General features: G+C 40.6%; 1 protein-coding gene across 1 annotated transcript; it reads left to right on the forward strand.

Annotated features, from left to right (window-relative positions):
- The first annotated feature begins 6169 nt into the window (after positions 1-6169).
- On the forward strand, positions 6170-121171 carry ipo11 (importin 11). Its single transcript, XM_070964721.1, has 30 exons — positions 6170-6307; positions 13323-13472; positions 15281-15381; positions 20055-20127; positions 22883-23086; positions 28552-28684; positions 29002-29060; positions 33905-33953; positions 36381-36451; positions 36619-36811; positions 37999-38151; positions 38459-38502; positions 40851-40941; positions 42067-42114; positions 45922-46027; positions 54904-55030; positions 61064-61097; positions 61484-61524; positions 61634-61750; positions 63774-63887; positions 66563-66678; positions 67919-67995; positions 83577-83656; positions 83785-83865; positions 86572-86667; positions 87166-87279; positions 87857-87978; positions 93940-94035; positions 96862-96946; positions 119163-121171. The coding sequence occupies exons 2-30, from the start codon at positions 13335-13337 to the stop codon at positions 119325-119327; spliced, it is 2928 nt and encodes a 975-aa protein (XP_070820822.1). The 5' UTR covers positions 6170-6307; positions 13323-13334; the 3' UTR covers positions 119328-121171.
- The last annotated feature ends 23008 nt before the right edge of the window (positions 121172-144179 follow it).

Here is a 144179-nt window from a genome sequence, read left to right on the forward strand (position 1 = left end):
ATGGATGTCAAGATATCAAAAAAGACCTTCTTTGGGACATATTAAAAAAATAGCCCTTACACCCTCTAACACACTTTTGCTCACAGACTGAAATTACACTGTCCCACACATAAATAATAATAATAATAATAACAATAATAATAATAACAATAATAATACAGAAAAAGAAGCGCACCCATCCTTTGGGGAAAAACAATAACTCTCCAAGTTCAACAGAGTCCTTTCTGAGTGAATGTTCAGAGTTGCTGCAGTAAATTCAGTTCAATTCAATTCAATATACCTTTATTTGTCCCGCAAGGGGAAATTCCAATGTACAGCAGCACCAGTAAAAGATAGAATTAGGTAAAAAAGAGCAAGTATATACAAAGGGGTGTAATAAAAATAAGCATTATATAAAAATAAGCATTATCAAATTATAAATTGTACTTGCGGACTGTTAGGTACAGGATGAATTGAACAGATTATTGCACCAGCTATTGCCCAGATTATTGTACAGATCATTTACAAATGATTTACAGATAAATGCACAGATTATTGCACCAGTTTTTGCCCACATTATTGCACAGGTAATTTACAGATGATTTACAGATAAATTATCATAAATTACTTTCAGCAGTTCTTGTTGTGTAGTCTGACAGCTGCAGGAAGGAATGACCTGCGATACCGCTCCTTCACACACTTTGGATGTAGCATCCTATCACTGATGGAGCTCCTCAGTGCAGTGAGTGTGTGTTGGAGTGGGTGGGAGTCATTGTCTGTCATGGAGGACAGCTTAGCTGTCATCCTCCTCTCCCACCCAAATTGCAAAGACTCATAAAAACAAACAAAAAAATGTATCTGAGAAACTTGCTCAAAATGTTGAAAATGAAAACATTCAAACATTACTGAAATGTCCACTCTCTTGACAATTTCTCTATAACATCACATGGATTAGTGTTCCTCCAAACAGAGCAATAGAAATAAGTCAGAAAATGAAAACAAGGTGGACATATAATGGGCAATTAGTGTGCGTTGGTTCGGTGAGGAGAAACACTTGCAGGACCACCTCATTGAGGGGCAGTTGCCCCAAACAGCACAGCCTACACAGAAGTGAAGTAACCCTGTACAGAAAGAAAGAAAGAAAGAAAAAAAGAAAGAAAGAAAGAAAGATATACAACCATTATCAGCACAAAACACACTAAGTTCAGTTTCCTTATTGTGTATGTGTATTTTTAGATGTGCAAAATACTGTGCATCACCACAAATCTCTGAAAAATTGCACAGTTCACAATTTAAAGCTTCCAGATTTTAATGTATCCTAACATGAAATAAACACGACTTTATTATAAAGTGGACACACTTGGCCATGTCACTCATCTGAATGGTAAGTGATTACATTGTAAAAACAGAAGCCACATGGCACAGCACTGACAAGACAGCGAGAAAAGAGCTTCTCATGAGTGATGTGTGTACCGTTACATTTTGTATCCATGGCAACGCACAGAGGTGGCAGCCATAGACATAATATACGTAGACGCCTCATTACGTGCTGGAGCGTAATCCAGCATCACCGACATATTGGGTGGGTCTCCGCTAGGACCAGAGCCAACCAAAGTCAACGTAAAGAGAGCAACTATGCCCGTATTTTATTTATTTATTTTATTTAGCTTCCCAGCCCCAGTTGCAAGCTTAACAGGGTAGTGTAAGACGCTGGAATGACCTGGAATTTTAAAGCTTACTTTTCCAGGCCTTAAAAAAAAAATTAAAGAAGGAAAAAAATGTACAGCAGGTACATATGGGAGCTTTGTATGTATGTATGTATGTATGTATGTATGTATGTATATGTGTTAAAATCAGTGTATATCACAAACATCAGCAGTTTCAGTTCAGGCTATTGTGGAATCTTTGTCATCCTAAAGCTGTGAACAGTTGTTTAAATTTAGACATGTCAGGCCAGAGGGTGTGTGTTTGTGTACGTGTGTGTATTTGAAAGCAGCAGTGGACTGTGGGCCGACACATGATGTGTTGGCTAAAAAGAAAAAACCTTCCTCGTTTTGACAGTTTGTTTTGGTGAAGTTTTATTCCAACACAACTGAGTAAAAAAACTTACTCAAAGTTTAATACGCATGTCAACATGTTATGTGAGATGTCTGGATTTTGTGTGTGTGTGTGTGTGTGTGTGTGTGTGTGTGTGTGTGTGTGTGTTGTGTGCGCGCGCACGCATGCATGTGCCTAACTTTACATTAAATATACTCAGCGCACAAAAACAAAAATAAAGAAATTCTTGTGTTATTGGTGTGTACAGAAGGGTCATGATTTTGTGTGTGTGTGAGTGAGTGAGTGAGAGAGAGAAATAAATTCAAATGAACAATCAAACTGTTTCTTTATTAAAATATAAAATTAATTAATTTATACATTCATTCATATGCCATACCATATGTCTGTATTCTGCTCTTTAACAAATCGGGTAAAAATTAGAGGAGTTGTGATGATTATAGTAGTAGGACATAAACCTTCCTCCGTAGAAATAAATGCACTGGGGGCGCATGGGAGACCCATCCAAGATGGCGGCCGCGCTGAACGTCAATAGGAAGCGTCAGTCAATGAGGCGTCTACGTACATTATGTCTATAGTGGCAGCTTCCAGCTGGAGATCAGATCCGGGTTTTTTTGGTCAATAGGAAAGGAACTATATGCCGATCGTTAGCGGGTCGACTAGCATTAAAAAAAACGCATCAACCCGCTTTTTTTTTTTTTTTTCTTTAAACACGGTCGACCCGCTTTCAAACGGCATAGGGCTCCTTTCCCACTGGCCAAAAAAACCCACACGCAGCCGGTTGGCCGTTCACCCCCACTGCTGCGCGTTGCCATGGATACAGAGTGTAACACCTGAAAACAATCACCTATCACTACGTGTCTATACAGCATACAGCACCTAACTCTACATAAAAAAAATATCCACACACTACGGCGGTGGTCAGTGTTTTTCAACTCCTCTTCCTCCTGGAACATAAGTTGCTCTGTTATATCGCTGCCTTGTCAATCCTGTGCCAGGTTGTTTGAGTGCGAGCAAAGCCTCTTGTACAAGTCGCAACGTCACGTATATTAGCGGGTTGATCCAGGTATAATATTCCCACAGTTGACACATTTTTCCGTAATAATAATGACAAGTCTCGCACTGTTTCACTCCTATAAGAGTACACTGTCGGTGCCGAATACTTGTTACAGTCGAATATGAGGCTCAACCCTACATTAACTTGCTGTTTCACTCTGGCGGCGCTAGCTAACTAGCGCTACATGCTAAAGTATTTCCGAAAAAGAACGAACATGAAATATTCATCACAGGTTTAATATCTTGACGGATCATTTGAGATGGAGAGAAATTAGACGACCAATGCACATTACCAACAGATGAACTAACTAAGCTAAAATAATTTTAAATGTACTTACTGGACGGCTCGGCTCCGAGGTAAAAAGATGGCAGTCGGCTCGGATTTAAAGTTCAACACTGCGCGTGACGTCACATTGCGGGCGCATGCGTGTTGGTTGAAATGCCCACCTAAACGTATTTTCTGAAGTTACCTGAATGGATTATCATGGGTTTTTAATGAGTTTCCGCGCTTTTTTCAAGTTGAAGTTGTTTGAACTCTTCTTACTTTGTTGTAGTGGGCAGAGTTCTCTCAGCATGACTGCAATCATCCTTCTGACTAAAAGCCCAAATCCCTTTTAACAGTGTAGTTCCACTGTGTCCCGCTCTGAGCTCACGCAGAAACATGAAATTTGACCTAAAAGTGTTCCTCGATACCGGTCGATGAATCTTCTTTCACGCATGTACATGGACAGTCAATCTGGTTGTATGTGAACGTGCAGGATAGCAGACCTCCACCTGCCCAGCAAGATCACGGGACTGAACTGCCGTTCACCTCAGGCGCACGAGGACATCGTTTGCATGAAACTGTGGCCAGGTAAGACTCATTATGGAAAAAGTACACATTTGAATAACATGCCTAAAACTCAGTGATAGTTTATGATCTATTTGTAAAATCTACGGAGAAATATAACTGTTTTTGACAGTGTGGCAGTCGCTTTCGTCCCGAAGTGAGGACTCTGACGGGACGCTGCGGGGCTCGCCGAACCCCAGTCAAAAATCTACAAATTTAAAGTTATCTCACTTTTTCTCCGAAATTTGCGTCGGTCCGCGTGTTTTCGATCTGGGAAAGTAATCATTATGCTCTGTTGAGTAATTCGGCTTAAAAAAATTGACCATGAGAAGGTTTTTAAGGTGTTTTTTCAGTGCTTCATCAATTGCTTATTAGATCAGGTGAATCGAACTCCGTTCGTCTATGGCTCATCGAAGCTATGGCTTGTTGGGTGCTTCCTGACATTAACGGATCATTAATGTAGCGTCTTAGCTGACATATTTCTGTTGTATATTTGTTTTATTTTGTATGGGGCAGCAATCTCTCCACGTAATTGGCTGTTCAAGGTCAATTATAGGTAGGGTTGCCACCCGTCCCGTAAAATACAGAATCGTCCTTTAATTGACAATTAAATGTTGCGTCCCGTATTGAACTAATACGGGACGCGATTTGTTCCGTATTTTCACAAATGTCCAATACACACACACACACACACACACACACACACACACACACACACACACACACACATCAACACTAAATCTAACAATAATAAACAAACTAAAACAGGAAATACTAAGGGCAGCAAAATTGTCGTGAGGGGATCCACGCAGTACCCCGGTCGTGCTTCTGTGGCTGTGTCCCAATTCAGGGGCTGCATCCTTCGGAGGACCCATCCTACGCGGCCCACGGAGGACCCTCCGCATCAACCATCGGTAAATGGGACCATACGTAGACGCCTCATTGACTGACGCTTCCTATTGGAGCTGACGTTCAGCGCGGCCGCCATCTTGGATGGGTCTCCTATGCGTCCCATTTATTTCTACGGAGGAAAGTGTATGTCCAGCTACTATAATCATCACAACTCCTCTAATTTTTACCCGATTTTCACACGGTTTGGTTTGTTACAAACGTCAGAGATGTAGTTATGATACAGGACGCTGTCACACATTAAAAACAAATGCTTTCATGCTGAAATACTTTGTCTTTGTTAAAGAGCATAATACAGACATATGGTATGGCATATTAATAAATGTATTAATGAATTAATTTTAGATTTTAATAAAGAAACAGTTTGATTGTTCATTTGATTTCTCTCTCTCTCTCTCTCTCTCTCTCTCTCTCTCTCTCTCTCTCTCTCTCTCTCTCTCTCTCTCACTCACTCACACACACACACACACACACACACACACACACACACACACACACACACACACACACACACACACACAAAATCATGACCCTTCTGTACACACCAGTAACACAAGAATTTCTTCATTTCTGTTTTTGTGCGCTGAGTTTATTTAATGTAAAGTTAAGCACAGGCACATGCACGCGTGCGCGCACACACACAACACACGCACAAAAACCAGACATCTCGCATAACCTGTTGACATGCGTATTAAACAAACTGTCGAAACGAGGAAGGTTTTGTCTTTTTGGCCAACTCATCATGTGTGTCGACCCACAGTCCACTGCTGCTCTCAAACACACACACACACACACACACACACACACACACACACACACACACACACACACACACACACACACACACACACCGTCTGGCCTGACGTGTCTAAATTTAAACAACTGTTCACAGCTTGAGGATGACAAAGATTCTATAATAGCCTGGACTGAAACTGCTGATGTTTGTGATATACACTGATTTTAACACATACATACAAGCTCCCATATATACCTGCTCAGTACATTTTTTTCCTTCTTTCTTTTTTTTTTAAGGCCTGGAAAAGTAAGCTTTAAAGGTCCAGGTCATTCCAGCGTCTTACACTACCCTGTTAAGCTTGTAACTGGGGTTGGGAAGCTAAATAAAATAAAATAAATAAATAAAATAGGGGCATAGTTGCTCTCTTTACGTTGACTTCGGTTGGCTCTGGTGCTAGCGGAGACCCACCCAATATGGCGGCGACGCTGGATTACGCTCCAGCACGTAATAAGGCGTCTACGTATATTATGTCTATGCCCGCATCTGCCCCACACAACTGCAGCTGGCTCCATTCATTCATGACGAGCCTGCTAAACCTCATACGTCATCAGCGCGCGCCTGCTGTGTTGCTCGCGCCATTCCTACAAGCGTGTGTTTCCATCTCCCATTACAGTAGCATTGGCAGAGCTTCAGTGGCCACTGTAACAAGCACAGTTTCTGTTTTTCTGCCGTCAGTCTTTTCGGTGAGTCCGGGTTTAAGTTTCTCTTTTTAGACGTTTGCTTGAGGAAAGACGTTGTTTTGCAGCGCGGACGTTGTTGGCCCTTGGTTTCGTATTGAATAAGTTTAGCTTGCTAGCTAGCCCAAAGTTAGCTTTGGTGTTTTGGGCACGCACGGTTTGTCACCCGTTTCATTACTGAATGAGTGGTTGTCTTATTTACATAGTACATGACACGTAGAGAGGGCCACCAAAGCAATCTGGACTATGAAAGTCAATTGTGAATCTAAATAATACACATGTAATGGTGCAGTTTCTGCACCCTTTCGACCCTTTACCTTTGAGATTGTTTTGGCTCTCTCTGCGTTTCAGAAACAAACTAACCCGCTCCACAGACACGTTTCATATCACATGTGATTGTGTCATGATGTTGAAGTCCGTATCATAACAACGTTTCTATGTTGTGACAGAGGCCTGTGGACGCTGATAGCTGTACACTGTAGTCGGGCCAGGCAGAGGATAACTTCGCTTCAGTCTCATCAATCTCTTATCGTGAATCACGTTTTAGTTGTTTGGGTCAGCGCTATCAGCGTTTAGCGTAATGTAATGTCGTAATGTCGCCGCTAGCTTACATCTTCAGTCAGACAGCATTTGAAAACTAAGCTAGCTAGTGATAGCGGCAGAGGCCGTTAAATATGTAAAATACTCGCCATTTGGCTGGCTAACGCTTGATTAAGACCCCCAAAACACAGTGTTGACTTGAGAGGGTCGTCCACGCAGGTATGACAGCTAGCTGCTACGATACATCAATACCGAACTGTCAGTGTTACCCCGTATGTTAGCAAGCTACCTGTTACACAACATGCGTATTTGCTCTGCAAATTGTCGGTACCAGACACCCAACAATCAAGTTTCCCATAGTGAATTTGAAGCATACGTAGTGAGTGTGCATGAATTTCTGACCCAGCCATAATGGGAACGACAGGTGCACAGGTGCGACATGTTGGGACGTGTTGCGGCATATTTAGGAGCACAGACTATATAAAATCTGTCAGTAGGCCTTTTCAAAGAGGACATTTTTCCATGTCTATGTAGGAAAAGCATATTTTTAAATAATGAAATCAATAATGGTTGAATTACATCTGGCTGCTTTGTTTTTGCATGCTGGTTCAGTGTCAGGGCTTACTGGGACACTTGAACAGTGTTAGGACGGGGCCATCATTAATGTTACTGCAACCCCAATTCAAAAGAAGTTGGGATGCTGTGTTAAAATGTAGAAAAGTTCTTGAGCCCATGTAGTAACATCCTTTACACAATCATCATTCCATCCTTTGATCCTTTTGAGGATGCCCCTGTCAAACCTGTTTACCTGTGGAATCTCCTAAAAAGGTGTTTCTGGAGCATTCCACAACTTTCAGTGTTCAGTCTTTTGTTGCTCCTGCCCAAACTTGTTTGAAATGTGTTGCTGTGTTAAATTAGGGCTGTCAGAATTGGGCAAAAATGACGTGTGTTTATTCCTAAAAGAAAAGAAAAGAAAACCAACCAACCAAACAAACAAACAAACAACCAACCAAACAACCATTGGTTTGAACCATTCAAATATTTATTTTTGTGCATTTTGTCCATAAGAGGGCAAACCAATGCAATGTGAGATATTCTGCTTGTATAGGTATATTTATTTCAACATAAACATCTTCCAGAAGATCTACATACTGACACGTTACAAAATATAGAAACAGAATAATGTCTTGTACCGTGTTGAATTAGTTGCTGGATTCAGCTTGACCTACATTTCATTTTCAATCTGTGACACTGACGTTGTGTGCTGAGTTTCCAGTTGAAAAAAATGTTGTCAATCCACTTGTCCTGGAAGATTTCAGTGTCCCAGACAAATGGGAGAAACTTTGGGCAGATATTATCTGTTGACCTATGTTTTTGTGTTCAAATGACTAATGGAGGACAATTTTTTAAACTGGTCCAGTATTGAGTGACAGTGCTGCAGCCAGCAGTCATGAAACAACTGAAACTGAAATGTAATCCGCCTGGGCGTTTGCGCACTGTCATTGTACGCTACTGCCGGGCAGAAATTGCGATTCTGTGTCTGATAACATTATGGAAAGGATCCCTACAGAGATGGACCTTTTTTGTGAAAGAGTAAGATCCGTTTTGCTTAACCAGAAACAGTCGTGACAGAGCTCTCAGCAAAGCCACCAGACTCCATTTACAAAAACAGTAATTTTAACACTGTAAAACACACCATTAAAACTTGACAGAACAAAATGAAAGAAAACAAAACCTTCCTTCTTTGTCTTCCCATGGTCCCAACAATCAGCACCAAATGTGGTTTGATCTGTTTTTTAAGTACTGAATTAAATGTCTTTGTATTGTTTTCAATTGAGTATATGTCAAAAAATGATTAACAAATGATCACATTCTGTTTTATTTATGTTTTACATAGCATCCAAACTTTTTTGAGATCGGGGTTGTTGTAACATGTGCTTGTCCTACTATGACAAGCACGTTACAACAACCCCGATCTCAAAAAATTCTAGGGATGCACCGATCCGCTTTTTTCACCTCCGATACTGATACCGATATCTAAGGTTTAGTAATCAGCCGATACCGATCCCATACCGATCCAGAAAAACTGCGCTGAATTACCTGACAAATGGTATGTTTCGTTGTGTGGAAAAGGCTGGGATCATTCTTTTGTGCATCAGACTTGACTTAAACATTTCTTTCCTTTTTTTTTTAATTATTTTTTTGAGTTATTTATTTAATAACTATGCACCAATGCAACAATCTTAAACCAATAGCTTATCTAGCTTGGTCAAACAACAAACAATAATGGAAAAAAAATATAACAAATGTAACTGGTTCAGTTAGTGCAATTAGGAATATAAAAGGAATATAAAGTGTGCAACAATCTCCACTTGCAACGGCATCACTCTGCGCGCTGTGATAGAAGTCCCTCGTTGACAACCAGCTGCATTGTATGTGCAGTTAAACTTAAAAGTGACACGGGACATCCCCTCTGTGATTTTTGTTGCCTGCACACTATTGGGTTTAAATTTTTCACCTCTTTCCTTCATCTCCTTCAAAGTTAACTGTGTCATGCCGCCTCCTTTTTGTTTATTCAGTTTAATGAAGTCAGCATGCTCCCTGGCGTGAAATCTTTGTAGGTGCTTGATTAAGTTGGTCGTGTTATGACTTGATGTTTTACCACCGCCCCTCGGAACATTTACTGTGAAGGTATTGCAAGTAGCTGTCGAGCCGTCGAGTTTGTAGGCTGAGATAGTTTAAAAAGTTCCAGATAGTTGATCCGTTTGCTCGCTCTATTTTGAAAACAATGCGGTCCACATTATGTGCGCCTCAGCACTGCGTGTTGCTTGCGCATGACGCCACCCAGAGCGCCTATAGCAGAGCGTTAGACTGAATAGATTGACCCCTGTGTATCGGGTCCATTGTCACCGATACCTGATCTAGAATGTTCTTCAATATCGGGACCGATACTGATACCAATATCAGATCAGTGCATCTCTAAAAATTTCTGCAATGAAAGAGACTGCCCCTGGCCCCCCTGCCCCCCCCTTGGCAGCACCCCTGGCTATACAAAGTTATTGATCACAGCTTCTCTTTGATGAGGCTTCTGATGTCAGATGGTAGTGATGGTGGTGATGCAACTTGAAGTTGGTTTGTGTCACTCAGTTTTGAACGGAACTGTAAGTCTTTGTAAGACTCAGTTTTCAAAATAGCTGCAGGTCTAGCAGGTCTTTGCGTTGCAGCTCAATGACGTCATGTTGTAGGTCGTCAGGCACATCAGCTGGTTCTATATTAAATGGTGTAGTGAAGATGTTCAGTTGCTTCTGTTTACTTTTCATGTCCTGAATCCTCTCACCAAATACCTGAAGAAGTTTTCACACACACTAGCATATTCATATGTCACAGCAGACTTTTGTTCTTGCAGAGTAGGAAAATGCAGTGTTTCCTCTACCCAGCTGCACCTGCCACAGCTTTAATATAGCTTCAGGTGGTTTCACATTTAAATGCAGAGAGCTGAGAGGTTGGCTGGAGCTTGAGGTTCAACACTGAGAGGTATACTGTCCACCATGAAGGTCAAATCACCCAGACCTTTGCTATCACTGAGTTTCCATGTCAGGTTTTCCTTCATCTCTATGAATTATTTCAAACTGACACTTTGTAACAATTTTTCTTTGTCTGCTGTTAGCAGCTCTGCACCAGAAAAAAGACACTCCTTCGCAACTCTCCTTGAGAATGAGGTTTTAGCTTCTTAGCTATTAGGTCACTCACCACAAAACTTGCTGCATAACACTGTCTCTGTCAGAATGTGGTATTGGAATTTTGGAATTTCCCCTCGAGGGACGAATAAAGGAATATTGAATTGAATTGTGAAAGCTGCTTGCTGGGCACCCAAACTGAGCAGAAGAGCACTCAAACAAGTATTCTGGCCCAGTAGGTGCCGTAAAGTTTACATGAACGACATGTCAGATACCAGAGAAGAACATCAGTGGTGATATTTTTTTCAGTGGTGTAGTAGCTTAGAAACACAAACAATTGTAGCTAATAATTTTTTTAGTTATAGTTATTTGACACCAATTACTTTCCCTTTATTTATTTATTTAGCACCGTTCTGGTGCATGGCCTAGCTGTATTTACAATTACAATTAGCAGTATAGTATCCATGAATAAACAAAATGTTAGTCAGTTGTTGTTTCAGGCACATGCTCATTACACAAAGCAACAATGGGAATGCATGAATTGAGGTCATGATGTCATCATTCTCCAAACCTTCTGTTTAAAATGAACACACAGAGACCAGTGTGTCTCCTCACCTGCATCCCAGAGGGCCTTTTCAAAAATCTCTGTTTTCATACTCCTTGAGCTGCTTCTTCAGACAAAGTAAAGCCAGCAATGCATTTTAACTCCCAGCCATTATGCAACAGTGCAGTTTAGCTCCTGGCCATTATGCAAACAGTGCAGTTCAGCTCCTAGCTTACACCATTTTTGTGTACTATTTTGCTCCCCTTTCCCACTTACATTAAGAGTCTGGTAGTGACAGTGTCAGCACTGAGGATTTCCACTCATGTCGTATTAAGTCTCTAGATAAGACCAGTGCCTGCGTTCAAACTTGTTTATGTATTAATGTGTAACAAACATGGTTAACACTGATATCATTATACCACATGTTTGTTCATCATATTAACTTTTTTGTTTTTGTGATGCCAAAATGTGAAAATGTTACATTGCTCAGACCAAGGCATGATTGACAGTTCGCATCACTCAGTATGTTCATGTTTAGCATCTCAGTTTTGAGCCTTATCCTGATTTTGATCATATTTCCGGTGTGACGTCGACAGGGAACAGAACCTTCTGATGGTTTACGCCACTGCAAGCGTCAATCAACTGCTTCACATCTAGCCTTGTTGTGTGATTTCTGTACCAGCTGAGTGTCACCAGCAGTTGAATTTGAGCACGGTTTGTTTTCAGGCTGTCCAGACTCTGCTGCACTTATACCTCTCTCTACTGGATTTAACTTCTCTATCACCAGTTATGGAAAAGGAGAGCAACATGCAGATCACGATTACATCATATGTTATTTTTGTTTTAATGACTAACCACTACGTAACTTGAGTTGATGATGCATGATGTTTACATGCCACAGTGTCTTGGCATCTATTTAGGAGCTCCAGAAAGCATATGTAGGCATCTCAGAACTGGTAGAAATGCGTATCCAGCTATCTGAATTAGAATATGATGTTTACATTTGCAAAAACATAACTGGGATACCTGGTCCTACCGCAGCACTAATGCACATGGGCATTAAATCACTGTTATATTATGGTATGCAGGTACAATCACACCCTGTAACAGACCAACCTCCTCACAGAGTCTCCTTGTGGAGTTGCTCCTGAATTAATAATTCATGCTCTGTTTATTAAAGGAATCAGTCTTTGTGCTTGACAAGTGTGGCTAAAGCACTGCTGTTATATTCTTGTGTTTACAGAAGCACACAGTGGATCAGGTGCTGAGTATTTGTTTCTGGCCTGTAGATGGCAGCCTTGCTCAGTATTTTTCCCTACTCTTACTGAAACGTCCTAATGAATGCCCCTCTATGGTCCCAGAGGTGACAGTTTCTCCAGACTGTCGGTTGCTCAGCAGAATTAATTGTTTTTCAATTAACTGACTGTTTTGTGAAAAGACTTTGTTTTTAACTGGAATGAAGTACTTCTTACAGCTCCCGATGGCACGGTCCCGACATGATTAGTTTACAGATATAAAAAATGTGTTTCTTTTGTAGCTTTTTCATCTCTTGCTTATCAGATATTCTCTGGAAGTGTTAGGAACGCACTCAAAGCTAAACAAGAAGATAAGTCGGCGATGTTTTGTTGCAGGAAAAAATAAACAACCATGTTATCCCCCTCCCCCTCAGTTATCCTGTTGTTGTCAACCTCCTCTGGAAATGTTGAGATAATACCTCATAAGGAAGGATTCATGATCCCAAAGGAAGTCTGGTTAGGCAACGGTTAACTATTCTATCTGAGAATCCCTTTTTTTAGGCACACAGGCGACTGACTCAGGTACTTCCTTTGAGACTGAAAAACACCTTTGGACCTGTGAAGCTGGGGTTTGAATACTATCTGGGACATAGAGCAGCTCTTTGCGTGGTAGAGATGACTACCAGTGTTTGTATCAGGTGTGCGTTTCTTTATTCAGAAGGATTCTTTCTCGCTGTTTGACAGTGATTTCAGCGCTTGATCTATAATACAAATGGTGGAGAAAGGGATAAAGCCAGACAAAGCAAAAAAGACAATTCTGACATTTTTTGTAGATGCAATTTGACTGCCTCAGCTTTCAGTTGATGTTGTATTATGTTGTTTTTCCCTACGGTGAAACTATTTGAAAAGGTTTTCTCCCCCCCTCAACTCAGCCAGAACTTTTCACAAGAGCAATGAAACTCTTCCCTTGTCTGTTTCTCCCCCCCCCCCCCCCCCCCCCTTCTCCTCTTGTGTTCCCCCTGCAGATATATCCAGCTATGGATATAGACGGTGCCAGCTCAGTGGTGCTGCAGGCCTTAACCCACGCTACCAGCCAGGACACAGCTGTGCTGAAGCCTGCGGAGGAGCAGCTCCGACAGTGGGAGACCCAGCCAGGCTTCTACTCAGTCCTTCTGGTGAGGGATGATATCAAATAAGTGAACAGTTTTCACTTCAACAGATTTATTCCAAACTTTAATGAATAGAGATGGTAATAAATGTGCTGTATTTTCCCAAAAATTAGGGCGATGTTGCATTTGTGCAAATTTCTAATGTGATTATAAGTAAGTAACTTCATTCAAACAGCTATAGGATGCTGTTTCTCTGTAGATCAATTCTTAAAAGGAGGCAAATATTTTTTCATCTGCATAGCAATAGCAGATTGAGAGGCTGTACGTATACTTCCTCCAAGTTTACATGACAACAAACAACAAAAAACAAGATTGTGAAAGGTTTGGGGAGAAATGGGGAGAAAGAAGGCTTTGTATTTAAGGAATACACAAAAATCTCCATTTAATAGTTATTAATGGATATTTTACTATTGTATTAGACTATTTGACCTTAGACTATTTCATAGTCTAAGGTCAGGCGTGGTCAAGAAGTAAGTGGGGCAATTCAACAAAGCTTAGTGTGCAGTCATCCTCTCTTCCCTGATCAGCACCTAACTTATGGGGCATATTCGCCACAAAACCGATGTTGATCCAAAAAACATTTTAGAAAATATGTTTGTTTACCGTCTCGGCCAGGCTTAAATGAGAAGATAGATTTCAGTTTCATCTCTGTGCATTCAGCAGAGAAATTGGCCCAGGATGTGCGCTGCCTAGCCAAGCCACCGGCTTATTCAGTTCACAGGAAAATGTATTATTTTCTCTATTTTTCCATGAATATATTGTGGAAAAGAGACAATAGACAAAGTCCTGTTTAAGGAAAGTGTGTGCTAGGAGACACATTTTCCAGTAACATTAACGTGGTGTGTGTAGTCATTTTTCTGACTTGTCCGGCTAACCATCTAATCTTTACGCAATATCTATAAATTAAGATAAACAATATATAAACAACAGGAACTGCTAATAGCTATTTTCCCAAAATGTCAAGCAATATAGACTAAATTGAGCTCTTGAATGAGCTCTTTAGATCTACAGAGCTTGTATGGAGTCCACCATGTTGCAAAGTTTTGTGGCTGCCATGGGTTCTCCTACGTGCTTATATTGCGTTATCAGTGTCATTACTTTGTCCTGTTGTCAGGGTTCTTATATTTGGGGTGGAGGGATTTTGAAAACCCCTTTCTTAGATCATCTTTGACTCCTCTTGAGTTTTTGATTAATTTTCTGTAGCTGCCTCTGCTGCCATGGTCCATATTAATTAAGCCTAAGGTGCGCAGTGTTCCCTGTCTCATTTAATTCAGGTGAATTATGTCTCTGTACATCACTGCAAAGATGGCACGGACAGCATCGATAAATCAAAAATCAGCCAGGCCAGCTAAATTCAAGTTGCACTTATGCATCTAATAAAAGTTTAGTGGAGTTAGGCAGATTTTCACTTGCAGATTCAAGTCAATAGTTACACAGTTGGATGCTTTTAAACCATTTTTTTTAACTCATGTTTCAATCTCTGATATTACTGTGCTGCTCTCTGTGGAGCTCGTGTCTTTGCAGTGAATAGGAGGATGACTTTGAAAACACCGTGCCAGTACTCAGCCAGATCTTCTGCAGTTATGGCTGCGTTTTACACATCATAAATGTTAGCACTTATGAAAAATACAGCTGCATTTGTGTATACCAACTTAGACACTCTAGATCACAAAATCAGCGTGCCCTGTGTTTTAATGGAGTTGTTTGGTTAGTCTAGTCTGGGCTATCACACATTATTAAACAGAGTCAGTCTTTAAATTGCCTGGTATCACCCAGTTGAGTTCAGCTCAGCACATGTGTGTTTTCCTCCATAGAATATCTTCAATAACCACATGCTGGATGTGAACGTCAGGTGGCTGGCTGTGCTGTACTTCAAAAATGGCATCGACAGATACTGGAGGAGAGTAGCGCCTCAGTAAGTGCCTGCCTGTCTCTCTTGTTCCTCACTGCTGTCAGCCTCGCTCTCTCTCTTTTCCATCATTTTCCTCTTCTCTCTCTTCCACAGCTTGTCTTTATTCTCTGCTTCATTGTCTCAGTCACTCTTACTCTGTGTCTATTCATCAGTCTTAATCTCTCTGCCAGTTTGTGAGGCTTTTTGTCACAGATTTGTTGTTGCAGTTTTCTGTTTTGTCTCTGTTCGTCATTGCCTTCTTTTTCCCCATTGTCTTTCCTTTTACCAGTTATAGCTTACGTCTGTACTTCTGTCTCCACCACTTTTTGCAGCTCTCCTCTTTCTCATTTTTTTTACCTTTCATCCTGATTATTCATATCATTGTACTCTGATTTTGTACTCTGATTTTGTACTCAGTTTATTCTTTTGTGTCTTCTTTGTCTGGTGGAGGATCAGCTTTGAGTGGTAAAAGCCTACAGTCTGTCTTTGGGTACCCGACGTGCTGGCTTTTGTTAGATTTGAATTGAACATTTGCTCTTAAATTTGCAGGACAGCAGTTGGCCGGAGGTAATCAGTTCTGCCCCAGCGCGTTGTGGTCACTGTTCGACCACTTCAGATTATTGCTATTCTCTTCCTTCTGTCTAAAGTTTGCTCCTGTTACTGAAGTTGTTTCACTCTTGTCAGTAGTTCAGTAAACTGAATTTCATTTGCCAGAGTGCTGTGCAAGGGGTTCTGGCCCTTGGGTTATTTATCTGATTACCTTTGGTCCATTGTCATTAATCCAGGAGTTGGATACTGCGTGGGACAGCACAATGCATGTGGTGTCACTTTACAAAGCGTAGGCTGCATTACATAGCACTTTTACTCTGTTACTTATTATTATTACTGTGATTCACAGTAGGTCATAGTTTTTTTTTTTATTTTAATGAAAACAACAATCTAACATGCTGAAATACTGCTGAAATCCTTAGAAATGCATGGCACTTTCTTCCATTTTGACACTACTTTTTCTTCTAGCTCTGTGAGAAGCATTAGATGATATGATGTCTTAAGATATTCCTTGTGCAGTGTTGTGCATGCTGACTCAGTGGCATGGCTCACTGAGTCACTTAATTGTAATGGGGCCATCATTAATGTTTTTAGTTCCACCTTTGCTTTTTCTGCTGTGACAAGTCAAAAGGTCTTCTGTGGAAAAGGTCAACTGCTTTTTCATAGCTTGAAAAATCTCCCTCTCATGCCTTTTTATTAATTCTGTCCAGGACTGCACCCAGGCCAGCCAGTTGTCCATAATTGCTCGAATCATAAGGCTGGAATTCATTTTAATGTAACTCATGTATAAAAAAGAGTGAGAGAAAAGCTAAAACTTACATGGCTTTATTTGCTAATTGTTTCAATGTGGGTTCACATATCTTACGTCATATGATCTATAAAACATTATCTTTTCATTATCATCGTAAAATAATCAGAAATAAACACTCAGATCTTTGCCAGGTTTGGCGGCAGATCTTATGTCTTTGTGTTTTCAGTCTCCCATTTCATCAGTGCACATTTCAAAAGTCCTAGTTTAAAACAGTTAAAAAAGAGTAACTGTGCAGCCTTGACATGACACACTGATGAAATATCACTGAAACAGACTGAGTATCACTGAGTAAGACAGTGTTCTTGGCTGATTAGACTGTTAGTGTCAGAACTAGCCAGACACATGTTTTCTGTCAGTATTGGGGTGAGAAATTGTTGTGATGTATTCTTGTAACAAATGGATGCTTATGATTTGTGCTGCATTAACTTTCAGCTCTGAAAGGGACATGGGTTTTGGCCAGGTTAAAAATACAATTATTAAGATGGACATTTTTAACAGTCACAGGTCAAGTAATAATAATAAATAAAAATTGTGGATGAGTAATCACAGCAGTTTCTGTCTGCAGTCAGACAAAGGGGCACACTCGTAGCAGCTTCTTAATTATTTTAAGTGCAGGAGGTCAACACTGTCTTTTTACGTATACAGTCTGATGCAGACGTTGTTGGTATGAAAGTGATGAATGGTCCTCATGGAGTGAGTGAATGCATTCTTTTTTTTTTTTTTAATACTGTTGGTGCCAAAATTGATTTTTTGTTATTGTGTTATATCAATGTAATTTATAGTGCTGCCAGATTGCTGCTCGACTGTCCTGTTAATACAGATGCATGCCTCTCTTTGTTTGTGGGAGAGCAAATAGTTTTTTGATGGCAGTGAAAATGTTGTTTCTGAAAAGCTAAATGCCAACCGGTATGGATTGGAGCTGAATATTTCTTTGGATTTTGGAAATGATAATGTCTATCTTTCGACAAAAACAAATCTATTTTTGGACTTTACAGCGCTCTATTGGAAATTGGATCACAGGAATCGAAAACAATCACACGCAGCCAGCACTGGAAGCTAATTCTACGAATAGTATAAAACTAATAATATTAGCGTACCCTAAACTTTATCTGCAACCGTGCAGACGTGCCGGATGTAAACAGAATGAATAGACATGGGAAAAAAACTGCTCAGCATTCAAGTGTTGTTTTAGAAGTCGAATGTCAAAGTTATGAATGAAGCTTTGAAACGTCAAACTATTCGTTACAGCTCTAGATTATAGTTTCTCATTTTACACGTTTTATATGGGGAATATACCTTGGCTTTTATCCCAATGCGATATCAGTCTGTTTTGCAATTGCCGTGTGCTATAGTTTGACATTTGACTGTTGTTTTGTTAATGTGTCATGCATGCAAACATGCCCAACCCACACAGGATTCTGAGACGCCGCAAGTTTATGTAAGACGGGTCCAGAAAGTAAGCATTTGCATAATTCTGTCACAAACCTGACAAGCATGCTCATTCCTGTTTTCTGAGATGCCTTTTCCTCGAAAGGGGTTTTAAATACTTTTCATTGCTTTCCTTAGAATGACCTGGAAAAAAAAAGAAGCTGTGAGCATACCCTAACTTTTCCATAACGGTAGCTCAGTGGAGTGAAACCAAACTGTATCCAGTGAAAGTGATGTGTTGAAAAAGAGGCAAAGTAAGTTAATGCAGAGAATGGACACTGTAAAGGTGGCGCTACCTGTTGTGTGAGTGCCTATATCTTTTCAAACATTTTGTCCAAAATGACCCATCAGAAGTGGAAAATCAAAGGCCACACTTGAGCTGTGGTTACCATAAAGTGACTTTCTCACTGAATTTGCCTTTTTTTTTTTTTTTTTAAACTGTCAGCTGAAGGAAGGAATCTGGCTCGGGTGATCAAAACATTTAGACAACCAACCTTTGATTAAGATGAAGTGTAATCCTCTTCATTTGTATTTTAAGTTTAAAATATATCCCTATGTCAAATGTGGCTGAACTGAAAGAAGACAGCAACCAGAAAAATGTGAGCTTTTGCTATTTTCTGTCTCTTGTGTCAGAATAGCTTTTCTCTGAGAACCGCCTTTGTGCCCGTCTTGATTTTCTTTTTTTCCCCCAGTCATCAGATTTTCTGGTTCCTTCTGCTTACAAACACAAAACAAGGCTCAGGCACACACTTGCTTATGTTAATATATCTTTTAATCTCCCATCCACACTTCTTTAAAGCTTGCTTTACTCCCAGATTCCTAAAATATGTGTGTGTTGTAAATCTTGTTTCACTAATTCACTCTCCTCCCCCTAGTAATTTGTCTTCCACCCATATCTCTTCTCTCTGCCCAAGGTTACAGCATGATTCATTCCTTACATCAAACACTCGCCCACTCCATCTAGCTTTAGCTGCAGTTGAAGTCGACAGAACAGGGCAAACGAGGGTACACCCCCCCAGATTCACACTGTCACTCTTTTTCACACACCCCATCCTGTTTCCGAAAACTCACCCTCATGTCACAGACTACAAGATGTGAGTTGGAGGAGAGCAGGGAAAGATTTATCCAAAGCTGACTGATTAAATCAGGCAGCGGGCAGGTCCTGCACTATAGAGTGTTACACAGGGATTTAATTGATCCCATAACAACTCATATTTTCACCATACTCTATCAAAGCTTGGGATTTGAAAAGAACCTAAGGAATCTCCGAGGATATGAGCTGCACCCTGTCGTCATAATGCGACATGATGACTCAGTAGTAGGGTTATAAATAATTCACGTCATGTTAATGGAAATAATTCTGACTTGTTGACATAATGATGCCACATTGTTACGCACAGTGACAACAAGCATTGGCTTAAAGTGAGATTTAACCTGCTAAAGGCGGAGATGCAGGGGTTGGTCCCAAAAAGTGGAGCAACTTCACGAGTATGGAAGTGCTTTGGTTACAAAAGATCAGATGTACAACAAACCACGTTAATATGTAAGAAGTTGAAGATGACTATAACTATATAATGGGGCAATACAGTAAACAGCACAGCGGGGAAGCCAAAAAACTTTTTCAGTATTTGTAATATTGTCAAGAATATCATTATTGCAGAAATACACTGAATATCATAACATTGTTTTTGGGCCGTCTGTCAAGAATGCCTGTTTCTCTTTGTGGGAATTAAATCTTAATCCATTTAATAATGCCGCCTGAAGTGGCACACAACTGGATCAACTGAATAAACGAACATTGTTATCGAGAGGTGTCCCTCTCTCGTAAGCCCAGCCGTTGTCACTGTTGCTCTTCTTCACTCTTTCTTAACCTCCTCTCTGAACATCTTTCTGCTTGGTTCGTTCACAGTGCTTTATCAGAAGAGGAGAAGACGTCACTGCGTGCTGGTCTCATCACAAACTTCAATGAGCCTGTAAATCAGGTTGGTGGAACAATATGACATGTAGTATTTGAAGATTTTGATTAAGATTAAATACCATCTAATGCACAAAGAAACTGCCTCGAATATAATCCATTACTTATAGTCCATTTCACATGTAATTAGCTTTTTATTGATGTATTACCCTGTAATGACTGCATTACGGCATGAAAATACTTACAGAAGCTTTAAATTAACTTGAAATTGGTTATCCATCATAATGAACACTAGAGCTACAATGGCTGCCATCAAAGTTACTTAGCATCGTCTAGTCAAGTCAGTTTTATTTAATCACAAATTTACCTTTACACTTGGAACAGGTATGACACCTGCTGTGTGGCTGTAAGTGTAATAACCAACACAACGTCACATCATGAATGACCTGCTTTCAGAAAGTTCCCTGTGTCCCTGTTAATTTGCTGACATACTTCAGTGGGTGTGGAAAAAGTATAGAAAGTGTTCCTCAGCATTTGACTAAAACATAGAGGTCCAGTCCACTGTAATGATACCTGCACTGATGTTAAACTGTATTAAATATTTGTCATATATTTCTATATTTCTTTGTGTAATTTGGTGAAGCAGACTCTGTCACCGGATTGTGTTTCCTATATTGCCTCCTTGTTTAATCATGGAACGAGGTATGAGGGATAAAACCAGTCGTTCTCATTAAGGAAGTGGTGTGAATGCAGCTGATGTGAAATACTTTGGCAGTGGTTTCCGCACTGCTCGTGTATTTCAACCACCTGTTGGCGCTTAAACTGTTGTGATTTTTCATCCAGACCAGTGAGATCAGACCAGCAGTTTCATACAAACAAACACATCTCAGCATAGACAAAGAGGGAAAGGAGGTGGGAAAGATCGAAGAACAGAAAATTCTCTTTTTCATGCACCCAGCTTTTCTGTTCCCTGGTGTGCAGTGACTTCTCAGCGGTGCTACTCTGACTTTAGACTTCTAGTATTGTTGTCAGAGCAAGAAAATGCAAAACTATAATGAATCTATTCATGGATCTGATGCCTGTCAGCAGAGTTCAAAACTGGTGGGCCACTTTGTTCCCTCCAACCACACTGCAGCTTCTTAAAATCAGAGCGCGGTGTTGTCAGTGTGTGATGACAAGGATGTGAGCGCGATGTCAGTGTGATGACAGCGATGTCAGCATGATGTCACTGTGTGATGACTGGGATGTTAAGCAGATGGTTTCCAGGTTGACCGTCCTTGTTTAGCATTTTAGCATGCTTATTAATTAGCAGTAAACACACAGCACTAAACGATTATGTAAGCATGATGTCAGTTTATGACAGTGATGTTAGTCACCTTCATAGTCTATTTTCTTATTCATCCCCAAACCTCCCTCAAACAAAGCAAAACAAAACAAAAAACGAGATATGAACCAAACTGTGAATGCTGCAACAAACAAATAAGTCAGGAATCGAGTGGTGTGCCACATCTGGGAATGGAAGGTGGCCCTGAATGGTGGCCATCCATCCAAGGTTTTACTTGTATATTCCTGAGGGAGATCCCTCCAACATCAGGACTGATAGGGTCCATATGGCAAGCAATGAATGCCATTTATACACCATATGTCTCACCAGTCACAGCCCATCCTTGTCAGAGCAGAGCTCCAGAAGGGGTTGTGCATGTTCATGCATGCAAGTGCGAGTTTGCCAGTGTCATGTGAACAGTTTACATTTATAAGTTCTGTGATCCAGGCAAAATGGGCAAGGTTTATGGATTTAAGAGTTGAAGATGAAACTGATACCACACAAAATATTAGGACAGCTCAACCATGTCATAAACTTAACCCTGCTTATACTAACAGCTCCTGTTAGCGTCACTTACAGCCTAACTGTGATTTCCAGGGTTGTAACAGGGCCCTCAACTTCATGTCCATCATCATCAAAATATTAGAATTGCTTCCCAGTATAGGACGATACAATTCAACATCATCACAAACTACAGCCTCCAAAATGACCATAAATTTAAATTAACACCTCCATGAAAAGATCACAACATAACTGAACGTTATAACCTTTATGAAGGCAGGATTTATTGCAGGGCTGTTGCACTAGACTCGCTTACTTTTCTAATACACTGGCATATCTGTTGTTTCCACCAGACACCACTTCTCTAATATGTGGATACAAATAAACTACACCTGCTGATTCAACTGGATATTTATGCTAATGCTGTATTCATGACAGAACTGTAACAAGTTAAGTATTTTGTGAGAATGTGTGAACCACAGCTATCAAATCAAACTCAGCGTATTGTTTGTACGGTGCGACAAAAGCTGCTGTAATTAAGATGGTGTTCAAACTCTAACCAACAGAAGTTTGCTGCCCACTAACTGCTGAGCCATGAAGTGTCCTTTTCAGTCTGGACAGTCGCTTGACCTCAGCATTAATCCTAATTGATTAGGTGTCTCACCCCTAACAATGTCAAAAAAATGGACAGATTTGAATGATCATGTTCCAGCAAGTGCACTTTGTGTTGTGCCAAGAAGTATTGTGACAAGTGAAGCTGTGACAAGGTCAGACTTTCTAACCTCCTTTGTATCACCTGCACAAGCAACTTACTCTGTGTGCACTATGTTTCATACAATATGATGGTTTAATAACGTACTCATTTAAAATCATGCCATAAGACATTGTGTTATATTGTTACTGATGCTCTAGCTGTAGTAAAATTCCTCTGGCCACCTTCTGCTGTGTTAATGCTTTGCCTCTGGTCATTTTTATTTTCTCTGTGTTTTTCCAACAGATAGCGACCCAGATTGCAGTGCTGATAGCCAAGGTGGCCCGTCTGGACTGCCCCAGGCAATGGCCAGAGCTCATTCCCATTCTGCTCGAGTCCGTGAAGGGTCAGGATGGCCTGCAGCAGCACCGAGCGCTGCTAACCTTCTATCATGTCACGAAAACCCTCGCGTCCAAGCGTCTGGCGCAGGACAGACGGCTTTTCCAGGATGTAAGTCCACAGTTTCAGCCACTTGTTAGTTGTTTTGTCACCACCCACGCCTACAGCATCTTTACAATCTTATTTGTTAAATCTCATTGCTTGTCATTCTCGGTTATTCATTATCCCTCCCTGTATTTTTCTGCAAAACCTTTGCAATGTGAATAAATGAATAGTAAGATTATCTTTGGAGTTGCAGGTTTTTCAGTTTCATATTTAGCCTGAAGGAGATGCTGTTTAGCTACTATATGAGACATGTCAAAGACGAGATCTGCCGTTATTTTCTGTGCGTGCATGTGTGTCTGTTTTCATGCATGACGCTAGCGTGATTGACGTGTTTGGGAATAGTTTTGTCTGTGTTTCTGGTTGTATGCGTAAGAGACATTGTGTTAGAGGGAGGGTTGTTTGTGTGACTTAATGTTTCTTTCAGAGAGGCAGTGAAGTAGAGCAAATGCTCTTTTTTTGCCATCCGTGGTTTTAAAGAACACAAGGCTTAAGCAGCGAGACAGTTGTGAAGAGAAGGGATTTAGGGGAATAAGATGATCAAACACACCAACAGAGGGAGAAAGAGAGTGACAGAGACATGCCAGTGGACATCAGAGGCAGTGACTGGGACCAAATCGTTGGACGCTGTGTAGAGGCACCCTCTATGCCAAAATGCGTGCCCTCAGGCAATGCGAGGAAGAAAGGCAGCCTGAGCCCCATTAAACAGTGCAGGTTTTAAATGATGCGCTGATGACTTTGATGCTAAATGGCCCATGCAATGCTCTCTCTCTCCCTTGTCATGACATTAAGTGATTCGGTGTCCACACAGACGCACACACTGCCCAAAGTGAAGAGGTGACCAGACAAAGGACAATGCAGCGCTGTTAATTTCAGTTGGAGTGGCACGCTTTACCCGCTGAGTGTTTTTAATGTGAAGTGTGACTATAGGACATCATCACTGATTTTGATCCTTAAATGACCCCAGTTTCTGGAGGTGTGTGTGTTCTCCATATTGGTTATTTGCATACACTTGTCTTTACTGTCTTGTTGTGAGGCTCTGTTCACCATCCCAAATACCAGCACTGACTCAACATGGCCTCACATGACCTCCATTGTTTTCATTACCTAAGAAAACTTTGAAAGAAGGAGAATTGTGGTTTTATTGTGGCTTATGCGCTTTGAAAGAACAAAATGATTAGTCACAGGTTTTCAAAACATCGCCTCTGTCTGCATGGGACAGGTGAGTGTCTCTTTTGCCCACTGTGTTTACACTGTTCTTTTTCTCACTCCATTTAGTGTAGACATAATGTGTACATAAGTACTGTTAGCGTGTGTGCGTGGGTGTTTGAGCGTGTCTTCTTGTTGTCGATGAGTGTGTGTGCTTCTCTCCAGTCCCAGCTAAAGCAGTTGGTACACCATGTTGACTGCGTCATGGGAGATGATGCATCGACAGCAGTACATTAACTACCTCTTTGTTTTACTGGCCCACTTGCTGAGGTTTAGGCTGCGAACTCAACTCCAGCACTCCAAAAAAGTTCAGAAGCTGTGTAAAACATAAATAAAAACAGAAATAGACCAAAATTAATCCATGGACAGGCGCCACAAGCAAGCCTGTACTTGAGGAAAGCTTAACATAGTTAAATAAGCCGTGCCTGAATGGTAATCTTTCATAATGGATTGTACAAATGAACAAGATATTGTCATTGCCACCAAACAGGATGATTGTGCAGTCTCAATTTTACAGTTGAACTGTGGATGATATTGCATGGAGGACAAGATGACATGTCAAACTGAATATAACTGGGAGGCATGCACATCAATGTGGGTCTCAGCACAGGTGCGTCAAGCTTAATCCCAACTGGCTGGCTCAAAAATCAGCTTTTAAACCACACTGGGAGAGATGCAGCGATAGCATGTTTTTGCTATAACCAGAATACTAGGAATACTTAGGAAAAGAAGTGCTTTTGGATAGAATTGTTTTTACCGCTCAGAATAGCTCTGTATGTCGTTCTCTTAACACAGCAATTGTGTTTATGAATCATTGACCCAGACCTTCAGTTTTTTTCTGTTCTCTTCACTTCCCTGTATAATATATGGTTTAAACAAGACTGTCAGGTGGTAATATGTTATAGAAGGTTTTCTCTTAAAAGGTGATATCTCATTTTGTACAAGTTGCCTTTTCTCAAAAGTGGCACTTTTCAGCTTAAATTTCAAACCTTGTGGGCAGCTGTCAAGACTGCATTGTTGTAGAGACCTACTGCATTGACCTTATGTTGAGCCCTTTGTGGCTCTCAAACATGCAGTTAATTTAGAGATGAATGGGACAGGTGATAACCAGCGTTTGGCCTTGATGTTTTGAATAGCAGTAGCAGGGCAGTATCCCACAGTACGGGTATTCATAAACAGATGAAATGAACTGCACTTTTCTTGGATGCCTTTGGTTTTTTGAGATCATCCGGCTGGAATAGGGAATCAGCTTGCAGATGGAGGAAATTGTTTGCTTTTATTGAAATTTGCCTCTCTGTTGTTAGACACATGCATGCACACAGATACATACAGGTCCTGCAGAGCTTTCCAGAGCACACACACACAGACGCACAGACTAATGTAATACTTGCGTGGGGAAAATAATTCATATTTGGATGCATCAGAATTCTCTCTTGCATGACTCAGCAACAATTCACAAAAGTCATTAACTGGAATTCAGATGGTTCCCCAATCACCGACAGCCAGCTAAATAACCTTCTTTGAAAATATAACAATAGGCATACCGTTGGTTTTCAAGAGAGTGGACTGAGACTGTAGTCCACTGGTATAAAGTTGCATGTTATGGAGATGTAGCCAGCTGTCAGGGGACTCAGTTTGTGGTTTGGGTTACTTTTCAGGTTTCCAGGCTCTGCCTATAGCTCCTGTTATACTGTTTCTTCATGCTTTTCAGTACAGTGTGCCACCTGGGGTCATGATAGGGATTGTAGTTTGGTTTCATGCATCAAACCTTTAGCCATGATGACCAAGCCTTGTTCGATCACACCAATTGTGGGATCATCTTTGTAGTGCTTGCCAGTAAACAGGATGTGTGGTCGGCTGGTTCACCATCAGTTGCTAACTTTTGATAATTACTTGGGTGCTTGTTGCATGTGTAGTACAGACAGTATATCATGCGGCTTGTTGTGGAGTTTTATTGTACACGATATGGGAGATATACTCTGTGCCGCATCATGTTCAAGTTAAGATTTGTCAAAACTGTGATTATGGCACAGTTATTTCAGTCATTGTGCTAATAAGTGTTATCATTTTTCTAAATGTTTAATTCAGTCTTCCTAAGATTTTTTCATTATTTGCTGGAGGAGAACTTGCTTCACGTGAAATTAGACTAAGATGATGTCTATCCATATAAGCTATTTTGAGCTATGTTAGTATGAGGATGAAGTTGTTTTAGAAATTATTTAAAGAAGCCTGTGTTGGTTGAGCTGTAATTACAGTCTCCAACTGGATGATTGTTGTAATTTTTCATGACACCCTCATTTCACCAATAAATGACTGTGACACTGAACAGTTATGTAGTTATTTCATAGGGCTATATATATGTGTACTTGTGTTTATTCTCAAAGTGTGGCTCCCTGATGAGGCAGAAATGACACTTATGTCAGACTTCAAGATTATTCAGACTCATGCTTACATGTGTCTTCTGTTAGTTGTTAGATGTTATTTCAGTTCTTTTTGTTTTATGGTGTAGAAAATGCATTCAACTTGTATCCTGCTCTATATGCACAAATGTGCAAGTCACAATGAGGCATAAGGAGCTGAACCTCCTGACTCTGGAGGAAGCAGAAGGGGGATCACAAAACTGAAAGCACCACCATCAATTGACTGATTACATCACCCCCGCTGTCAATAGGTGGTTAGACCGTAAACACACCTTAGTAAGTCCAGTACAGTTTGGAAAACATTGTATACAGGCCATCAGTGTGTTATTTGAACGTATTTTTTAGCTGTGTTGTCAGACCTGATTTTGGCCATGTGAGACAGTCAAAATGACCTCAGATCCAACAGAAAAGTGTTACGACATGTCCTCACACATCAGTTGAAGAGTGAGGAAGTCAACAGAAGAATTTGAGATTGTGTCCTAAACTTGGTTCATCACTTTTAAGTTCCATGCGTTGGATTAGTCTGGGATCTGTGAAATAGAGAGTGCCAAGCTCTCGAGAAATCTCTCCAAAGAAGGAACTTGCCAGTCTTGCAGTTTTCTGTAAAGAATCTATCAAAGCCTATGCTGTGCTGTCAAAGTAGGGATTTCTCTTTCAGCAGGCATACATCACCACCAACCTAAGCACCGGTTCTCAGATTTCTCCCACTTGACACTTCAGTGTTACCGATAACACAGAGATCTTCTGTCGACGAGTTGCTCAGTTACTTCCTTTGAGATGTAGTGCCATCATTGAAACTTTCCACAGACTAATTTTCATGTGGGTGTTTACCTTAGTCAAGCAGCAGAATTGTCTTGAAACATTACATTTAACAGTGTAAGACTATCTGAGTGTGTAGTTTTCCTGAAGCATTGTCACATTGAATTGCTTGAATAATGAGCCGCTATGTTTGAATAGTTCCAGAGATGTAATGTTTACCTCTTTTCTGCTCTGTTTATTCTTTTTATGAAAACACCAACCAAAGCGTAATCCAAAGCTCATTATTGTGCCGTGCAGATTTGTTATATCGTCTGAGCTACTGGGCCAAACCATATACTACACAGCCGATGGGACTGAGTACTTTTGTCTACCTTTCGACGATCTTGTTTTGCCTCTACAGGAGAATGCCCTTATTGAAAAAATGTAATTGGTTTGGGCTCAAATAATGTTATGGCAGCGACTGTAATAGAAAGTTCATTTAGAGCTAAATTGGACCTGTGACTCAGAGGTCCCTCTTTGGCCGTTGTGTTTATTTGTCCTGTGTGAGTGAATTTTGTAGAAGTGCTTTTGTATTTACAGCATCAGTGTAACTGGTGACTTCCATGCAATACTAGTAAAAACGACTTCTTTTGATACCATGGCAAAAAGGGGAAAAACGTCAGAGGCACTCAAAATAGGATACATTTTTCATTTTTAACTGGCACATGATGCTGGTCCAGAAAAAGTCACTGACAAATACCAATGCATTTGCAATAATCTTAATAGTGATGGTTGAGGATCAGTTGATTTTCTTCCCCAGTGTTTCTCTTTCTGTGCAGTCTTGGGTTAAAGATTTGATGGTAGATCTGTTTTTTTATAACTTTGGTGCTTTTGATCAGATCGAATGTATAGTTAACAGAGATTGTATTGTTTTAAACAAAATCCCAAAGTATCGATATTTCTACAGTTTGCATGAATATAATTCTGGTCTAAATTCAGGCCTTCACCAGAATCACCTCCCATGCCTGTCGTTGAACATGATCACTGATCCAGAGCGATTTTATCCGTGCATGTGATTGACTGTGCTGTTTATGTGTATGTTGGCAGCTGGCGTCGGGCATCTACAGCTTTGCGTGCTCCCTGTGGAGCCACCACACCGACTGCTTCCTCCAGCAAATCTACGCCAGAGATGAAGCTGCAGCGCTCAGCTCACTGGAGAGGACGCTACTCTCCCTAAAAGGTTGCACACACACGCAAACTCGCACATGCACACACGACATGACTGCGTTCACATGGAAAGCAGTGCAGTGATCTGTTAATGCAAAATAAGTAAATGATGGCCTCAGATAACTGCCTGCATGCTGCATAATGTGACTTTTTTTTTGAAAATCAAGATTCCACCTTTTGACAAAAACTTAATTAAGTGGACAAGTTGTGAACTTCTGGAAATGTTCATATGCACTGCTACTTTTTGAAACACCAATTAAGTGGAGTTGACTTTAATTTGCACTTAGCGACAGTCCTGCATACTGATTCTTTTCTTTCTGCCCCTCTCAGTGCTTCGCAAGTTGACAGTCCACGGATTTCAAGAGCCACAACAGAATATGGAAGTGATGGTGAGTGTTAAGTTATTTCAGCTGTGGCTGCTACAGAGCCTCTCGTATTTGAGAAAAACTGATATTTTTCCTGTTGGTGTTTTGAGTTGAGAATGACTCCAGTCACAGTGTGCAAAATGAGGATGGCCGTGAAGATTGAAAGTGCCTTAAGCCTTGTTTCGGTTCAAAGAGTCAAGAGTTCTGTGCGAGCTCTTCTCCCACTCTCAGTGTGAGGAAAGTCCAGCCCCTCGAAACTGTTAATTTAATTTAATCTAAATCTCTGTGGTTTTAGAAAAAATAATCTTGAGTGCCTGTGTAGATAGGGTTTTGGTTCCCCCATGGCTCAGAGTTAATGGAATCATTTGCATAAAATGTCTCAGTCCTTTGAACTCCAGCTGCGGATTCTGACTACTTCCTGTTTTGCTAATCAGGGTTTGGTAAAAGAACAGCAGTAAATATTTTGGAGAATAAAGGTGAAAGAATGCAAAGTGACTTTGAAAGTGAGACTTCAAGGAATTCTAAGAAGTACTGTATTTGTTCAGTACTCTGAGCAATGCAGCCCTGAGATGAATAATAACATTTTATGCAAAAATAGAAATACAAGCACTTTAGTAATTGCTGAAAATAATTGGTGACAGTGAGAATAATCAATTCTTAGCTAATCTAAGTCAGAATATAAAACACTTGGTTAAAGAGCCACCACTTTAGAATCGTTTATTCTTGTTTATTTTTTGACATATTCAGACTGAATTGATCATTTCATGACAGAAATTATTCTGTTTACTGTGCTCTGTTTTTCCACTAATGAGACTGCTTTTAGCTCGCAGGCTGAAGGTTGTATATTGGTTGAAATATTCCCTTTAAAGTGTCATTTGCTCTGAGCTGTCCCTAGTTATTCTAGTTCAGTGAGCAGACGTAATGGTTTGGAGTTAATATTTCATGTTTAGATGTATATGCTCTTATTATCTCAGACTCACTGCTTTGATACCACTTTTCATTCTTTTTCTAATTTTTCCTCTGATGGAATGTTCAAAGAGTAATATTCTTGGTGTTCAACATTCAGGTCATGGCTGTACCTCATGCTGTTTTAAAATCAGACAGTCTTTCTTTTTGTTGTACTTAATGACCTCCTGCACACAAAATTGTTTCTTGCTCATTGTTGCTTCACGTGGCTGTTTGACCTTCGCAGTGCAGAGTTTGCAGTCTTTGACACTCAGAGTGTCTTTTCACATCCATCTGCTGAAGGGGAAAATTTCTCCTTGCTCATCTTAAAAGTGAATTGAACGCATGTCATGATCCAATACGCAACATACACTTCAAGAGACAGTTTACCACAGATTCCAAAATATGTTTTTTTCTGCTTACCTGTAATGCTATTTATCCATCTAGATTGTTTTGGCGTGAGTTGTCGAGTCCTGGAGATATCCGCTGGAGGCATATCTGCCTTCTCTCAAATGCACTTCAACTAGAAGGCACTGGGCTTGTGTTGCTCAACGGGGTGAAAAAAAACGCATGTGAAAAACTCAACATCAAGGTCTGTCCCTTTAAATGTCAGAAGAAAAGATAACACTTTATTAATCCCCCATAGGAGAAATTAGGGGAAATGAAATGTGATGTGGAAAAACAAACCTCCAGTGCAGATATACTGAGAGTAGAAAATGAATCATTGATGCATTTTTCAGTGAGGGAGAGGTAATCTGTGTGTGCTTTTTTTTTTTAATAAATAATTTATTTTTTTGTGGAAAAAGCACATGCAGCATTTTTCTGTCTTTAAAACACGTCTGGAAGGCGTTAAGACTTGTGTCATTGCTCAAAACAGCAGGTAGTGTAATCTTAGTAACAAAACTAAGGTTGTGACTTTCTCTTGTGTCTTTGGCTGCTGTATAGAAACAAATGAGCCACATTATGCATCCAGTTACTCAGACTGACATCGCAGCTTACTGTGCTTCAGTTGTTTCTCTTATTTTCCTCCTGACACTCATTTTTGCTCCTGTTGTTTCTGTGCTAAGCGGAGTCCTACAGCCTCAGGATAAACATTTCTTTTTTTATCCTTTGGGCTGAAGTGGAAAGATTTTTACAACAAGACGTATTTTTGCCTCTGTTGACGATGTGTAGCTTGAATCTGCTCTCGTCTTTCCGCTGACTCAACACATGTTTGAATGTAATCACGAGCAGTTTTCAGCTTTTAGCCTGAATGTGGCATCAGCTCTCATGACCTGTAACAAATCACAATGAAAGAAAGTTAATTGTTAGTAGGAAGAGGTCAGGTGAGTCAAACAGGATAATGTAATTTAAATTAATTGGATGTAATTATAGATTGTGCTCAACTTAACCCCTTCCTGAATAGAAAATCTCTAATTACACAGGTTACAGTGATTTTAATTCATCCTCATTCACATCATTTTGACTGTTACTACCTCCCTCCTGAGATTTATTTTCACTTTAAATGGTTCTGGATTTTCCCGTGCATGCGTGGGTTCTCTCCGGGTACTCCGGCTTCCTCCCACAGACCAAAAACATGCTCATTAGGTTAACTGGTGACTCTAAATTGCCCTTAGGTGTGAGTGTGAGCGTGAATGGTTGTTTGTGTATATATGTTGCCCTGTGATCGACTGGCGACTGGTCTAGGGCTCCGGCCCCCCCGCGACCCCAAAAGGGATAAGCGGCATAGAAAATGGATGGATGGATGGATGGATGGTTCTGGATTGATAAAATGCCTGCAGCCATTTTTCAGATATATCCTGTGGTGGTTTAAAGACGTGTCACGCTCTTTTAATCTGACTTATTGATTAGGTCATGTCTCGTTTTGCTCTTCCTCTGGTGACGGGCGTGATGCTGAAAAACCTTTTGAATCATATTACATGACTTAATTTTTAAACCTGTGTCAAGGTTGTATTTCTGATGGGGACTTCAGGATGCAGGTCGCCTACTAAGGAAGGGATTTTGCAGCCTGCAGAGACCTGAATAAACCTATATGAGTAACTATGTGTAACTAAGTCTTGATGAGTGTCTCAGAGGCCTGCAGCTCAGCAGACCTCAACTATAACAGTGAATCTCGATAATAAGCCTGTCCCATATCTGCTAATTATGTATAATATGCAATAGAACATACAACAATCTTGCTGTGACTAGGCTTTAGCTGGTGTTAACGTCTTAATTTGTTGTTTTTGTGCACTTTGACCCTCAACAGCACATTTTCTGTTAACTTTCCAATTATAAAGTTTGCAAAATCCAATATCCACATAAAAAAGTGAGCTGGTGTTTGTGACTGCTGTACCACGCAGACGTAGGGACCATCACTAAATAGCATTTTGCTTGTTTTAGCTGTTTTATTCCTAATTGTGTGCAGCATATTAGTGTTTCCTAGAAAAAAACTAATTTTGATACAACATGAATCTTACAACTTAGTAACATACTCTACATTCATTGTTGGTGTATGTGCACCCAGACAAACCACGCTGACACCTTGGCTTATTGTTACATAAGACATATGCTCAGCTTGCTCACTTTAACAACTTTAGTCCAGTCACACTTTGGTCTCTGATTATGAGCCGTCCACTGTCTTCATTCTGAGCATTCTGAATAGACAGGGTTCATTTTCTAATCACCCCAGTGGCAGCTCTGTTGGAGAACGCCAGTGAGCTGGAAAACACTGACACTAAGAATGAGGAGCATTGTCAGTTTTCACACGGGCTGCCACAGTGATGCATTTTAAAACTTGCAGTTGAACGACTGTCTTCCTGGCTCGATTGTCAGACAGGCACTGCAGGAGGGAGGCTCGAACAGACATTGGATCTTTTTCATCAGAAACAGGAGTTAACAAGCATCTTTGTGTCAACCCCAAACAAAATTATACATTTAAAAAGGCACATTCAGTTGAGCCTTTGTGATCTGCGAAACAATCTACTGCAGCCTCCTAAGCCTGGAGCAAGTCTGTGCACATATACTTAAAACATTCACCAAACTGTAGTCTTAAATTGCCACCCACTGTCCTTTGCTTAGATCCTTTCTCAGATTAACTCGCTTGTTCTGTTAACACTCATCTCCTTCACAAACTGCTTCTCACACACTGCTTACGTTTGATGCCCACCACTCTGTCTTCATTTTCCTGTCTTATTCTTACCGTTTCAATCCATTTTGCTGACCTTCATTTACTTTTCACTTCATCATTGTATATTCTTCCCCAGCAGTGCCGTGAGCCTTGCTTCTCTTCCTCTTCAGTTGTTAAACCATTTTCATCATGACTGATTCAGCTGAAAACTTCTATTTTGCACTCCCATTTGCATTAGTTGTTTCTAATTTCCTGCACGCTCTGTTTAAGTCTTTTTCTCCTCTTCTTATTTCATCTGCTTGCCTCCCCCTCTTCTTCTCAATCTCGTCATTATCTTAACAAATGCCTGGCAAGAACTTTGGTCTCCATTATCTCCCTCCTTCTCTTCTGTGCTCCTCTTGTGACCCCGTCTTTCTTCACTAACTCTGTTAGGAGCTGTAGTCGCTGGCTGGGCTGTGTTGTGTGATTAATGGCACTGCTGTTGACCTCATGGCTGAACATTAATGCAGAACTAAACAGATTGCATCTCCATCTATCATCTAATTTCCCATGCTAAGCCGCGTCTACACCAGGCTACAGAAAATTGATTCCCTTTCATACTGTGTAGCTGGCACTTTTATTTATACTCCTCGAAGTACAGAGGGAAGTGTGCCCACGCACACATACACAACACACACACACATGCTAAAGTTATTCCCTTGTTAATATATCTGCTTCTGGGCAATACTGATGAAGCAATCATGAATGATTCAGCTACAGAAATGTCAAAGAGATTAAACTTTATCTCACCCTCTCTTCATCTCTTCCCTTTCAGGGTTTCCTGAATGCAGTGTTTGAAAGGCTAAAACAGTTCTTGGAATGCTGTGAGTACTCATCTCTTTCTCTGTCCTGAATCTCTGATCCGAGTCTTCTCCCTTCAGTAAACAAACACAGTCACCGGTGCTTGATCCAACGCTTGCAGATGGCACCTACTTAAAAGTCTGAGATACTTTATGATACCCAAAGTCTAGGTCTCGCATAGTAATGGCATAGTATAATGTATCTGTCAAATTAAAAGTTCAGCTGGCTGAGTCACCTGAAGGGGCTTGCTTTTTAATTACGAGTTTCTCGTCTAAACCTTTAGAAAACAAGGACCTCTATAGGGCTTTGCCAGGATTTATTTGAGACAAAGCTGGCAAAGGCTGGAGAATGTGACACACGCTTGTACAGTTCGTGTGTGCACCTGTGAGTGCGTGCACTTTTTGCTTACTAACTTGAGGGCAGGACAGGTGGGTAACATGAAATAGAAACCATTGTAAAGAGGAAATATCCAAAATAGATAATCAAAAGAGAAGAAGCACAAAAATCCAAAGAAAAGAGGTGTATTTTATGTGGACACTGTCATAATATGAGTCTATATTGATTTGGAGTGACTGAAAAACACGGCAATTATTTTCAGCTTTGCAAACTCTGAGTTCTTTAAAAGGTTCTTCGTCCTCTCGGAAAGTTCCTGCATGAGTGAGTGACAGCCACCCACTACAGTGGTAGCTGTCTCAGCCCACTTTCACTGTCTAATATCAGTATCCAACGGACTTTTGTTCTTTTCCGTAGCTTCGTCATAACAACACCAGGCGAGTTAGAGATAAATCTCGGACACAGCCCCATGAGCCGCCATAGTGGCCGATGTTAGCAGAAAATATCATTTGAGATATCAGCCACAGCTATCACTTCCAGTATTTACTCTGCTGATGGCAGTGGAGACGGGGGTCATGGTCCTGTTGGTGTTTGGACCTGGCAGATAGGGGAAACAGCGAGGCAGCTCACAGTGGAGCTAGGGGGAAGCGTCAGCTCTGCAGAGCCTGATAAGGTCAGCCAAATAAACCGCTGTTTTTGGGGCAGTCTTTGTGGTCCATTCAGATGTCTGGCTCTCCCCGTCAGATGTTTGTCCTCCAACTGAGGTCACCTATCTATTTCTGTCAGTCACTACGGAGTTGAAAACTTCTTTTCCTCGGCTACATTTCAATCAGAAATGGAGAAAACTCTTTATTTCAGTGTGTTTTTTCTTAATTTTCTATCTTCAGTTTCTTTATTGAGTGTCTGGCTATGGATTTTATTAACACTTTCTGTTGGTTCAGATGACCTCAGGAACTTTGATGACTCAATGGCACGGACTCAGTCAATAACCCTTTGTTGTCAACCTAGTGTCGCACTAAATTAGCGGTTGCTGATAGAAATGAATGTGTGTGTGTACGTGGAGAAGAAACGGTGACCCTGACTGTTCACAAACGTTTGGAGGAATGCCACAGAGACTGTTATGGTCTCTGCCGATTTCATCAATGAGGTTGACAAGGAAGTAAACTACATGGGACATCTTTATTGGCTTTAGCATCATGAGTGGTTTTATGGAGCCAAAATTTACATCGGAGAGAGTGAGTCATTCATGGTCATGTTTGAGTTCTTTTATTACTGTGCTTTATTATATACACCGCAGCTTGTAATGGACCTGCGGGACTCTCACAAGGCAGCAAGGTGAAGTGGGCATTTGACCTTAAAGAAAGGGGAGAGTTTGTTGTAGTAATTCAGGCCAAGATGAATTAATCTCTGTACATTTCTTCATCGTCTTTTTCTTTCTCTTCCTCTCCTTATGGTATTCTTGCCCCTATGCTTTAATTCCATTTGAGTTTTTAATGCACCTTTATGAGTGCATTGACTAAACAAGATCAGACAGCAGATCGGCTCATATCTCATCTAGTATTGCATGTTTCATACTGAACATACTTTCATACGTTGGCTTAATAATTCAAAATTCGGAATTTCAACAATCAGATTCAGCAATCATGACAGCGTTCACCTTAAAACACTGCGAACACACGAATCCTTGACAAAGCAGCCCTCTTTTGTTTTGTTTCTATAGACCTAAATACTCCATCAAGATATAATGTCTTCATGTGGATGTCTGTTAAAAATGAAGCCAGAGCCATGAAACGGTTTTCTGAGTTTAGCTTAATTTCCAAAGGTAAAAAAATCTTCTCTGGGAAGAAAGCAAATTTGCATATTTCCCAAAATGTCAAACTATTCAGCTGCTCAGTCTGATTTGTGTGTTTTAATCTGGATCTGCTTTTACAGTCAAGAAATCTTTGCACTTACATCATGGATGTATAGTAGAATTTTTTTATATGAAGATTTGGTAAAATCACATTATTGAAAAACTGAATTACTTAGATTTAATAAACATGGCCTGACAATTGCCTGAAGATGCTGTATGCTGCTGCTGTTAAGTAACAATACTGTACGGTTGTGTTGTGTTTCAGGTCGGCAGGTCGGTCCAGATAGCACATGCAGAGAAAAGCTGGAGAAGATGATCATACTGTACACTAAAGTTGTGAGTTGTACATCGATACAAAACAATAAATGACACCTTTCATATCGGTTTCCTTATTAATGAATAGGCTGTGCAGATCTGTTCTAGTGTTTGTTAATTTTTGGTATCCTTTCTTCTTTCCCCATGTTCGTCCTCTTCTGTACTTTTCTTTCCTCCGTTCCATGCAGTTGTTAGATTTCCTGGAGTACCACCCGTGTGCATTTATACCCCTAATCCAGCGTTCTCTGGAATTTGCTGTCAGCTACGTGTTCACTCCCGCAGGGGAGGGAGTGACCTTTGAACGCTTCATTGTTCAGTGCATGAACCTCATCAAGATGATTGTAAAGAACGATGCCTACAAACCTGCCAAGAACATTGATGGTAAGATATGAGGGCTTTGGCGAAGAGGAGCAGGCGAGGTGCAGGATAAAGGATGAATCAGGTGGTAACAGAAGGGAGTGAAAAGGCACAGGAGATGAGTGATCAGAATGGCAGACATGGATGAAGAGAGAGGATATTCAAATGAAAGCCAGACAATCAAATCTGAATTTCAGGTCAGGGGCCAGCAAGAGGTGTCACTAAATCTTCACGGCTAATCACTGGCAGTGTTTTGAAAAGCACAGTGCTGAAATACCATCAGCATCACCGTACCTCGTCATGGCTCATGTTTATTTCAGGCTGGCAGAGGCCTCCAGTGCTTCATTAGCCCTGGAGCACAGCACTCGGTCTTTGTTGTGCCAGCTCGTATAGTCTTTGGTTTGCATTATTATTGAATATCCTTCTCTTAAGCATTGATTGCTTGACGTAGAGCGGAGCTGTGGTTTTTCGTGGTTCATGTGTTAATACTGCGGGTGTGACACGGCACCATACTGAAGCCCAGCATCAAGTATGCCTCACTTTCCCTTTTTCAAAACAGGAAAATATACTTTGACTCCTAAGGTTACATAGTTAAAGGGAAAGCTGAGCCTTGACTGACACAGCTCAGCTCAGGGCAGCCATCTGACTTATTTATTAGGCCCATGCTGCCAGTCTGATAGACAGACAGGCATGCCTGAGAGTATTAGAACAGGGCCCTGAGTACTGCACCAGTAGTGGCATGGCGGTCAGGGGCCACAGGTAAACTGGAGGTTTGAAAGTGAAATGACCAGCAGTCTGTTGAGTTGAGTATTGGTTTGGCTTGGGAAGTACAATAAGATTTTCTTAACTCATGCACATTTTAAATGAGAATCAAGAGGAGCAACAGAGAAGGGATATTTTTTCACTAGAAACTATGAAATGATGTAGTAAAGATTTTAAGTTTGCACATGGACAACAGAAGAAGAACTGAAGCTTTTGCCTGAAACCAACGTCTTTGTTTAAAATCCTATATACAGTACTTAATATACTTATACTGATTGTTGAAATTGCTGTGAATCCACTGTAAATTGGCTTTAAAGCTGGGAAGTGTAGAAAAAGTACAAATATAGTGGTAGTAACAGTGTTCAACAGATTAATGGATAATGAAATGTCTTTCTTTTATTAATTCTTTCTTTTTCTCTCCTTTACTCCCCCCCTTCTTGCTCCATCAGACAGTAAACCAGAGAGTCTGGAAGCTCACAAGATCAAGACAGCCTTCTTCACACACCCCACACTGACAGAAATTGGACGCCGGCTCGTCTCACACTACTTCCTTCTCACAGAGGAAGAGCTGGCAATGTGGGAAGAGGATCCTGAGAGCTTTGGTAATAGTACATCCCCAGATACACAGGCTGAATCCAAATGTCCAGACTCATCTGGACCCGCAGACTGGCAGAGCTAAGAGGGAAGCCCAGAATAGTGAGGGTCGACCAGTTCTACAGTCAGTGTCACTTTGTGTGCAGGCTTCACCAGAATTGGTTATGTATTGAATTGATGTATTGAGAGCATTAATAATGATTTCTTGAATTGTGATTTTTATGTGATAATCTGCACAGTCAAAAAAATGGTATTCATGAACAGCGTTAATGCATGCTCACCTGTGCTCTTCTCTTCTTCCTCTCTGTCTTCCAGCTGTTGAAGAAACAGGTGGTGACTCTTGGAAATACAGTCTACGGGTACGTAGTGTCCCATTCGCCATGAGGGAATTTCTTCAAATTTGGCACAAATGTTCACTGGGACTAAAAGATGAATTCATTAGAATTTCACACAAATGTCTCGTACAATAAACTTTACATCAAAAAGTTCAAAGGTCAACTTCACTGTGACATCATAATGATTTGCAAAAGCATATTTTGGCCATTATTCAACACCATAACTCAGGAACAGAAGGGAGAACTGTGATTATATCTCACATTTAGTCAGATGCTAAATTGGAGACACTAATCTTAGGTTCTTCAGATCATCTGTGCTGCTGAAAACGTGTGTGAAGCATCCACTTTTTACAGTTAGTAGCTTCTTTGCAGCAGCATCCATATTTGAAGCATTGTAGTCGACCCCTAAGCTGATTGGTTTAGGTGACATTGAGCTTCAGGTGATTGTTGTTGCACCATGTGATGAGGCTCTCTTTCAGTCCTCTGCACTCCTCTGTCCAAACAGTCTCTAAGTGAAGACATCATCTTTCTCACTGGAAGTTATTCATTGGAATCATCACTAAATACCTTTTATTAAATTCCTTCAAAGTGTGGACAGACATGCATGTAAACTGATCAGTGGAGGCATACAACAGTGAGAGTTAATTCTACTTTATTAATTATTGAGAGGAGAGAAACAGAAGCTCGCATAGAGAAAGCTGCTCCATGTCTCTGTAGAGGCAGTAAAATGTCAAGCACATCTGCGTTTGTAAGTGCCCAGTGATGTTGGTTGTACACACAGTTCCCACAAAACACAGCAGCATCTCCATTCGGGTACCTTGAGCTTGACAGCATCCAGGAGCAGTGAGAAGAGGAACATTGTTAAAACTGGTCCCCTGTGTTTCAATCAGGGTAAAACCATCATTATTAAAAAGTGTAGTTTGCAAAAATTTAAAACAAAAATTTGGAAATCTTGCAATTTGCAAGACAAAAAACAGAGCATATTACTTGAGTCCATCCTCGAAATCATAGAAATTTAGATTAAAAGAAGCATAATGACAGAGGATTTCAGTTTAATGGGATTGCTATAATATTACTTGGCACATATATTTTTAGTATGTGCTTCAGGTGTTCACAGCAGTGTTTTATGTGGTGATATAAGCGGTATGTTGTGTGCATTGCAACATCATAAAGCGGTCAGTGGTCCCCAGAGATCCTGTCTGTGTCTGCGCCAAGTTGTCTGGCCCTGGCTTATCTTCATCTGGTTTTCTGAGTCTCGTTGCAAAAGGTGTTATTCATTTAAAGCACACTGCAGCAGAAATAAAGGAGGAATTAAAGTCTCCGAGAACTTATTAGGTAGCTAATTACTTTAAGATGTAGAATTCTCAGAAAACACTGTTTTCGACAGACTTTTTTGATAGAACAGTATTCGGGTGTTTGGCTGAAATACCTTTAAATGTACAAACAGCTGCCCCAAAAAATGGGATTTATTCTAAATTCTAGGGTGGTCTAAGAGTTTTAAAGGGTACTCTGTTTTAAAGACCTGTTGCTTGCTAACATGTTTTTTTTTAGAATTGAGTTCATGACATGAATCAAGTTTGTAATGTAGAAATAATCACAGTCCCGAAGGCTGGAGGTTTGTGAACATATGTCTATGCAGAGAGTGTATGACCTTCGTAGTAGCACGTTATGGTGCTCAGGGTGGTTCATAGATCTCATGTCACTGCCCATCTGTTCCTTCCATGGCCACCAATTCTAATGACTGATTATAGAGGACCTTTGCCTCAATTTTACCACATCTATATTTTCCCAACAAAACAAGCAATATACTAAATTGGCTTTTTAGAAGTGTCATCTGACCTCTGGCCGACACAGCAGAAAGGTTAAAGCTGCGTGCTGCGAAATGTCACAGACACATACGCACAGGCTGTAGCACACAGCATGTATTCATGAACTAGATTTGTGACACCTTCATTTCATATTGATTTTTTTCTGACAGCAAAAGCCAATAAACTACTGAAGGTGGGTGAACTACCATTTTTCTGTTTGAAAACGCACGCACGCACGCACACACAAATAAACAGAAATCCCCCAACGATGTCACATTGACTTTTTATTGAACTGGGAGCTCAAGGCATTGTTTGCCGTTGTGTTTGTGCACATGCCTCTTTGTATACATTTTTCTTTGTGTTTATTGAGGGTGTGCTCTGATGGAACTTGCTCATGTGAAATTCCCCCCTCACCATCACTGACTGCCGAACAATACCGCAGCAGGCTGCTCAGAATGGGAAGAGCTGTGATGGTGGGAGGAAAACGAATGATCGTGCACAGTGTGTCATCTATTCTGCCATTTAATTATCTCGTCGTCTCCTCTGCTCTTTTCCTCTGTTTAGCCTTGTACAGAAGTATTGTTCCTCGATATCTTCCACAACTACAGCCAGACGCTGACACCGGTGCTGTTGGATATGGTTCAGAATCTCCAGGGTCAGTTAAATTTAAGTATTATGCCAAAAGCACAGTCTGCTCTCTTCTCAGCAAACCTTTTAAAATCCTTTCAATGCGAGGGAAACATGCACTCAGTAGCCAGTTCATTAGGTGCACCTTGTGAAAACTATTGTTTTCCAATACAGCTCCGCAATAAATCTCACCTTCATGAAGGTAAAAAGTTAAGTTTTTGTTGGAGCTGTTTATTTTCAATTTAATGGTCATTTTGGAGGCTGTCTGTAGTGCTATTGGATTTTATAGTGTTGCGCTGAGAGGTCTGTGCAATATTTGCCCATCCCAATCATATCATTAAGATCCATTTTTTTTAGCATATTTTATCTCACTTGTGAATCTTTGTTGTTTTCTAAATGCGTGTATACACCTTATGCAAAGTACCTTGTGTTTTAAAGCTGCTATAGAGATAAATGTGCCTTGCACTGCACTGCACATACAGTATGCCTCCGTTTGTCAACATGAAATGTAGCCTTGCCTCAGAGTAAGAGATGTATATTTCATATATCAGAAAACAAGCAAAGCAATTTTTGTTCATGTTGCCCTCAGCAGTCCCGGTATGTGTAACATACCATTCCCAGGTATCAACCCCCACCATTGCAATCACTCTGAACTCCCTAGCCAATCAGTCAGTGACACCCACCAACCACAATGCCGCAGGTGGTGCTGGCATGTAGTTCTTGTACTGGTGCTGAATTAGCAGTGCTGTTGCTCAAACAGCCGCCGTACAGGGTCCATTTCCGGCCTGTCTCCCATGCTGCTTTCGGTTTCATCTGACAGAGTGGAAATGGGTTCTGCTGGACCAAGGAAGATGCCAGATTGGGCAATTCTATGGTTGAGGGGAGGCAGCTATTGATTTTGAGACTTGAGTACACAACAATGACTAATAGAGAGGGAGAGAACAGACCAACAAAATGACCGAAACTAGACTGATGCAGTGGAGTCCAAGCCTCTTTAACTGTGTTACGATGTGGTCACTGGGCTCATTCCTGCAGAACGTCTGTTATCAGTAAAAATGCTTGAACTGAATGCACATAGCTAGAACACTTAGCTTTCAAATGCACTCTCTCTCGTCACCGAAATAACATTCAGAGTATGTATCTGTCTTTGCAGGCCCAACCAATGTGGAAGACCCTGTCCAGCTGCTAATGAAGGATGCAGGTGAGTCAAAGCCTTCATCACGCTTTGCTGGCTTAGTAGCTGCCGAAGTACTTGGCACAATCTGTCTTCCAGGTGCATTGAATTGACTGATCTGGACTCAAAGGGTGAGAGCAGGATAAATTGAGACATAGATGCATACAGGATGCATAGCAGTCATTTCAGGCTAAGATACAGTCTGAAAAATCCCATAAAATAACGTTTGTACCTATAGATTCCTGGTTTATTTTGATAATGTTATCAATTCTTGCTGTACTGCTCTCTCAGGTCCTTGGACATCTTGTTTTACCCCTCTTGTCTTTTTTTCCACCCTCTCTTTTTCCTCTCTCCACCTTCTTTTAGTATTTATGAGTCTTTGGCAGGTCAAGGCTGCCACTCAGGTGGTTTTATGGCATACACAACTAAATCACAGACAGTCGGGGACTGCCTGCTAACAGGGCCTTTGTTAAAGCTGGATGCCTGTTGAGATCTCAGCAGTCTGTTGACAGTGTTGATAAAACAGCAGACATCACTGGATGATGAAGCCGTGCTGTGGTAGCAGCAGTGGCTGATAATTGTGGCTGTGAGAGCTGGTTGAAGAGCCGAATGGGCGCTTGATAACAGTGCTAATACAATTACAGATCAAGACCTTAATTATACTGCTGTCAAAAAAGAGGGTACGGTGTTTTGCTGAGCCCCTAATCCAGCATTACATGTCTGAGCTTGCCTCAGTGAGCTGAAGACTGGAACAGGTACTTTAGTCCATCCGGTGTGCTCTAAAGCCATTTGTCATACATCACACGTAACAACGATATATGCCACAAAATCAAAACCACCGGCTTGGGCCCTTTTTATAGCTGACAAATGTTACTAACTGGCATTCAACCAAGTATGAACCATCCTTGAAACAGTGTTTAAATTTTTGTACTAATGTATTTTTTGCAGCGCCTGTGTTAGTCCCACATTTGTCATTTTAATGCTGCACTGGCAGCATAATTAACTTCTGCTTTTTGATATATTGTACATTAGAAGTGGCTAAGTATTTTTGAGTGCGCCATTAGCCCTCTGAGATGCCTTTTTGTGACCACTAAAAACACAATAGAAAATTTATGAACATTTCATTTTGTGGAGCCAAATTAACATAGCAGTGCTGTAGACCAGGAAATGCTTCATAGGGAAGCTGAACTGTGTCAGTAACAACAAACAAAGGAATCTATAAACAACATAAAATGTTATAATCAATGTACTAATGAAGAATTAAGAATCGTGAGGTGCCACACATTACAGAGCTCTGCTGTTTCACAGCAAAAGAACATTACCTATAAGTCGTAACTCCTCAAAGTTTTGATAAAGACCAACTTTGGACTCCATCCATCTTTTCTGCCTGTCCCTCCATCTGTCAACCTTTTTGTTATGATAAATGAGAGAAAATATGTCTGAGGGGCATTTAGCTGCTTCATACGTTATTAGATAATTCCGAGAGACACTTACAGTGTTTTTATGTCTCCTCCCTCTCTCTGCTTTGGCTTCTCTTTCACTCTTTCCATCTCACACACTGACACACACTCTCATAGACCAACTGCAGATCTCAACATACTCGTGGGCAGTGGCAGCCTACGGGTTGAATATGATGTCATATTTTGAAACTAGAAAAAAACAAAAGCCTCCAAAGGTTCAAAGTCAGTCTTTAAAAGCTTAAACTGGAGTAAAAAGATTTTGCAAGATTGAAACCAAATTTTGAAGCATAAAAAGGTTTCTGCAAACATATTTTGCATCTGAGATTTCCTTCTTCACAGCTGGAGCACTCTTACAGCGTCTCTCCACCACATTTTCAAATGTATCACTGCAGTGTTTACTGGGTTCGGTGGGAAAGCAGACTGCTCAGCCAATGACTGACATGCACAGGATTTGCAAACAAAACGCAGAGTCGTGTCTGACTGTCCCGAGCAGTGCTTGTGGCAGACATGGACGTCTAAAAACACAGCAACGCCTGCAACGGTGTCCACTCTCCATCATGATGTAGAAATATTGGCGATGGGAATGATGCTCTTCGAGTACTAAGATAGAGTTTGAGTAACGCCTCTCAGCTTAATCTCTATTAAATGAACTGTCTGATCCCTGGAGTCGCTCAGCAGTTGCCAGTCACCATGGTAACCATTATTAGAAAGTGGGGACACGCAGCTGATTGAGATGATTGGACTGCTTCTCTGTGGTGTCTCTGTAGCTTTACAAACATTTTAAGATTTTCAACTGTAACTGCAAATTTTGAATCTCAAGGAAGACACCAGTCTGAGCCAGGAGTCCTTCACCAGTGAACTGCACTGGATGTTAACACACTCACGCACACACACATATATGCATATGTAGACACACAGAACTCATTTTACAAATTCATACACAAATATCCTTTTTAGTGCCAACTGCTCCAACGTGCTGTTTCTGCTTGCACTATAGCAGAAGCTGGCTTTTCAAAATAAACAGTAATAGGGGCCGTTTCTCAATACCAAGTACGCCAAGTTCGGACTTACGAACTTGGCAGTTCGGACTTAGCAAGTTCGATTTGGGAGTACAGTCTCTCCAGGACGGGAGGACGCAGGACCGTCATTCTGCAATTGGGACAGCAGCGTACTTGATGACGTTAGCAGGACGACACATCTCCGAAAACTTTGGAGCAAATTTTAAACTATGCGCTATCGTGATGAATCGACCACAGACTTTAAGTTTTAACATCCACTTTCTCACATAAAATAATCTTAAAACCACATTCCGTACTACTAAAACAGCAGTATTTCCAAACTTGTAACTTATAGTTGTGAGTCCTCTCCTCTGGCATCGTCGCGACGAAATGCATTCTGGGATACGTGGTTGCCCCAAGTCCGCACAAGTCCCCATCCGATGCATCCTCGATAAAGTGGGAGGGGCAAGAACACATCCGGGTATTTGAGTGTACTTGTCCAGATGTAGACTTGAGAATTGGAACAGTACTTGGACTCAGAGTGATGACGTTTCTCAAGTACACAAGAACACAAGTACAGAGAAGAACGCATATTGAGAAACAGCCAGGGTCTTACCTGGGTGTCCTGGAGCAGCTTGGATTTCCAAAATAAAAGGCTCAAAAGGGGAAAGGAGCTTATGGCAGGAAACTTTCAAAATAAAAGTATTATTGATTCATTTCTCTTTATATGCATGCACACAGCTTATCACCTCAGCTGATGGTTTACCCTTATTCCAACACACACACACACACACACACACACACACACACACACACACACACACACACACACACACACACACACAGGTGAATCATACCTCAACTCCTTCTCGTTACACCTCAACACAGACAAATTTCATAACTGTAATTTCAACACCTTCCATTTCTGATGATATCTTTTGCCCCCTTTACCCCTCCCCTATTATTCCAACTCCTACTGCATTATCTGCAGAGATTGTATTCTCCATTTGTGAGCTTGTCACAATTTTGTTGGACTGGATAGACCAATTTTGAAAAAGCAGAACCCAAATAAAACAAACTTTAAACATGAGAAGTGATATGTTTTGCAGTGTGATTGAATGTATTAGACCCTCAAAGAAGAACATCCTGTGATAGAAAAAAATAGGCAATTTCCTTTATAAGGTGCTTTTAAGGACATGGATGACTGAAGTTTTTGTGTTGAGTGGCACATTTCAAGATTGTTTTTCATAACTCATAACGCAGACTGTTCATGTGCATTTTTTGTGTACTTCACTAGAAGTTTAATATATGTAGTCCCATTGTGAATAGTGTGACCGTTGGTGATTTTTCTGTTATTGTGACTGTTTTGTCCGCAGTATACAACGCAGTGGGGCTGGCAGCCTACGAGCTGTTTGACAACGTGGACTTTGACCAGTGGTTCAAGAATCAGCTTCTTGGAGAGCTGCAAGTCAGCCATCACAGGTAATGTGTAGGAAGAGTTGCATTCCTTTTGAAACTGTCAGCATGTTTATTTCGTGTCTTTTTATTGTGACATTGTGCATTTTAGTACAGTTAAATTTTACACAAACTGCAGAATCACAAACTGCAGAATCCTCAAATGTTTACGAATGAAGAAAAAATACCAAGTCTAGGAGGGTGAAATAACCCAAATCTCTCGTATGCGTGCAGGCATAGAGGAGTTGGATTGCTTTGGATTGTCTTCATAAAACCTTACAGTGTTAATATTGTAAAGAATTAAAAACATATTTTGCCTCATCTACGTTATTTAGGCTTGAAACAGAAATAGTGAAACAGTGCCTTCTTGTTTTACTGGATGTGAGCTCACTTTCAGATGTTGTTTGATGCATTTCATGATTAACAGTGTAACTCAGGATAATTGACTGTTAACTTCTGTCCAGCTATTAATTACAGTCACCAGCTTAGTCAGTGCATGCCAAAAGGCTCATGAAGTAGCCAGCTGACACTTTGAGTCAATGTCTGTCACAGTCACATTAACACCATCCGTCCACATTCAGCAGTCAAACGTGACAGTGTCAGCACTGTAACTGGCTACTTCAAATAGAAGAAACAGCGATGCAAACTACGCAAACCTCGAACTGCAAACCGTCAGATGCAGTAACAACAAACATGGAGTTGACAGATGAATGCTTCAGAAAGGTGTTAGGAAACAGGTGGGCAGAGGCAAGGTGATGAGAGTGATATGAAGAACAAAGAAGTGCCCCGCACACGCACACCCCAAGACAATCAAAACAAAGAGCCTGCAGCACTCCAAAGGTCGGCCCCTCGGGTTGGTGCTGACGTCAGTGTGCAGGCGTGCTGATGTCCTCTCCCACACAGTGCAGCTGTGAATAACCCCTCCACTTTGGGCCCAGATCCTTTTTTTAATTTTTATTTATTTTTTAAAGTTCCATTCACTGTGTGACTCCTATTTTCTTTTTGAAATTTAAAGTTTTACTTTTTTTCTGTATTTGAACAAACTGAGCTCATCGAGTAATTGGGGATGTCAGTCAGGCCTCATGAGGGGAGAGGGGTGCATGAATCGAGCATCTTGAGAAATTAAAATGAGCGAACTGTACAGGGATGAAACATTAAAAGATAAGCCCAGCCTTGTCCTTTAAGTGCCTGTCTTTTTTTTTTAAACAACAGAGGGGTCCTTAGATGATAACTTATTTCTTTGTGTGGAGAGGATTTTGTTTTATTTTTATTTTTTTAGCAAAGCCAAGGTTAGTTATATAAATGACAGTAGATAAACTTTTCAACTCCCATCGATTCCTCTGTTCAAGGGTGCTGAGTCAGGCTGTGTTTCTGTCATTTTGGAGATGTTCCCACAGTCCTTTGAAGAGGCTTCTGCATTGAGAATGTAGATTCAGTACACATATTAAAGCACGGCCATTTTTGACGATGTTTCTTCATTCAGAGGCTGGTGTTCTCTCTCTCTCTCTCTCTCTCTCTCTCTCTCTCTCTCTCTCTCTCTCTGTCTTTGTCTCTCTCTCTCTCTCTTTGTCTCTCTCTCTCTCTCTCTCTCTCTCTCTCTCTCTCTCTCTCTCTCTCTCTCTCTCTCTCTCTCTCTCGTGTGTGTATGTGTCCGTATATGTATGTTCGTAGACTTGGTTGAGCGCTCGTTTGCTTGTCTTCATATTTGTTAGTATGTCATATTGTTGGACATCCTGTCACAATTCTGTATATCATTCTCAAATCCCAGTGGAGTGCATCAGTCACAAGAATATACTTTCTCGATGTTTGAATAAAACCCTGCTGGTCGAGTTAATGGAGCCATCACATGGAGGTTTCTTGGATGCTTTATCACTGTTCAGAATGGGGACACAATCTTACGAAGAAGAAAGTGTTTGAGATGAGGGCTTTAAGTGTTACTGACTGTGATTTTACTACAAGTACATAAAATGCACCATCACCCAGTAACTAAATACATTTGCTAGATCTAAAACCACTTATTTTTATAGCAGCAGCTTTTTCAGCACAATCAGAGCTCTCGAACACCCCATTTCCCCTCCATATGCTGCAGTCTATACACTTTGAAATTATGTGTACGCGCTGCATTGGATATGCTTGAGAGCTGAGCTGCGCATAACGATCACTCAGCGACCAGAAAGTTCAAAATCCCTGTTCCATACTGTGCTGGCCCATGTTTGAAGTGCTCAGCCGTGGCAGTGATTCAACAAGGGACCTGCAGTACCTTGGTATCAAAGCTGACCATGTACACATCAGCCCTTTACGCAACTGCTTAATGTGGGTGGATGTCCCTTTTTGCTGATGCTGCTGTCAAATTCATTCCAAAAGGTGTGCTGGTGCACTGATATCAGGGAGTTGTGGGGATCAGGTTATTAACTGTTATATTGTGAACTTAGGATTACTTGTAATGACCTGTGCTAGCTGACTTGCCTCTATTTTGTTGAAGCATTTGTGCTCTGGGAAATTCAGGGAAATGTCACAAATACTCAGTCTTCAAGTAATCCTTCCTGGCACACAATGATTATACTTTTTCAACAATGCCTTTTCTGTCTGCTCGATAACAACACCACGTCAGTGTCCTATACAATCTATTAGTGGTTTCATTATAAAAGAAATACAAAAGATATTTAGGGAAATAACAGAAATGCTGCTTTGTGACTCAGCAGTTGGACAGTCTGTGTTTAAATGACAGCAGCTGGCAGGCTGCCAGTGTTGCCGTTACGCTGTAGAGAAAAGTGATGTGCATTGATAGTGTTATTGAAAAGTAAGGGCCATACCAGCATCTGACCGGACCAACGTGAAATTTGCAGGTACCATTACATGCAGTGCAGTGCTCTTTCCCTGGCAAGTGTGTAAGTTTGTATTGATGACTTTGCTTAGCTTTGGCTTCCTTACGTTGGCCACCTGCTGGCTGCAAGGTGGCCCCTGTTTAATGCTTCTAATCTGTGTATGTATTTATTCTGTGTTTGCAGAACTGTTGTGTTTTGGATTTCTTCCAAATGCTCGAGTGTGCTGGAATGCAGCCCTTGTTGGAAGAGTTGAATTTAATTCAGCCCAGTGGTTGTTTGTTCATTGTCTGTTTACATTATATGGGCAATTATGTGTGTTCTTGTGGAAATGTAGATATTTTGCTGTAGCCATCTTGTTGCATCATTGCTGTTCTCCACTGCCAACAGGTTAGCACATACTGTGTGTGTTTTTATACATGTGTGTAAAAAAAAAAAAAAAAAAAAAAAAAAAAAATTTAAATAATAATGTGAAATTAACTCTCAAATTCACTTCGTAGTTCTTATAATGTAGGACGCATTTCTCCTCATGGTGGGGACAGACAGTGTATGTTGACCTGTGGACAGAGAACCAGAAAGTCAAACCCAAACAGAGAAGCAATGTCCGAATTATTTCCCACACTTGGCAACACCTCAGAAGAAGCAGACGGACAATACTTAAACTGGCATCTGCCAGAAGCCACCTTCAAAGCAGATTTTCAGGTCGACACACTCGCCTGTTGCACATTTGCATCTTGCTTATTTGGATTTTGATCCACATCACAAAGAACAGGAGAGGTATAATTGGAAAAAAAGCCAAAAGTAAAGTCTGTTTCTGTCGAGACACCGGTGTCATTAGAGTGGCTCAATTGATTTATGTCCTCGACAGTCTCTGAGGTTTGGACTAAAGGTCTGCATCCACCTGGTCCCACACCTGCAGGATTTCCTGCTGCTTCTCAGGACACAGTCTGTCAGTTACCATGCTGTTTCCCTAGGAGAGGGTGTCATTTAGATTTTATTCATCCTGATTCAGCTCATCAATCCTGGCTCAGGATTCACAGGACATTTTGTGAATGCGAAGTCAGCTAAGATGGCAAAAAAGACAGATGCCTTATACACGATGTCCCATTGATAATTTAAAGAAAACAGTTCAAAAATATACTTTCAGATAAAAATATCAGTTATGATTTAAATTGTTGCATTTTTGGCCAGATGTGACATGTCATGGCATGCAAATGAATGTGCAAATGTCCATCACCACACAGTGGCCTTGGGGAGAAAAAGAGAAGATGACAGGGAGTCATCGTTTGTCTTGTTGAACCCTGTAGGCCGTCGTGCCCCACACAGATCTCAGTTTAAGAAAACCTGAAATGGGCTAATTTTTGTCCAGATCAGGAGCCAGGTGCACTACATGATATAAACTGTCTGTGGACCTTCTGTGTTTATAAGCTGGTTGATGTCTTTCTGTCCTCAAGGGTGGAGACTGCATACTTGACTGATTCAAGTTGGCTTTGACCAGTATGACGCAGTTTAGAGTCAAGTTCTTGGTATCAACCCATGCTGGCTTGTTTCAGTAAAGGAACCTACTTAACATTCTGCCTTGTTGTTGTCTGGATGCTGTCAGTTACTTTTTAGTGGGCACTAGACACCTATGACACAGGTGGAATGCTCCAGTATTAAACTGTTGGTAAGGACAGCAACACTGAGGCTTACCTGAAGATCATAGAGCAAAGATTATTTGTCACTACCACCACCAAAAAACGTAGTTACTTAACGCAACCAACAGTAGGAGGAGAAAACTTTTAATATCACGCTAGCTGTGGTGAAGTGGATCTGAAGGCGTGGATATTTCAAAGCTACTTCAAAGGAATGCTGGATGCTATTTAACAATGCAAACAACAGAAGTTCATAGGCTTATGAGCTATTCTTCGTGATGTTTAAAAGCAGTATTAGAAGTGCTTACATGAGGAACTGAGCTGATGAAACTTAAGTGCCTTTGGTATAGACACCATAATACGTCACCAGGTCGCAAATCACTGTCTGCTTCATATCAGGTGGTTCTTCGTCTCCCTGTTATCCATTACAGTCATCGAATGTAAAACTTGCCGGGTATTATCTCTTACTATACATGTACAAGCCGTGTATGTGTTTACTGATTTGCTTGCAGGCTGGGTAATCTTTTTCCTATTGAGCTTCAACGGTGTCATTGTGCCTCTTGTAGGCTTCACTGATTTAAGTTTGAGCCCTGCGTAAGTCTGTCATAACACTCAATATGAAGGAGCCACAGTCTAAATATTAATAACCATATCTGTCAGCAAAAGTATTGTGAGCGACTTACACCTGTGGCTGAGCCTCAGGCTCGCAGTAAGCGCCCTGTATAGAAAAAAAAGTCACTTTTTTGCACGATGACGTCACAAACACGATCATACTTATGCACTTATCGACATGCACACTTAGGCTTTGACGGGCTGTCAATCCCGTCAACCAAAAGAGGTGTCATAACTGCGATGAGTCATGTCTGAGAGCATGGAGATGACAGCAAGTCACCTTTAAGCACGTGTAAACATGCACATGCTCAAACACATGACTCCTACGTGGACACAGCCGCACACACCCTCAGTATAAATTGACATCTAGCCAGAGGGGGCTTTTTGTGTCACCTCGACAGGCAGTGAGATACAGACACAGAGTGTGTTTCACCATTCTGCTGTCAGACTTTGCCAGCACAGAAAGCCTTTGGCATTTTGACATTGCTTGTTGTGACTTGACCTTTTGTGTGAAGTTTTGTCAGAGAAGTCGGCCCCTCTCCTGGGTGACCAGTAGATGCTGTTAAACGATTCTGTGCTTTGGGGATCTTGCACTTACTTTTCTCTTATTGCCAGTATGTGCCACTGTGGATGGGTTTCTGCTGGCTTTATAGCCTGAACACATTTGGACTGTTTGGCATGTTCGCAGATAAGATGTCGGGGTTATGAGCAAGAAGAAGCACCACATGGGCTTTCATTGCTGCATTATGAGCAAGCTGGCTACTGAATGAATCACAGCAAGTTGCATGAACCCCAATCGATTTGTCTCTTCATAAATGTTGATTCATTGACATCTGCATTTTCTGATTTCCCTCTTACAGTTATACTGGTTTCAATGTGACTGTGTTTACTACTGTGTCTCTTGTAACGGCTCCCTTTGTGACTTGCAAGGTCTTCCACCTGTTGCTGACACCATTAAGTGAGTAGACGTTGAGTGGTAGCGAGTATACTGACATTTGCTCACAGTGTTGTAGGTCAACAGCTAGTTGTGGAAACAACATGAATGCCTATTTTCTTATTGCACTAGATTGATGAGCAGGAACAGCTAAATGTGGCTGTTTACTCTAAAAACCACTTTTCTATGCAGTATAGCAATGATGCTGCTGAAATGAAACTACCGAAAGACTGAGTGACGCATGATATGCATTGTTTTTGAAAATTTATATGCAGTCTCTAGAAGTGTATGACTCAGCTTTTTTTCATGATCTAGTGTTCAAAAACCAAACAGAAATGGTAATAAATTGTAATATTGACTCACAATGCTTGTCGAATTGCAATACTTGAGAATCGCAATATAGGTTGAATCAACACCCAAGTATTGTGATATTATCAACCCGGGAGATAAGCATATCATCCCAGCTGTAATATCCAATATTGGTTTTGGTGCATGTCTAGCTCAGACTGTGAGAAACTCTTCATATCCTGAGTTTAAGAATTATTTGCCTTAGATTATTTGAGGGAGGCTAGGTTTTCCCATTTACATACATTTTAAAATCAGGTTACTACAGAAATGTGGCAATAACCACATTATTCCAGCGCATGTGCCCAGACTAAATATGAAATGAAATATGCAAAAGAGACATCACACAAAGGCCTCAGGATTTGCAGCTACCTATTTTACCACAAATGCTATAAAATGGAACAATGTCCAGGGAAGCAACACTCTGTCATTTACTGATCATTAGGATTCCGCTTTTCATTTAGTTCATATTTTGTCCGTATAGTTTTCCTGTGTGTTTGCCAGAAGGATGACAGCTGTATGGAAGAGGCAGGTTTAGTGTGGATGATTCACCTTTGACTGACTGACAAATACCCCTGTCAACCTGCCTGTCCATCTGCCTTTCCATCCTTTTCTTCCACTTTGCCAGCACACTAATAATAAACACTACCAGCTGTAGCCTCCCCAGCTGAAATATTCTATATTTGTCAGTCACAGACATTCAGTGCGCACCACTCTTTTATAACGCATGCAGTTGGGATATGGATTGTGATGTTTTTGTGGTCTAAACTTGCATAAAATCTTAAACGTATTAGCCAGAGGTTGTCTTCTGCACTGTGCATAAAAAGAGCTAATATATTTTTTAGCTGGTTGTTTTAAAGAATATTTGAAGGCGACACCAGAGAGTGTCCTGTAGATTTACTCTACATGAGCGTTAGTGTGACAACAGATAATCATCTGTAATTTGATTATTTATTCTTGATGTCACCGACTTGTTATCCGAGTGCCAGTATTTTGGTGCCAAGCTGGTGTTTGGAACCGGACTATAGAGAGAGCTCTGGGAATGTGCCCATGGCCATTGTCCACTGGCACTGCCGTACCTGCTCCCTCGTGTTGGAATCATCCCATATGTTGCTGCCTCCATCAAAGCTTGTAGAAAATCAGATTGGTCTGGCTCCCCTTTGTTTGCCGTTAAAAGTAATTGGAAGCTAGTTTGTTCTTCTTGCATGCTCCGCTGCCTCTGAGCAGTGTAGCACAGGAGTGTCTAAACGCAGTCTTGTGCTTTTAAGATGATGAGAAATCAGGTCCAAATGGCGTTTAGCTTAATGCTGTTAGCGGTGGTAATCTAAAGGCTCCGTTTTAGTTTTCAAAATTCCTTTGGCAAATATTTATTTGAAATGCACTGGGAAATCAGTTAAATCAATTATCAAAACAAAACACAGAAACAAGCTTTTGATCTTATTTATACAAGCGAACTCTGTTTCTCTTTTCCTGCACGCACACACAGACGCACATGCACACAGTGTTGTTTGCCTTCTCCAAGTCCTGAGTCATGCTGTTGTTTAGTATCTTCTGGCTCATAGCCCAGACTGGTCTCTGGTTCCCTGTGGATATTTGACAAGAAGCCAACAAGAGTGTCACCCCCCTGTCCTTTATCCTCTTGTCTTTCTGTTCCCTCATCCCTCCATCCGCTCATTTCTGTCAAGGCGGTCCTCAGACACACTTTCTGCTTCGGATACAAACAAGGGCAGATGCCGAGGGACACTTTTTGCCCGCCGTTGCAACTGTCGAAACACCGCCAGTTTCCAGCATGGCGTGTCTCACATGTGGGACACGCAGTGCAGGGTGTTTTAATTCATATCGCGCAGCAGTCAGCCCCAGTGGGTTTGTGATCATTGTAGTTTATGAAGTATGTTTTTTCCCTGATTTAGTTTTTCTGTCACTGTTCCGTGTCTGTGTCCATGTCCCTCAGGCTTTGCTGGCATGCATTCGTTTAACCAAATCCACACACAAAACACTCTTCTTCTTTACACTCTGTTTCCACCGAGTTCTCACTTTGTCCCTGGGTTATGTTTTGAGACTGTTTTTATGTGTAAAACTTGAAAACTGTAAAACTCAACGGTGGGTAAAACCATGGTCTCCAATATCCTGTGTAACAGTGCCACTATCTTTTACCACTGTCTCTCCGGGGACTTTAATCTGGTGGCATACACATGCACACTGAAATGTGAACAACCACAGTGTGGCTTAAATTAGACATAGACTTGGAGTTGGATATGTGCAATAGGAGGACAGAGATATGGGCTTTCTCCCTCAGAGCACAAATTAGACTCCAGTCTCCACCATACAGAAGCCACTGATAAAAGTAATTTCAAACTGAGCCATAAGCAATGACAGCACTGATTTCATCACTTCAATAGCTGGACCAGTTGTTTTTAACGGATCCAAGTACTGTAGCTACACTGTGGAGATAAGCTGCTTCATTTCTCTAAACTGTGATATGGATGAAGAGTGCAAGAGGAAGTCTGTTAAAGTATTCTCTGCAACCTGAACTAACTCCTATTCTTGTCTCTTCAGGTACAAGTTGATTCGCCGACGAGTCATCTGGCTAATAGGACAATGGATCTCTGTCAAGTTCAAGTCCGACCTTCGACCTTTACTCTACGAGGTCATCCTGAGCCTCATGCAGGATCCTGACTTGGTGGTAAGGCATACAGACACAAAGTCAGTGCTGCTTATCCTGACTGAAGTGCCAGCTTCCCCTCAAAACATTGGCTTGGTAATGACTGAATGGGCCGTTAGTGAAAATGCTCAGTCAGCCAGACAAACACAGCTCTGTGTGTAACAGCATTGAACCACAGCTATTATACTGCCAACGTTCTCCACACAAAGCCAAACATAGTTAGTCAGAGATCGCAGGAAGGTGCTGTCATCTGATTTCTCAGCATACTATGTGGGATTTTCCTTTGTGTTTTTAGAGAGGCTATTTTTTTTTTTTTTTTTTAGTATATTTTGATTAATAATCAAACCTTTTATTTAGTCATTACCATTTTTATTCAGCCATTACCCTGTGTGTATAAGCCCTGTGTGATCCTATTTGTGGAAAAGTGGCTATTATTATTATAGTCACCCTCAATTCAAATTACATTTCACCATCCTTGGGTTTCTTGCCTCATGAGCCATGTGCTTGATTGATGTGTTTTCTTTCAACAGAATTTATATGAAGGAATGTGAAAATTTCAGTGCGTTATTTACAATGCATTTCAACATAATCTCAGCATTAGATGGAACCCTAATGAGTGGCTGACTTCATTCTCTCTGCGTCTAATTGCCTGTCTTAATTCATAATCCGTCCTTGTGTGCAGGAACTTATAGATGTGTGTTTATTTGTCGTCCTCTTAGTTGCAATACACATAATTAGGATTAGAATATAATAAGGATTAGAATATACTTAAGTCAGTAATACATGTAAGGCAGAGCCCACTCAAACACCATGCTCTGATAATGTTAATGTGATGGATGAAATAATACACTAAACTCCATTTTTTTTGTCTTGGGGTATAGAAGCACACATGTAAACATACTGGCTCGTACAGTTTCAGCGGCCGCTCTTCACACAAGCATCACTGAGCAGCTCACCAATCATAGGTTCCTGATCAATATTGTCTGAGCCAATTAGAACCTCTTGGGCAGAATTAATTATTGATCATAAACTTTGAATGGCCTAATGGAGTAAACTGGGCCCTATCAATCAGACCAATTGGTTATCAATGTCTTTATTACCATTCTGTGGTCCTCGTTGTTCAGATGGATTAGAAGCTGCCAGTTTATCTCTGACATTTTGGCTTCTGTACTTCATTGAAAGGGGTAATCGACAAGAGCGACTTATTGATTTTCCCCGATGATCATACGTCAGCACAGGCACTTGGGTTTGCTTTATTGTCTTATGAGGTGCTTTTTTTTGAAAATGAGAGAAACAGGAGAATATATGAGGGCGAGAGAAGTGGCAGAAATAAAGATATCTTCATTAATGTCTTCCGATTGGAAATACTGTAGAGTGACAGAGTGGTAATTTTATCGAAATGGGCATTAACTGCATGTTAAATGGGCTAAATGGGTTTTGGTTTCAGTTTAAGTGTCCTGAACGATGTCAGAAAGTTTCAGATTTGTCTTCATTAATAAGGAAATCCATTTCTGTGCACCGATTTCTTACAGTATGACACCTTACCTGAGTGTCTTTGTTTTATTTTTTTTAATTAATGCCATATTATCCGCTTATGTAACTGTCCCACCCTTTTGCACATTTTAAAAGATTAGTCTATTATGTAAATTTTACTGAAACGTCAGCAATAATGAACAAAATTCCTATTCCTAATGTAAAACGCGTTATTTAAGATACTAACCACACGTCCCCAGGAGATCATTTAAGAGCTCGGTGCCTTAATAACGAAGGCACAGTCACCTTGCATCATTAATTTGATTTAGGGGTCTTGTGCTTGTCCTTAAGCAACAAATAGGCTTGTAGGGAGTTATGAGCTTGGTAATACAAATGATGGACAAGCCTGTGCCTTAAATGTGATTAGTGAAATCTTCAGATTAACCCGTAAGTGGCTAAAATAAGTGTTATGCCCTTTCTTCCCGAGGAGCCTCACTGCCGTGTTTTGTGATGCTGAAGTGGAGGGGTATGATTTGCTGGGCAGCTGATGTATTGCAGGTGCAATCCAGGTGTTATGTAATAACACAGAAGCATGATTTCTTCATGTTTGTTTCATAGAAATGATTTTAGATTTGGTTTAACTACTGATGTCGAGACTCATTTTACAGCCTTATTTATGTTCAGTTTGTTAATCGACGATGCCTGTATTTGCTGTGCCTTTGAGAAACGCAGATATCGTCAATAAATAGCGATTTTTGTGAAGATGTGACACCCTGTGGTGGTACCTTTGCCTGTGAGACAGAGACGTGTGTGCACACACATCAACGGTTCATTGGCATTTATCACTGACATTCATGAGCTGAATCCTCATTTCCTCCGATATGTTCTCCTCTACAGCTGCATTCTTCTCTGATGTTTACTCACTGACTCTGAGTGAAGGCTAAAAATAATCTTGGTGGCATGTTTAACTCCTTCTGTCTTCAGGCCATTTGCATTCGCAGTGGGAGGTAATAATGTTTTCTTGAATTTGCTGTTAAGCCAGCTTTGACGATATCAAGCTGTGATGTTTTAGTCAGCAGTTTGTCCCATTTCTGCTCACTTTTCCTCGACTGCTTGAAGGCTTTGGGGCATTTTAAATATGGATTTCTACGTCATGATCATAATCCCTCTCAATCATGTTTTTGGTTACTGTATGGTAAATGCATTGTGACAGACATGGGGTTTGAACCACAGATTATTGCTGGAAGTGAAGATCAGAACCTGACAGCAAGGAGAGGTCCTAGCAAACATGAAACTGGAGTGATTTGTAATGCGTCTTTCTTCAGATCAGAATTTGCCTCAGACACCCATATTACATCAGGCTTTTCCCTCCATACCAAATATGAATATTTCTTGTCAGTGTAAGTCTTTAATCAGTGTAAAATGATTAATTTTGCAGCTGAATTATGCTCAAGTCAAGTAAATCCAGAACATTAATCATTAATCATTTCTTTCTCTTCCAAAAAGCTTATTATGAGATAGCTCTCCGTTTCCTGTGATTTGAACGATAAGCCAGCTGTAGCCACAATTTGTGCAAATTATGGCTGTTTATCGGCTCTAATTCTAATTTCCTGATAATGCTTGTTTATTGCCTTTGTGGTTGGTGTCTGTGAGGCCATAGTGAAACTTTGATCCACTCCTGGGCTGTTTCAGCTGATGCCATCTGTATTAAATCTATCTAAAACTCGGGCAATAACTGCCATTTGTTTATACCAACACTGGGTGAATTATTTTCCTGAAGGAAGGCTGCGTTCATTTTATATTGAATGTAGTTTTGCTGGAGTTTGTAATTTACCATCTTATCAATTTTGTTGGTTTTTTTTCTGAGTTGTTGCCAGATTGAAGTTTTTCTTCGGCTGTTTTCGATTCAGCGAGACGGTTCAGTGTAATGTTCACTGATTAAACCTTTAATCACTCTTTGATTCAGTTTGAACCTGCTGTTTTTAGCATTCCTCAAAGACAGTTTGAGACTGAATAATGATATGAAGCAAATGTTTTGACTGAATCATTGTCAGGCATTGTATGTGTGCGTGGGCGTGTGTGTGTGCATATGTGTGTGTTTTGTGGGACCCATCTGAGTATTTCATCGAGCATTCAATTATCCTCTGCGCTTTGCTGTGGAATTGAAATGCAGTTTCTCTCATTAGTGTTTGAATTGCCAACAAGGCCAGTGCTGATGGCAAATGATGGGCCTCGTTCATCAACATACTCTTTTTGTTGGTGGTTAATGTATGCAGCATTACTGAAACATTATTCTGTATTTTATCATCTTGCAGATACAGGAGGGGGGGGACATTTGTGCATCTCTAAATCCAGCTATGTCTCAGATTTAACTTTTAGCAGCTTCACATGTTGAATGTGTATTTCACAGTGGCCCCCCCTGATCTTAATCTTTGAAAGCAGGTTGAGTGTTTGAACTTCTTGTGAATGGACAACAATTAAACCTGTTGTCACTTTGAATCTATTTGACAAATTCACAGAGACAGTGACATGTCTTTCTGAATGAATTGCCAATTTTCTACCATGCTGTTGAACTTTGTTAAATGTTCAATACAAAAGAGTTACGCAGATTTAAGCGTAATTCCGTGCAGATTATGCAAAAAAATTCATCCATGCAGGTGTGTAAAATGTGATATTAATGACTGAATTTCATTCTGTATTCCACGCAAAAGTACCTGTATTTTTATGTCCGGCCAAATAAGTCAGTATAAGGGAAATCAATGCTGTTGTTGCAAGTGTTAAATATTGATGACATGCACTTCTTTGATAAAACCATGTTAAATCGTGGTTGTTGCAGTAGTTTTTTTGGGGAGAATGTGCAGCCTTGAGTCTGTTTGTTTTTCAGTGCATCATTAACACATGCTTCTGTCATAGAAAGAATAAATGCCATCAAGCAGGTTGAAGCTGAAATTAGTAACTGTGCTGCGATCATCCTCTGCAGCGCTGACAGGTCTGCGCTGAAGCTGTGCTTTTTGTTTTTGTTGGAGGCTTTTTTGAAAGCTTGCTGCTTATTTATATCAGTCACTTCAAAATTGGGAAAACGCACCAGCTAGTGAACTGTGATACTACTGAGCTTATGCTTTGGTTTGATCTGCAGAAATATAAGCATGGTGCAAAGTAAGTGACTTCCCGAAAGCTGACTTACCTTTGAAGTGAATTGATTGGCATCAAAACTATGAAAGTCTGAAAAGTAGAGAGTCCAAAAAGAGAAACTCCAACCACTTCAGTGGAGGCAGTTGTGTGTTTTAAGAGACTACAAATGTGCATATATTAATGATTTAGGACCTGAAAAATAAAATATTTAACAAACACATTTTCTTCCTGCAAATGTAGGCTGTCCTACAAAATAACACAAGTATAATCTTGGGTTTACCATAGAAAATATGAACATGGAGAAAACAAGGATTGAGACGATATGATTTATTTTTCCAGTCAGTATTATTTATAGCAGAATGAGTTATGCAATGCAAAGAATCTAACAAAAGGTACTGTTTATCTACAGTGAGTTATCCAAATTAACTTGTAACCAAATACCACAAAGAAGGCTCCCAGACTATTTTCTTGAGTCTTTTGTCAAGCTAAAAAAAACCCCCCCAAAACTTTGTGACTTAAGAAATAATGCAGCTGTGCCAAAGCTTGCAAAGACCTTTTAATAGATTGGGTACCATTGATGTTTGTCTGCAACTAAACACACACACACACACACACACACACACACACACACACACACACACACACACACACACACACACACACACACACACACACACACACAGAGGGAAGAACACAGTATTTATGTGGGTCATTTTTGGGGACATTGCATAGACTTACATTGATTCTACTTTCTAACACTTGCCCAAACTTTTTCCCATTTGGGCATCACTTTAGTCCCCAGTTGGAAAAGACATCGCCATTAACTGGTGTTAATTCTGACATGTGTTTCCAAACATAGGCCAAGTCAGAAACACGCACACAAACTGACCCTCACTGATCTGAGCGCTTACCTTTTACACTTTAAACGTGGAGAGGAATTGTTGAGGGCAAGAGCCGGCTGTAATGCAGTCTCTAACCTTTCGCTTCCCTCGTTTGCTTTCCTTAATATCCCCCATCTCCAATATCATCGCCGTCTCCCTGTTGGGCATTTGCACCTCGATCACTCTGACCCTGCTAGATTATACTACGAGTCTATAAGAGCGCAGGGACCACTTCGTTTTATAAGAGCCTGTATTTAGCTAACTTGCTGCAGGTGCACACTTATACGGAGTGTTCAGTTATAAAAAGCTTGTTGTTGTGGTCTTTCTGAGACTGCCATTAAAGGAAAACATAATTATAGTTTTGGTGTTTGGTGGTATTGTTGCATGTGCATCTGTGGCAGTCTTCTTTTGCTCTATTTTTTCATGGCTTAGTTTAGTACAAACTCAGTACGTCTTCTCTACCTGCAGCTTTCATAAGCTGACAATCCCGACGGGCTAATAGAGGGATTCAAGTGTGATGTCTGATTTCTAAAATGAACTCTATGTTCATCTTTTTTGTTTCTTATAGGTGCGGATTGAGACAGCTACAACCCTGAAGCTCAATATCCTTCCTATACTATTTTTTCAGTGTAACACTCCACCATTAGGTGGCCCTATGGGGCGAACAACACTTCATACACAAAGTCAAAACACAACATAAAATCCCAGGCTGAGAGGCAGCCAGACCCGCGGTGCCCACACCACAAGCCTCTCCTCTGATGCTGGCACTGGAGCTTTCTAAGCACTTCAGTCCCAGGTCAGGTTCACCTCATTCAGCAATGAATCACACCTGTGCAGAGTTAGAGAGGACAGGACAGGAGAGGAAAAGGGACAAACAGCACAGGGAACACACACAGCCATAACATTCAGATAGGTACAGTCTTCGTTATGCGAAAGCATCACCTGTGCACACCTGTCCTATTTGATTTTATCCTTAACTCGTGATCACCTGTTGATGACTTTGAGTTCCGGACAGAGCAATTCCTCCCTGTGAGTACATGTACCAGTCAAAAGAAGTTGTTGTCATAATCATGAATAGGTTAACGTTTTCTGCTGCTCATTCCCCTTTTTCTAACTCTTTAATTCTCTCTCCGTTTAGTACCTCGAGTCTATATTCGGGCTGCTCTTCCAGTTGTTGCAGCAGGTGACAGAGTGCGACACCAAAATGCAGGTGCTCCATGTCATCTCCTGCGTCATCGAGAGAGTAAACATCCAGGTGAGACAACAAACAAACAAACAAGTGTTTAGGAACGTAGGTCACATATTGCTCAACTCTGCCGTCTATAGGACTGCTCAAATGGTCATCAATGAAGCGGACTCTGGAGGGGACATGTTACAAAGCTGCTGTACTGGCCTCAGACCACCAAGCTAAAACAACCACCTGTCCTCAAAGATAGTGAGACATTAATGATTTTTCACATCCCGAGACACTGGTGCTTGCAAAAGCGACTGCAAGTCCAATTCCTGACTGTTTGTAAATCATGACGCCTAAGGCATTTGTTCTGATGTCTGCTCTCATTTAGCGTGATGATACAGTCTCTTCTCTGCCACTGCAGTGCTTTTGTGGCCGTATGGATTTTATGTTTTTTCTAAGCATCCAGTAAGTCATTCTAATCCACTTAACTGTCAACCCTTGAAAAAAATTGACCTTCCTCTCGACCCCCCCAGACTCTTTTCAGATCCGCTTTTAAGCACTTTTCCCTTAAACGATCTCTTGACTTAAATCTGTCAGAGAAATGGCTTTCATCCTTGTGAACTGTCATTCTGGTTAAGTCTTCACCAGTCTCTGGCCCTGGCTAAACTTCTGCAGTCAGTGGAAGTCCCATTAATATTCTAACTCCTCTCACAAGGGATTTTGAACCCACAAAGAGTGGCAGCAGCTGAGAAAACTAGTCAATGAAACCACGAGTGCAGCTTGACTTGAAATGAACATGATGACAGATGTGATGAGATTTAGCTCCTTTTCCTGCCATTGGTCTCGCAAATGTTATCCTAGGCTGGTTTGTGGGTCTGTTTTTCTCACTTTTTATCTTTATCCTCGAGGCTGTGAGTCGCGTTTCTTTTCTACTCCTTCCTCTCCTCCTAGCCAGCTCCTTTATGAAGGTGTAATCGAGCGCAAAATCCCAGTGTTGCATCTGCAGCGCAGCCACATAGCCACCATAGGGAATCCGAAGGGTGAGCGCATGTCAGCACAAGGAAGTGGTGGAAAACTTTTTGAGGTCCGTAATTCATTGGATGTCTTAGAGTTGGCTGGCTGCACAGCGACTGTACCTAAATTACACAATGTGCCATCACATTTTTCAATTTCACACAGGAATGAGAGTGATGGCGTCCACTTGGTGTCTGACCATCCACATTTTAGCAGTGGTTAAAACCAAATAATTTCATTTAAATGGAAAATAAAGTTGTTAAGGTACAATCCTGATTCCAATAAAGTTGGTACTCTGGATAAAACAGCTAATGCATATACGCAACTGAATACAGTCTAAAGACAATGTATTTAATGTTTAATATTAAGTTCAGTCCTCAGGAGAAAGGTGTCACCTGCTGACTTTTTTTTGGGTTCACGATGATGAATTTGTTCATTATGGGTAAAATGCAAAACCTTAACTCAGTCATTTGTCACACCTTCAAGTCATCAAACGTACATATATGCCCATTGTATAATCCAGAAGACACATCAACAGATATAAAACTTCTGTACATGTGACACTGATGTGTTTTCCAAATTCATATTGAAGAATCTGAACATCCTTACGCTCCTTTACACATGAGTTCGGGTCTGATTGTTGCTGCTGTAGCTGCCATGGCTCCACACTCATTCATATCATGTGTCAGCCAAATTGGCCTCCATTAACACACTGTCAAGAGATCACCTCAGTGGAGTTTTGATTCTCACTGTCACTGCGGAGAAAATATTCCGTATTTTCAGCGAGCTGTTACCCGACCTGCTTTTCCACTGAAGCATGTTTTGAAGAAGCTCACATTAGCTCTGAATTCACTGCTGGAGAACCCAAACCTAAAATTTGAGAGGAAGTGTTACACTCATTGCATGGTAGTTTTCTTTAAGTGTATTTAGACATCTAATGAAAATGCATCTTTGCTGAGTCTGGAACAATTCAGAGAACATCACTGTCCCCATCACTGCTCCCAAGTAGTGTAAGATGCGGGTTGAATTTCAGAGTATGACTGTGTGTGCTTTGCTTCTTATTTACCATTTTATTTTTCTTCTATTTCAGATCCGGCCATATGTAGGCTGTCTGGTTCAGTACCTGCCTCTGCTCTGGAAGCAATCTGAAGAACACAACATGCTTCGATGTGCCATACTCACTACACTCATCCACCTGGTACAGGTACGGTGCATTACCGGCCTTTGATGTGTGTGCCTCGTGTTGAAGAAGGCGCACACATGCTCCGTGTACGTGCATGAAACGTTCTTGTCAAGCAGAATTTAGCCAGTGTTCATACACCATGCAGGTGGCAAGTTGTTTGGTCATTGCCAGGCCAGTTGTTCACATGCCAAACTGAACCATCTACAGGAAGGTAGAAGTATGAGTGTAGACGTACACAAATAGCAGTATTGATGTTGCCTCCTGCTGGCAAGAAAGCAGTGGCTGCTGATTTGCTTTTCACACTTGTGCCACCAGCAGGCAATGAACATTACAGCTGCTGCTTTTCTTCTGTGTTTGTGTGTGTGTCTTAACAGCTGAGCCAAGTGTTAGTTAAAATGAAATAGTGTAACAAAATTACACAACAGTAAATATCAACTGCTCAAATAGGAGTGACATTCACCTCATGGCTGTAAAACACTCAGAGGTGTTGATGAATTTGTAAATGAGTTTATCGTCTATTTCCGTTTGAATCATCCGTGAAGGGCGCACAATGTCAGGCTTTAATTGATCAGACTACAAAACAGCACCGTTGAGCAGCTCAAGCCTGGATGTTTGTGCCAGACTTTTCATACGGTTGTTTTCAGATAGAAATGTTCCGCCTCAATCAGCTCCCTTCCCTCACTCACCACTCCACAGCACAGATTTGGCTGTCTCACCTCGGCTTTGCGGCGAGCCAGCTCTCGTCTCTCTCAGGATCACAAGAAAAGAGCCCATTAACAAAACTACTAGATTAAAATAAGCAAAAAGGTGACAGGAAAAGTATTACAGAGAAAGGTACTGAGGTTAAACTTAATTAATGGCTCTGTCGGGTACAGAGCGCCTGTCATTTAAAGTTTATCATGTCTTGTTGTCCATTTTGAGTGGAACTGCCCCCTTCTGCAGTGTGACAGGTGGTACTTTTCAGTGGATCTGGCAACAAGTGTGGTTTTACTTGCCCGGCCACATGTTGCAGAGGCTGAGCTCCAAAATGTCTGCGAGGGAGACCTGGGTCAGGCCTGGGCTTTTTGTTTGTGTTTTTTGTTTTAGCCTTCACCTGCCAGAAATTGTGCTTTTGCTGGCGAAGCAACCTGGAGGCTGTCTGGTCTTTCTGTCTTTGCTGCTCAGCCTCACTTGAGATTCACTCACTCACATAATTACACATAGTTTAAACCACAGATATGAAAACCCACTTTTAAGCAGTGTCAGTTTCAGTCTGGTTTATCACTGAAGTTAAGAGGAATAGTCTGAGACAGAAGCGTCATACGCCCGCAGCACTGAGGCAGCCCGCCTCAGCCTGCAGAAAGCTTCGGACCCCCACGTGGCTGCTGCTGCATTACTTCACAGTGGGAGCTGCAACGCTCAGTGATAGAGGCACACTCCCTTTGAGAAAGTAACACAAGTACACATCTGGCAAGCTGTGTTAGGCACTGAAGATAAACTGCTCAAGGGGCTTAGCATAGCGAATCGTGTGACCACATGCTAATTTAGATTTTAATATATACAATGTACATAGCTGACGATAAAAACAGAAAGAAGAATGGCTGGATTTCTAGAGTTTTGGAGTTTGGAGTTGGAGTATAGATGGATTGTTTGTTATATAATAAAGACATTACAGATACAGATGATCGAGAATGATAGATCAACATTACTGAAATTCACCCAACAGGGCAGACGTGGAGCAGCAGTATATCAAAGTAGAAATGTGAACAGTTCAGCAGTTTTCCTCACACATAAATATGAGCAGGGAAGCAGAATCTAAATGGCTCACTCACTGCAAAAAAACAAAAAAAACCAAAACAAAACATAAAAAATACAAACTGTACATCCAGCACACAAAATGCCAGATAACCAGAGATTATTCCAGAAAAAGGCGCCTCTAATAGGAGTGTATATTAGGTGTGGTGTGAGCTGAATACAGATTTTATTCTGGCTTTCAACCTGAATATAAGAGACCAGTGTAGTGACTTGTGCCATTGTGCTTGATTGTGTGTAATGTGTTTTCGAAATTGTTTTGGTTTTAAGTGTTCAGCTGTGTTCCCAGCGACACGGTCCTTGAGTGTGGTCCTCCATTAGTTGAAGCCATGTGACGCTGTAGAGGTCAACGTGACACAGTGCTCAGCTGCTCGTTCCCCTTGCTCCTCCTCCAGTATAGGCGCACATTTCCTCACATTTACTCACCTGACTAAAATATGTGACCACATCTTTCAGTTGTACCTGAGCTTTTTCTCAAACAGCTGAAGTAAATGGGTACACACAGCTCTTGCATCTTAAGGCATCTATTTTGCAACCAGGTCCTTTGAGCACAAAAAAACACTGTAAGTGACACCTCCCTGTTATTGAAAATGGGAACGGTTGCCCCGCAGCATGCTGTCTCTGCGACATGCATCTTATCTGTTGTAAGAACAATTTAAGATCTAGCCCCAGTGGTGGGACATGGGGGCAGTGTGTATTGACAAAGGCGTTTGTTGGTGGGAAGGGGTGAGTCAGAGCAGTGCTACATTGAACTTTTCTTCAAGTCTGTTGTTTTCCACTTTGCCCAGACTGTCCATGAGGAAGCTACAGCACATTAAGTACAGTCATTAAAACCCCCTGTTTGCATCTTTTGTCAGGCTTTCCAAATTTGCCATTGACTTTCTATATGTTCTGTGTTCTCACAGGGCCTGGGGGCAGAGAGCAAGAATCTGTACCCTTTCCTTCTTCCAGTCATCCAGCTGAGCACCGACGTTTCCAAGCCACCGCATGTGTATTTGCTTGAGGATGGATTGGAGCTCTGGTACGGACACAGATGTTCCACATGCATATAAGCTACACCTTTACAAGTTACAGAAAAATCTCCCTCAGGCAGACGTTTATGGAGCAGTTGGTGATCTAATTTCCTCCCTCGCACATCAGATCACGCTCACATACACACCTACACATCCATACTATGACTGTAGCCGTCTTTATCTCTCATTTTTCCTTTTCTCTGTCGCTCAATTCACTCATGATTCCTTTCTTTTTTTGGTCACATTAGTCATCAGCTTCATTTACTGGCCCGCGCTGAGTACTTACATGGGAACCAAATGCAGACACTTTGCAGATGAGTAGCGGTAAATGGGCGCACCATGACATCTTGTTTTAATTTGATTTTTCACAGACAACCACTAGGTGGGCGATGAAGCTGTTGATAATTTATGTGGCTCACAGTCTTGCCTTTATGTTGTTGTTTTGGGCACATGCCACTTCAAAGCCATCTCAAGAATCTGCTGCTAAACAATGCACTTGCTTTTGCAAATGCATTACATCGGCTGTGGGTTTGGTTCGGTATAAGGGAATTTGCTGGGTTACCTTTTGTTCCTCTCCCATCATTTCTTTTCTTTTTAACTCCCCCCTTAATCTCCTTTTTCTGCCTGTGTGGAGCTGCAGTGCTCAGGATGCTGTGTACGCTTGTAGAGCAAAGCCACAGTCCAATGTCTCTGTCCTCTCTTTTATCGTGCCTGATAAACAGCTGTGTCCTAAATATGTATATGCTTTGTTTACAAAGTCAATGTCATTTTCTCCCGCTTTTATCTTTTATCAGGTGGTTTTCCTCTCACTGTGTCCCCTCTCTGTCGTGCTTTTTTGCATTAGTTTGTAGAGCGCCGATGCAAACAGTCATTCATCATCTTTGTTGGGGGATTTTGTTTTCTGAGTGTGGTGAATTCATGGCATCATATTTTAATTTACAGTAAATGTACAGAGTTATGCAACACTTATTTTATCAGATTTATCTTTCTCCTGAGCAAACCACTAACATTGCTTTTCTCTGCTTCCTGCTTTTCCTTTTCTTTCTTTCTTTTTTTTACACCCACCTCACCATTTTTTGAGACGCTCATGTTCTCTTCTTTCTGTCTCTGTAATTTGTCTCACTGCATTTCTCTTCCCATTTTCTTTTGCCACCTCTAATCTATGTCTTCTGTACTCCTTTCTCTCAATTTACCGCAATTTTATTTTTTATTCCCCTCTTCCTGCTGTCCCCCCCTCATATCGCACAGGTTGGTGACTTTGGAGAACAGTCCAGCCATCACCCCGGAGCTACTCAGAATTTTCCAGAACATGTCAGCTTTGTTGGGTGAGCATACATGAGGTTTCTTTGTTTGCTTGTCTTTCAGTGGTGTCTTGACTGTGCAAATGACTTAGATTTTTTCTTTCCCCTCTTGAGTAACTTCAGGCATTACCATATAAATTGAATTAGCGGCTGGAAAAGAAGGTATCACAATAACATCAAGAGTGATACTACGATGAAGAATTTTGCATAGGTTGATTGGGTCAAATAATGGCCTCCTGTGTAATAAGGATGTGTGTTTGAATCTGTGTGCGGTTCAAAGGAGAGAAAACATTTCATATCAAAACAGTCTGTGATGGAAAAAAGCTGCAGAATGTGAAAGAACAAACCAATATTATGTGATCAAATATTTTTATGCACAGAAACTCTGAGAATGATGCAATCCACGGACATGGACTTAATTTTCATAGTTTTCTCACTTCGGGCTCGTGTAGCTTGTAAAGATCACAGTTGTGGCTTTGCGATAGCCTCAAGGCATCAGGGCCACTACTCTGCGTCTGTAGGCAGCTGTGAGTGGTGGCAGATTGAATGGAACTGGCTGGATGATTTATCATGGGCCTGGAGCTTTGGGACACTTGCAGTGTGTAGAGGTGTGTGTGTGTGTGTGGGACCTTCAGTGTGATGAGGAATAGTATTGATTTGGTGCTTCAGCACGTAATGAGTGAGTCAAACTAATATGAACACTGGTGTAGCCTGATTGGCTTACTGGAGCATTTGATCACATATAGTGTGGATGGGGAATCCATGAGATACAGAAGAGCAAAAGACTCAGGAAGACAGTCACAGATGGATGAAATGGAGGAGGAAGGGTTTAAAGAGGATCCAGCCAAGTGGGTGGGGGGTTGATGACACATAACAAGGAGGTGGTGGATGAAAATTAGTGATTTTAAGAAGTGATGGCTGGAAAATGAATGCAGGAGTGTGAGGTGTGCTCTGAGGAGCTTGGACATGGATGGATGTAAAGATGAGAGAGGCACTTTTTACTCATATCAAGTGTTGAACAGAAAAGGCAAACAAAGTCAATAAACAGGCTTTTACAAAGCAACACAATCCGTCGTGTTAATTTTTAGATGAGTCACAGACAGTTACACAGAGGGTGCTGGAAGGTGACGAGAAACAAATACTGCAGCCAAGAAGCCCACAAAGCACACAAAAGAAAGAAATGAATACTGTGTGGGGAATTCCTACGTTTGTACAAGCAAGGAAGATTATCCTATTAAGAATGGAAATAAAGCAATAGTTCTGAAGATTTGTCAAGCAATTAGTGCACAGTGATCGGCTGCCATATTACTGGTGTAAGTGGCTGGTTTAATGACGGAGGAGCAGGGGGAGCAAGACTGATGAATAGAAAAAATGGACAGATGGATGGAGAGAAATGAAAGATGGTGACATGTGGATGGATAAGATGATGTGGGGTGAGAGATTGATAGATGGAGGTGGAGCACAGAAACCAGGATGGAGAGAAAAGATGAGTTCAGCTGAAGCATTTATCATTTATCATTTATCTCAGATCTGCCTGATATGCGATACAGATATGAGCTCCAATTAGAGCTGCAACAATCAGTCACAAATGAATTGATGGCTGATTAGGTAATTGATTAATCAGTAAAGCAAAAATGCCTAATTTGATGGTTCCGGCTCCTCAAATGACATAATTGGTTGCTTTTTACTCGTCATGCATTATAGCAAATTCTTTCAATTTCACTGTCTTTCACAAGCATTTTTCACTGTTTTCTGATGTTTTATAGACCAAATGATTCATTGAGAAAATAACCTGCAGATTAATTGAAAATTAAATCAAATCATCACATACAAAATACTTCCTGTGGGTTCGGTTGTTTTGTACTATTAATATATCTAATATGTATGACTGACTGTGATCAACAACACGTGCTACGACTAACAGAATAACAGCTCTGTGTCGTCAAACCTGGCAACACAGACAAAATGCGGCTCTCTCCTTAATTGATATCCTGTTGTGCCCATGTCCATCTCGGTCTCCGTAACGTCATGGAAATAGGCTCGTTTTTCTGACCCAATTTTGCTTCTTTACTATTATCATTTTCTGTGTTTACTACAGAGACTTGTCACATTTCCCTCCTCTTTCAATATTTGATTCGGTGGAGGTGAGTGTTGCTTTTCTGGTGGTTACAGACACATTAAAGCAAAGGAAAAAGCTTTCACACCTCTGCAGGTACAGGCTAACAGCATTCCATTAGGAAAGGAAAGAGAAAAATAACAGAATGAGAGGCAAATTCATGCTGGAGGTATTTTGTCCCTTTCCCCAGCATTTTGCTTTTTTGTACATTCATGAGAAAAATGTGAACTCCTTTTCAGCACTTTCCACTGCAGCATCTTCCAGTACTTGAACAACCTGCGCATGCTCTGCTGCTGCACCACGTCGTGCTTACTTACAGTAATACTGTTTGCCAATGTCGTGTCAACCTTACAAACTTGTCATCTTCTCGTATTTAAATGCGCTCCTGTGTCTGAAATCGATTTAAGCTTCTTAATGTCTTTTAATCTGCGGTGGTAGTCGGCACATCATTAACCACTTCAGCGATACAAGGCCCGTATGAATTGAGGGAGCATTTTCACCACGAGCTCCATTTAGGAGCTGTTCTTGAGCTTTCAATCATACCACCTGATCTTTATCAACAAGTTTAATAGAAGTGTCGGTTAAGTTTCATTTCTTCTTTTTTTTCTTTCTGTATTTACTCTTATGAGTTCTCATCCTTATTTGCTTAAAAGTTGAGTTTCAAAGTTAATGTTTGGTCTTCCAAACAACAGATTAGAAGGCAATTAAACATCCCGCAGTAGCTGTTCTGGATCTTTCCATCATATCAGGGCTGACCACTGAACCTCAGCGAATCAGGGGTCAGATTACCTTTTATCTCCGCCTCTGTGGCCCATCTCTGCTCTCCACATTTGCACGATTCTGTCTTCAGTAACTCCTGTAACAAGTGGACTTAAATGAACCCAAACCCTCTCATAAGAATCTCTTTTGTGATTTTTGTTTTTTAGCTTCTTCGTCTTCCTCTCATTATCCCTTATTTTAAAATAATTATCTGCCATCAATAGATGTTTTCACCTTTAGCATTGCGTCTGCCTGGCAGCACTTAGCACTCTGCTCACTCCTTGTTCCCTCCCTGTGTTTCCGGTCCTCTTGTTATTGTGAAAAACACCTTTTTCTTAAGGCTAAGGCTACATTTGCACATTTAAAACACATTAATCGCATTGAATGTAATTAGTTTGTCAATGCAAGCGTTGGAGGGAAAATCCAAAGCTGCTGTGATGAAAGATGAACGCTCAGAGGTATGGTTGCAGGTCAGAACAAATTAGCACGCAGTTTTATAAACATTTGTCCTTTTAACACCCTGAACACAATCATGCCTTCATTTACATAAACTGATGGAAATTTTCACAGAATAAACTAACTTGGCTTTTGTCTTCTTCATCAAACTTTTGATCATCTTTGGCTGGTTTTCCCCAGAACATCCACTGGTTCATTTACTTAGTCCATAGAGAGCAGTGGGGGGATGTGGGCCATTGAGGGAGTCTGGCTCGGCATGGTGTCACAGCTTGCCAGGTGTGTGGCCTGGCCTGCGTGATAAAGAGCCCTGCTCCATCACTGCTAAACTGGAGCAGCAAATTCCCTAATTAGAATGTCAAGAGCCTTGCCTCGGCTAAATTGTTAGACTAGCGGTGCGCTCTGTATCACTGCTGCCACACTCTGAACTAGGACACATTTCAGCTGAGTATTGTGCTCTGACCAGCGATGACGGAGAGTTTTTTTTCTCCTTGTTGGCCTCACACACCGGTTAGTGTGAGTTAGTGATAGAGCTTTAATTAATTAATAAATTCCCATGACATTTGGAATTTCTTTGCTGTTTTCTCGCAGTGTTAAGAAACTCAACGCTTCTTGCTGTTTCACAGTCTTCCAGGGAAAAGGAAGTCATAGTGGCTGCTAAAGTGCTAGAGGGCCCTTATCTGAAACAGATGGAAGAAATGTTGAGTTTGCTTTAAAAGCAAAGAGCAGCAACAACAAATTAACATGGCAACAGGAAAACACCAGAAACTAAACTTTGATTAAAAACAATGAGATTAGTAATGAAAGTCTGTCTCTATTAATAGCCCTGAGGCTTCATTATTATCAGCTGGTATTTTTTAGTCATTTTTAGTCAATGCAAGCTCGTTTTTCACTGTAATCTAGAAGTTCTGCACCTCTGTGGAAACAGCACAATCAGGGCTTTATTCAGAAATGTCTTTTGTACAGTATAACACAGTGATAAATGTCATAAAGCATAAAAAAGAAGAGTGTGAGTTGTATTTCTTTGGTTTATTTTACAAGAAAGGAAGAAAATATCTATATATACACAACCCGAGTGTTATCAGCATTGGAAAATATCAAATATCTTTTCTTTTTAGAAATAGATATTCTTTTTAGTTTGTGATGGAACAGTCTCTTTTGTCTGACCAGCAGTGCAAATTTTAAAGACAATTATTAATTACAGTGATGTAAAACAGAAAAAAATCTGTAAATCCTCCCATTTAAGATGGAACCAGTAACTTTCAGAGTTTTGCTGGACTTAAATGGCTAATGCATCAGCAAAGGGTTGGTGATTAATTTTCAACTTATCATTTCATACTAGCAGTCTGGCTCTCTGCAGTTCAATGTAAAGAAATTAGAACAGACAATTGCAGCATGACCTTGAAGCCGCAGTGGCTTTAAAGTAATAACAGAATGAAATTGGACCGTGTAAAACATTGCTTAATGAACATCCCATCAGTTAGCAATTACTGGTGCTGCCGGGGATTGGTCTGACCGTCCCACAGAGGTCAGTGATACTGTACTGAGAGAGCTTTCAGCCTTATCTTTGGCTTGTGAATGCTCTGTGAAGAAATCACTAACACTCCTCTGAATGTGGTCTCACAGTGAACTGCCCAGCTAAGTGCTCCATGCATCAATCTGGACATCTCCATCAGAGGACGCCTTTTTATTACAGGCTTCTCAACCAGACATCAGAACTGATTACAGCAATCACAGATGTTGGACATATTTGGCTGTATTTAATGCAGGGATAGAAGAAATGTGAATTACGTATCCTGAGATTACATGATATTTGTGGCAGTTCAATTATTGTAATTCTGTGAATTTTTACACGGTATATTATATTTAGATTTCTTTGTAGTCTAAACCTCTAGATTTATTTACCCTCTTCAACCTTGAGCTGCTGTTGCATCAACTTAAGAGAGATTTCAGACTTTTCCGGGGCGCAGGGCTGTGAAGTTTCTGCTTTCTAATCCTTGCTGTCATCTCATGCGTGGGGGTTGCTTTTTGCCACCTCATCGAATCCCTTGCTGAGTTTGTCTCGCTACTCTCGAGCATGATTGCTCGTCCACAACTTTCCAAAGGCCTAGAGCACCACAGGGAGTTGGCTTCTCATTTTGCACCTATAGCTGTTGCTCCTGTTGGCCATGTTGTTTTTAATGTGAGTCCTGCACTGAGTCCTTTGTGTACAGTAAAGCCTGGCAAAGTGAGCTGTCTCCACAGAGCTGCAGGGCTACTTTTTTACTCTCACAAAAGTCTTTAAGAAGTCTAGCTTTAATAAGGTTGCTATGCAGGAAGCAAGAAAACATGGTTTGACTTCACTCCAGAAGTTTTCTTCATCTTCAGGTCTTAAATTAAAAGTAAACCATATAAATGACAATCGACAGTTTTCTATTTCCTTATTTCCTTATATAATGCATTTTTGCATTTTATGGCTGTTAAGCCTCCAAGCTTTACTCAACTACATGCTTTGTAGCTGGCTTGTCCTTGTAGCATCAGTACAGATTTTAGCACCTCTTCTTTTATATCTGTTAACTTTCCTCCCATTGCAAATATTGTCAACTCCATCAGATACCATGAAGCAAAAATTGTGGTGGATGATGGCCAAAATTTCAGCTGTGTCCCCAGCAACCATTAGAGGCCCGTCAGAGGCTCTTATCACAGTCAGATGTGAGGCTCATTTTGCTGTAAATGTTGATAACCGAAGCGGATTGTGCAGCATATGCCGAGGGCTATGAAGGATGTACTGACTAAAGCTTAATCAGTGCTTTAGCAGCTGTTTTTGGGACTATTTGATTAGAGCAAATGATGGTGTGTGTGTGTGTGTGTGTGTGTGTGTGTGTGTGTGTGTGTGTGTGTGTGTGTGTGTGTGTGTGTTGTTTCCCCACTTGCTGTGCCTCTGTGAAAATCCAATTGCATTTATAGCATTGATTTGGCAAAACAGCTTATTCTGTTTCAGACTAATATTCACAAAAAAGGGTTTCTAATATTTTGTCCATGGCTGTTAACATGCACAGGAGACCAAAATATTAAAATACTTAAAAATAAAAATAACTCAGTCCCATCTGAACCCAACTGAAGCCTGGAAAAATGACTACACTCAATTTAACACTAAATAAAAATTGACTATAATTGAGTTCATAACAAAAGTAGTATTATGGCAGAGTGGTTGTAATGGATCACAGTTTTTAGGGTTGCCCTATTGTGTTTGTGCCAGTTTATTATTATAATTGTTTTTTTTCTGCCACTGCAGCCAATTGCCATGTGCTGAAATGAGCTAGAAACTGCCCAATGTCTGGAAATCACATTCAAGTGCTTCCCAAGAAATATGAGCCCCATTGGTCAGATGGTGGTGCTGTAATTAAGACCAAGAAATTCAATTTTGGAAAGGCCACACCCCTCACACCATCAGGCCGATTGACTTGAAATTGGACACACAAGTCCGTCTCAGTGTGCTCCACAAAATCTACCATGATGGATTTTCTGCTGTTTTGAATTTTTTTGTAATATCAATAGAACTTTTTGGATTTTGACCCAAATGGGTATACAGCATCACAGGACAGAGACTTTTTTCTATCATAAATGAGCAAGATTGGTTAAAAAACATGGGAACTCATTAAGGATTTGTCCAGTCATCATTAATGTGAGTATCTTCAGGCTGTGTTTTTGCTCCTGGGAAAAGTATTAGCCAAAATCTAAAGTGCCATATTCATTTGTGGAAGTGGGAGTGGCCTGTCATATATTTGCTCATTAGTTAAAATGCCTTTAAGCGATCCTGATGAAACGCACTGGAGACATCCTGCACTATCTCTCGAAAGCTGCTTGTTGCTGCTTGCGGCTTTAATTTGGCTTATTGAGGTGCTTTCTTCTTGTGAACGAGAAAAGGCTTGAACCCAGAATTGCTTGTGGCTTCATTTGTTTTCAGGTTTTTACGTTTTATGTTGTCCTGTTTTTTTCAGTTTTTTGAACACTAATTGTATATTTCAGGAAAGGTATTATTTTGCTCATTTTAATTGGTGAGGATGAAGATGAAATTTTACAACTGTAGGATCTAAATATGTTATTAATTGTATTACTACAGTTTATTTCCAATAATTACATTGTGGAAATGTAAAGACCAGTCACAACGCAGAGACCAGTAAGGCCTTTGGACCAACAATGCAAAGCCTACAATTTATCAGGCTGTCACATTGCTGCAGAAAAAGAAGAAGAAATGCAGAAGTTGAGTCGCAACAAATCCCTGTTGTCCTGGCCGTATTAGTGTCACACTGAAAAAGTATGGGGATGCTGTGTGGAATTGGAAGTGAATTTTCTCCCAATAACCATATGCAGTGTTATTCTGTCAGGGTGTTTGCATTCATACATGGACACTTGGGGAGCCTCGGGTTCATTTGCAATAGCGAGGGGAGGAGAAGATGAAAGTCTTATCAAGTCCAGGCCTCAGTGCTCTGAGCAGCCTGACCCACCTCAAGCCCAGAATGAGAATTCAATTCATTTTTCCTTTTTATATGAATACTTGCACCTCTCCCTTCTTTTGTATTGCTATTCATACAAAACTCTACTTCAGAGGATATTGCAACAGTATATATACAACTTATCAGCAAGGCATGCCAGTGCTTGTGGTTGTAGTGTTATGAAGGGCCAGAGATTGGAAAGCTGTCAAAAATATGTATTTACTTCCCTTCTTTCTGTCGGAATAAAAGGAAATGGAGTATGTATAACTTTGCATTCAGATAGAAGCTTACGTAGTTTTGAGTAGTAATCCTGTTGCCTCACTCAGGTGCAGTAAAATGGCTGACAATAGGCAGAGTCGGAGAGTAGCATGCCCTCAGATCCATGTTTGTGTTGGACTTACACTGTCAGAAATAACATGATTCTGTGTTTTGAATCAAGGGTTGATGGGTGAATCTTTTTCCAAAGGTTGTAGTATTCCCCACTTGATAAACAGTTGTTAAATAAGCCCTGCTGGTCTATTATATGTGATGCCAGAGCAACAGCAAGATGTCAGTGATCTTTTTGGCATTCTCAGAATTCCCATCATGTTTAACTTCTGAGAAATTGTCTCTTACTTTAAGGTCAGTCTGGAAAATTAGTGTATTTGTGTATGAATGCAGATTGGTGTTTTACACTTGGGATAAAGACTCCTTTTTTTCCCCACTGATACACAAGCTGCACAACTGATACATGTCTCCTAAATTGGTGATCATCCTTTTAAATATGCATAGAAAACAACTAAAAGTTTCCTCAAAAGGTCAGACGTTTCTCGTTACAGTAGATGTGCCCTCAGCTTAAGAAGTGCAATAATAACCAGGCTGTACAATGGTTAAACCAGTGACACCTGCAATATTATTTGCAGATAGAAAAAATACAAGTAAAAAGTGTGTAAATCATGAAAAAAATGCAGGTGAGGAATCAAATGAAGTAATACATAAAAGACTCTTAAAAACTAGGGCAGCACTAGCCTGTAGCACATATGCAGGTGGAGCACACATTTTGAAATAAACCAACCAATTTCATTTTTTATTTTTATGTCACTGATTCCTACTACAACCATCATCCTCATCCAACTCTTTAGGAGTTTTACATGTTTTCTTCTTTTCATCCTCTTGGGAAAGATCACTGCAGCTGGTAACAGTTTAGTATGTGACAGACAAATGCTTTTCTTCATGTAACAGCGTTTGTCTTCATCTCAACCTCACACTTCATTCAAGATATAACATTTTATCCCATTTGTCAGAAAATGCTCACTAGAGTTGGCAGTATCCAAATTGTGATACTGTCAAACCTTCCCTACATTTTCTCGGGGTATACGGTATTACTGTGACTAATTAAAAATCACTTTGCAGGGCAGCATGACATGCGTGCAGTTCAGATGGTCAATGCTCACGCGAAGAAGCACCAGTCCTAACTTGTAGCATACCAGAATGATGGGGAGAAACTCAGCTAAAAGCCTCTACCAAGCATTGTCACCCAAACAAAACATAATTCATACCCCAAGAAATTATATGCGCATGTAACGAAAACACGAAAATCGCGCACGTCAGAGGTACGGCATCTGCTGATTTCACCACTTCAAGCAAACCACAAAAGCCCAGTATCATATGAAAGCAGAGAGTCTGATGATCACGAAGATGTCTGCCTCCTCACTGTGCGACGAAAACTCGGCGAGCTAGCAGCCAAAGAGAAGCAGAAAAAAAACTTTGCTAAATCATATAGTATGTCTAACCTTTGCTGTTTTGTGGTCAAAAGTTATATTCCAGCCCGAAAACACGCTGCTAATGTCTCCTCCCATGACTCTGTGTTAGTTTGAGATCAATCACGAAGGTCCTGCTTGTTTACATAAAGAGGAGTGGAGGGAGCGCTCTTCATGCAATAACCTATCTCTGGGCTTACTTCCCTCTGGATCGTCATTGGTGTTTCTGTGGTGACTGTGGGTGGGTCGCTGAGCTATTGACCGGCGTAAGAGCGCAATTAGTTTCACCACTCCGTCTCATGAATGAGCAGAGCGCGCACAGGGGATTCTGCTGAGCAGCCCGAAGTGTTATCTTACTGTTTTATTTGCATTTCGTCCTTTTATGAGAGCCAAGAGCAATAGCAAACAGAAAAAAGGCTGATAAAGTGTTTTCAACAGAGGTGTTTCTCCGTATGTTTGGACGAGATAACGCTACTCTGCCTGTATGCGCTTAAATGAGCGCCTGGACATACCTGTGTTAAATCATCTGTACCACTCCTCAGGTTCATTTTTTTAGCATGTACTTTTGCACAGTCACCTTTTTCTTGAGTAAAAATGTTAGGCCCCTATAGACCTATATGCACAGCATTTTTTAAATTTTTTTTATGACCGTAATGAAGCTGATACCGTTGCTATTTTTAGATACCGCAGGATACTTTATTACCGCCCAGCCCCAATGCTCACACAGTTTCCCTGCTGTCTGAACTGCAGTCATCTTCTATCTCTGCGTGTGTTGGCTTGTAGCTCATAAACATCCTTTTCCACGTTTTGTAATTCTGGGCTTGTGGAGACCTCCTGATGGCATCTCGTCTCAAACCGATGATATGCTGATAAGCTGTCGCTGGAGGGTTGCTCCGAGAGCTGTTCAGGTGTACAGTATGCCACCAGCGGGAAGCCACCAGTGATTTAAAGCCTCCTCCTCGGTTTGTCTCAGTGACACAGTCTTGATCAGAGTTTCACCACAATATGAATGAGCTCCTTAGACTGATCATTCTGTAGCCAACTTCTGCTTTTAGCTCCCATACTTTGTGATCTGAAGATGTGAGACTAGTGCCTTTACTACCTTTACTATAGAAACCATTCACCTGCTGTATTTACAACCAATACTGTATACATTGTCTTGAGCGCAGCAGAAAAATGTTTGTGCCAGTGAAATCATGAGCAGCACTGTGGAGCTGCAGTATTGAGGTTGCACCCTCTATTAAATGAAAATTTTCCACCTTAAAGTTATATTTTACTTACTCAACTGCAGTGCCAGTCAGAGTGACATTTGGAGCACAGAACACTAAACTTGGTGGGATATCTGTTTACATAGCAAAACAGCATCAAAATGCCGCTATAAACCTCTGAAAGTACTCAAACGACAAAGGTATCCACTTAAATGCATAGTAGATCCCACATGTTGATTTCTGTTTGGATTGTGCCAAATAAAGTTTAAACAAATTTTAGTCTGATTTGAAGTGACTGTACACTGAAAATATGTCATTTCCTGCTCTAAGTGGATTTTTTCTTCTTAATTTTACAGGTTAAACAAAGTCTACTTTAAACAAGGGCAGCTTGGTAGATGCCTCTTGTGATATTAAGTAAGAGAGAAAAAATGTAAATGCAATATTGGTGCTGATTATGCAGCCTCTTAAGTAAAGTTTCTGAAAAAAGTTGCACTCACACACTCTTTTCTTCACAGTTCGCAAATCTACCCCTTAATGGTCATTAGGAGCCAATGCAGTGTGTGCAGACCCAACAAAGAACCGTGATCATTCATTCACCTCCTCTGCAGTGCTGCAGTCCTGTCATGCTTTCCTTGTCCGATGGCACTGTGTGTCCTTGTTCACCTACTGTTAAGCAATCTGTCGCCTTTGCTTTTTTCTCAAGAGAAATGAAGGGTCTGGCCTGACCACAGGAGAGCATTTGTTGTAGTTGAGCTTTCATCTTTTCCCTGTTTACTCATGATGATACAGTATGCCTCAAAATGACAGTGGAAACAGCAGAGCAATTGCTTTACTGCACATTTGATGTCGCTTTGACTTTTGACCATCACTCTTTGTTGTCGCTGCTTATTTCTGTTTTTGTCTTTTGTAGCCGATGGGATGTTGAAAGCGTTCATTTTCTTCTGTTGATCTGCACTCACATCCCCACATACTTTATGTGATCAGCATGCTGTTGGTCCATAGCATGTTTGTAGTGTTGAAAGTTAATGTAGGCTGATATGCTGACTAAATAGACCTCTGGAATACGTTATGCACCTGCACAGGTAACAGATGGCAGCATACATTATCTTCATTACCTTGCCATGGCTGGCAGATGGCTAGAGAGAACATATTCCATACATCAGCATTAATATCACCTGTTTGAACCAGCATGGTCAGACTGGACCTCCTCTATTACTACTCACCAGTGACTTCTAATCGGCTCCTGTACAAACCTTGATGAGCATACGCTCTGTTTCTAAGAAGTTTAAGAGAGGTTGAAGTGTTTTGTGAAAGTCAGATTGAGAAAGTTGGTTGTAAACTTTACCTTTTGAAAGAGAGGGTATGGTTTAAAATAACATCTCCCGAAGATACTGCAAATGTAAGCTTCTGTACGATAGAACAACAAGACAGTGCCACAGAAGAGCAGAGGATCCATTAGACTGATAACATAAGTGCATTGGGGGTTTCAGGTCTCTGATTACAGGGTTTCAAGTAAAAGATCACTAGTCAGGGAACAGTGTGTTGTGTGTCAATGTGTTTGTATTGCGCTTTTCACTTAGAAATTTATATTTTAACAACTAGTTTGTTGCCTTAGTTGACTTTAAATCGATTATTCCCAACCTTTGCTTGTGATACCTTAATATGAAGCAATGTGTTCTTGCAACCTTTTTTCACAACAGTGGACTTTCTCTCATGAGCAGTCAACCAAACAGGGATTTTTCCTTCCTGGAGTGTTTCATTTGAAGAATATTTAGAGGTCCGCAAAAGTACAAGCTTACAGTATATCGCAAGAAAAAATACTTTGACCTGATCACCCCTGAGATTTATCTTGGACTCCTTTTGTGAATCTTGACCTCTTTAAAAGACAAAATTAATGCAAAAAGTATATATGTATGTGTTCACAGGCCTGTGTATCCACAATATTTGGCCTCTGTGTGCATGCACTGCTATCCTGGGTGTTAGAAGCGGCTTCCCTGTCAACTTCTATGAAGTAAACAACTATTCTTGGTCTGCAAGTCAGCTACACTGTCAGCCAGTATTACTCTCAAACTATTCATGCATATGTTAGTCTCGGTGTATGTATAGATGCTGAGTGGGTGACTGGCTGTGAAGGTGTGTGTGTGTGTGAATGTTTAGTTCCCGTCTGTCCATCTTCCTGAGGATCTGTCTCAGGCCTTTGTCTTTTCTTCCTCACCGCTCACCTGTCTGTGTGTCTAATGTATAAGTGGTTGTCCCTGTGTATATATTTCCGTGTGCCACACAGGGGCTATTCTAGGTGACCTTCTGTTACCATGTCAGCTTATATCACTGTCACACCTATCTTCTGCTGTGTAAATGTTAGTTGTCGTTTTCTTTGTCATGTTTTCTGTTTGTCACGATCCCTCTTTTTGGGGAAATAAGCTAGAGACCAAAACTCTCTCTTGTACCAGGCTTTACACGTGTATTTCTGCTGTAAAGTTGGGCATTTTAATGTGGGGGTCTATGGCAATTGACTCACTTTAGGAGCTAGCCTCAAGTGGCCATTCAAGGACCTGCAGGTCTTGCCACTCCACCGAAGCTTTATTTTTCACCTCCGGAGGTTGCAGCTTGGGTGGGACATGTTCTCCCTCAGGGATGATAGCTTTGCCATCATTCTCTTCTCTCCCACCACCTCCACTCTATCGGGAGGGCATCCCAGGACAGATCTTGCCTAGCTAGCGTCTGCTAAATCTCTTCCTGTCAGCAGCAGCTCGATGCTGCCGCCCCCAGCAGACCACTCCATACAAGATGGCAGGTGCCACCACAGGGTCAATAAATGTCCTCAGGAGTGCACCTTGCACTCCAAAAGACCTGGGTCTGCTCAGCAGATTCAGTCTGCTCTGCCCTTCCTTATATAGTGCATTTGTTTTGTCAGTCCAGTCTATTCCAGTTCACATTAGGTGAACACCCTGGTACCTGTAAGATCCCTTTACCTCAATGTCCATTCCCTGGATATCCAATGGTGTAGGAAGAGAGTGTTTGCACCTTCGGAAGTCCACCACCGGCTCTTTGGTTTTTAATCTGGAGGTGGTTCCACCTACACCAGTCCCTTTATCAGTTCTCTGTAGTGCCTGCCTGTCGTCAACATCTGTGATGAGGCCAACATTTGCACAGTCGTCAGAACTTTTGCAGGTGGCAGGTTGCTGATTTGTGCCTGAAGTCTGTAGTGTTGAGGGTGAAGAGGAGGGAATTTTCTGGAAATTTGGTTAAAAGTTGCACTGCCTTTGAATCAAAACCCAGCTATTGTATTTCTGGGTGGCATTTCATCTGCTCTCTGATTGTAACTCCAAACCTATTGCACAGCTGAAGCAATTAGCTCTATGGTGACACATTGGCTTCAGACTCCAGCGTGTACACACACTTACCGGCCAAAAGTCAATTCTTTGCCCTCCAGCCCCCAGTGTGTAATTATTTGCAAATGGTCCAAAGTGTTAATATGTTTGGTAATGTTACCTTGAGGCCATCTTTTCTTCTTATTGCATTACCATATCTGCACAAAATGCCTCATGGTCAACTTTTTTTTTTTTTTTTGTCTTTTTCTTGTTTTTTTCTAAAGCGAATGGTTGTTGAGGTTACACTTGCTGAGCTTGTTGGAGCGTATCTGCTCTTTTATGATGATAAAATGGCCCAGCTTCTTTTGTTCTTCTGTTACAGCAGCCATTGTTGTCCCCTTGAGTTTACAGTATGTCTCTGCTGTTACTTTATCCCTAAGTTATAGCTCCATTTTAATCATTTTTGAATGTAGCCTTACAAGCTATAACCTCTTGACCCCCGCTGGTTACGTACAAATAAAAGTTTTTTTTTTAAGTTTTTCAACTCAAGAGTAACGCACCAAAATGTGGAAAGTTCATCAACTTCAGATTTCATCCAGCGCTGTGATGTTAAGCTTCACTCTGTCTTTGTCAACATGTGCTTAGATGGCAGAGGTCAGACAAACATCAGGGACAAGTAGAAACTATTTAATGCTGGGATAATGATGTTTCAGAGGCAACGGCATGCTTAATAATTTAGCTTGTAGTTCTTGTTAATAGATCCTCACACCCTCTTATTGTTGCTGACAGATAAAAGGCCACTTGTAAAACTATTACTGCAATATACATTAGTTGCATAATGGATATGTTGAACAGGATGGTTGGAAAGAGCTCATCTAGCTTTTTTTTTTTTTTTCTTTCCACCACGATGAGTCTGTTTTGTGTCTTTTTTGTGTCTGTTGAATTTCCTTCAGCAAAAGAGCAAAACTAGATGCCCTCAAGAGGATGTTTTAATAATACATCAGAAGAACTGCTCCAGAGTAAAGAAACATTTGTCCTTGATGGTATTTTTGTGGACGTAACAATTACTCTAGTTGAAGTTGTTGTACAACATAATAGTATTCTGTGAGCTTCAAACAAAATGCATACTACACCTTTTCCTTCTCAGTTTGAAGTGCCTCATTCTCAAAGCTTCGTTTGTTCAGCACTAGTATTAAAGAGCATTGAATGTACAGTGTCTGTTAAAAATACCACCCCTCCCCATGTACTGCTCATGTGTTATTTGTATGCAGTTATGAGTCACGGCAGATGAAATTAGTATTTGTTTCTTTAACCGCACTTTGTAAACACCGAACATTTCCAAAAGTAAATGTGTTCAGTGAACAAAGCCGGTAAGACCATCCATCCAGTACGCAATGCATTCTGAATTTGTTTAGCAGGATCGTTTATCAGCCAATGCCTTTGTACTTCCTGTCAGTTGCCTTTTTTTCTGTCCCTGCCTGCATCCATCAACTCATACCTTTTCTCCAATTTGGTGACGTTCAACATCTGATGTTCTGTTCCAGAGCTGAGCTCCGAGAACGTGCGCACCTGCTTTCAGATCGTGAATGCCTACATATACTTGTCTGCCACAGAGTTCCTACAGGTGACACACACGCACACACGCACACGCACACGCACACGCACACACACACACACACACACACACACACACACACACACACACACTGCATTGAACATCCTCTTGTGCATAACAATTTTCTTTTTTCACAGAACTATGCAGAATCATTGTGTCGCTCCTTCTGTGATCTGCTGAAAGACATCACGAATGAGGGACAGGTCCAAGTGCTTAAGGTACTGTCACTCCATCCCTCAGACACACAACTAAATTATTTCTGTTTATTCTCTGTCTCTATTTTCTCAGGGTTTCATTTTTTCATCCTCCCTCCTTAAGTTCCACCACAGAGTTTGTTTGCTTTGTCTGTGCGGCACAGTGAATAGCAGGTGCACCAGAAGTGCCGTATACACAGACACGCAAACATAAACAGACACAGACAGGGCTGTGTGTGAATCGACACCAGATTATAAGGAGGAGCCTATTCTCATTTCTAATTGCTCATTTAAGAAGTGCATCTCAAAAAGAGGGGACCTCAAACAGCCTACTCTTCATCTCCGTCTGGCCACCTACCTTTTATATCTGAATAAGGCTGTTAACTAAAGAATGTAATGAACTTTATGTTACTCACAATTTTCTAAATCCCAGTTATTTACAAAGTTTGATCTGTTCAACTTATGTTTTTTTTTATAGCAATTTGGTATCTGACCACATAATAGCATCAAATGTGCTCTGACAAAGGTAGCAAATGTCAGTCATCTGAGATCTGGTATCAGCTTTGGTCTTGCTGCATCTTGACTGTTGACCATAAATACTTCTGGTAAGTTTGACATTCAGGTAGAAGTGATGCCATTACAATGTCAGAGAGGCTCACCGTTTCAGCGGAGTCTTTAGTTCAAGGGCCTTTTTGCGATTAGCCGTGCCCAGTTTTGTCTAATGAAATCTAACCTCTGGATGGTTTAGGATATGGTATGTGTCGAGGAGTGTGGCCTCTGGTGCTGATTTTAGCCTAATTGACCACTGCAGGGCTTTGGTCAGAAAGTACACGAGACATCAGTGGAATTTATGCTGTTTACTGTAGAACTGTACAGCGATTCGTACTGGTACAATGCAGTTTCTGAAATACATCACAAGAAATAAAGGACTGAATTACCACTGTGTACTGCTTAAAATTAAATACAATAGGCTAAACAACCACTTCACAGTGAATAAACACATTTATCTCAGTGTCAATCACTTAATATTCACAAACGCTGCTTTAGCTTTTAACCATGTAGCATACACATGTAAACTGAAAGTAGTAAGAAGGCTTACAGTCATACGAAACTCACTCCAACTCAGTTAGCTTAAAGATGCTAACTCGCGATCATGCTAACGAGTGAAAACGGACATTTTCAAGAGTGCAAATATACACCAGGAGCAACACAACGCTATCAGAAAAGGTAAGTGACGTGTACACATTCATTTCACATCACTATGGACTCGATGTCCATCGTCAGCGACTGCCATACCACTGTAAACATGTCAATGATGAACGTGAGGCAGGAAGAGGAACTGCATAAACTGTCTTCAAAATAAGACACCCACCTCAAAATAAAAGCATGAATACAAAACATTTCTAACTTGAAGAATTCTTAACAGTATGGTTTAAGATAATTGCCTGTGATTGTTGTCATTACTGGCAATTATATTTCATTTTCAACTGCCAGCATTAAGCGAAGACAGTATGGGTGTGCTCTGCATGTCATAGGTGTAATAAATGACGGGTTAAGATGGGCAGGACCATCCTGTTTGAATTGTCATGTCTCTTGGTTTCCTTTGGACTTAAAGTTGGTGTGTTTGTGCGCACGTGTCACTGGACATGTGCCTCTTGCAGGCTGCATACGGACTATCTGAACTGTTTGAGTAGTATTTATACACAGCTTTAGCTTCATAAAGCTCAGTGGCATTACTCCACATCTGCTGCAGCTGATCCTTTGTTCTGAGGAAAGGAGGGCCAGCAGACAATAACCCTGTCAACCTACACAACACAAGCACCCTGAGGACGGAGACATCGGTGTAATCAGTATGTGTTTCTTTGAAAAGTTCATATGCATGATATGCAGACAGATATAGCATCTCGCCGCCTGTCTCGGAGGTCTGCGTTTGGAGCTGACCTTTGAGTTAAAGATTCTCATTTGAGGCTTTAATTTGCGAAAATGCCATTTTTAATGTTAGTGTTACATCATCATGTTGGTGTGGTCTGGAATTAGGCTGCAGTCTTAATTGTGCGAAGGATGGAATGATCCTTTACTGGTTTGGATCCAGCCCTGTCCTGTCAGATTAGTTTTCTTGAATAGATTTATACATTTTTGTACAACTCAGGTATATTTCTGAACATCAAAGCAAGCATATGTTTCGCTGAACCTCTCTAAAATAGAAATCTGAATAGTATAACCTTCATGACGGCTGTCGTATTAGATTGCATTAGTAACCGTAACCGCTGTGCTTCTGTCACTTTATCTTTTACTCTTTTTAAAATTTTAGTCATATTATAACTTTGTTTATTGTTGTTGTAGTTAAGCAGTTGATTTTTTTCAAGTACTGTTTTTATTTCAGTTTGATGCCTGACAGAGAGCTCATTCAAAATTCTTGAGAAACTAAAAGTTAAGGCGCTAACCTTGCCTGCCAAATACTGTAGGTCAGACCCTTAATTAAATGGAGGATTTTCTGCACTTTTTACTATCGCTCCAAAAATGAAGCTCCTACTAACTTCCTTTCACCCCAATGTGTCCTCCTTAGTGATCTCTTTCATCGTCCTGCATCTGACCCTTACTGTTTCCTTTCGCTCGCTCCCTCTCTGGTTCCCTGCCGATGTTTCTACCAGTATTTTTCTCCTTGCTACTGTTCCTTACTCCCCTCCATGAATACCGTCTCTCATCCTCCCTCTCCCTGTGTCTCGGCAGGTGGTAGAGATATCTTTAAAGGTTAGCCCCATACTGGGAGCCCACATGTTCCAGCCCCTGCTGCCAGCTGTGTTCAGAGGTATTGTGGATGGTGAGGTGAGTTCTACCTTAAAATCTTGCACATATCTGGACTTGGACTGCAGTAAGGGACCTGAAAAGTTACACTACCTGTCGAGCATTTTCACTCATTTTATATCTTCTTTTGCTGAATGTTTGAAGATTTAAACTCATTAAACCTTAAAATACTCACTTGATGACAGAATCTTGCTGTATGTGCTGTGAGGAGACTCTATACTGTATTTATTGATCATCTGCTCCGTTAAAGGTCACAAGCTGTCTTTCCAGGATTCTGCTGTGCCTGTGATTCTGTCTTCTTTTCCCTTGTCAAGATTAATGACCTTTGGTTAATGTAAAAGCATGTTTCTGCAGAGCGGGTGTGATTGTGTTTTCACATAATGTATATGTGTGTGTGTGTGTGTGTGTGTGTGTGTGTGTGTGTGTGTGTGTGTGTGTGTGTGTGTGTGTGTGTGTGTGTGTGTGTGTGTGTGTGTGTGTGTGTGTGTGTGTGTGTGTGTGTGTGCGTGTATTGCACAGAGATATCCCGTGGTGATGTCCACCTACCTGGGAATCATGGGCCGCGTCCTGCTCCAGAACTCCAGTTTCTTCTACTCACTGCTCAATCAAATGGCCTCTGAGTGCAGCCAGAAGGTGAGACAAACTCCTGTTTCCGTCTTCTCACAGGACAGGCTCTTTGAATGTCTGTGAGAGACATAACTGCAGAGTGCCAGTTTAAAAGGGAATCATTCTGAGCGAGACAAAACGTAATGAGCCAAGAATTACAAATAATAACATTTTCAAGTCCTAAAGTTTACAATTGTGCCCCCCCCGAAACTCTGACAATGTTGTTTTTGTCTAAGAGCAAAATTGGTTTTGTCTCGTTTTGTGTTGTTTTGCTGCCCTGAACTAAATAAGTGAAAGGCCTAGAGATGTCTCTCTAAGTCACTCCATCATCTCCTTTTTGATGATGAAGGACAAGGCAGGGAGGTAAATGAGGCAGAGCAAGCAGGGAAGGTCAGTTTTGCTGACTTTTATGACAGTGGTAGACACATTTTTAAGCATTAGAATAAAATCAGTATACTGCGTCTTGAGTGGTCAAACACAGACTTTATGTCCATCTTTATGTCTCCCCTTTTATATCTCCTCTTTCTTCCTTGATATTAACTCTCCCTCTCTCTTCTCCGTTGTGTCCATCTCTCTTCCTTCATCATCTGTTTCTCTGCATCAGATGGACCAGTTGTTAGGCAGTGTGATAGAGATGTGGGTCGACCGCATGGACAACATAACTCAGCCTGAGAGGAGGAAGCTGTCATCGCTGGCTCTGCTTTCCCTCCTACCATCTGACAACAGGTGAGAAACATTTTTCATTCATTTATGTGCAGATGGAGCTTTGAACCGGTGAGAAGTGGGCAGCATCCACCCTGTCAGCTGTCAGCTGACACAAGGGCAAATAAGGGGAAAGTGAAAACAAATGATTTATTCAGCTTTTGTTTGTCTTTATAGAGGGTAGTTGGAGTTATCTTTCTGTGGGAGAACTGTGGTTCTTTATGTTTTGTCACTAATAACAGAAAGTGTTAGCTGTTGTTAAATAGCTTTTGATTGATTTTCACCCTGTGGCCACAATATACTGCACAAAATCAATAGCTCCATCATGTTGCCTTAACACATAGTTTTACATACAGCCACACAAACATGTTGTATGCGTTTGTGTTCTAATGTACTTCTACTTCTCTTTCTGGACTTAAAGCCCCGGTCTATAATGAGATACATGCAGAGTGATGTAAGGTTTTCATTTGTAAATGATCAGGGTTTTTTTTTTTTTAATCAAAGGCATGAGACATCTCCTCTGTGAGTTAGGTGCGTGCCTCCACTTATGCGTGCGTGTGTGTGTGGGACCACAAGCACAAGTGTTGTCCACAACTTGTTGAATTATGGTGCCAAGAGGCAACAGCATCAGGGGCCAATATCTCTCAGCCATGTCACTGAAGAGGCAAACACACACACACACACCCACACATACACTCACTCAATACAAGCCGCCTTAGATCAAAACTTCTGATATTGGTTAGTGTAAACATTTTTAAGGCTGTTGACTGCAGTGCCAGAAAATTTCCACAGAAACCGTGGACTTTCCCAACCAAGGATTCATTCAGCTCAGTGAGTTGAATCTGAGATTGACAGTGACCAGAGTATGTAAGTGGGAGTGTACTCAGGATGATGATGAGTGTTCAGATAAGCTCAGTGGTTTAACCTGATATTTACTAAATGGAGTTTGCACAGAGCCTTTTAATGGGCAGCCATTTAAAAAGCTTTGTGCAAAGTCCCACATCATGTCACGACACTATATTGTGCTCCCACGTTTGTTTACGAATCCTAGACGAGATCAGATACCAACATTTTACAAGATGGAGAAGGCTTGTTCTTCTTTTGCCTAAGTCATCACACATGAGGGCATCACACCTACGTGTGACAGGTGCACAGAGAAGCTGTGTGGCAAACTTTAAAAAAAAAAAAAAAAAACTTTTCTTCACTTGCTATGAAGAGTTTTTCTCATTCGATTTTCTAATGAAAGTTCTCTTGAAGTGGTTCAAAAGAGTCACTGTTGAGTTTAATGATAAACTTCTCTTGTTTTTATCAAGATTTTGGGAAGCTCAGTTTTCTGCAATCCAGATATGGTAATGATAGATGTAGACAGGCATGAAATCCTTTGTTACGCCCCCATCCTTGGTCTCCAACAGCAATTGATTATGACAGCCTCAGCTGATTAAGTGCTGCATGGCAGTTCAACGTCCGTACATACAGTCATGACAAAAATGGGATGAGGTTCATATTTACCCTTAATATTATCTAACAGTACTTTTTGTATAAGATGCAGGAAAGTGTCTCACTTGAAGTTAAAATCATGGGTAGCCCAGATCCTACGTATTACTGGTATTAAACAGTAAACCTCAATAACAGTGAAGCAACTGCAATTTTTCTTCTTTTTTTTCACCACAATGATAAAAATGATTTTGCATTATTGAAAATTGAGCAAAAACAAGAAAAACATTAACTTTTCTCACAATCGGTCAGCATCACAAAGTAGCTGCTATGTTTAGCAGGCAGGATTACGGATTACAGGACGTTAAAATTATAAAATGTGAATCATCCTGTGTAGACCAGATAGGTGTTATAATTAGATATGTTGTCATTCAAGACTTAGTGATATTGACTGGAATTGCATGAAGTTGTTGCAATCAAAAAAATAGCACAATTTCTGGAAACAGCTGCACCTCATTTATCATAAGTCCTTTGTGATAAGTAGTATGAGTAGTAATGGTGATGACATTTGCATATACATTTTGATGACTTTAAATATCTTAAATTTTAATGTGTTACTGAGAAAATGTAAAGCAGCATTATGCACTCAGTTTATACAGCTGTACAGTGGAATGCAGAGAATTTGCTTTAAGGCATAATGTGGCATTGCTAGAGGGCTCTGAAACAGCTGTAGGCTTACACAGGATAGTATTCGGTTTCTTGTTGCTTATTGTCGGATGCGGCGCTTTACTCTGGTAGGCCAGTCGAGAATGTCACATAGGAGATATCGACCTTCTTGTATAAACCTGCAGTTTGTGTCTGCTTCATTTGAGTGGGGGATGAATAATTTGTCCAAGAGCTGTTGTTGCTGTTACAGTACATCTTATAACAGAATATACAATAGCTTCTGTCATTGAAAATAGATCTTTTTGATCTATTTTTGACAGATCTTTTCTGTTATCAGATGATTGCATTGTTCATCTCTGTTAGATAACCTTGTCATAGCCTCTGACAGATGTTACTTTTTCACTTCTTACACTTTTCGCAGTTTGATTTTTATTGAATCTGTCAGCTACTTTTTACTCACTAGTTTCATTCTTTGACATGAAAGTCCTGTTTGTTCTTTGATAAGATCTGCTTCTTACTTTATAAAACTTTTGTGCAATGTAAGGACGCTAATGTTTCACTTTGTATTTAACATGCACAGCCATGAAGTCATTTTCACAAAAGACTGCTTTAGTCATCAGAACCTCTTATTCAGCTCTCTCTGTGCGTACGTGTGCACCCATGCATTTGCATGCGCGCGTGTGTGTGCATTTGTATGTGTGTGAACCAGTTCATCATCACTGTCAGTTTGCTTTTTGATGGCAAAGCTTCTGTTCAATCATGTCAATATGCAACAAGAACAAGGACTTTAATGAATCAAAGCACGTCTTTCTTCCGTGTATCTGCTGCTCTCACATTTTGCTTAGTCATTATATGCCTTCTCAAAGTTGCTACATCATGTTTAGAGGTATCACATAGTCTTCTTGAAGTACTTTTCGACTCATCACAAGTTTTTATTAGTTGTATTTAACATTTGTGTTTATTTAACACAACATTTGATCTGCTCTGTTGGCTTGTGCTATTGTAGGCAAATGTAGGCTGTAATGAAACAATGCTGCACAGCCCATCAACATTCAGCACACCCGGGCGTAGCTTGCGTGCATATATACATGCATATGTATGTGCATAAAATTTTTTGCATGTAATTGTAAATAAATTGTTACTAGTAAATCAAACTTATGCAATTCCTTGCCTTTAATTTTTCTTATTCAGACACATATTTTTAGAAATGTATAGTTTTTGAGTCCTTAATTGTTTGTCATTTCTCAGTACTGCCATTAGAATACAGTACCAATATATTTAGCAGCCGTGAAATGAATTGCTTGCAGTACATTATGCTATCAATTTGCGACGCAACAGTTGTACCAAATTGTGGAAGTTTTACACCATCTTAACTCCTGGTGTGAGATATGCACTTGTTCTTTGGCTATTTAGGATCCACTCTAATGATCAGTGATGCTTATTTGTAATCCATTTACAACAGGTCCAGCTGGAACATATCCAAAATATCCAGTGTACTTTATGCCTTTTTTTGAGTCAAGAGGAAGTATGGTCTCTAAGGAGTTCTGATTTTACCATAGACCGTTAATATGTATTTGCCAATGAAAGCAGAAAAAAAATCTGAATCTAATATGATGAAAAATGTAATTGCTGACAGAAATTCAGCCCTCGGTTTCTCCAATTAATGCACTGCAGGAAAGAAATTCAACCTCAAAATGTCACTTTATGTGCAGCCTTCACTGGTCACTCCCTCCCTGCAGCCTCTTTTTGTTTGAGTGAGGACGACACAGAGACACTTAACTCTGATGAGGACTGCTGCGACGAGTTTGTCTTTGCACGCAGCCCGTCAGCTTTCAGATCATGTTTCCACTCCCGTTGATTTGGATGGCGGGCACGAAGCAGCAGCACTAGTCAGCCATTAGAAGGTAATCACTGGAGAGGTGCTGGTTTGGATAGAATTAGAACAGACAGACATGTGTGATAAGGGATCTTTAATACTATGCCTGCATCCAGTTGTTGCTATGGCTGCCAATTTCAGACTATTATTAAGACATTTAGGGCGGAGGTGTTGGGTGATGTATTTCACTCACCCAGGATATAAGTGGTGAAGTGTTCCTGATTGAAAGTAACAATGACTTAATATTCACCTGGACAGGTTTTCCATTCTCTTTCAATATCAAAAATTGCCTTCAGTATTTATTATCCTTATTATACATTTTTCCTTACCTCTATGTCTCATATACTGGGGCTTGTACTGTATATACTTGCTGTGTGAGTGTGCTTGTATGCATGTGAATTTGGAGTAGGTTGGAGACATGCACATTTTCTCACATGCCAGTGTAGAAAATAGGATTGTAGTGCACGGTCATATACTGAGTAAATTGGATCCCCTATTGCTGTAGCTCAGCTTTCACATCATTTCAGCCTTGATGGCAATATTTGCAGTTTGAGTGCTTCAGTAGAGATTGCCAAACATAAGAGATAAGACACAGGTTAACTGGCTGGGTATGTGACTGTCATGCACCGATCTTCTTCTTTTTTTTTTTGCCAGACTTCATGCTCAGTGAGCTTTATGCAGCATTGCCTGGGGTCTACCTAGCCAAGCACTTGAACTGACAGAACCTTTGATGCATCAGTGCCCACACCCACACATACTCACTCTTTGTGTCTTTGTATTATTTTCCCTCCCTGCTTTTTATTCCAATTGACATGGGAAAAACCTCCTTCCTTTCCAGTGCTTTCAAAGAATGACTCAAATAATTCATCAATGACTGCCGCTCGTCTCCAAGCTTCGGTGGCGTTTTTTTTGTGAGCCGGCGTATTTTAAAGAAGCTACAGCAAGCCAGCAAGTCTAGACTCTTCGGTGCTTCTTCTCTGGAAGAATCAGCACAGTTGCTATTAAAAAAATAGAGATTCAGGCCTCAAGACTGTGTGTTGAGACAATAAGCCTCATTGATTTTGATTTTTCACACTTGAATGTGTGCTTTGAGACAATAAAACCATTGTTATGGCTGGAAAATCACCCTTATCATATGCACTTTATCAGTGCAATGGGGACATGTTTGTGTGGGATCGTAAAAGTACAGAATTGTTTTGACCGTACTGTTACCCACGTGATGGTTTGGCCTTTTTTTTTATCACCCTCTGCTTCTCTCTCTCTCTCTCTCTCTCTCTCTCTCTCTCTCTCTCTCTCTCTCTCTCTCTCTCTCTCTCTCTCTCTCTCTCTCAGTCATTGATTAGAAACTTTAACTAGACACCACCAGTCCTAGTGCATGATGCTTGAGGAAGAGTGATGCTAAGCTGCAAATGATTTCTGGTAAACTAACTTACTACCTACAGAAGTAACCAAGTGTTACGTCCAAAGGAAATCGGCGTGGTATTACCTTTCTGCATTATTTTCTAGGGTTATGGGTTACATTAGCAAAACACCTGTTCAAATCCTTCTGTTTTGTGAAAGTGAAGCACGCTGTTTGAAAATATGCTGCTTTTGTTTGCTTCTGAGAGGAGTCAAAGACCAAGCGTTTCAAAGATTGCTGTGAATTTCAATGGTAAATATGCTGCCGTTACCACTGTAAACTCTGTATGTGCAGTGCGAGAATGGAGAACTTGACAGGTGTAGCAGCACTAACTAAAGAGGGTGGGGCTTAGCAAAGGGTCGTTATGTACCTCACCAGGTGAGGGTGAGGTACATAACGACAGAACAATCTGGACGTGTGTGCAATGATGTCAGTGATTGATGGCATAGATACCCTTTCCTCTGGAAGGCCATATGTTGTTCTTTTTTGACTTTTCACTTTCAGCATTGCCACCTAGACTGTTGCTCTCTGTCGCTGTTGTTGCTCTTGATGACCATTTGCTTCTTGGGACAAATAAAGTAACGAGCCTGTCTTGTCTGTGTGTTACCAGTGTGATCCAGGACAAGTTCTGTGGCATCATCAACATCTGTGTTGAGGCGCTGCATGATGTCATGACAGAAGATCCTGAAACAGGCACCTTCAAAGAGTAAGTACGCATGTTTCTTTCTTATTGAAAACAAAGAAAAGAAGTGCAGAAATACTTCCAAATCACACAGTTCAAACCTTCTCGTTGTGCTTTTCACGAGCGAATGAAGTTTCTAATTGAACAAAAGCTCCAGTTGAATTACTTGTTTTGAAAGTCCTTCAAGCAGTAGCAACTGCAGATATGCTGCTGAAGCTTGAATTTGTCAAAAACAAACCTCTCAAGAAAGTTTTGAAGTGAATGATATGAAATCATATCAAAGCGATTCCTTGGTCATGGATCATGGCGCTGTGCTGAAGGGGCCAGAGTGGGAGTGCGGGACAGGACACATTTCTCTTATGAAATAATGGTCCGTGAAATGGACCAGAAACATTTGCTCACTGTGGAAGGAGACACAAACTCAGACCCTCTTTGACTCTGAACCTGCTCCATCACTCTCCCTCTGGCTCTCTATCCCAGTAGCATGGCGCTCATTTCTTAGTAGTTAGTTGTTAACTGACCTGCAGACACCTTTTCTCTGCGGTCAGAAACGCTTGGCACCCTCCCAAGAGGTCAGTGTAAATGTTTCGTTATTTGCCAGTGAGGCTTGAATTGTTTTGGTTTCCTGTTGTGCTTCCTAACACACAAAAACACATTTGTGGATGCACATTTCCTCTGAGTTTTATTCACTGTTTGTAAATGCAATCAAGTGAGACAGACAGCAGTGGGTATTGTAATCTTCCTGCCTGTATTTAGGAATTAAGTAAAGTTTCAAATAAACAGACTTTGCTTTTATTCCTCTGGTGTCATAAGAGGTTTAGAATTGTTCTCGCGTGGTGTGGAATAAGAATGAAAGTCCTCGCTCTGATGGATAAATTCAGTAAAATACCAGGCCAATTGGAAAGCCGAGTCAGCAGGGTGCTCAAGCGTTATTATAGAAATTCAATCACTTGTCTACTGACTACTATAAAAGAAATTAGAAGTTTTTGTACTGAACTGTACTGAACTGCACAGGACCAATGTGTAACATGTGGTTATCACCATAAAGCCAGTGGAATGAAGCGTAGGAATGGGAAATGTTTAAGCTGCTGAAGCCTTAAAAAGGAACAGATTCTTTTGGGCAGCAATAACAAGGATCATATTGTCACCTTTTTAGTTGATATAGCAAAATGTTCAAGCCAACAGTTGCATACATACGCAGCCAGTAGCAACATTTGGAACCATTTGGAGTTGTTTTTATGACCACCAGATGACTTTAAGTCCACTGTTCACGTTCGCTTAGCTCTGTTTTGAGCCGCCAACTCCTGAGGGAAATATCTGGCTCTTTAGCCGCTAAATGCTCCAATATGTTCACGAATGAGTCTCTGTGTCTGCTTGCCATTTGGTACTTTTCTACTAAAAACAGCTGCCTGCTGTGGCCGATAACGTCAATATTAAATCGCTGAGAGTGATCCAAACAGTAGACACTGCACTCCAAATTACTATGCATATGCCGTTTTTTTTTTTTTTTTTTTTTTTCCCATAAACAGTCAATATGGGTATGGATGTTTTTTTTTATCCTCATCAATTATATTATAGTGTGGATGTTTTTACAAGCAAAACTTCTGGCAACAGCTCTTTTCAATATTTTGAAATGGGCTGTATTTTAGAGGATTGTCCTAAATTATTATGCAAACCACAGTTTGAAAACATTCAAGAGGTCACAACGAGGTCAAAACAGAAATCTGTCATATTTATTGTGTGAACACCTCACTTTTCAAATATAAATGCAATTTAAATTTCAAAAAAAGAACCTTTCTGCCTATATTTCATTTAAGGATGCCAGTATTGGCTCCCACAGCTGCTGTTTTGGGGAATACTGCTGGCCACCCTCGTAGATCTTCACTCTGAACCTACTGCAAGTGTTCTGGAAGCTCTTCTGTTTTTGAGCATTGGTTGGGGTAATCAAACAGCTTTACACCACCTGCAAGCCTCTGGAGGATTCTGTATCCAAGGTTATTGGAACTCCAAGACGCTAGCAGCTTCAGATATCTGTTTGCTGCTCAACAGTGGTTTATAACTGCCCTTGTATCACAATTAATTTGCCTGACAGAAATGTTGCTTAATAAGCCTTCATCTGACTGAGTTTGTCTGTGCTCTCAATCACACTCAGATCTTTTAATAGTTTGTTGATCTCTGTGAGCATATTGCAAGATAGGAGAAATAAAATAGCCAAAACCTAAAAACTAAGTGAACTGAGATCATGCTGATGTGTGACTTGCATAATAATTTGGAACACACAGTCCATTTGTAAGCAGATTCTCTGAGGGTTCATCATGTTTTCATGTTGTTATGTGATACCTTATTATAAAAATGTTGGTTATAGCCACTTTTGAAGGATGTTCACCCCAAGTTGTTACTGAACTGCATTTTCAAAAATTATTATCTGGTCTCTCTGGACTTCATTTAAGTTGTTTTTTGTTATTTTGAATGTCATTAGTTAGAGTTTAAGTAGAATTTAGCAAAAATTTCTGATCACGAGTTGAAAATGCTGCTGGTCAAAGTCACAAAATGTGACATTCAAGACCCCGCTGTTATCTCGACTCACAATAACAATTAAATAATGAGGACAAATGAAATAAAGGACCGTACACAGACTTTGGATGGAGCACAATGGTTTTGCTTGTAATGCTCTCTGCATGCAGATGAACCAATATGAATAGCAGGCAGAGCTGTGCACCAGAGTGCTAGAGGGTTCAGCCTCTTTTTGTGTGGCTGTGTGTGTGCAGGCTGCCTGTTCTGAAATGGTCTCCTACTGTGCAGGTTTATGTGTGGTTATTAATATTGAGTTGAATATTATTGTGTTTGCAGCTGCATGCTGATGAGCCATTTTGAGGAGCCCAAGCTGAGTGATGATGAGGAGCCACCAACTGAGCAGGACAAGAGGAAGAAACTGGTCAGTCAAATACACATAGTGAAGATCTAATTTTGCAATCACTAAAGCCTTTTATTTTCTACAAATGGCCTCAATAATATAACGCTTTCTGTTCATTTCACTGAAGTGTCTTTCCTCTCCCTTTGTGGCATCCTTTATGCTAGACTGGCACTCATAATATGGACTAAAACACTCAACAAAAATAAACCTCACGATTTAGAGCCCAGTAAGCCAAATGTATTTCTCCAGTAAGCAGAGACAAAGGTGGTCACCTCATACACTTGTTAGTCACGTACCAATTCAGAGCCACCTCTCAGATTCAATAGCTACTACAGCTTTTCAGGCAGCGCACCACATAATCGCTCTCAGGTACAGCCCCTGGACACATGCACATGTCATAGCAGCATGCTTCAAGTCACTTTAGGTAAGCATGGATGTTGTTGAGTGCCTATAAATGGTCCCCAGGTGGGGGATGCATGCCAAATAAACAGTACAGTGATGCATGAGCATGCATGCTGTAGGAGGTTGCATTCCTCTACTGCTTGACGTCACGCTGTGGAAGCTCAGAAATTGTGACACCATGTATTGTAAAAACACTGTTTAATCATAATGTTGGTGTTTGTGTGTGGTCCTGTCCGAATGAGTGCCTGAGCAAAATTAAATTTATACACAAATTTAATTTCATTGGTGCTTGAATGAGGAAATACAGCTGTATTTACTTTCTAGTGCGACTTTGTGTGACTTTTTCCTCTGTGTGTGTGTGTGTGTGTGTGTGTGTGTGTGTGTGTGTGTGTGTGTGTGTGTGTGTGTGTGTGTGTGTGTGTGTGTGTGTGTGTGTGTGTGTGTGTGAGTATGTGTGTATTTGCTGGGCGGTATCCCAGTGCACTTATCACCTCAGCCCAGACCCTGGCTTTTTGCTCCAGGGAATAGAAAAGAGGAGACTTAAAGTCGCACCTCTCTCTGCCTCTTAATTCGTGTGGGTGTGTGTGCTTGGGGACGTGCATGACTGCGTGTGTGCGTGTGACGGGTGTGCCCACGTGAAACGCTTTTCAGTTTGAGGACAAGGTTAATAAGGAAGGAAACTTGTGGCGTTTTTGAACATTTCCTGACTTCAGTTTGCCTCTCATATGGCTTCCCTCCCTGGCATGTGTCTGCATGTCTGTGTAAAAGCATTTATGTGTATGAAAACGTGTATGTTTGTGTTAGTCTGAAGGAGCTGGTGACAGACTCTTTTCGTAAATAGTCCCCTTGAGCTGTCTGTTTGTGCATCAATCCCACATTTGAATGAATATACAATGTACACACACTGTGCACATGGCTGTCATGAATCAATCAACGCAACGTGGAATTTTGTGCTTAGGTTCGAATAAATCACATCCACAGTGCTTAATTGTATTTTAAGTGCACTTGCACACAGTGGCACCTTTGTCCACCATCTGGAAGGTTAGGTGTCTGTCATTCCCAGTCAGACAGCAGGTCTGAAACTGGCACTTGAGATGAAAGATGTCACCTCTCAGGGAAATAAGAAGCTTGAGCGAGTGTGGGAGGTGAAGCAATACCAAATAGACATAGAGGGATTCACCTTCATGCACAACACTGGTCTTACAACCAGCAGTGTTTTTTGCATAATGGAAATCGTAGGGCTCTCATTATTATGTTATTTTTGGGGGGGTATCCATCTGGAGCTGAGAAAACTGGCAGAGACAGAAGCTAAACCTCTACCTATGTACACACACTGCATAAAGTGTAATACCACACCCATCGTGGCCAGCTTCCTTTTTGCTTGCTGGTATATTCTGGCATGTTCCCCTCATTTGTCCTTGCCTTACCTTCTCACTATCTACTTGTTTAGCCTCCCCTCATCAAGCAGTCTCATCACAGCCTCTCTGCCTGCAGGTGATATTTGTATGATTATGCTAGATTGCAGGTGCCTGCAAGGAAGCAGCAGAATTTAATTCAACAAGACAAAACAGCACAAAGGATGAATCGAGTAAATACAATGAAAAATGAGAAATTACCATTATCACCGTTCCTCCAATCACACAATATTTTCCTCACCCTTCTACCTCTAGTTTATAGTTCTCATAGTAGCTTTTCATTTTAGTGTTGGTTAGTCTCTTTTGTGGTTTTTATGTTTGTTGTGTTTTTTTCTCCCCTCGTATGTCCTGTGTCACCTGTGACCTTTTCCCCGCTGGTAGTTATTACCTCATCTGGCATCTCTCACAAGACGCTGTGCCATATAATTTGCTTTTAAGATGACAGTGCTGCAGCTCAGCCTTTTCTCACAATCCTTTTTTTTCTTTCTTTTTTTTTCATGGGCTACAACATGAATGTTTCTTGGATAATGCTCTTTAAAGGCTACGACTTTGTCTTCATGCATATGTATGTAATTTATATTAAAATGGACCCTAGAAAAAAAAAGAAACTCTTTTGCTGACTATGTTAGAAACTAAGTGGTTTTAAATCTGTTTTGTGCTGCAAAGGCAGAAAGAAAATGAACAATTTGCAATTCTAATTGATGTTTTACTTCATTTTACTGCCTAAAAGGTGTTGTGTGTGGCAATGAGAATGTTATACGACAGTATAGGTAGTCATTCGACAAAGAAGGTTTTATTCGGAATTATTTTCATGAAGACGCTGATACTACAGGAATGGTGCCTGCTTTGTACACCACAGGTTAATGTTTCTCCAGTGTTGGTCCATGAGTCAAAAAAGTATTTTATTTACATTTTTTAACATGTTTTGGAGCATCACTAGATTGACAGGAAAAGAGTGAGAGATCTTTATTAAACTCTTTATCTTTATTTATTGTATACTGTGAGACATGTGTCACACTAGATGTTACTTAACTAAAAATTCATTAACCTGACTCTCAAAATTGACATTAGCTGTATTTATTGATGAGGCTGACATTCTGGTAATGGTGACAAATTACCACTGAGTCACATTATTGTAATGTTGACGCTAATGATGACTGGCAACCACTAAATGAAATTGTTAGCAGCTGTGTACTTAAAGGGTACGTACACTGTACTGTGTGTGAGTTGTGGGGCCATGTGGGACACTGACCAGCGCTCAGTGTAGCATGGACAGTGACAGTAGTCACAGCTAACCAGGCATGAGGAGCTACTGTTGGACACTTTGTATGTCTGCTGGAAAGACATGGAGTCTGGTGGAGGTTTGACTGTCACTGAAGCACATTTATGGCCCTTTGAGAGAGACGATGTGTAGTACCTGTTGTAACATGGCTAGCAGCACTGCTGTGAGAGGCTTTCTGGTTTGTGTGTCTATCAGCACATAGACATGCTGTTTCTCAAGGTTAGCATGACTTTTCATCAGCCCTAAATATCTTATTAAGCTCTAAATACAGCACAGTTATGAGCAGGTTGAAGCATTGTCTTTGCTGCCATTGAAGAGGAATGAATCTTGTTCATATACAACAGTTCCACAGATTTTCCACAGACTAGAACCTGCCCATGTCATGCTCAGAGTATAATATAGATGACTAATATTCCAGAAATGGGAACTAAAAATGGTTGTAGGACTCTGTCCTAACACATCCTATAAGCTCCTCATAACTTTTAGTGAGTCTTTGACTCATAAAGTGCTTTATTGTCCAATATGAAATGTCACCCAGATCATTTGGAATCCAAGTGAAACCTCTGAGTGAACCAGAAAGGTGTTATCAAAGGTGTTATAAAATATTATGCAGAGGGCAAAGTATCCTTTTGGTTTCATGCCCAGAAGTGAGAAGGTCATTTAACTGTAAAAAAAAAAAAAAAAAAAAAGAGTGGAAGAAGGAAATGGCTGCTAACTTTGAAAGGCTGTTGAGATCCCGTGGTGTCAGTGTGTCCGTCTAGCACTTGTCAGACAGGGTGTGTGCTTTTGTATGCACCGCTTTTTACTTTGTCCATGAGAGTCGTGACTTTAGATTTAATTTTCTGAAGCTGAAGAAATTGGCTGTTATAAGTGGATAATAAGTCAGATATTTTGAGTGTCATATTTGATAGTATGTCTTTGAAAATTTGACTTCAGCAAGTAATTTTCTTTGAAAAGCTCAGACTCAAAGTTTTAAAACTCAAACCAAAATCTGACTGAAATGATTCTTAAACACATTGTACAGGTGTGTGTGTTGGTGGAAGGGACTGATATTGTCGGATGTGGCTAGCAAGGTACTAGCTTCATTTATTTATCTGCTCTATCCCTGCACATTTATGCAAATCACAACTACACTTGAATTTGATGTGATAAAAGTGGAATGAAGGAGGCGCAAAAAATCTGAATGGTCATCCTTTGAATATGTGGGTTTGGTTTATCCTCGGATGTCCTGCACAGCTCAGTGTTTCTCTTGATCCATCATTCCATTCAGAGGCTGTCTTCAGCTCATTTTAAGATTTATACTCCCTGTGGGAGGAGAGGCAGCCTCACCATGACTGCCGTCATCTGATTTGTCCCTAAATTTAACTTGTCATGCTTTTCTGCGTTTAGAGGGGGGGTTTGTTTTGTGTTTTGGAAGCTGTTGACTGCTCCACTCTATCTTGTCTGGGATTTGTAAGGGTCCCTCACTTTGATCTGAGTGTTCCAGGCAGCTAGACCAGGCTAACTGATGCTGTGTTTGGGCCTCGGTACATAATGTATCATTTGATTCTTGTGCTTCATCTACAAGGCCAACACCATCAAACAAGAAGAAGGATAGGCGACATCAAAGACTTTCTCCACTGGATACTAATGACATGGGCTCCGTCTGTTGCGCTGTAGTGGCACACACCCACTCGAGCCTATTCTATTTGTTTTTTATTTTTTTAAATGCACTAATATACATGCACGGCACATACACCAGGTTATTGTGCTGCTTTTGTGTGAGTAGGTGCCAGTGACTGATTAGTCTCTAATATAAAAGCAGAAGACAAAGGTGCCCCATTACATGCAATTGTGCTGGAAAAATGGGATATAATGAGGGGGCGGTTTGCTGAACGTGATCATTGAATAGTGATAGAGGCCAGATATGGTATCATGTAGTGAATCATGGCCAAACATGGCTCAAATTCAAGCTCTTGTGCTGCATTGTGGTTTACACTGTTTACATGTAAATTAGAAGGCAGGTCTCAACAGATTTAGATTTGAATCAAGCAATAATAAACCAACATCTAATCGTGTCCCTCACACCTTTAGTGGTATCTACTGCAGCCATGCAGATACTCTCATTGGTATTATAAGTATTGAGAAATGGGTCTCTGAAACTTCTCATGCTGCCCTGTTACGATGTTGAAAAGTGGGGAAAAAACACAGAAAAATGACCTTTTTGAAACCTCAAAAGCAGCATGTAATTCCAAATACAATATTTATTTTACTTTGGATAATCCGCAGGCCTTGCAGTGAATTATATCCTTATTATGTAAATTATCCTGTGTAACCAGGAAGTTTTTTCTAGGAAGCCACATTGATTTTTCAACATTTTCAGCAAGTATCCCAAACCTAACATAGTTCATTACCACCAGGCTGAATTTCCATCCATATAGACTATTCTCAAAAACCACCTTGTACTATTTGTAATAGGGTCAATTAAAAGTTGTTAGTGGTGACAACTTGACACTTCCTGTACCTAACCCACCATAATTCAGGTTGTACTGGTTGCACAGCTCCAAATCAACCTTAAAATCAGATTTTATTTGAGTGAGTAGTTCCACAGATCAACTGAAGGTGTGGAGGCCACCAAGTCTTGGCATTAAACTTTGTGCCCCTCAGAGACATTTCTTCTAATGGTTCATTATACCACAGCTATAATGCAGCATCCCGCCTGCATACCCTCATTTTATAAGTCCCATTTGTTGTAATCTGTTTATTGTTTAAGTGGTTTCGATTTATTTGAACAGAATGCTCGAATTAGTCATTTATTGCATTTGCTCAGGATGTGTAACTGATGATTTTTTCGTTCCAGGCTATTAGGCTAATGAGTTGGTTTTCAGAAGTGCGTCTTTCTGCGATTGATATTGGTAATAGCGGGTACATATGATATGATAAACATTAGGCTCACAGTTAGAAGAGTTGTTTTCAGATTTAAAGGTGGTCATGCTAATTTTGAATGTAATAAAAATAATCTATACTCATGCAGCTCAGCTCAGACAAACAGGTACAGGAATAAGTGTGTGAGAGGTTGAGTAAAATACTTTGTCCATGTGTTGACTTAATGACATTTTTTCAGTCTAAATTAAGCGCGTTCAGGGCCATTTTTAAGCAAAGTTGAAGAAAACAAATATGTGATGCATGCAGAGAAAAACATTTCATGCAGTCAAATAAAGAAACATTCATTGCATTATGGTATAAAAATACAGTTTTTCTTGTTCCCAATGTCTCAGAATCAGCCGCGTCAAACTTGAGCATAAGACAGCTAATATTCAACTTAATTTTTTTTTTGATACTATAATTTTCTTGCAAAATGAACAAGAATTTGAGCAAAGTTTCCAAAGAATGAGAATCAGATTTTCCATAATCTAAGCAATACCCAACTCTAGTGTGGAGTACGGAGCATTGCGTCCCCCCGGTAATCAAGGTGGGGCATAAGTAAAAACTCCAATCGGAGGAGCTCCTCCAGTCAAGCTTTTGCTGATTGAATGCGGCTTTGAAAGGGCATCCCATTAAATGTGCATGCTTAGAAAATTAAGAAGAGGATGATAACGAATTTGACTATTACATTGTTGCCCCATGGCTGTTATTGCTCTGAGTGGCTGGAAAATATTTCTTCAGCGCTTATTAATTAGTCATGAAAATGTCCCTTCTTTTTCATTATTGTGTGTAGATTAGCAATAAAATGTGATTTAGTTTCCTTAAACGACAATTATATTAAATATGCATGCTTTGATGTTTAAGAAAGGAAATGATAGAAAATGATACCTATTACATTATTACCCAGTGGCTGTCATTGCTCAGAGTGAACTGAAAATGCTTTTTGATGCTGCCGATAAATAATGAAATTGTTTTTGTCATTCAACACATTTTCATTATTTCATTTTAATGAACAATCAAACTGACACCAGAGGTCCTCTAGAGGTATATATTTATAGGAAATGAGTTTCGTTGTGTTATCAATTCACTCTGCGCCACACAAAGCATTTGCAATGACGACTTGCCATTCTTGCTTTATTATTGCTCCTAGTCTCAACCAGACCATCAGTGTCAGCATAATTTGGTTTTGTTGAATAACAGACCTCTCTGACAGTGTTATTTTGCTGCACAAGATATAAAGATTCGCCTTTGTGCGGCTTAAGGCGTACAGAACTATCAAAATTAGTTTCCATCCCTGTTGTTTCTCAGGTTTAGAGCCATTCGTCCATGAGAGTACTGGGAGTTGTAGGTTCTTAGAGTGTCAGGACTGCAAATATGTTGCAATCTACCACTCTTTGAATTAACCAGAAATTAAACGCAGCAGGTAAAGCATGATAATATGGTTTCTCAAAGATGCCGGATATTACATGAACGGTGTTTGAAGCTTGTATCTCAATTATGAAGGTTTGAGGCTGGCATTGTGGTTCTGTCAGTATAGTCAGATTGAATTCCACTCTGAAGAAATGGGATTAATATGTAAACACTATATAACAGTGTTTGCAAAATGTTACTGACTCGTCTTTTTCGTGTGTTATTTTTTGAACTGAATCACTGAAGACGATGATTTTTAAGAAGATATGTTTCAGTGCCAAAGTAAAAGCAAATCTACAGATTGGTTTACTGTGAATTAAATACACAAATGAGTGTCCCAGGGAGAACAGGAAGCGAGGTACAGTGCAGTTCTTCCTGTTCTGTTTTCATGGCCATGACAGCTTTTTTCCTCATAGTGATATAGACCTTTGTCACAGCAGCCATTTTGAGTTGTCATAGAAGAAAAAGCACAGGGGTAATTAATAGCCAAAAGTGGAATGCAGCCATCACTAATGTTATTAAATACACGTTGCTGCTTTTCCTGCCAAAGGTATCAGCCATGAAAAGGTCTATCAAAAGGCCACGCACAACCGTGGTAAACCCTTATTCTAGCTGATTATATATCCTCTCAGCACTTGAGGGTGTGTGCAGACTGCACTTTATTGACATCTCCCTGACTCGCCTTTAGGTTTGTTGCACCTGCTTGAGCAGGACAGATTACATCTTTATCATTGTTAGAGTGCATGAAGCCCATGTAATTCCATCACTGCTCTGCCCATCAGCATCTAAACAAGAGTGCAACCTGCTCTTACAAAGAGCAGCTAGGCTAGATATTAAAATGTATGGCATGCACCACAGATGAAGCTAGAATCATTTTGCCCACTTGCACCCCTGCCTGTCTTTGTGTTGCAGCTGTGCAGATCAGATGATGATGCAGCCAAAATTGTGTTTAGTATTTTCACCTGTCAGCTCCTTGGATTTATTGGGAGCTAATTAGTCTGATTCAAGGCATGAGAATAATTGATCTCTGGTCTGACAATTCAGTTGTTAAATTGATCTTAATGCATCTTAATTACCAGTGTGATGCTTATTCATTCTGCATTTGGCTCATTTCAGTGGAAACCAATCTATGTGACTGGTTTCTGGGAGAGTCGAAAAATGCTCCCTGCATTTTCTCATGCTCAACCGCATTCACTCAAAATTCAGGGCTTGTCAGACAAGTGACAGAGTGATTGACTTTTTGGTCTTTGCTCAGGGCAGGTGCATTAATTAATCAAATAAGGCATTAACCTTGATTGACTGAGAGCAAATGTTGGTCTACAGTACATCAGCCCTTGGCATATTTCTGGCAGTTCAACAGTATTGCCTGAATAGTGATTCCAAGCATGCAGTGCTCTCTTGATGCTGTTTGCAAAGCCATCATTATGCCATCTTGCGTGAAGCTCGGAGTGGAGAATGAACTGACCCATTAATGTAATTATTTAAGTATTGAGCTGTAAGTCTGGCAAATGCACAACAGATGCTGGCAAAGCAGAGAGCCCACAGAGTGTGAGGTGTCCAGCACAATATAGCAAATTCTGAACGGACAGTTTGCAAGCAGCCCAAACTTTTAACTCAACTATAAAGATTACTTGTCACGCTTTGGACAACACTGGATTGTGTAGCTCAAATTTGTCAAGACAGTTAATAATGAGTTTAAGTTAGACTGACTCAGGTGCTCACTTGACTTTGCACATGCATTTGATAAGCATTGCTTTGTGCACCAAAGGTGTATTTTACAGCCAGCAGCCCTCACTGAAGACAGTATGCTGCAGATGTCCCTTCACAATATGTTGCACTGCAGTCAGAGAAGTCAAAGCAAAAGCATCTGAAGTCTTACCTTTTTTTTTTAATGTTCTTTAATGCTTGATATTTCTCTGTCTGGGTCATGACTTCAGATTTGGCAAAACTCTGAGATTTGCACACACACTTTATTGCACATTGCTCTGACCCAAAATGGACCTCAGGAAGCCTATAGCTACTTCTGCACTGGTTGTCCAGTAGAGCCAGGACTGGCTCATGGTTGTTTAATACCTCTTAAAGAACTGCTGTACCACAACATAGCCGGTTTTGGAGGGATTTTCATTTCAAGTCGTGTTTTACTAAGCTATCTGATTATATAAGACTGACTAATACAGTAAGATTCTCTCTGGGAAATGAGCTGGCAGCTACAGAGCCTCGGAGTGGCCGTAGAAAGAAAAAAATATATTGAGTAGGGACGCACCAATCCAATATTGATCCAAAACTGACCCAAAGAGCCGGATCAGGTATCGGTAACAATGGGGCCGATCTATGGATCTGTAGTGTTTTGCTAAAACACAACTGGGGTCGAGAAATGTAACAGACACTTCAGTAATGGTTTGAAACTGCAAACCAGCACAAAAATGTCAATTAATCAATCTAATCAATCTAATCCACCAACCAACATTTAATTTAATGAGAAATCTTAGTTAATTTCTCATTCCCACATCTCCCACTAAAATAGTGCAGCTAACCAGCAGAGGCTGGTAGGCAGTTGACTCATTCAGTCTAAAGACACATTAGGAATTGTTAATATGTTGTATTTTACAATGGGAGTTTGGTGTTATATTCCTGCTAAACTATGATCAATTCTGACATTCATTGACTATGGTTAGCTATTGGTTTGATTAACGGTTTACAATCTAATAATGTGTGTTTATATTGATAATCGATGGTGGCAGATCAGGCTAATTATCAGCTAATTGTGCTGTTTCTCATGGCAGTATGCGGTAAACGGTTTCCCTTTGTGTGATTATTTTTAAACCACTTTCCTAAACATGATGTGCTTGGCGGTGTTATTAGTGACCCCTGATGAAACTTGACAGCTCAGCATGCTCTTTTTTTAGCTTCCTTTCACATTTATTCCCCCAGAAACAGCTAGTATTTCTCTGTATAATGTGACCTCCTCTTTCTGTCAGCTGCTGCTTGTCTGCAGTGTATCTAGTGACAAGAAGAGACGAGCAGTAGTTTCTCATCAGTGTGTTTAATGTTTAATGTGGAAAAAAAGTCATTTTTGTACAGCTTTTATGATCTCAAATGCTAATAGTTGCAGGGATGTTGAAAGTTGTTCACATTAATCGTGATCACCCTTAGCCCATTCTAGATGTTATTTTATCAATGAAATAACAATAATTATATATATAATGATAATAATAACAATTTAATTAACTAGTAAAAGCTCATTGCTTCAATAAACTCTCAGTAGTGCAGCCACATTGACAGTAGTGAGTTTGTTGAAGACTTTGTGGCTTCGCCTGAGCGTGAGATTGTCCTCAGACCGTGTTACCTGCTGCGTTCAAGTTGCACATGGAGGCTGTCCTGCAGAGGGTCTCTTTGATAAACAATTACGTTGTGTGTTATCACCTTAGTGGACATTCTTAAAATTTAGAATATTTTCTTATTGAACTGTTGAATTTTCACTCATCCACCATATGACTAGACACTCTTTCTGATGGGAAAAAAAATGCAAACAGATTTCACAGGGCCCTATGATAACTGCACAAAAACACAACTTTCTAAATGTATTCTCTGATTTTGTTGAAACTGACATGTTTCAGGGAGAAAATATTTTGTGATTTTGCCTCTGCTGTCCTCTGGCAGCTCTGCCTCAACTCTCACTGATTTACTGAGTTTCTTGATGGACCGATAGCTTCACCAACTGCTGCTAACTGTCGCTGCCATTAGCTAGTTAGCTCAGTTAGCCATGTAGCTATCAGTTAATCACTTTTGTATATAGTCATCAGTTGTGTACTGCACAAGAATTAGTAAGTAATTCACATCATTTGAACTGGGCACATCCAATGGTCCTATTAAATAAAGACAAAGATTTAAATTTAGATTGAGATTTAGATTTAGATTTAGGTCAACTTGTAAAAGATACTATATGTTTGCAAAGCTCAAATTACCATGTTGTAAACTGAAGTGAATCAATTTAGCACCAAGATGGTTGGTTAATAAATCATATTTTTTCTTTCACTAAGAATTGAAAATCTTTGTAGTAAAGTTACTCTTCCTCAGTCTCAGTGTTTTCTCTTTTCTGTACTTTCCCACATTGTCACTATGACACTTTAAAAACTTCCAAACTGCAGAAGTCGCTGACTGCATCCCTCCACTCCTGAGTGCCATCTTACAGTTGCATAAACAGGTCTTTCAGTGCCTGCCAGATGGCACAGCAGATTTCAGACAGGATGTTGTGTATCACAGTTTGGACCCGGCTTGTTGCTCAAAGCCCTGGTTGCATGAGTCCTCCGAGTCGCAGCCAGCCTCTCAATCTGCAAGAGCACTGTGTTGGTTTGCACATCAAAAAACTTATTTTAAGTTTCCAGAATTGTTTATCGGCCTTTATTTGTTGCAATCAAGAATTCCTACAGCTTATTCAGAGTCTTTGTAGACTTCCTTGTAGCCTTCTCAGCTTCTGTCCTTCTTAACACGAATGCTAACTTTTTGAGGGTGGTCTCTGCTCGAGGCAGATTTATAGCTTTCTCATGTTGTCACTTGTTTTTGTGATATTTGCTTTTGTGTGAGTTTGTGTACATGCATGCCTGCACCTAAAGGTATGGTTTTGGTAATATACACTCTCATGACAGACTGAAGGGCTCTTGCATTTCCGCCCTCTAGTACAGTACTAATTAGGGTATTAAAATTTGTTCTGCCTCATTTAGTGAGGAAAATTACTGCAATCAAGTTCTAATCCTCCCTCTAAGTCAAGAGACCATGAACTAATGAAACCCCAGAACAGGAAAGTGAAGTCTGTGTTTGGGGGCGACAGTTTGCGTAATCTCTTTCTGCTCTCGCCCTTGTTGCTGTACGACTGTTGCTCTGACCTCTCCTGTCTTATTCTTTTTAAATTCCACTTGGGTCTATCTTCATGACTATTTAATGCTGCTGTCTATTTTTTGTATGGCTAATCAATCAATCCCTGAATATAATAATATAACACTGACGAATGTACATGACCTTATCTCTCAGCTCACTCGTCTGTCTTGCTCTGTTTGCTTTCTCTTCTGTTTGGTCAGTGCTGCTTAGAGCCCACCTGTGATTCAGACCATGTCCACACAAGTGTGAATACATTTGAAAATGTTTACACATTGAAATACTTCACATCCCCACAAACATTTTCAGAGCATTTTTGAAAAGTTTGCAAATAACACTGAAACACCGCAACAAAGGAATCGTTGGAAGATTGGGTGTTTCGACAAACATGGCTGGTTATTGGCTTGGTCTTACCAGAGTAAAGCTTTGTTCTGTTGCCTCCAACTGTGCAATTGCCTGTTCTGTGTTTCATTATAACCAATCACAAAATGACAGCTGTTGTCACTGGCATATCCTTGTGCCTTTTTAAGGGGTCTTTCTGTCTTCTTTTCTGAACACTCAACTGCACAAACAATAAAAATTGTACTCGCAAAAAAGTGGTAAAACCACGATTATTCAAATCACTGTTTTGCTCTTGTGCAGCAGAAACACTGTCGATGACACGACCTGTATTGTGGTTTACATTATTTGGTCCTTTGGTCATGTCTGTAAAAGGTTGACCGTTATACTTGAGCTTTTTTGGAGCACTGGAATCCACATTATAATGCAGAACGAGCTTTTTCATCACGTATTCACTTTGGAGGGAATGTTTATAAAGATCACTGGTGGAAAATGCATCTATAAAATGGATGGAACAACACAACGAAACACTAAATTTAACAAGAGCTGACCAATAAGGTGTTTTTCTGCCCTCACCTTACTGCAGCGATGAAGATGTGTACTACAAAGCGTGTTAGTACACTGTGACATCAGTTGCTTGTGATTGTGGTGAGATCTTTGCAGGCAGTCCTGCAGTTCTTTCATACCATTCTGACTAAGTGTGTACATAGTAATGGTGTAAGGTCCCCAGAGCTACTTCCTACCAGCATCCCTCACATTTAAATCTCTTCCTCATGTCCTGATGAGCTAAGCCATTGATTGGGTCTAGACTAAGTCATTTAACATCCTGACAGTATTGACCCGACAGGGCATTTACATCGACACGTCACTGTGAGGCTAAAAGCGCACAAATCTTTCTCTGTGTCTTTTCATAGAAAACATACTTTCCTTTCTGCCTCTCTGAATTCCCCACAGAGACACATACACACAAAATTTCATTTGCCCAAAACATGCCTGTGTGGTGAAATTAGTTTAAATTGCAATCATTTAAATAATCATGGACTTATAAATTAATCTAGTTTATAATTGGGTCTATTTAGAAGCTCTGTAATGCAGTCATGACGTTAATGGTGCTTAATGTGATTTGGATTCATTATAAAGGGAAACTCCACCACTTTCACAGATTAGGCTGCTGGCCATAGTGAGTATTAGTCAGCCTGTGAAAACATTTGTATAATGACCCAAGTGATGAGCTGCATGGGTGCAGCTTTATGCATCAGGTTGATGCATCAGGTTGATGCATAAAGGTCCATCCATTTTCTGAACAGGAATTCCTGTTCGTGGCTCGGCTGGTATAATGACAGTAAACTGAATTGGATAGAGGCGTGTTCAGTCGGTGTTGGAGGTGTTTTCCCATGTCACTGATTCAATATGTGATATCATGGACAGGATCTTAAAGCGCAGCCAGTGGGAGGAGGATGTCCGGTTTGGGGGCTTTTTGTAGATGATGTGGTGCTGCTGGCTTCATCAGACTGTCACCTTCAGCACGCACTGGGGCATTTTCCAGCGCAGTGTTTAAGCGGTTGGGATAAGAATCAGTGCCTCCAAATTTCAGGCATTTGATCAGGGTGCTTCCTGGTTTCCTAGAGGAGGTTGAAATACAGTGCTTACTTTAAATTGAATTTTTAGATATCGATCGCTGAATGTATTTTTTCTGTCTGGTTGAGCGCTAATCAGTGAGTTCATCTGGTATCTCTTGTGAATGTATGTGGTTTTGTGCAGCAGCCCTCCACTGAGAAGTTCCTGTGAAATGTTGATTTCAGTGTGCATCTTGGGCTGAAAAGACTGTACTGCATTTTATGAGAGGGAGCGAAAGACTGACTGGTCCCAGGGTAAGAGGTTTCTCAGCCAAGATACCGCACAGTCTGTTTCTGTTTTATGAGTGAAAAGAGTGTGTGGTGGGCAGCACAGTGTTGGAATTTAATTGCTCTCCCGCTGAATGTGAATAATGAAGCATCTCAGAGTTTTTATTAGCCACAGTAAAGATGAAGTTACGCTTTAAGAGCTGCGTCAGGTGGGAATATCAGGTTGGAGATTTTTGTGCGATCACCCTTAAATTCATATTCCTTACATTTTATAAATATGTATTTATGTTTATATCCCTGATATTTTATGTATGTATGTAGAAGTATGTCGATGTCCTTCAATTACGGCAGTGTGAGCAGGTTCAACAGGTGATGGCTGATATTTGCAGGAGTTGTAATGGGAGAACCCTGAGGTAACAGGATTAATGTCAGACTCGGATATTTCAGAAGACCCATCCCCGCCAGGCCAGTGCAACTCTGCCAAAACATACACACATATGCAGAGACTTTCACTCTCATGCATAATATCCATTAGCCACACACTCACATATGCGTCCATGAATACTGCAACAAGTCTGTTATGAACAATCCTTTGTGTGTGTTATTGGTGGTCCTTTAGAATCACGGTAACAATAGAACAGACCAAAACTGGTCACGAGTATACACAGTTTTAAAAGGTTCAAACATTTCCTGAAACAGCTCTGCATTGTGGTTTTTACCAGTTGTTACTCAAACAGGAGTGTATATGGCATTTGTTGGGGACTGTTTTCATCTGTGGATTTGGCGCTCTTTGTGAGTGATGATGCACATGGGACGGACTCAAAGTAAATTTTACTGCCCGTATTCATGGTTTCTATAGTAGAGAATAACTCCCTTTTACATCCACAAAAAAGCAATGCAACACATTAAAGGAAAGGGCAAACTCCAGCAGCAACAGCATAATATATGTCCTCTTTAAGCCAGCAAACCTACGTGCACAATACTGGACTCTAATTTTGAGGTGGAGAGGGGATACTGTGATTAAAATGATCATTTCAAAGCCAACTATCTTGGCTAAATTTTAATCTTCTCCAGCCATCAGTAGGTTTAATTCACAGACAATAGAACATGCTTAGCCTGCCAGTAAAGGCAGGGATGTCTATGGTTAACCGTGAAGCAGTTAACAATATTATTGACCAGTTACGCATATTGAGCCATATGTTAATTTGCACGCACACACAGTGTAATCCCCGTCCGTCTGAGGCCATCACCCAGTTGGCGTGCCGTATGATTGAGACAGACAAGCTGGCAATCAGTTTTGTAAACGACAAGGCATTCAAAGAGCTAGTTCACTACCTGGAGCATGAGTATGTTACGCCATCAAGAGCTACTGTGACTGAATAAACTGAACAACACTGAGAACAGAAAATGATAGAGTCTGGTGACTTTGGCAAGAGCAATATCGTGACCGTTTCTGGTTAAACTAAAAGGATCTTACTCTTTAATGAAAAGGTCTCTGTAGTGATCCTTGCCATAATTTTGTCTGACAATAACAATGTGAGCCTGTCAGGGGCAACACCAAACACTTTTAGTGGACGTACATTGATGGTGCGTAAATGGCTGGAGGGATTGTATTACATTACAATCTGTTTTGTGGCTGCTGGCTGCAGCACTCTCACTCAATATTGAACCAGTGTCAGAAAGTGGTCTCCCCTTAAGTCATCTAAGACACAAAAACATGGGAAAATAGACTCCATGAACACAGGTAAGATTTGACTGGGATTTTTCCCCTCAGTCTGGGAAATCTTCCACTGATTGGGAGATGCAGTCTAGCGTGCTTTACAGCTCATAATTAACTGGTAGTTACTGGCGAATGGCTGTCGGCTATCGATTGCGAAATTAACTGAAACAGACATCCCCACTTCAAGGCTAAATTGCACATTATTGGCATGGAGTTGTGAAGCCGTGTGCCTCCTCAATGCAGTTGTTGGTGCAACAACCTTCGTCATAGAAGAAATAAAAGTATCACACAATACCTGCCAAGATAATTCACTGTGGAAAGAAGCTATTGCTGATAAATCGTAAATGTACTGCATTTATATAGCACGTAGTAGTCTACTTTACAACACATGGTACATGAGATGGCATCGGAAGCAATTTCAGTTTCAATATTTTAGCCAAGGACATTCCGACATGCAGACTGGGGGAGCTGGGGATTGAACAATTGACCTTCTGATTGGTGGGTGACCCAATTTACCTCCTGAGCCAAAGCCGCCCCAAGACATTTTCCATCACAGAAGAGTGACCAGCAGAGGGCTTTGAATGCTTTCTGACTGACCAAGGTGACCGGTGCTACCTTGATTTTAAATTAAATACTTTTTTGATTTATGGTCAGTGCATTTACTTTGAGAAATGTTGGAAGAATTTTTATTTTAGGAGATGCTCTATGTTCAGTAGTTATCTAGTTAAACATGACTAACGAGGTTTAAGAATTTAGAAATGTAGAAGAAATATCAGCCATATTTGGCTGGAGTTAATTGATATGATCTAGCTCACACCGCAGGAAAAGAGCAGGAGAAAAGAACAGTCTGACCCAGTATCTGCTCTATGTCAAGTAACACTGGAGAAATGGATGTGCAGACAGCGTGGTAACCATGGCATCCATGTTTGACAGCAGCAGGTTTTATAGGTCATAGTATCATTCAATTAGGGTATTGATTTATTGATTTGTGCGTAAGAGAAACAAGTCACTTTACAAGACATAAATAGAAACCCTAGACAGCATGATTCTGGCTCTTTGAAATATTATTTACCACGTTTGATTGGTGCTTTGGATGTGTTTAGAGTTTTTTAAGTCTTGCTAGAATTAACATCAGGCCAAATATGTGATGATGAACACTTGCTGCACAGCTGTGTTGACACAATTTGGCTTTGAACTATGGATTGTATAATATAAAGTGAACAGAGCCATTGCACCATCACCCATTGTTTTGTGGACTACTGTTTTGAATTTTCAAGTTTGGCATTATGGCTGTCCCCATTTTGACTTTTTTTTTTGTTTTGTTTTGTTTTTGGAGCCAGTAGTGACCATATTTTAATGAGAGGGTGGAGCTGGGGAGGATACACATGCTACTGAGTAATGGAGGCGACTTGTCAATCACAAGGTAGCCATGTGTTAAAGCATACTATGCTGAATCATTTATTTTAGTCTGAATGGGACCATAATTTACAAAATTAACATTATGCTGTATTGAAGAAACACGAAACTGCCAATTGACAAGCTCATTCAATTCATAAACTTATTAAGAAAATGTTTACTGAGGTAATAAATCAGGTGAGAAGTATGTTCTCATAAGCTTATATGCAATCAGACTTCTTTTTGCAAACTCCTCCTGGTCAAGGTTTAAGGCACCTCAGCACCGGCTGTGCGTCACTTCACCAATGCTTGGGTTAGTGTTTCCACCAAGATGCACAGCTTTGTTGTCTTGACAGTCAGAAAGGTGCACATATACAATGACTGAGTAAATATGAGAAAAGTCCACTGAGCGACAGGAAGGCTCTTACTTAAGTTGTGCCTGTAGGCAACTGCTGAAGTACAAGAAGAAGACCAATTCTTGTTCACTCCTTCACCAAAACAGAAATCGACATTAATCAAAGAGAGCTTGTTAATTTCTTGAAATAATGGATGAGACAATGGATAGAGAGATGAGGCCAGAACTGCAGGTGAACTGTGGCTCTGCACTTCAGTGGATCCTAGAACAGCTACTCTCATTCAAAGCACAGCACACAGTACTTTGGCATTTGTGCTCTGTTTTGAGGCAGATTCCTTTTTATTATTATTCCTCCCACTCGCTCGGGTGATGTCAGCATCAACATTCCAGTTGTAAATATCATGGTTTAAAATGATTGTAATGAGAGTGACAAGCAGTGACTGGTCCATCATTACCACACACCGTATGATTTTATCTCCTGACTGACTCCGACTGAACAACTAAGCTTCACACCAAAATTAAAAAAAAAGAAAAAAAAAAGAGAGAGAGAGAGAGAGAGAGATTGTCAAGCAGCAGTTGGATTAATTGTCTTACATAAGCATGAAACTATTACAGCATGTGTTGAGAATCACTTAAGAAGATGCTTGGAGTCGAATTTGACCACTTGAGAGCAGCTTGCAAGTCTAGTCAGTATAGCCGAGGGCAGCTGGCTAGCGAAGCCTGTAGATGATGTGTCATAAATTAGCTGATGAAATTAACATCTGCCTGCAGTGTAATCCTCTGAACCCCACGCTGTCAGCGTCCCTTACACAATACAGTTCTTAGTTTATACTTCAGTACATCATACAGCCCTACAGCTCGTTACATCACACATTCTCACACACACACACACACACACACACACACACACACACACACACACACACACACACACACACACACATCTACTGTATTTGTGTGTTTGCAGTTAGACATGAGGCACCATGGGATATGAGATAAAGGCTGGAAGAGTACAGGTTGTTTCATCATTAACTCCAGTTTGCCTGACTTGGTTTCCTCTAATGTTCTCTGAATAGAGCAGCCTGCTGTAGTGAGAAAATGACTGAGAGGAATAGAGCGGTGAGGAGAGTGGAATGAACAGCAAAGGAAGCGGTTTTAGGGGTCAGAAGTTTAAAAAGATACTCTTAACAGACCCACTTGTGTTAATTCTACAAACTGGTAATCAGTGAATTTTTGGCTGCTGGTTAATCCCACATTTCCTAATGCAACAGGAGCAATATGTAGCTGGTTTTTAATGTGTGTGTGCTTGCCTTTGTGTGGGCCTGTCATTCAGAGAGCGCTTGCTGGCACACTAGTGGGAGATGTTTCAAATCACTGGCACAGGCCGATTTTGAACAACACTGATGTTTGCATAGTAATGACATGGGACTCTTTGTTTGCTTTGGAAAAGGGCAGCAGTAGTCCAGGGATTGCATTAGAGATGAGGGCTTTCACAGGCCCTGTCATTTTGTCTGTCTTTCTTCATTTTTCTCCCTTCATGTTGCCCACTCCTCTCTTTCCTCCTCCCCTTCCTCCTCTCTGTCCTGAGGAATGAAGTACAGCTCTGATTGCTCACTTTCTCTGCGTCCCACGTCATCTTGCTTTCGTCACTCGCTTTCCTTATGGTGTTCCCTGCTGCAGGGTCATCATGCCAGACCTGGCTCGCGTCTTTTCTTGGCATGCAAGATTCATGCTTATAGCTTATCCAGTTTAGCATGATTGTAGCTGTAATGACGCACCAGCATGTCCATTTCTCTTGGAAAGCGTGACACTCTGCATCTCCTTAGGTTGTGTTGACGTGTGTTGCTGCATTCACGGACTGCTCAGAGTCTACTGTTTTATGTTATTTTCTTTATCGCTGGGAAAAAAATTAATTGCTTTTTTGTATTTATGAATTGCCTCACGGGCTGGATCAAATGGTCCTGTGGGCCATATGCTTCCCACATTACGTATGATGTTCCCATTAATTGGACACATTGAGACATTATGCACTGTACCTACAGACTTTTCTTGTACGTGTTAGTTTCCTCATTAAACCAGAATTAGTATCTGATTTATCCAGATGTGTATCATTAATGTTTTCCCCACTTAGATTAGATATGTAAGAGGATCATAGTGATTAAGAAATGCTTACAAAGACCTTGATACACACACACACACACACACACACACACACACACACACACACACACACACACACACACACACACACACATTAGAGACAGACACACACACGCACACACCTCCAGCAGGGCCTTGTGCTTAAGGTAATTACGCAGGTTAGATGACAGCTTTTCCATTAAGCTGCTCTCCAACAGCCACTCTTGACTAGTTTGATTGCACTGTAATGACAAAGAACTAATTAGCATGACAAGTATTCTTTCCAGTGATTGGCTCGAGACCAAGAGTGGTCGTTACAATATTCTGCTTCTCAAAGGACCCAAAGGTTTTTTTTGTTTTGTTTTTTTTGTTTTTTTCTGTAGGGTATGCAGGGTGGCTGCGTGAGTAAGAGTGCACAAGCTCGCCCAAATGTCAATTTTGTGTATAATGAATTATAAAGGAGATACAGTCACTGGGGGAGATCATGTTTGTTTAGATCAGTACACTGACCTGCTTTCAAAAGGTTGAATTAAGAGAGTCACGCAACATCACATGATAAAGATAATTAATGGGAAAGTCAGAGTAAAAGCACTTGGTGATTTCAGGGTACAGTCAAATCCAGAGAAACTGTGCATACTTTCAGAAAGTGCCATTTAGATTATTTAAAAAATAAAAGTCATATAATTACCTTTTCAACTTATTCTGTAACGCAACAAATAGTTTCAAACGTTGGATACACTGAATATAGGAACGTTTTGATCACCCCCCGATTTATTTGCAGGCTCTCAAATCTTTTCCACGCCGTTGTGTTTGCAGCTGCCCTTTCTTCACTTCCCAGAAAATAACCAACAGTGTTCTCGGCCAAAGAAATATGTCGGCTATAGTCAGCCGTCCAACTTTTCCTTACTTTTCTAACTTATCGTCAAGGATTATTTTTCCTGTGCTGTCTTCTGCGTGAGATGAATGGCAGCAGTTGCATATACTGAATCATTTTCTGTAGCCCGCTAGAGTTTTGTGTGTTGTATATGTCAAAGCTGGAAATGGTAACGTGTCTTTGTTGTTCTTTCCTTCTTTTCCTTTTTGTCAAAAGTGACTCTAAAACACTGTGAAGACTTTGCTATTGAATGTCCTTTTCAACTGCTTTTGCAGGTATATCAGCTCGAGCAGAAATTGATAGAATTAAGAATTATTTGTAGATTTCCCTTGTCATTAAGCAGTCTTAATAATGCCATTAATAATATTATTAGGTTATATTTTTAAATGGACTGAATATTACAGTCAGTTTAAAAAATGGTGTCTTTATTGTTGCTGTATTGATGTCACTTTGTGTGTTTTTCCTGTCACAAACTGTGAATAGGGCTCAGGTTTATCACTCGCTGCATGATGGAAATGCAATGTGTAATTGTGCACCAGACTGTATGGCAGAAGTCAAACAAGCATATAATGTACATGTTAAGGCAGAGACCATGAAGTACGCAGATAAACTACCATAAGTGCTTCCATACCAGCATAGCAGCCACAGAGGGTGGTTTTGAAGTCAGTAGTGTTTCAGTTGTCTCCACAGGATAGTCCTTAATGTCCAGGAAGTTAAAGGAGTAGTTCACCACGTTTGTCAGCTTTGGGAGAAGCTGAGCGTTGTATCCAGACTGTAAAGAATGGTAGAGAGACCGTTATCACCTACAAAAGCACACCTGGTTTGCCTACAGAACAAAAATGTGAAAACCCATACTGACCAGGCCAAAACCAAAATTTAGTCCCGACTTGAATGAGCTTGAGCAAATCTGCAAGGAGGAATAGGAGAAAAAAAGGAAATCCCCAAATCCAGATTTGCCACAACAGTGCAGACATATCCAAGAAGAATTAAACCTTAATGTGCTGCCAAACTAATCAGCCTCCTTGCATTTGCTCCGAAGAGGAGGACGAGACTGAAAATAAATGATGCCTGCGTGTAATTTGCAGCATTTATTTCATGACATTATGTCACAAGGAAAGTAGTCTCTTCAGAGTACAAGAGAAAGAAAATGAGCTGCTCATTTCACTAAATTTAATATCTTTGCTAACCCCGTGGTCTTTCTCTCAAAAAGCGGACTTGGAGACACTTCCTCAGACGGCGTCCTTACTGTAATTTTTCCACTCTCCATTTCTTCGTCCCACTTACAGTTGGCCCTGGAGGATCCAGTGCACAGCGTTTCTCTCCAGCAGTTTGTCTACGAGAAGCTGAAGGCGCAGCAGGCCCTGATGGGAGACCAAGGCTTCGGGGTCCTGATGGAGACCGTGGACACAGAGCTGGTCAGGCAGCTTCAGGAGTTCCTCCAAGGACTCTGAAACACATCTACAATCCTTCACTACCTTACACGACATCTTTGCCCAATGCTACCCTCTCCCCCAGTTTTGAAAATGTACTGAGAAGGCTAACGATCTGCCCGACGTGTGGATTCCTAATCCAAACCTTCCCAACCTCCACCCATGCTATGCCTTATCTATATTCAGACCTAGCCTTGTCTACTGTCCTCAGCTAACACCCCTCGTCCCTGTCTCTGTTATCTGGATTCCTTTACATCCTTTTTTTATTAAGATGGGGTGTATGTGGGTAAAAATGTCAGAGTACCTTTATGTTTTTAAAACACCCACATAAAAGCACCACCACTCTAGAGCTTCCACTCTTTCTTCTAGTTTCTTCTCTTTCTGTGGGTTTAACGTGGAATGGGTAGAAAATTGGATGGTTTAAAAGTTGAGGGGGTTGAGAATCACCTGCAGGTGCCAGAGCAGGAGCCTCGGACTATTTTCTACGGAAAAACGTACAGATTGTAGCAGAAATGTGGATAAACCGTACTTAAAGGACCTAAAGCAGTGTTTACAGAATCTATTCTTAAAAAGAGAAAAAAAGAAATGTAATTTTGTATGTATGTAAAGTACAGTATGGATGATATTCTGCATGACAATATTTTACTTTTTAGTTTAGTTTTATTTTTTGTGTTCATTTCTGTTCCATTTAATAAAAGAAAAAGACAAAAAATTGTCATAACCAGAGGTCAAGTTGAAGTAACTACTGAGAGAACTAGAAAGTGCTTTTCTTTCTTTTTGAGTTGAGTTAGAGGGAATTTTTCTTGACCATAAAATGGGTGATTTTTAAGTGGTTGATTTGTAAGAGTGCTAAACCATATTTCTATGTACATACATACTGCTGCTAATTGATGGTGTGTCGGAGCACTTTAATAACCAAAAACTGTTTCACATGTTTTCATCTTTTTCTCACATCATGGGATTTTAACACAGTGGTAGAAGGCCTTGGAGCAGGTCAGCAGGATTGTGGTAAATTAGGCTTGAGTTGCATTAAAACTCTCTGCTAGATCTTTTGAATTTTTTATTTTGTACCCATTTTCATGTCTCAGTGCAAACTTGTACAAAATACTGACTGGCTGCAAACATAACATGCCGTCAGTTTGTGTCTTCACTGTCTCATTTGAATTAGTAAAAGAATTTGATGAATTTTGACCCAGGTAGGTAAAAGAGTCTCATATATGAAGCCGCTGGGACTGTATGAGTCATAATACAGTGTGTTTTAGGTCCAGTTTTTCTAAGTTGAACAGTTATTAATATTTGATTTGACAGAAGAATCAGTTGTCAGAAGAATTGGTTATTTGGAAGTCTGGTATTTTTTTGGAAGTCTGAAATGAAAAATTACTGACTTAATATTGATTGAATGCATTTGTACAATTAGCATGTGGCCCTGAAACGTGGCCAGGAAAAGTAACTTTGTTCTAATTTATAGTCTGGGTCACCCCGCCTTTGTAGTCTTTTCATCTGGAATTTATGGATTAATATGTTTTATTTGCTCTCATTAGGTTGGTCAACTACCCTGGGAAGGAGATAATCCTGACACAAGCTCCTTTGACACTGTGATAAGAGTTGAGTAGCAGTCAGAATTACGGCCTTATGCTTTCAGCCTTACCTATCCTTGAAACTCAAAAGACCTTTCTTACTATTATGTTCATTTCTAGTATAACAGTAGATGATTTCTGTACTCGTATTCTGTTAACGACAATAACAATGAAGTTTAGAACACATCACGCAGTGGAAGGATGTTTTTTTGGGGGCTATGTTTTGATGGGAAATAATCCTTGTTGCTTTTTCCAAAGCCTTCAATAAAGTGCAGTAATCAGCCAAAATATCAGACTGTGTCTTTCCTTCATTGATCGGAAGATTCATGGAGCTGAAAGAAACAATCCGATTGACTGAAAAGAATGTTATCTGCTGTCCAGTTCTTTGGAGTGTGTTTTTTTTCCAAGCAGATCAGACCAGCGTGGCACTGGCACTACCACCAAGTTTGATAACTGACTGACAGACAGTCAGTGGATACTGCACCGGTGAAGACCTAAATGTCAATAGCAGAAGAGTAAGGTATGCACATCCTTGTGTATGTGGTATTCTTGACGTGCAAGCTATGACTTGTCTCGGAGTGACATCAGAAAAAGACGATTGATTAGATGATTGGGAGGCGATCACTGAGAAGTAGCTGCACAAGTTGGAAAATGGGAACAAGGCGAGTCTGCAGCCATGTTAATGACTGTGAGGCCACACATCGGCACAATAGTGCTAATGTCAGCATTGCTTACATGCTCATAATGACAATATTAACTTGATGTTTTACAGGTACAGCTGATGGGAATGTAATACCTGTTGCATGCATTTGGTCAAAAATGGTGCTGGGCGAGCTGAGCTTCCTGGTTTACATTTACTTAATAAAGTTTTTTTTTATGTCTGTCTCACTATACTTTAAAAATTAAAACCACTAACATCTTACTGAAGTGTTATTTAACAAAGCACAATTTATGTGAAAACGGCAATATTGCTTTTTCCATACATTGTTTTATTTTTGTAAAGGCTGTAGCATTCAGCAAGATTTGCAGCACTGAACAAGTGGGAGGGTTTTTTAATGGTTACGTATGTGACTGTTGTACCAGCAGTGCTGCTCAGTAACTTTAGCCTCCACAAAGCAAATAAATAAATAAATCCAGCACACTTTTCCACAGACTGACAACTTTTCCCATAAGTTTTGCTACAGGTTGCCTCTTCTTGCCAAGGGACAAGAAAACAAAGGCGACAGTGGCCACGATCGACCCATTTATCTTAAGTGCTCCAGAATAAATGTACTTCTGGCATCTGGTGACTTGAGTGGCTTATAGAGTGCGAAGAGACGATTAAGGATTCTACACCCATTTTCACTACCGGCCCTGCCTTTTCCTCCTCCACAGCACTATCAATCCAAGCAACTCGGCCATTCATCTTTCTTCTCCCATTCTTTCATCCTTATTCCTATTACACTTACTTCCAGTATGCTCCTTTAGAGACAGATAAGAGCTTCAGGTAGACCGCTGGTGAGGCCTGGTGTTAATTATCCTCTGGAATACATAACAGTAGAAGAGGAGGATTCGCTCTAATCTAACTGGCATTCTGCGTTGGATTAGTTTCCCATTTTAAATATTATCACCACAGAGCAGTATGTTCCTCTCCTTGGGTAATTGTTAATTTTCTTGTTTGTGCACATGCATTTATACATATGCATTTCCATGATGAGTGGAATTAGTTAGACTTGATCATTTTTTACGTTCCTTCCCTTAAGCTTTCAGTCACACTTGTTGTGGAGTTGCTCTGCAAAAAGAGAGGCAGCAGTAAAATAAAAAGAAAGTTTCTAATGTTGACTGCACTAATTTGACAAGAAATTAATAACTTGGACATTTAAAGCTTTACAGTTAGGCAGCAAATATATTTTAGTGAGTTTTTAAAGGACTAGCTTGACATTTTTCACTGTCTTTCAGGAAGTTTGATGAGAAGGCTGAGACCACTCTCATCATTGTACAATAAATATAGGTACCAGTAAATATGAAGACTGGTAGCCTGGTGCTGTCCTCAAGGTGCTGTTTTTACAGTTAAGAGGTGGATTTTGTTACCTTCAGACAACACCAGGCTAGCTGTTTCCCCCCATTTCCTGTCTTTGTGCTAAGCTAACTGGCTTACAGCACAGATGTGAGAACGGTATCAATCATCTCATCAAATTCTCTACAAGAATTCAACTGAGCATTTGATGAATATGATGCTATATGAACCACAGTAGCTTGCCACCTTTTTGTTGTAGATACAGTACATTATTGTAACAATCCTGTTGAACTGACTTGTACCCACACATACTGGACTAAGACTGACCTTCAATCTACAGGTCTTAGGACTTGCTGTGTGTGTCGAGTGCCCTCGAAAGCATTAGAGGGTTTCTGTGCTATTTGTTAGGAAACTTTTGAATCCTTGAACTGTTGCATTACAGATGTGCTTTTCTCTTCACAGATACCTGTTGCTGTTGTTCCCACCGACATCCACAGCAGTGTCTGCCTCCCTAACTGCTGCTCAGTGAATAGCACCAGCAGGTTTACCCATATTGATCACTGAGACATCTCCCACACATAAGCAAAACATCAGACATGTCTCGAAGTCACTGAAATATTTTCATTGACATACTTTTCTCTTGTGTGTCCGGCTTAAAAAACAGTGACAGGTCAGATACCTGTTTAAAAGCTCTTGTTTTAAGAACAGTTTGTCCTTTGCTTGGACAGGTACCTGTCATTCTGATAGTGTGAGGGCCTTTGTAGCAGGGAAGCATCAGTGACGGCGTGTGGGTGAGTGCCTGTTTTGTCTCCATGTATTGATTCTGATTAGTAGTGGCGGCTCTTGTCTGCCCGTGGAAGCCTCTAATTAAAACCCGAGGTTCCAGGCATGTGTGATCACTTCGTGGCCATGCAGCACGCCTTTCAGGTAGGCGTGTGGATACCACGGCGGTTCAAGCTTGAATGTGCACCCGTTTTTGTCTGCACGACATCTTGCTAGTGTTCATCAGTGTTGCAGGAATGTGAAAAGTCCTCTGATTAAAGTGCCACACTTTGGTCCACTGATTAATGAGCTTCATAGGGTAAATGAGACAGTTGGATGGAGGCGACTAACAGCTCCTGAACTCGTTCTGACTCCATTCAAATAGCACTGACATGAGACAGATTACCACGTTATGCATAAATGGCACCATGTGGATTGTGTGTGCGTGTGTGTGTTCAACATTAACAGCCAAGGCCAGGTGATACTTGAAGTTAATAAAGGGTGGGTAGATTTATATTGTCAAGTCAAGCGTTAGAGAAACCTGACAGACTAATGAATAGGTGATCGAAGTCTTTGATATGTAAGTGATTCAATGGACAGTAAAACTATTTTGATGAACTGTCTGTCATTTTTAATATTCTCGGTAAATGTGTTGCTTTTCTTGGTCTTATATGATAATAAACTGATGGCCATTTTCACTATTTTCTGGCTTTTCAAAGACCGTAAGTTTAACTGATTGAGAAAATATTTAGCAGATTAATTAGCTGCACTAAATATAATCACTAGTGCAGCCCTTCTTTTGATGGACTCAGGCCTGTACACTTTAAGTCCTTGGCTCTTATTTGACACTCAACTTAATGCCTAACAGAACCAAGAAATGCTTTCGTAGATCTCCATCATTAGTCTATGGGAAAAAATGCTCTCACACAACGAACGCTTTGTGCTCGCCATCAGCAGTATGCCAGCGTAACCGAACGCAAATAAATATGTGATGAAAGGTAAAACCACCGGGAGATGAGAGAGTACAATAGAAATAAAATCTTGTAGTCATAGTCTGTCGAGGAAGAGAGACAGGAACACAGAAATTGGAGAAACTCTCTGAATTTTCTTCTCAGAGTATTACAGTATTTATTATGTTTCAGGCTGTAGGGACCGCAGCCAATACTAATCAGACAGGTGGGCACTAGGTGATCCTCTGATAATAATGCAGTCTGTTTGTCTTGTCTGCCTCCTGCTCATGTAGTGTAGACTGGGCTACACTAAGTCTAAATGAGAAAATTGCTAATTGTAGATTATTTTATTTAGGCAAATTTCTTGTGTGGCTGCTTGTGTTTAGACAGCATTGTTCATTGTTGCAGTGAGAAGTTTGGTTTATTCCGTTGAATGAAAAAGTGTTTATATTTCTCAGCCCAAAGTGGTGGAAACATCATTGTTTTGGTGTCAGTAGGGATTCTATTGAAACTGTTTGAAGAAATCTCAAAGGATTCTTGGGTTATGATGATGCCGTAAGGTCTGTTTTCTTATTTAATTATGAATCACTTGGGGCCACGTGTAAAGGTTTTCATAGATTATGTATGGATTGACCACTGTATTGATCTTCTATAAGAGATGAGAGTATGGGATTGCGTATTTCCATCACCGTTCCTGACAGAAACCAATCGTCTGTCCCTTTGATCATCAGCGCAGTATCCCAGGTCTTTTTTTCCTTTAAATTGAGCCTCTTATTGCCTGCATTGCTTTTGAGCACCAGGGGAGATCTCTGCTTTGAGCACGATAATCCTCCTCTTTTGTCCTAATGTCAAACTCTTGAGACCTGTTACACAGCTTTCATCGGACTAAATTGGATATTGACGAAGCAGTCAGTCTTCATTAGTCTCGACAAGCCTTAAGCCATCCTGTAAGATGACTTTTGAAGCTATCAGAAATGTGCTTCACACGTTACTCAAAGCTAACATGATGCAGGTGAAAATATCTGTTGTAAATATTATGTCAGGTTGGACGGGTGGACACTGTTTGGTTAAGTCTTTTCCAGAAAGAAATTTGCTTCACTCATCAGATGAATCATACGTGACATGCAGGTAAATAAATGATCATTTTCCTCATCACAGAAAAATTATCACTCAAAATTATACACACACACACAAACACAGTCAAGTAAAGTGCAAGTACCTTTATACTGTATTACTGTAAACATTCTCAGTTACTTTCCCACCACTGGTTTAGACCTTCCTCACATCCCACATGTTAAGTAATATTCAAATTGTAGACTAGACCTTTCACTGATTGAACACAGTGTGAAATATCTGTAAAATAAGATGAAGTTATTCAGCCTCTCACTGACAAAAGTCATTATCACCCACACATTTATTCTATTAACAGAAAAAAATCTTTATAGCGTAAAATCTGATTAATAACATCAAAACATAAAATGTCATGTTGTTGAATAAACTTCTAATCCAACCTGCTCTAAGATCAGAAGAGTACCAGATGTTTCCCATCATGCTCTGACGTTTCGCAGTCTTGTTGCTTCAACACACGCAGCTGTCTGTTGCTTTTGCTTGCATGAAATCAAAGCATATCGGGATCATCCATCCATCCATCCATTTTTTAGGCCGCTTATCCCTTTTGGGGTCGCGGGGGGCCGGGTCAACGGGTGGGAGGCGGGTACACCCTGGACCGGTCGCCAGCTGATTGCAGGGCACATACACACTCACACTCACACCTAGGGGCAATTTAGAGTCACCAATCAACCTAATGAGCATGTTTTCTGTGGGAGGAAGGAGGAAGCCGGAGTACCCGGAGAGAACCCACGCATGCATGGGACGAACATGCAAGCTTCACACAGAAAGGCCCGACCCGGGAATCGAACCGGCGACCTTCTTGCTGTGAGGCTGTGAGGCAAGAGGTAGTGAGGCATGCGCACTACCTGCTGCGCCACCGCGCAGCCCCATATCGGGATCAAATCGGTCAAAAATCTAACTGGCATGCATTGTGCTGCGATGGTCGGTGATGGGGTCTGTGCAGGCATGCCTCATCTCGAGTAAGCCTATTGGACAATGTGATTGTTAATTGATAGTAATTTGCTTTAAAAAAACAGTTATGAATGAAGTCCTTGAAACCTTAATACCTTTGTAACCATCTTTTATATATGCACTAAAGAAAAAAATGATAGTCTTTTTTTCATTTTTGCATTCAAAGTCAAAAGGGAGCAAGAGAGTAGATGTCATCAAGAATTGCATCTCTCTCATACAAACAGCTAAAAGCTATGTTAAGAGCACTTCAGAGTAAAACTGACTTCGATGCCCCAGATGAAATTAACCATTATCATTTCTACAATAAAGGGTTAAGTCAGAATTTCTGTCCCTGGGAAACTGAATGGATGAGTGTTTGCCTTAAATAGAAATTTATCTCAGTTCCTTTTCCCACAAATAGATGTTTCAGGCTGTCAGTGTTATCATATGGTCCCTGACATGATAGTGTAAACGGATGGAATTCCGGAAGAGAAATAATCCAAAAGTAAATCTGCTTTAATCCCCTGAAATGTCTGAAAAGGAATCATTGATAAGCGGTAGCCATAAAGGAATGTAGATAAGGCCTGTATCTAAAAAGACTGCAACAGCCCCTTATCAGTGGTATTATAAAACTAAAATGTCCTCTTATCAGTTATTCGCTGTTTAATGGCACTCAGTGCAAGGTGAATAAAAGGAAAGGCACAGAGAAGGTAGAACAGGGACAATGAATGTGAAAGACACAGAAAGACTGATTCTGAGGATTGTGTGTCTACTCTGTTGAGTGTGCATGTGGGTATTTGCATGGGAACGCATTCATGTAAATTCAAGACTGAGCGGCTATTGGTAAAGAGTTGAATTAAGAGAAAAGGTGCTTGAATTAAGCAGCATAAGCACAGCAAAACTGGAAGAGAAATACAATCCTGCATACCAATGTGAGGAAGTCGTTGCCTCAAGATTAATGACCCCCTTTCTCCACTATCTGGTCTGCTCAGCTCCAGCTCTGCACGGCACGGGTGGAGTCAAGTGCAGCGGCAAACGCACATTACATTTACTTTAAGTGCTCGGTTCAAATGGACAGCTCTGTCAAAATGAGGAACACAAACATGCGTCACAATGACCACAAATGCGGTGACAGGAATTGAAAAACACAGTTTGAGCCTGTCAGTGAATAATGTCCTCATCACACACATCACACAGCAAGTCTTATCCTACACACAGTAACGGAAACACTGAAACAAGATCTGTCTTTATGCAGTTTTCTGTGTTTGGATGCAGATATTGGCAGCACTGGCATTAGTCCCTGCCCATGTTTACACCAACAGGAAATTTTCCCCGGAGCCTTTAGTTATCTACAGGTCTTGGATAGGCACACAGTTACTGGAAAACCTTACACAACGTGATAAAATCAAATCCCTGCAATCCACAAATCCCCGTGAAGATGGATCAATACCTCTCAAAGAAAATCTCCTCAAAAACTGAACATTAGGTACATTAGTATTATGTGCAGCACTCTGGCTGCATTGGATTGAATTATACTACAGCCGTGTTCCTGTTATTGTGTCCACCCTGTGCAGAAAACAGCAGGCCAGCAGAGGGATAATCTGCTTTCTAGTTTCACTCAGCTGCTGCAGCTGTTACTAAAAGACTTTTCTGGCATAGCTCCACATCACAGCTGAAAGAGTGTTCGTCGTCAAAATATGGCTTTACTCTCGACTTCATTATCCATGTATGTGTTGACGGTAATTAGCTGAATGACATCCACTAAACCCCGAGATAAAATTGTCTTTGGTTAACTTCACAACGCTTAATAGGATGGACTTCATCCTTGGCTCGGCAGTGATGATGCCTGTGAGTTTTTCTTTGATATGGCTCGTGATAATCACGCCATCAGCCTCTTGACAGACGTTTAACAGTGTGGTTGCAGGTTCACTGAAGTACCTGTAACTGGAGTGCGTGATCAGAGAGTGGAGTAAGTGGAGTGTAAAATCACCATCTCCCACACACACAAACACACGGTCACCACATCTTCCCTTTTTTCCAACATCTTCCTGCGAACCGTCTATCGTACTCAATCTCTGTCTCTCTCTGCTGGTGGCTGATTAATATTGGATATCACCGCTGTCATGATTTTCTTCCCTCCCAGGGAGCAAGATTACATGGTTGCATGTGTGAAGGTCGTGCATGCATTTCTCTACAAAAGGTGCATGTGCTAATCCAGGTCCACAATGACACTAATACTATGGTAGAACTCATGCACTATATCCCTCTAATCCGTGCAGTTTGAAAAGAGAAAAGTGGTCACAGTGACGAAACAGCTCATACGTTCACCCTATTTTTAAGACCAGAAACAGCACGCTAACCTTCCAGTTTTCTCCTCGCTAAAGTGAACAGCACTCCAAAACCTGTTGGCTCCCACATGTCAGCCGTCAGACTCCCACAGTGGAGATCCTCAACTGTAGATTCATGGGTGCCCTGGAGGTCCAGACACTTTGTTGGATTACCTGGTCGCCTGTGGTTTCAATTTCACATTATGCAAGTAAGAAATGGGTTTGATCAGCGGCACAGTTTGCACATGATATTATGGCTGTTTGATATACGGTCCATGTCACACAGTAGGGATATTTATTAAGCTTGAATGTGTTTGCTCTGTCATAATTTCAATGCAAATCACTATTTCAGGTATCTGTCAGTCTTACAGTTTTGGAGCTTTGGGCTTTGCATGAGAGCTCCTGGGTCAGTGCTTCCCAGCTTGGAAGCTAGGCCCCCCACCCATAGGGTTCCTAGACAAGTCTGAGGGGTCACAAGATGATTAAAGGCGTAAGAAACAAAATGTGTAGGTTTTTATTTCACAATAAAATACTTTTTTCTAGAATATTTGCTATCTCCTGTGATGTGCAAGATATTTTCACCCCTAAAAACCATTCAGACGAAGCCACCAGTGGTGGATTCACTCTTTGGTTGAATTGCTCATAAATCATGTCCACACCGAGTCCGTGACCCGTGATGTGCGGCCACAAGGAGATATTGCTTCATTTTTAAGGGCCCACAAGCCAAAACGCTCGGGAAGCACCATCTGTCTTTGGTGAATCTTGTGTGGAAATAATCTAGTAGCTCCTTATTTTTAAATTCAGATCCTTGTCTCTTGAAGTATGGAGGTAGGTTTCACTTTCATACATCATTCAGCCCAGCGTGCTATCTGTAGTTCCAGTTCCTTAATGGGGTACAACTCCACAATCCTTGTTCAGTGCAAAAAAAGTGGTACAGTTGTCTGTAGTGGTTATTTTAAAAAAAATTGCTTTCATTTGTAATGCTATAATGAACCAGAATTATGGATGAGGAGGTGCAACAGATAGATGTTGAGAGGTAAAAGAGAAGAAATAGTCCACTATAGTAATAAAATGATACGATTTATTTAAATAACCACCTGAATTTGCAGTGACAGTCTCCTTTAGCGTCGTGTTAACTGAACCGTGGAGTCAGCTTTGTTGTAGGATTGTGGATTTGTCCCCCACTGAGTGTGCTGTTAAAGTCAGGAAGGCAAGCTGGGCTGCGTGTCCAGTAATAATAGAGCTATGAATGACTGTGAAAATGAAACCACACCTGCGTGTACGCAGTTGAGCCATGAGGAGAAAATAGGGGACGGATGTGGAAAATACTCAGGTATTTCTTTCACTTTGTCATCCTGCAGAAATGTTCTTCCTGTACTGCATCTCAGATACATCTCAGTTACAGTTCAGGTTGTCAGGACCTGATCCTCTTAAGCCTTTTCAAGTTTGTTCAAAAGTGTGATAGACAGAGGAGGAGGGAGAGGTCAAATCTACTTTTAAAATTCGTGCTGCCTTTTGACATTTGGTATATTGTAATAGATCTTGGAAGAGAAAGGTTCCTACACCATCCTCTGTCACTGCTGATACTTAATCTGCTTATACTTACTTCTACTTAATCACCTTTTAAATGTGTGTGCATGTGGATCCAAGTGTTGAATACTGATATCATTTTTCCTCTGTTCTTCCTACCTCCCTCGTGCACTCATTTGCCCTCCTTTTCATTGTCCTCCTTCCTATCCCTCTGTGTAACTGTCTTTTGTTTTGAAGCCTTTTGATAGCAGAAATGTTAATTCTGCATACAGCTCCTGGCCACCCACCTGCTCAAAATGCGTGACATGTTTGAAGGATTGCTACAACCGAGGTTCTTGCAGAGAGGTGCGGTGAAAACTCAAACGGTGCACCAGGTGACCTTTGCGCTTTTATCCTACTCAATTAGCAGCCATAGGTGCTTTCTATGATTACATTGTCTGCGAGAGAATCCATCATCACACCTTCACCCCTCTTCCTCCCCCTCCTCTCCCACCACCGACAGGTGCAAAAAAAACAAAAATGATTTGACAGTGTTCGGCAAAGTGAGGGCAGAAGGCAAAGAACGTTGTTCGTGGGGAGTTCATTGACAGTCATCTGCGATTCCGTGGTGAGATGCAGGCGGAGGAAGAAGAAGGAGGGCTGAGATAAGAGGAGCGGCAATCTCAGAAGTGAATACATTAAAAGCTGGAGCACTTTGATGAAAGTTGTCATAAGCTATGAAGTACATAACAATGAACAGCTTGGCAGTTGCAGCTCTTTGTTCTGCTTAATATAACAGATTCGTAAAAAAAAAAAAGCAAGGTGACTGTTAATGGTGCTGTTTGTGAGGCATCTTTTCTTTTTTAGTGAGAAAAACATATTCCTGCTGAGTGATTTCTGTATATCCAAAGTGATGTAGTCGACCCTCTGCTGCCATTTTAAGTGAAATGGTAGGGATATTTTGCTGGTTACAGATACACTAAAACTCTGAACTGCAGGCATATGGATGCAGGCTTAACAATTTAAAGAACCTCTGTGACCATGTGACTGCTTGCATTAGTCTCCGTGATGCAGAAAACTATATGAAAAATGCACAAGGGATCTAGATTCCCAAACACACACACACACACACACACACACACACACACACACACACACACAATCCTCCGTCTCTCTTTTTCCCCTCCTGTCTCTTCCCGTCTTGCACCCTGTTTGCTCAGGCACACATAATCCCCTGCATCAACGTTCTCCTTTGATACTTACGCAAACACTCCTGCACAGTGGAGGGTTAACAGCAGTTGGTCTTTCTTGGGCAGCATGGGGTCAGATCAGCTCTAGAGGATTTAAGGAACAATCACAAACTAAGCTTTTGAGGAAAACAACACCGGTTCACAGACATGCATGGACCACTTTCCATCCATTTCTTGTCTCTCACTCACTTTTTTTTGTGTATTTTTGGTGTTCACCTCAACTTATACCTTCTTCCGCAGTATATATGCTATGAATAATAGGATGGAAGAGAAGTGGGTGTCTCATTTTAGTCTTTGCTGCATTTTCAGTTAAAGATAACTCAACGTTCGACAGTTGAACGTGCTCTGTAAACTATTCTACGCGTCCTAACTCACTGGCCTCAGGCATTGTGTTTATGTGTGTGCGTGTGTGTGTGGGCAGTCTAAACCTGGTGTAAAATTTGATATTGATATCGAACTGGGTCTGTTTTGAGGTTGTGGGCATCAAGGAGAAGTGAAAATTTCCATCAACATGCTTCACGGGGGTAGAAATAACTGTTTGTCATGCTTAATATTAGATATTGTACACCTATGCAGAGTCATGCACAAACACACACGCACACACTGACCACAAATATAGTCAAATCGCAGACCTAGAATTTCTAACATGGTGTTACAGTGGACGAATTTGCACAGCATGTAGCTCACAGCAGGAAGCAGCAGTGTGGTTGGCAGGTAGACGCACTCCATCCATTTGCCATTGAGAGCTGTTAGACTAATGTAAAAGAACAAAGTCACTACAGCTGAATGGTGAAGCATCACATCTCCCTCAATACTAAAATTCTCAGATCAGATATAGTGGTACAATGACAAAGCCTGAAGCTCTTAAATTGCAAAGAATATTGTGACTCCACCACAGTTTACACACCCCATACCCATATTTCCACTGCCTTCATCATGTGTGCTCCATAACCATTTTGCCAGAGGGACAAACAAATGTAGCTGCAGCAAAGATTAAACCTGCAAAACATTCCGCTCAACATTTCACATTCGTAATTACATCCAGGTGTGAGATTACATGTGGTCATGCTGTTGTTGCAACTGTGAAATGGCAGCTCAGTCTATATCCGTTTTGCATGTTTAGCACAATAGCTTGGACTCTGCCACGGGCTACAGTTATTTGCACTGTTTACTTTATGATCTTGTACTTTTTCAAATTCATCTGTAGCTTTTTTTTCCAGCTATGTAAGCAATACGTTTGCTTCCACATGCAGGTGGGTGTGTGCATCGCAGTGTTTCCTCACATATGAGTATTTTTATACTGTATGTTGTATACAGTGTGTGTATAATGCTATATAGCGTACCGAATTTGGCAAAAATCAGTTTACACAAGCACAGGGTTGATACACACATCATCGAGGGATTTGAGATGAATCATTGGCTAATATTAGCTGGCTTGGTATTTGCTTCTGGCCTCTTATCCATTATTTCTCCCTTGGGATTTTCCTGTGACAATAATCCCTTGTTCTTTGGCAGGATACAGATAATATTACTAGAATGACAATTTCAGACTATCCACAGACACAGACTGTATAAAAGCCGAGATAAACAGACTCTGCTCTCAGATAATGAATACGGGCTGTTTGACAGTTCCGTCTCATGATATGTTCATTTCATAAGGCCTTCTAGGTTTTTTTTTTTTTTTTTTTTTTTTTTTTTAAATTATTAGCTTGCAATACAATACGTTTTTTTGCATGTGTTTTGGCAACAAGCCACTGTGAATATTATAGGAGTGCTGCTGCAGTGACATGACTCACATCACAAAATCGTTATTATTTTGAACTTCTGCGTACTCTTTGCTGCAAAGCTGTGTCAAGTAGCATCCAGAACGTCTTCAACAAAGTGGGTGAGTAATATTTTAATTTAAATCAGAAGTTCCTGTCTTTCAGCCTGAGCAAAATTAGCAAAACAGACAAGTACTTGATCACATGGGAAACTATACTCCTCCTGTGTTCAGCATTTAGTGTAGCAACCTCAGACAGTTGAATGTCTGTCAGAATAATAAATCTCTGCTTGTGCCCCGTTAGCTTTTGCTGTCTGTGTTTCACAACCTTATACAACCTTCTCTAACTTCAACCTTATCTAACATTTGCATTTTCAGTTTTTGACTTACACAAGCAAGGAGTTACCATAATCATGGTAGGCCTCTACACACTGCATTACATCCACTGGAGTCACAGCATAGTGCAGCATCTGATGCCTGGCAGGCCTGATTTTATGTTCAGGGTCGGACAGCCTTGTCCTGTGAGGAGAAATAGTGCAGATTTTCATTTCAAATAAGCAGATCAATATTGGTTTTGCTTTGTAATCTCAATTCTCTCACTGGCTAATCCCCCCTTGAGAATGGATCGGCCTTCTGCTTTTGTAAGATGGAGAGGGGAGCCTTGAGTGTCAACAGGTGCATACTGCAGCATGATAACAGGGCGTGAATAAGTGAGAGAATAGGCCTTGAAAGTCTGGCCGGTCTGTGTTTACTGTGGTTCTTCTTCCTCCAGCCTGAGACCACCAGAGGCACACATGGACAGCTAATCATCATTGCAGTCTGGCCCCCATCATTATCATTATCAACATATGAGACGTGAGTCCTTCTGGTATCTTGACGCACTATTCTCCATCTGCACCTCCTTTAGGTTTGCCGAGATGATCTCGGCAGTACGTTAATTGACCCTCAGTGAGCGAGGAGACATAAAGCATCTTCACTCACTGAGGGGATTGGAGAGTTTGTTCACAATCAGTCTGGCTAGATGCAATTCCAGTTCACTGTTTTGTGCCACACTGACCACTTATTACTGCTGCCTGATAGATGGTGAACAGCTGTACATCACAGTAAATGTGCAATCACCTGCAGACAGGTTTCTTTATGTTTCATGGTTATGCTTAAATGGCTGTGTGCTGCTCCTGGAGTGATGAAGCGTTGTGTTACTGCCTTCTGTCAAATAGAGAGCTATTTTGAACAGAGAAAAAACATTATGGCATGCCGATGATGTTTGTGAATGTACGCAGCACTGAAGTCAAATATGATGGTAATGAAGGCAGTTTGCCCAGTCTCCAGACTCAGACATTTTCCTGAAGTTAGCAGAGCTGTATAGTAATGGACATTTTTTAGAACTTTCCAGATAAACATGCTGACAGTGCTAAACAAATCTCCTCTGGTCTGGAGAACCTGGAGTCATTTATTATCTGTGATGCATGGTACCTCTCTGATGCACAGTTTATTCTAAATGTGTTTGTATATGTGTGTGAAACTGATGCTTTCTGGACTTAAGCACCAGGACTTGATCCATCTGAGTGTGTGTGTGTGTGTGTGTGTGTGTGTGTGTGTGTGTGTGTGTGTGTGTGTGTGTGTGTGTGTGTGTGTGTGTGCGTGTGTGCGTGTGTGCGTGTGTGTGTGCGTGTTTACACAACAGGGCTTCTTTTAAATAAACTAAGACTCTAATAGTCTTAGTAGGGAGAAAAGGAAGCTCAACTCACATACACACAGCAAGAAACCGGTTCCTCCAGTGTGATTGTATTTTGCCACAAACAGCACTTCAAGGTCTCTGTGTGTGTTTGTGTGTATATGAGACAACAATGGTCTTTAATTTGAAGACGCAGGCCCTAAAGCCAGCATTATCGTTAATGTGCCTGCAGTGCCACTTATATGTACTTGTGCCTGTTTGGTAATTTCCTGGCTCAAACCAAACCTGCTCATGCTGAGCTGAGTGAAGTGGCGCAGCTGAGGATGTGTTTATGGAGATTAGACTGCACGGTGCAATTTGGTTCTTGTTTTGGCATAAAAATTGCAATTTTGTTTCTGCCTGGTCAGACTGTGTAAACTAGGCGCACATTTTGTAGCTACAGATGGCGAAGGTGCACACGCAGACCTCTGCAAAATAACATTATGTATATGTATGTATAACTTTGTGTTTAGATTTTTGTCACTTTCATTCTGATGGGTTTTTTTTTTAATTGGCAGTTCTTGCTAATAATGTAAGCAATTTCTTCTAGGATCTGCAGGATCCTTCCCTCTCGGCTGATCAAATGCCTGCAGCCATCATACAACAGCTGACCCCTGCTGTCCCTCACTGGCGCACCCCTGCTGTTCCCTCTCAGCATGATCTCTTATGCGGACCTCAGCTGATCCCAAATGCAGGAAAGGGTTTCCATAGAAATGGTTGAATCAGGAATAAAACCTGAGAGAGAGAGATGGAGACTTACAAGAGGTAAATAACTCTTCTATATTTATACCTTCCTTTTTTTTACCTTATGTGTTCTGTATGTCTTGTTTTGATGACAGAAATCACCTACACTGGGAACACAACAGGGGTGTTTATTCTCAGCATTGATCAGCATACATTTATTTAAGCAATAATTTCATGCTATTGTGTTCTTATTTTAAAGTAATTCATATTTGTGTGTGTGTTTTTATGCAGCACATCTCAATATACCAAGCCTGCTATATAATGACACCTGCTTGAGCTGATGCTATAGTGAATTGCTGATTTCAGTCAATGGAAATAATTAATTTCAGGTTTGAATTTGAGCCAAAATATCTTTGTTACTGGACCACTGCTGACCTTGGTGCAGCACATTGAGTACTGCACCAAGGTCAGTACAGCAGTACAAAGTTTTGGAAAGTGTAGTTTTCCCATTTTAAATGTAGATGAATGAGTCAGCTACATCGCCTGGCCAAAATGTCAATGTTGCCTATGGACAAGATAATGAAGAGAGCATCAGATAGATAGACTTTATCCAGTTAAATAATTTATTGTATTCATGAAAAGTGTTTCTGAGGAATTTTAATTTGTCTCGCAAGCTTTTCATAACACTGAAAACTCTCTTATCTCAGTAGATCAGACAGTAAAGCATCAATTAGCTGCAAAAATTTAGAATTGGCTGGAATTTTGGTTTAATCTCTTGGTTTTAATCTCACCCTAATATTTCCCACTCGTCCCCTGTCCTTTGGTGTTCCACAGGGGTCACTGATAGGCCCACTGTTGTTTTAACATGAATGCGTTGCCTGTGGGGCACAGAAGTCAGAAACACAAAATAAACTTTGATTGATTTTCATGCTGATGATATTCAGCTATTTTCTGTTAAGCCTGTAAATGATGGCAACCTTATCGTGTTCATCAGAATTGTCAGAGCTGAATGTCAGAAAACTTCCTACAGGTAATCAAAAATCCTCTTCACCTAAAATCAAGCCTTGAAGCTTCCCTGGGTCGATGGAATCCATGATTAGGTACTCTTTGACATTTGTCTTTTCCTAACCATGAGGAGCTATTTACATGATCATATAATTCTGGCTAGATTATTGCAACCACCTGCATTCAGCAACAAGCCAATACAATTTTTTCAAGTACTGCTGCCAGTCTGTTAAAGAAATACAGAAGCTAAGGCAATATTATGTATATTGTACATATATTCCACATGAAAAGGAGGGTCTCAGTCACCTTCTAAGTCAATGTGGTTTGTTTGTGTTGTGAAAGCAAACTGACCAATTGCAGGATTTTTTGGGGTGTAAATGTCTGATTTTAGTATGAATTAAAAATATAAAGTACTGATAATACAAGCAATGTGTATATTTATAGAAATAATTTGGTAACGATGGTGACACATTTGTGTGAGTGCTGGGATTTTTTCTGATCAATGAGACTGTCAAAAGCAATGCAAAGTGTGCCGTGCTTTCATCCTACTCTGTGCGCTTTGGGGGTTCATTGAATCCAAAGTGTGCAACATCACAACCCCACAGTAATACTCACCAGAATACTGCTGTACAAGATGTTCCTTTTTTTGTGCCCTCTCCGCCTGATTTTCAGTCTAATTATACTAATAATGGCCATAATAGGTTATTTCTCCATGAGCTCTTTGTGTCACTATAGAACGTGAAAGTGCTGCATAATTATGACTGACAGTAGTTTATAAACTACTGTCAGTCACCCGAATTTGATTTGGACATGTGGGTCTTGATTGTATGCTCGTGGTGTAGATACTGACAGCTGTTAAAATTGTCCAATCAGTGATTGACCTATGAAAGTTACTTTTTATGTAAAGTCAGTTTGAACACGAACCAGACCAGAACTAAAATGCTACACTGTGTCATTTCTTGCCTTGGTTAGGACCGAATGAACCAAACTACAGGTGTGAAAGCTCCTTTTAGGTCCCCAGCTAACATCCCAGAGCCAAACTACAGCCTCGATCATAAGGTGAGGCTTCCCTGAAACATCTTTGCTGTGAAGCCAATGCGTCTGAGGTGCTTTTTATTATTACCCAATGCTCCATGAGTACAGTAGTCAATCTTGGGGACAGTTTTTCAGTCAGTACAATGTAAAAAATGTAGTTTGTGTAATTTGTTTGGGCAGATTTTGAAGTAATCAAATTCGAGTACAGATCAAAACAGCTGCACCAAAACAACAACCACACCAGACAAACTCAAGTTTGAGCAAAACAGCTCCTGCTCCTTAATTTTTTTGAAAATTGCACACACATGTATACGTACACACGTATGTGAAAAGAAACCAAATGAAAAGGAAAATGCACCAAGTTCACCAACTCACCACCCGATTTGGACCAGGGCAAATGAACTGTAGTTATGAAAATGCCCCGAAATGAAGTTCTTTTGAACTTTTTCAGAGTTTCACCTTTGCTGCCCCAAACTATAATTGCAGCTTTAAGCCAGAACTACTGAGTTATCTAATGGCCGCAGCTCCTGTGTCAGGCAGACAGCCAAAGGGACATCATTATTAAATCTTGTCTTTGGCATATCATTTGTATTCAGGAAAGAGAAGATCTTCTTCCAAAAGTTTGTCTCAGGTACTGTGGAAACACACAGCGTGTCCACACTTGACTGCAATTGATCCCCATTGATTTTTACCAGGGCCTCTTGTACTGCAAGATCCTCTTTTTCCGACAGATTTAATGTTGAGGTTGTTATTTTGTGTCTGTGGTAGGGTGGTGAGATTTGGATAAGAGCCCCTGTGGAGCTTTGTGAGTTATGCGTGAAATGATTTGCTGTGTGGGTCAGTAAGAAAGCCAAACCTGTCAGTCTCTGCCTACCTTCTGTTTCTCTTACTGGATGATTGTCTGTGCGTTCACATGCTGAGCTCGGCATGTCTGTTGAGTGCTTGTGTGAGTGTCTCCTCGGTTCTGCGTGTGTTTGAGTGTGTGCGTGCATGTATGTGTGTCTATGTGCAGTATACCCGTCTCTTTTGCGTGCATGTGCTGCCGCTGGTTGCAAGCGGTGCCATTGCAATGATGAACCTGCAGACCTTGCCAGACAGACAGAAATGATGTGATGAAAATTGCCTTTGACCACCTTTGTTTCTCGCCCGGTCCCATCACCAAATGACGGACCATGATAGACAATCAGCTGTCAGTGGCTGCTAGGTGCTGCCGACTTTTGATGGTCCACTCTGTTTTGAGCTCACAGCACCTTCTTTCATTTCACACACCACACATAGACATTTATTATGCAAATGAATACATTTCACAGGTAAAATAGGAGATACGCAAAAGTTTGTCTCAAGCAGTATTTGAGTGTGTAGTTTCTACTTTAACTGTGCAGAAAAATTCTGGAAACATAATAGACTTTTTTTTATTAGAGGCTTGACATTTTCCCTCCATGTAGCAAAACAGTTACCAGTCTCATTACCTTTTTTTAAATGATTACAGATAAATGCAAACACAAATGACATTTAAGTAATCTCATCTATCAAAATTCTGACACATCTTCAAGCCAAGATATTAAATCTTAATTTGAAACTGCATTTCAAGTGCATATGCTTGAGCAGTGACATGGCGCCATTACTAAGGTGGTCTGTAGCTTGGCTGCCTCTAAATTACAGACCTGAGGATTGGCAAATGTAATGCTGCCACAGCATGGTGTGATTTTAACCCCCTCTGTTCTACTCTCAGACTTACAACCTGTCTCTTGGGTGTAATTCAGAATGATTAAAGCTGTTTATTAGTCCCCGGCCCCTGACTGTCGTCCAATAATCAGTCAGATACTTTACAAGTGCAGCACACTCTGACAAGGTAAATTATGCCTCCTGATTTCTCATCATTCTCACTTTAATATCTCCTATTAATCACACATTGAGTGGAAGAGCCAGTTACTGCTGGGCTCGTAAGAGAGCACACACACATATGAGCTTTTATGTTGTACATATGTAACCGGAACACATAAAAATCTTACAATGCAAAATTTATTTGTGTGACTGAATTTGTGTTTGGTTCAAGTTCAGCTTTTATGATTATGTCGTCCTTCAGTTTATAGCATACTCACTATTCGGTAAATCTGCACTGAATAATTCTCTACATTGCTGTTACGCCAACACACATTGTTCTTAACGTTTATTGCTTACATGCGATACAATAGAGTTTAAGACATACTGTAGAGTCAACTCGTTGTGACTTAAAATGATCACATGTGAATTCCCATATCCAGATTATCCATCAGAACTTATTCTGTCTTAGAAAAACATGCCTGTCAATCAAGTTTTATGGAAATGCGTGTTTTTCAGAGATAATGATGACGGACAAAGAAACACATCCACAAAACCTTTATGAGTGTATAAAGCTATACTATAGATAGTATAAAGCCTTCAGTTGTTATTGCTTAGAGAGCAACATCCCTCAACTGAGTGTATTTTCCTGTTTTAATTGCTAAATTTATTGCTGTTGAGAGTAGAAAAAAAATATTTTAATTACTTATTGTTAATTGTTTGTTTTAGTACAACAAATAGAAGACTTTATTGCATAAACACTGAGCATGCTTGATTTTAGAGAGGAATAAAAGGGGAAGAAGAAAACGTGTTGTGCATACATTAAAGGGTTTCAGCCTCCCGTCTCTGGAGATATTAGTATATTAATACATGGACTGTGGTCTGAGTGGTGGCTGCTTGTGTCTGTGGACAAATTAATGCACAGAAAGACACCATTTCGAGCCATAAAGAATGATGAAGGGATGTATCTTTTGTGTATTTCTTAAAGCTGATTCACCCCTCAGATCTCTCAATATGTTTGGAGCAGTATTGTTTAGTGTTTATTGGATGGTAGTTTATTACTGTTCGCTGGGACTCGTTCACACATCTTGCCACATAGCGTTCTCACAGTTGGTGTATATGCAGATGAGCCCCGGTCTGCTCATTAGCCACAGTGCGGTAAACTTGATTGAGGTGCAGCGATGTTTCTCTTTGCATTGTACAACAAAGCCCAATCACGGGCAATTTTATAAATCGTAAAGAAAATCTGTGGTACTCCACAGTCCTCAGCCATTATGAGACCATAAATCAGTGAGTTTTATTCTAACATCAGCCATCCTTTTGTGTCCATCCCTATCACTTGCATCCCTGATCCCTGATTTGCAAATGACTCATCCTGTTCTCTGAGCCTTTTGGGTTGAATACATTCAGGTACTTTTAATTTTTTGTGCCCCAGGCAAATATGCAAATGAGCACAGTTCTAATTGCGCAGCATAAAATGTAATTGTGTGCTTTAAAATGCTGATTCTGAGGCTTTTTTTCTTTTAGTCTATTCATTTAAATTCTCTTAATAAAGGCAAAGGGAAGATTGGAAACTCTTAAGGCACAGATAGATAAGTATTTTCATGAAAAGATATGGATCAAAGAGCAGGTCCTGCTGTTTGAAGCTTGATGCAGTCACTCTTCCTGTTTTAGAAAATTATAGCACACTCACTGAAAGCACTGGCAGCAGCAGCAGCAGCAGCAGCAGCAGCAGCAATGCCCCCTCCTCATCTACGTCCCTCTCTGCATCTCTGTCTAAATGTCTGTGCCTGTATCTCTCAACAACAAAGACGCAGCTTTCATATCTCACACTTCCACCTGGAGGTGTGCGAGAGGTAAAGTGGCATTTGTGGATGATGTAGTTTGAAGTTAACACTCGTCAAAAATAGCAGAATTTTTAATTTCTTTGATTTGTTCTGTTTCGGTTTGAATCCCTTGATCAAGTGGAGTGCCGTCAGTCTACCCTGAAATAAATCGAAGTGGATGGAGGCACAGAGCAGAGTGGGAGCTCTTGAGTCACAGAGAGACTTTTCATAAAAAGCTTCCAGTGCAAACACTGTGGCACAGAACAAAGAACAGACCCTGTCGTTTGAAGCTTGGCACAGTCCCTCTTCCTTTTTGGGGGGAAAATTGCAGACACGCACACACACGCACTATCCACACACTATCCATCTCTTTCTTGCTCTTATTGCCCCTTCATCCCTGTTATAAAAAGAGTCTTGATGTTTTACAGTTTGCCACACCACACTTTTCCTCTCTTTAACTAAATAAAAGCAAGCCTTGTCCTTTCTATGTGTCACCGTGTCCAAACACAAAAACAAATTTGACATGCCTCACCCCGCTATCTTGGGATGAAAGACAAGGAAAAATGAAATGTCTCAGCAGGTTAAATAAGGACTCACTGTCAATGCAATCACAACACACATAAAGTGGGCAGTATAGCTCCTTGTCTACAGCAGTGCATGCACACTTTTCTCCTGATGCACAAGGATACACAAGCAGAATAAACAAAGATCTCAGAGACTGTGTCCCACTCATTGACTCATGATTCCCTCTCACAGAATTACTCTTTCAGTAGAGATCAACATGAAATTACAGCTGCAGAAAAACATCCATCTCAAGAGCCGTGTTGACTTGAATTTGTTGATAATTTGAGGCAATTTGAATATCATCTTTGGATATTTTGAATACTGTGCAATCCAGAATTTTCCGTGGGACATGGTTGTTTAGGATTACTTTCAATAAATCACACACGGTGCCATTTATGTTCTGAAAATGTTCTGTAATTAGTGAAGTGTTTCAATACAGGGAGACAAGGGAGACAAACTGAGTTGCACAGCTTCAGCTATCAGGCCTAAATCTGTATGTAAAGCTATTTCTAATAAACATTTTTTTATTTCTTAAAATGTATGACTGGACAATTATTTTGATGTGCATTTTGCACAGACTCTGTCAGTGCAATTACAGTATCGCAATCTACAAACATGAAAAAGAAGACTTTCCTACTATTTAGAATCATAAACAGAAAGATTGCCTCAAATCTGAATTAATGTTTACCCCGTCCGTATTTCTAAAGAACCCAAGTCAGCTAGTTGTACACTCTTCAAAATTTAATTCTACACTTAATAATACATCAAAGCATTAATTTTCAATACCCTGCTCAATATTGAAAACCTTTATATAAGCGTGTGAAACTTGCCGTTGTGATGAGGTGTTTCAACATGCGTGATGGCGATGTAGTTAAAATACTGCGCTGCTTTGTCTACTGAGACATGTTTGCTGTAAATATGGATGAGGAGCGGTCATTAGAAAAAGTGCAAAAACAGCATTTGTTTAGATCTTATTGATTATCACGTAAAGATGCACAGCCAGTGACAGCTGATTTGCTGCTCATCACAGACCAACTGTAGCTGTTGTTATAGACAAAAAGCTCAAAAGTATAAAAAGATCCACTGCAGCCAACAGATGTAATCATTCAGTGTCTCTTATGGAAAATAAAACACCAGAGATTAAACGTAATTATCAATTACATGGTTTGTTCGACTGTAATGACTTTCTTTTTTTGATCTTATTTCCTGAATATGATAAATATGTAATGTGATGCTTAAAGTTTGAGTTCAGCAACTCTTTGTTGAAAATGCTGAGACGGCAGTTTGCTTATCAATACCGTCCAGTCTGCATATCTAATGAGGAAAACTTTTCACTCTATAGTTGAACTATTTGGTTAGATGTTTAATTAAGGCCCCAGAGAGAATACACAATTTTGAGTGTGTGAGTTAAAGGGAATTCTCCTTGTGTAGATATTGGCCGTCACCTCCTCAAGTTATCCAGTAAAGAGAAGTTATTTATGCGAATGGACTGTAAGAAAGGTTAAAAAATGGCCATGTTACTGGAGCGCTGTTGATCTGAAGTCTGGACAAGTTCAGAAAATCTGTGTTATTAAAATTCAGCTCCAACTTCAGTAGAAATGCCTTTGATCAATGTATGTAACCCCAAATTCTCAAGTGGCCAACAAGACAAGACTGTGTTTTATAGCAGGACCATGATGGAAGCTGTGGTGAAAGAGGATATTCAGATCAGAAAGGCAGCAATACCATGACCTTAATATACTCAATTACAAGTAAATTTCTTGTTTTTAACCATTTGCTTTAACAGCTTAATGTACTTAAAGATCAAAAGTAAAAAACTGGTTGTGCTTAGCTTTGCTGCTTTCCAACTGTGACATTGTTGATAAGATAATGTGGAAGCAGTATTATGAAAAAAGTAGTGAACCATTTCATGGACTGAAGTAATTTAAATCTACAGTAAAAACTTAGGAAGTGCAGCTGTGGATTAGAAGACAAGGTGAATGTTTTATTTTGTGTAACACATAGTCCAGTAGGCAATTTGAGGGGGAATG

This window comes from Chaetodon trifascialis, chromosome 6 (genome assembly GCF_039877785.1).
Source record: "Chaetodon trifascialis isolate fChaTrf1 chromosome 6, fChaTrf1.hap1, whole genome shotgun sequence".
Taxonomy (NCBI): Eukaryota; Metazoa; Chordata; class Actinopteri; order Chaetodontiformes; family Chaetodontidae; genus Chaetodon; species Chaetodon trifascialis.

Bases quoted from the DNA above. Each gene is read 5' to 3' on its own strand.
- ipo11 (XM_070964721.1), top strand. From the start codon at position 13,335: ATGGATATAGACGGTGCCAGCTCAGTGGTGCTGCAGGCCTTAACCCAC. The intron at 87,280-87,856 runs GTGAGACAAACT...TCTCTGCATCAG, and splicing joins CCTCTGAGTGCAGCCAGAAG to ATGGACCAGTTGTTAGGCAG. The intron at 87,979-93,939 runs GTGAGAAACATT...GTGTGTTACCAG, and splicing joins CTCCTACCATCTGACAACAG to TGTGATCCAGGACAAGTTCT.